At 41.1% G+C, this 144,179-nt stretch overlaps 1 protein-coding gene across 2 annotated transcripts; it reads right to left on the bottom strand.

The window, feature by feature from the left end:
- Window positions 1–18,237: 18,237 nt before the first annotated feature.
- On the bottom strand, window positions 18,238–112,478 carry PLOD2 (procollagen-lysine,2-oxoglutarate 5-dioxygenase 2). Of its 2 annotated transcripts, XM_075268846.1 has the most exons (20): window positions 112,318–112,478; window positions 86,422–86,513; window positions 82,240–82,376; window positions 63,969–64,132; window positions 59,892–60,004; window positions 57,760–57,823; window positions 56,687–56,784; window positions 49,405–49,506; window positions 42,216–42,341; window positions 40,766–40,887; window positions 34,858–34,962; window positions 34,209–34,334; window positions 32,074–32,215; window positions 30,555–30,617; window positions 27,993–28,106; window positions 26,570–26,635; window positions 25,219–25,323; window positions 24,980–25,126; window positions 21,347–21,472; window positions 18,238–21,111 (listed from the first exon to the last, which is right to left on the bottom strand). In XM_075268846.1, exons 1-20 carry the CDS (start codon window positions 112,433–112,435, stop codon window positions 20,956–20,958), a joined length of 2,286 nt encoding a protein of 761 aa, XP_075124947.1. In that variant the 5' UTR covers window positions 112,436–112,478; the 3' UTR covers window positions 18,238–20,955. The 2 variants fall into 2 exon arrangements, with proteins under 2 accessions (XP_075124947.1, XP_075124948.1); XM_075268847.1 differs by lacking the exon at window positions 30,555–30,617.
- Between the last annotated feature and the right edge of the window lie 31,701 nt (window positions 112,479–144,179).

Raw genomic sequence — 144,179 nt, forward strand, 5'->3', positions numbered from 1 at the left:
GTTGTGCAATTTATCCTTAGGGATACTCCTGAGAGTATCTGAGTATCATGAGCCACAATTAGTATATGGGAAGGCAACAGCTATAGGTGAAGTCCATTTTTTTTGGTCACGCGTACATCCAGTGTCGCTGCAGCAGTGTCATATACCTAACACAGCTCATTGTCTACTTTATACTATTTTGGCATTCTCTTTTCACATTATCCCACAGGACATGATGGCTTTATCTGTGTGGAACTCTGTATTCCCAGACACTGCTAGTCCACTGTATAGACGCTTCTATCTCTTGTGTCACCCCCTTCTACCCAATAAATTGTGCAGGGCTCTCAATTCTGTTGTGTGAATGTGTTGTATCTCATTTGGTCTGTACCTGAACCTTGTGATTTTAAAGTGTTTTAATAATATGTTGGCGCTATGAAAATATTATTATTATTATTATTATTATTATTATTATTCAGTACAACTGGAAACAAGTAATATGAACCACAGGAGGTAGATGAAGCATTCTCAAATGTATAGCACAGCCCCTTACCCATGGCATCACATTGAGATATATTACCCTGCCAGGGACTAGACATGGCTCTTCTAAATAAAGGTTTATAGAGAGAGACTATTTATTTTGAGATCTTCCAGCTTGAAGGAAGAATAATCTTTTAAGACTTTCCAAGTACTGAGGTAACATAAAATCTTCATCCAAGTTCTCATGAGGTTGTAGAGTCAGGCCAAAAGTAAGGCTACATAGTTTCATCTAAACGTATTTTATTATGTAACACTCTGTATGCAAAGAGGAAAAGCATAAAAAGGCCGGCAATGGCAGAGACATTTTAGAGAGCTGGCAATGGTCATTATGTATGTGACTCACACATTTTATAGTGATTGAAAAAACTACTATATATAGTTTGCTGGTGACAAGTTCTCATGATGAAGTGGATGTGATTTGGAGCTGACACAGTCATTTGGCTTTTACTTTTATATTTCTATTAATCACTTTAGTTTATTTCACTGTTTTAATTGTTACTTTGGTTACTGGTATCCAGAACTGCTGCCATTGTTAATATCAACTACTACACTTTGCTGTCCACTAAGCTGCACTTTGTGTAACATGCTGAAAAATCTGCCCCCAAATAGTCTGGGGCAACCCATCTTCTGGAAAGATATACTGGAAGCCTCAAAGATACAACACCTTTTGGGGATTGGACCCCTTTCTCAGGTAAAACAGGATATGACTCATGAATTTCTAGAAATAAAATTATACATACTACACAAATACATGAATAAATATTATCTACCATATCTCTGCTTTATATTGTCATCGTCTTTTAATCCTACTTTAGCTTATATTGGATGTTAGAAGACTTAGAAGTGTAACTGCAATTTTCCAGATACAAGAAATTTTCCCAAACCCATTTGTTAGGGCCCACTTCAGTTCTGAAGAGGATCATAAAGGCCTATATATTAGAAATCCCCATAAATCACCCCATTATTCATAACTGCACCCCTTAAAAAATTCACAACCACATTTCACAAGATTGTTAACCATTTATGCCTTTCACAGGAATTGTGGATGTAAACTGGTGTAAGCAGATTTTTCTGGTATAGTTTTTAGATGCTCTGTCTCAATCCCTAAAACAGCAGTACAGTGGAAACTCTCCAAAAGTGATCCCATTTTGGAAACTACACCCCCTCAAGGAATTTATTAAGGGGTATAATCAGCATTTCTACATATAGTTTTTCACACATTTTATTAACATTAGGGCATGACAATGAAAAATTACTAAAATGTAATTTTATCCCCAATTTTTTCATTTTCACAGGCTGTTAAAGGAGAAAAAACACCCCAAAGTTCATTATTGGATTTATTGGGAAGTGATGCATCTAACATCACAGTGTGCATGCCTGGCTGCCTCTATTCAAATAGGGCTCAGAATCCTAATAATAGTAAGTAGAGATGAGCACACAGTAAAATGTTAGATATACGATATTCGTTTCGAGTAGCCGCTCAATATTCGACTACTCGAATCGAATATCGAATCCTATTATATTATTATTCTATGGGGGGAAAATGCTCGTTTCAGGGGTAGGCAACATTTGATCAAATTACACTTACCAAGTCCACGAGTGAGGGTCGGGCTGGATCCTCTGAGAAGTCTTCTCCATGCAGCGTCCCCACGGCATCTTCCGGCTCTGAATTCACTCTGCCAGGCATCGGGCCTGGGCAGAGCCGACTGTGCATGCCCGCACTACAAGAAAATGGCCACTTACAGTCAAAGCGGCCATTTTCTTGTAGCACCGGCATGCGCAATCGGCTCTGCCCAGGCCCGATGCCTGGCAGAGTGAATTCAGAGTCGGAAGACGCCACGGGGAAGCTGCACGGAGAAGACTTCTAAAGGTAGGAGAAGAACCAGCGTTGATTGGCCGACTGTATAGCATTCGGCCAATCAATGCTGGTTCTGCATCGAACTTTTCCATTCAAATAGCGAGTGGTACTCGAGTACGAGTATTTCGAATACCGTAATATTTGATCGAATACCTACTCGATCGAATACTACTCGCTCATCTCTAATAGTAAGACATATTCTTAATGGTCTATGTCCTTTATTTATAATAAATTTGTAGCATGTGCTCAGTGGTTAGCACTGCAGCTTTGCAATGCTGGAATACTGGTTTTGAATCTGACCAAGGACAACATCTGCAAGGAGTTTGTATAAGGGCAATTTTAGTACATTGGTGGGCCTTGTGCATAGGTTTCATAAGTAGGCCTCCATCACCACCACTCAGAAATACTTGACCTGCACAAATTATATTGGCCCCAACATAATATAATGTCCATTAGTGGCTCTTATTAATTAAAATTCCTGCATAGTGGCTCCATACAATAAAATGCCCTTCATAATGTCTCCTTCCAGGTTGCCCCAACGTTTTCATGTCCCCCACCCCCTGATTCCCCTACAGAGTCATGTGTCTCCACCCAAATTGACCCCACACTATCATGTCCCCCTGAAGTTTCCCTCACAGTATCCTGTACCCACATGCCCCAGGTTGTAAAGACATACTGATGGAATTTAGATTGTAAGTCCTGAAAGGAATTCGGTAGGAATTCACTGCTTAGGAAATTAAATAGTTACTCATATTTCCCCAATAAATACGTAGCTGTATGACAATACAAGAAAATAGTTACAACAGCTATCAGTGGTATAGGAGACCAGAAAAGACTCTCCTATTCCATTCTATGTCTCAGATGTTAATACCTCTCTTTTATGGTTACAGATGGCTATGGCTATGGCTACCTTTCTAATTTTTCTTACTCTAATCCTGGCAATAAAATTGTAACCTACCTTACATTTACTATGATTGCATGTCATTCATTCGTACCATAGTCATGATTTTCTTTTTTTTTTAATGTATATTTCATGACTGTATTGTTTCTTTTTTAAGATTTTAGCTGTAATATGAAATATACAATAAAAAGAATCCTAATAATATTCCATAATATTCTAAGATGGGAAATGTGAAAATATCATTTATTGCCACACAAATGCATTAGGAGATGGTGATTTTGTGACACACAGGTTAGCACATTCTCAGAACTTATTGGGCAGTATAAACCATCATGGTCCCTGCTTCTCTATAGACACTACAAACAACAAATCCAAAGTAAAAACAAAGCACACTCTGCATTGTACTCATGATACAATATATTACAATGAAACAATATATGTTTTCACCACTTGGTGTCAGTGGAAATCCTGAATTGGTACATCATCTTGAGGTCAGTCCGATTTCTTCATGAAGTTGCTGCATAGTGGTTACTGTGGCTTCTGTCATTTCAGTGAAAAAAGTGTCATTCATCACCTATTCATAGATCCAACCACTGGGAGCCTGAAGGTCCCCAAAAGGGTTGTCCACTTTCAGATCAATATTGAGAGTCAAATATTATTGTTTGTATAATAAAATATTATACATTTTTCCAATATACTTTCTGTATCAATTCCTCAAGGTTTTCTAGATCTTTGCTTGTTGTTATTCATTCTGTTACTTCTAATGGCTAAAATTCTGACCATCATATGACATACAGTCCATGGTCATATGATATACAGTCCATGGTCATGTGATGAGCACACAGATGTATGGCTCATTATAGTGACAGCACAGTAATCAGACATTTGCCTGGTAATGAGCTGTGCACCTGTGTATCATCACATGACCATGGGCTGTACATCATCACATGACCTGTGTATCATCACATGACCATGGACTGTACATCACATGACCCAGGGGTCTGATCACTTATGCAATGCATTGCAAACATCCAGTGTTTCTATTACAGGCTACACAGTTACATAACGTAGCCTGCATTAGAAAGTGTTGAATAACAGGCCGGAGAGCCTTCACAAGGCTCCCGGATGCCATAAAAATGGGACGCAGGCCCCGAAGCTTGTTCCCGGTGCCCAGGCGCCGCTGGTAAAATGGTGCCTCGGTCAGCTTTGACCGAGGTACCCGACGGGTTAGTGTCCGTGATCAGTGCAGGCACCGACCACGGGCATTAGCGCATGGTGTCTGCTGTATAAAACAGCAGACACCGGGTTGCCATGGTGGCTGCCGGCCTCCCGAGCAGCCTCCATAGTTAAGCACCTGGCATCTGCCATACTAGTACAACGGATGTCAGGAAGAGGTTAAACAATTTTTGGTAAAGTTGTTATTTTTTCAATTTAATAGCTATATTTAAAAAAAAAAAAAAAAATCCCAAAAATCTTGCAATTCCAACCTTTGCCACCAAGCCTAAAATACTAAGTTCTTGTTTCCTATCGAAGGGCCATAGACCATAGACACAATGGTCTAGAGTAGACCTTATTCGCTTCTATGGGAGAGTTTTCTAGGTTTGCTCTGTGGCCTGGGCAGAGGTCAATGTTTAGAGAGGAATAATGGATAAACTGTAAAATCATCTGACCTGACGGGTGGATTCGGTGTCTTATCTACATATAAATGATAACTGTAATCATCAGGGAACTGATAAGTGAGGCAGCGGCTGCAAAGAAATCTCCTCCAGAAATCTCCTACATATTACTTGGCGTAGACAGAATCAAGACTGCAGGATTGTTACAAATATTTTTATATAGTTAAAAAAAAAAGGAAACAATTAAAAACACCAAAGATTCTTTGAAAATAGGTTTACTATAAACATAAAATAAGTTGCTTTCTGCAGCTTTTTACGGGCTTTGCGTTTACAGCATTCACTGTGCAGCCTCAATGACGTCACCTGTATTCTATTGGTAAGTACAATTGCAGCAATACCAAAGTTATACAGGGTTTTTTTTTTTTTTACATTTTATAACCTTTAAAAAGATGCATAAGGGTGAATTCACACTGAGTAAACGCTAGCTTATTCTGAACGTAAAACACGTTCAGAATAAGCGGCGTCTAAAGCGGCTCCATTCATTTCTATGGGAGCGGGGATACGAGCACTCCCCATAGAAATGAATGGGCTGCTTCTTTCACTCCGTGCAGTCCCATTGAAGTGAATGGGGAGTGCCGGCGTGTACGGATCGGCATGAGCAGAGCTTGCCGTATACGCCGGCACTCCCCATTCACTTCAATGGGACTGCACGGAGTGAAAGAAGCAGCCCATTCATTTCTATGGGGAGCGCTCGTATCCCCGCTCCCATAGAAATGAATGGAGCTGCTTTAGACGCCGCTTATTCTGAACGTGTTTTACGTTCAGAATAAGCTAGCGTTTACTCAGTGTGAATGCACCCTTACTTTGCAAAAAAACAAATCTCATGGATTTGCCATATTCTGACACTCATAACTTTTTTTCATATCTCCATGTATGGAGCTGCATATGGCATCTTTTTTGTGGGGCCAAATGTACATTTTATTTATATCATTTGCGGGTATATCTGATGTTTTCATCATTTTTATTAAAATTTTTATGGGAAACAAAACAATAAAAAACCCAGCTGTTTGTCTCTTTTGATTCTTTTTCCCACTGTTTGTAGATCAGGCATTTCCAGATGAGGAGGTATGTATAATTTGTTTGTTTTTTGTTTATTTTTATTTCAAATCTAGGGAAAGGGAGGGGGATTTTATTTTTTACTAGCTGGTACCTGCGACTTCGTCTGCGGTGATTGTAGAAGTGGGTATATACAGGTGTGGGTAAGGTTTTCGTACTGTGTATAAGGTATGGGATATGAAATGTAACTTTGTATCTTGTTTTTGCTGTAATTCAGAGAATACGTGAGACTTTTGTGTTGAAGTTACTTTGTATTTGAGCTGCTATACGGTGTTGTGAGAAACTTTACATAGTGACTTTGGGACAGAGGTATTTGAAGTTAACCCCTTCCCGTCGATGGCATTTTTTGATTTTGGTTTTTCATTTTTGACTCCCCTCCTTCTAAACCCCAAAACTTTTTTAATTCTCCGCTTCCAGAGTCATATGGGGTCTTAATTTTTCTTGGGACAATTTTTTCTTCATGATGCCGCCATTATTTATTCTATATAATGTACTGGGAAGCAGGGAAAAAATTCTGAATGGGGTGGATTTGACAAAAAAATGCATTGCTGCGACTTTCTTAGAGGCTTTGATTTTACGGCGTCCACTGTGCAACCAAAATGACATGTCCCCTGTATTCTGTGTTTCGTTACGATTCCGGGGATACCAAATTTATATGGTTTTATTTACATTTTGACCCCTTAAAAAAATCCAAAACTGTGTTAAAACATTTTTTTTTTGAAGAGTCGTCATATTCCGACAGCCGTAACTTTTTATATGTCCGTGTACGGGGATGTATAGGGCGTCTTTTTTTGTGGGGTCGGGTGCACTTTTTATTTCTACCATTTTCAGGAAATGTTATTGCTTTGATCACTTTTTATTCAAATTTTTATCAGAATCAAAAGAGTGAAAAAACGGCGGTTTGGCACTTTTGACCATTTTTCCCGCTATGGCGTTTACCGAACAGGAAAAATATTTGTATAGCTTTGTAGAGCGGGCGATTTTGGACGCGGGGATACCTAACATGTATATGTTTCACAGTTTTTAACTACTTTTATATGTGTTCTAGGGAAAGGGGGGTGATTTGAATTTTTAATCCTTTTTATTTGTTTTTATATTTTTTTTACTTTTTTTTAAACTTTTTTTTTTGCATTTATTAAACTTCCTAGGGGTATTGACATGGGTGGGCGGTGTCGCGGATTGTCAGAGCGGTGGGGGTCGGCAAACATGGCTGCTCCGGAGCGTTAAAGAGAGCCTCCTGGAGTATCGTTAAGGTGAGGGGCAAAGTGGTAAAGTATATGTATATGTGATTGTGTGGGGTTAGGGGCGAGGCTGCAGAGGGCAATATGAATTTTGTGGCTTGCTATGGTCCAAAGTGTGTGAGATTGCAGAGATGGTGGTGTGAGTTTGGGTTTTGTGGGGGTCCTGGCACAAACGTATGTGCGCTGTTGTGACGAAAAGTAGCCTATTGCGCAATCGAGTGTAGTGACTATGTTTGTGGAAAATTTCAGCCAAATCGGACGAGCGGGTTTTGCGTGATTGAGGAATAAACATCCAAACATCCAAACACACAAACCCACAAACATCCAAACTCACAAACTTTCACATTTATAATATTAATAAGATTAATTTTTGCATATATAAACACTTTAAAAAAATGTAACTGTTTTATAAATAACAGTTTTATTTGATGGCTTGTCCTATAGACATTAAGTGTTAAAGGGGTAGTCTGAGTTAAACTGGTCTTTCTTATCTAAGCTTGACACCTCCCTCACCTACCTTCTAAATTACTTACTGTACCAAAAAGCTATATTTACCCAGACCACCGGGTGGTCATGTGACCATCCCAGACATATTTACTGGAGATGTTCAGTTTTCCCGTTTTCCCCCATACAGGGATCTGGATTTCCCTGAGCGGAGTTCACTGGGCTACTACCTCCTGAGGTGGTCCCAATTTGGTACCAGCTTACCACACAGGACAGTGGTGCAGAGTACCTCAGAAATGGGATAAAGTACATAAAACCTCAGAATGTGTACACTAAAACTGCACAGACAGGCACAGGCTAAAACAGAAGCTGGGTTTAACACAAGACACATACAGGAATCAGGATATATATAGCAGAAAAAATATATTATGGGGATGCTTGGGAGCATATTATACTATGTGGGGCCACTGTGGAGCATTACACTGTGTTGGGGTCTATTGTGAAGCATATTATACTGTGTGGGGCCACTGTAGAACATTATATTGTGTGTGGGCCATTATGGAGCATATTATACTGCATGGGAGACATTGTGAAGTATATACTGTGTAGGGGGTCATTGTGGAGCGTATTATACTGTATGGGGTCATGGTAGAGCATATTATACTGCGTAGGGCCACTGTGGAACAATATATTTTGTGTTGGCCATTATGGAGCATATTATACTGCATGGAAGACATTGTGGAGCATATTATACGGTGTGAGGCCACTGTGGAGCCTATTATACTTTTGGGGGCTGTGGAGAGCATATTATACAGTGTGGGGCCCCTTCATTTTTCACATCTCACCCCATAGAGACAAACAGTGATTGGCTGGGGATAGCTCACAGGTGAACTTGTCAGGCTTAAAGGCTGAACCGGGGGTAGTAACCCAAAGGAACACACAGCAGTCTGAAGAATCAGGAACTGCACAGTTTGATCTAGAGCCAAGCCAGAGGCAGAGTATGCTGAGATGGTTACAAATGGTATTAGTTACTGGTTATATACATATAAAGCTCTGTAAACCAAAAAACTAAATTGAAATGTTATAAACTGAGTTGCTCTAATGCTTTGTCATTTGCCATTTCCCTCACATTTTGTTATATATTTATTAATTTATTTCAAATCAAGTTATGTAAAAAAATAATCCAGAGTTCTGGAAATGCCAGAGTTTAACTAGAGCATATAAATAACACATCTCTATATTTTTAGATAGATGTCAGTACACAGGGCTAGAGTACACACGAAAACTTCTGAGTATGAATGGAACATAAACTTGAGCACATTTGCTTGAACGGACGGTACTGTGCAGTGTGGTTGGATTAGTACAAGAGAGCTTTTGTTCCACTGTGTCTGGCTTAGACTTGGGATGGAAGAAAGTTTCCCTTCATATTTGCTATCTGTATATACTTAGATATTTATTCCATAATATCTAAAAGGAAGCTGTAGCTTCGAAGAAAAAAATGTATTACATTTTTCACGTTAGAAGACAAATTGTGCTTCTGAAATATCCCAGATAAAGCAGTAAAGTCAATTAATGATAACATTATTTATTTTATATATCTACATGTACTTTCTTTTTCCAAATTGTCCTCATACAGTACAGACCAAAAGTTTGTACACACCTTCTCATTCAAAGAGTTTTCTGTATTTTCATTGACTATAAAAAATGTAGATTAACACTGAAGGCATCAAAACTATGAATTATCACATGTGAATTATATACTTAACAAAAAAGTATGAAACAACTGAAAATATGTCTTATAGTCTAGTTTCTTCAAAGTAGCTACATTTTGCTTTGATTACTGCTTTGCACACTCTTGGCATTCTCTTGATGTGCTTCAAGAGGTAGTCACCTGAAATGGTCTTCCAACAGTCTTGAAGGAGTTCCCAGAGATGCTTAGCACTTGTTGGCCCTTTTGCCTTCACTCTGCGGTCCAGCTCACCCCAAACCATCTCGATTGGGTTCAGGTCTGGTGACTGTGGAGGCCAGGTCATCTGGCGTAGCACCCCAACACTCTCCTACTTGATCAAATATCCCTTACACAGACTGGAGGTGTGTTTGGGGTCATTGTCCTGTTGAAAAATAAATAATGGTCCAACTAAATGCAAACAAGATGGAATAGCATGCCACTGCAAGATGCTGTGGTAGCCATGCTGGTTCAGTATGCCTTCAAATTTGAATAAATCTCTAACAGTGTCACCAGCAAAGCCCCCCCCACCCCACACACACACACACACACCATCACACCTCCTCCTCCATGCTTCATTGGGGGAACCAGGCATGTAGAGACCATCCGTTCACCTTTTCTGCGTCACAGGAAGACCAAAAGATCTCAAATTTGGACTCATCAGACCAAAACACAGATTTCCACAGGTCTAATGTCCATTCTTTGTGTTCTTTAGCCCAAACAAGTCTCTTCTGCTTATTGCCTGTCCTTAGCAGTGGTTTTCTAGCAGCTATTTTACCATGAAGGCCTGCTGCACAAAGTCTCCTCTTAACAGTTGTTGTAGAGATGTGTCTGCTGCTAGAACTCTGTGTGGCATTGACCTGGTCTCTAATCTGAGCTGCTGTTAACCTGTGATTTCTGAAGCTGGTGACTCGGATGAACTTATCCTCTGCAGCAGAGGTGACTCTTGGTCTTCCTTTCCTGGGGCGGTCCTCATGTGAGCCAATTTCTTTGTAGTGCTTGATGGTTTTTGCAACTGCACTTGGGGACACTTTCAAAGTTTTCCCAATTTTTCGGACTGACTGACCTTCATTTCTTAAAGTAATGATGGCCACTCATTTTTCTTTACTTAGCTGCTTTTTTCTTGCCATAATACAAATTCTAACAGTCTATTCAGCTGTGTATCCACCTGACTTCTGCACAACAAAACTGATGGTCCCAACCCCATTTATAAGGCAAGAAATCCCACTTATAAAACCTGACAGGGAACACCTGTGAAGTGAAAACCATTTCCGGCGACTACCTCTTGAAGCTCATCAAGAGAATGCCAAGAGTGTGCAAAGCAGTAATCAAAGCAAAAGGTGGCTACTTTGAAGAACCGAGAATATAAGGCATATTTTCAGTTGTTTCACACTTTTTTGTTAAGTATATAATTCCACATGTGATAATTCATAGTTTTGATGCCTTCAGTGTTAATCTACAATTTTCATAGTCATGAAAATACAGAAAACACTTTGAATGAGAAGGTGTGTCCAAACTTTTGGTCTGTACTGTATATCCTCCATAGTATTTATATGTCTTTTATTTCTAATTGATTTATAATAAAGATTTATTGTTTGTCTTTTTACTTTTGAGGGTTTGGTTAAATTATTAGACACATGATCCTGGAATGGTTTTGGAACTGGATTGGAATTTGTTATGCCTGAAATTTTGCAGGTTGAGTTCTGGTAAAGGAATAGAAGATCAGCAAGGAAGTATAAAAGAGACTTATATTTTCTAGTGGCAATGTTGTGAACACAGTATGACTAGTATTTATCCGTGAGATACATGTGGTTGGTTTTCTTACACTAAAAAAAAAAACAAAAAAACATTCTCTAACACATAAGAAAACTGTAGCACTTTAAATATTCACAGAATAAGTTGAATCTTTTTTTATTTACTCATCAGTTGCACCAGTGGCGTAACTAGAAATGGTGGGGCCCCATGGCGAACTTTTGACATGGGCCCCCTCCCGACCGACACTGACGCCGAAGACCTTGACCGACCCCCTCCTACGCCTTCCTGCGCGCTCTATTATGCCCCATAGTGGCCTCTGCACACAGTATTATGTCCCTTAGTGGCCCCTGCACACAGTATTATGTCCCTTTATGGCCCCTGCACACAGTATTATGTCCCTTAGTGGCCCCTGCACACAGTATTATCCCCCATAGTGGCCCCTCCACACAGTATTATCCCCCATAGTGACCCCTGCACACAGTATTAGCCCCTTACCTATCTCCCAGCTCCTACGCTGTCAGCCTCCGCAGGCCGGGGTCATGAGACGTCAGATGACTAAGCCTGAAGCCTGCCCGGATCATGGAGAGGTAAGTAACGTGATTTTTATGTTTCTTACCTCTCCCGGGCATCCGATCATTATACTCTGAAAAGACCCCCCCCCCCCCCCCGAGTATAATGATAGTGTTTGTGGGGCTCGCGGTGTCACTTACGAATCTTGGCCCCTGCCAGGATCGGTAAGTAAATAGGGCCCGTTACCGGCTGGAGTAACAGCCCACATCCCATTCCCCCTCTTGCTCACACACAGCCTGTGCCCCCATTCCCTTTGCTTGCTCACACACACCCTACACCCCCATGTCCCCCTCTTGCTCACATACAGCCTGAACCCCCATCCCCCTCTGAGGGGGAGAAAAGAAAGTGAAATCTGTGGTAGAAATCAATCGTAAATCTTTTTCTGCCATCTTAACAGGCCCTTACATATTAGTCAGGTCTGTAAGATGCTGCACTGCAGGCTCATTCTCCAATGCCATCCTGTTCCTTGGTCCACATCTAAGCCTTTGTTTACCATCTGTCACAGTGGATTTAAACGTGAAGTCATCAGTTGAAGAAAATTGTGTTCCCTTTCCACGTTAAGTATCAGCAAATGTAATATTTTATTACCATATGTATAATCACATTGTTGTGTTTTGACAATTGTAGCAAAACATGTAAGAAATTAATTAATAAATTACAATGCAGATGAGAAATTTACAAACTTCACTGGCAACAGAAGTGTACATCTGTTGACTTGGAAGTGTTCAATGCTCCAAAAAGTCTGCAGTTCCTCAACTCAATTGCTGTTATTCACATCTGCAAAACCTTTTGAGTAGCTGAAGCATCATGGCCGGGATTCAGTGTTGTTTCTTGGATTGTATACGGCTGCACACTATTAGGCGGCTCTCGTAAAGCTGAGAGTTCATTAATGTGTAAGCTGTAGCTCGTCTCAGATTTAGCTACAAAGTGGAAAAGAATCATGGAAAAATAGGCAAGGAAATTAACAAGTTACTTTAACACAGGGTGGAAAGCTCAAACGCTGCCCCACCAAAGACTAGGTTTATATAAACACTAACTATATGACATAATCCAAAGATGGAGCATATCCAGATAGTTGCATTTCATTGAGTTGCAGCATGTGTTCATGAAATAATTGTAAGAATGTGTGAATTAGACTTACATGGATTTTTACAAAAACAATGGTAACCGCACTCATATCATCAATATCTGTGTTATGTGACATTTTAAGTGGTCAAATATTTGTAAAATTAATCTGGCCTTTATGGAAGCCAACATGTAACCACACCAATTGTAGACTACAGCTGGCCATATGCATTCAATTTGTATCAATTCCCAATTTCTGTTAAATCAGGTATGTTAATGCTGTGAATACTCAGTCATGGTTGAAAAAATGTCTTGATCAGGTACTTTTGGTTGATTATGAGCAGTGGCATAACTAAAGTCTTGTGGGCCTGAGTGCAAACTTTTGTCTGGGGCCCGCTATCCCCTTCTTACAGTGAATTCTTGATAGTGGCGGTTATGGTCACTGAAGCAATATCTCAGATACTTGAAAAAGATACAGCTTTAGTACCCACAACTTCAGTTATCAAGAATACGGTGAGTGAGCAGCGCAATTCCTGACATGTAAACAATACTGGGATAGTATTACATGCTCCGTAGTGCCCCCCAAACAGTATTACGTGGTCCACAGTGGGCCCAAACAGTATTACGTGATCCACAGTGGGCCCAAAACAGTATTACATACTCCACAGTGATCCCCATACAGTTTTATATGCTCCAAAGAGCCCCCCCCCCCCAAAGAATTATACATGTGGACAGAATTGTTAGTACTCCTCATTTAATGAAATTCAAAACAACAATGGTCACAGAAATAACTTGAATCTGACAAAAATAATATTAGATAAAAATTGTTGACAAGCCACAAAGCGTCTGGGAGAATGTACTATGGACAGATGAAACAAAAATCAAACTTTTTGGTAAGGCCCATCAGCTTTATGTTCATAGACGCAAAAATGAAGCATATCTTGAAAAGAACACTGTCCCTACTGTGAAACATGGAGGAGGCTCTGTTATATTGTTAGGTTGCTTTTCAGCATCTGGCACAGGGTGTCTTGAATCTGTGCAGGGTACAATGAAATCTCAAGACTATCAAGGGATTGTAGAGAGAAATGTGCTGTCCAATGTCAGAAAGCTTGGTCTCAGTCACAGGTCATGGGTCTTGCAACAGGATAATGACCCAAAACACACAGCTAAAAACACCCAAGAATGGCTAAGAGGAGAACATTGGACTATTCTGAAGTGGCCTTCTATGATCTCTGACCTAAATCCTATTGAGCATCTTTGGAAGGAGCTGAAACATGCCGTCTGGAAAAGACACCCTTCAAACCTGAAACAACTGGACAAGTTTGCTCATGAGGAGTGGCCAAAATACCTGCTGAGAGCTGCAGAAGTCTCATTGACAATTACAGGAATCATTTGATTGCAGTGATTGCCTCAAAAAGCTTGTGCAACAAAATATTAAGTTAAGGGATCCATCATTTCTGTCTAGGCCTGTGTCATGAGTTTTAGTTTAAAAAAAAAAAAAATCTGATTAAAAAAAAAAAAAAAAAAGCATGGTTGAAAAGCAATGTCTGACTTGTATTTGTTCCTTTTCAAATAATTTTTATTTATTACTAGCTGGTACCCGCGACTTCGTCTGCGGTGATTGTAGAAGTGGGTAAATACAGGCGTGGGTAAGGTTTTCGTACTGTGTATAAGGTATGGAATATGAAATGTAACTGTGTATCTTGTTTTTGCTGTAATTCTGAGAGCACATGAGACTTTTGTGTTGAATGTAATTTGTATTTCAGCTGCTATACGGTGTTGGTATAAACTGTACATAGTGTCTTTGGGACAGAGGTATTACAAGTGAATATACTTTGATATACGACATTGTATGATTTGTTATTTTCCGCCAGTACATGTACATTTTGGTCACAGGATACTCTTGAGAAAGCCACATAAAGTCTGGCCCTGTGCATGACAGTTTAGTAACTCCATGCGCCTCTTATTAATAGCAATTAACCCCATCATGTCCCTCACATTAACCCTTGTGTAAGAGTTACTGATATGTGAGAGACTTGGAGGTAATAATTAAGTATCTTCATTATTGAGGTCTTTTATTAGTACCTCCATATGTCTCACATATTAGTAACCCTTATATGGGGCCCACAGGGGTTAATATGAGGGACATGATGAGGTTTATTCCTAATAATGTGAGGCACACAGGGGTTAATATGAGGGACATGATGGGGTTTATTCCTATTAATATGAGGCACACAGGGGTTAATATGAGGGACATGATGGGGTTTATTCCTAATAATGTGAGGCACACAGGGGTTAATATGAGGGACATGATGGGGTTTATTCCTATTAATGTGAGGCACATGGAGTTACTAAGACTAAACTAATAACCCCAAATTCCTGACATTAATGAGAATAGTAATCCTATGTACCTGTGTGTTTTTCAGTTTCACTTTGATAGCAGCTTCCTCTCTTCCTCGGGGAGTCTTTGCAGGATGCAGACCACTATAGCAGGCAGAGACCTGAGCGATTAAGCTCCACCCCCTGGGTTTCCTGCACCCCTCTCAAAGGGGAGTGTCCTTATGCCTCAACTCTAGCACAGCACTTAAGGGACTTCATTTAACTCTTGCAGGTCCTGTGCTGCTGGTGTGCCAGTGAAATATGGCAGGAGTGCCACTCTTGGCATGTGTGCCAGGGGTTGCTGACCTCTGCTGTAGAGGGTAATATGAATTTTGTGGCTTGCTATGGTCCAAAGTGTGTAAGATTGCAGAAATAGTGATGTGAGTTTGGGTTTTGTGGGGGTCCTGGGAAAAACGTATGTGCGCTATTGTGACGAAAAGTAGCCTATTGCGCCTATTTCGATGGAAAATTTCAGCCAAATCGGTGGAGCGGGTTTTGCGTGATTGAGGAACAAACATCCAAACATCCAAACACACAAACCCACAAACATCCAAACTCACAAACTTTCACCTTTATAATATTAATAGGATTACTTTTGTCAGATTCAAGTTGTTTCTGTGACTATTGTTGGTTTTTCTTTCATTAAATGAGGGGTACCGACAATTTTGTCCATGTGTGTATATGCTCACATTGACCCCCACACGGTATTATGTGCTCAGTGCCCCTCCGAGCCTGAAACCCCCATTCCCTCCTCTTGCTCACACACCCCCATTCCCCCTCTTGCTCACACACAGCCTGTGCCCCCATTCCCTCTGCTTACTCACACACAGCCTACACCCCCCATGTCCCCCTCTTGCTCATACACACCTTGCACCCCCATTTCACCCTCTTGCTCACATACAGACGGTATCCTCATTGCCCCTTCTTGCTCACACACAGCCTGCACCCCCATGTCCCTCTGTTGCCCACACATGTTATCTTCTCTCCTCCTTATTTTCCATTAGATTCCATTCTCTGCACCTCCACAATGTCCTATACAATCCCGAATAGCTCCGACCCCACTAGCGTCTGCTCATATCCTAATGGGCCAAAGGAACTTTGATGAAGATTTAAAATAGGTAAGCATTTTTCTCCCACTTATAATTGACACACTGTTTTTACTCTTTGAGAACATGAAATAAATATTGGATTTGTTGTTTTTTTCATGGAGTGTTGGACAAATTTTTGTTTAGACTTTCAAATTGTTCAGTTGGATGGAATACCCGTCTCATGCATAGGCTGTGCGCCCTGGTGGTGACCTGCATTTTTTTTTTCTTTCTGGTTCGCCTTAGATTATTAGCATGTGATGGAAAGATTATTGATAAATTATGATCCTACTAATATTATAAGTGTGAAAGTTTGTGTGTTTGGATGTTTGTTCCTCAATCACGCTAAAACGCCTGGACCGATTTGCGTGCAATTTTCCACAAACATAGTTTTCCCTTAGGATTGAGTCACAGGCTACTTTTGGTGCCACTATGCCACTAAACAACATGGCTTCCTAGCAGGAGACTCACAAAAGCAGGACTCCTAGCCCCAGCTATAGACTCATACACACTGCCTGGCATTTCCTGCCTCAACCTGCCTGCACACTCCTTACTGTCACCTCAGGAGTAGCCCTCACTCTACTCACTCACATTTATAACAGATCACAATCCAACACATCATTGTCTGTATCAGTACATACACAATATATCTGTATCACTACATACACAGTACAACACATCACATTGTCTGTATCACTACATACACAATACAACACATCACATTCTCTGTATCACTACATACACAATACAACACATCACATTGTCTGTATCACTACATACACAATATAACACATCACATTGTCTGTATCACTACATACACAATATAACATCACATCACATTTGCTAGCCCACCAAACTTTTTAAAGCACTATTACAGTTTCACACGTCTGTGTCCGCCCAATTCTCAAATCACCGCAGACGAAGTCGCGGGTAAAAGCTAGTATACAATAATGCCACTGTTAGGATCGGGTCTCGCAGGGTTCCATCACGGCGCACAGCGCCACCTGCGGGCCAATCCGAACCTCGCCCTCGGTGTTGTGTAATAGGATGTCTGGAGTCTAAGTCCAGTTTTCGGCCCACTGAGCATGCTCAGGCATTTTGGAGCCGCTCAGAGGCTAAGTGCTGTTTTCTCCCCACTGAGCATGCTCAGGCATTTTGGGTCCGCTCTGAGGCTAAGTCCCAGTTTGGCCTTACTGAGCATGGTCGGTGATGTCATTCCACCACCCCTGTTGGGCGGGGATTAGCCTTTAAAAAGTGTGAGCCGACGCCCGCCCGGTGCTCACACTTTGCTTAAAATATGTTTGAGGTAGGAGCTTAGGGGCAGGTTCCAGACAAATTTAGGAGCTGTTTAGGGATCCAGCTTGTAGTCCTTTGCTCTTCCCTGTGGAACCAATCTACCCAGTCCTACCCCAACTGCTCTGTATCCCCTTGCAGGGTTAGGAGTTTGTTTAGACTGACCAGGAGTGGAGTTAACCCCTGGCAGTCCTGTGTTTGCAGTTTAGTGTAGCACATGCAAGGTCTGCCTCTCCTGCTGTAAATAGCAGGGGCTTCCTATAGCTGCACTTGCTCAACTGCTTTACATTGGCACGCTCCCCCAGTGACGGTAACTGGAGAGAGTTAGTTGCCGCCAGTTCTCTTTTGTGTTGCACAGCATCACTGCCAGTGCAGTTCAACTGGTGCAGTTCAACTGACAAAAAAAAAACCCCCACACACAAAGATACACGCACAGCTTCACATATGACACAGTCTATAATATGGTTTGTCTGTTTGGGTGTCTATCATTTTAACAACAGAGTTTGCAGGAGTTTTTCATCTGGGATTTTTAATGGAATCTGCACTAGAGGCTCCTGACAGATATAAGCATAGTATAAATGGCCAACATTATTTGGAATCAGCAAAATGCAATATCAATAAAGAACGGTGCAAATAAGCGCTTAAGTTTTAAATTAACATTTATTCATCACACACTTCTGACATCACTAATACTTTAAGGTTGTTCTCTTCAGGTACAGCAAATAAAGACAAATTGTATCAGTAACATCTGTATAACTTTCTTTAAAACCTTTTTACGAGATCATTTTGTTTGACAAAAATGCAAGTTTACCCGAAGACTCAACAATAGAATTCAAGTAAAGTGAATGATTTATAAAACTCCTTCAATTACGCAAAGAACATCTTCAAATATACAAGCATTTCTACAACCAGATTCTTATAACGTAAAAAAAATGTCAGCTGAAGTTTGCTGCATTCCCAGCAGAGATATTCTTCCCAGAGGAAAGTTAAGAAAAGGCACGGTGTGGTTCAAAAGTATATATATAAAAAATGAATCTGCACAGAGTCGCATTTAATATCTGGGCAAAGCACCAATCCACACTGAGAATCAGTGGTGGACAACTGACATTTTTGGTTTTTGACTCTGGTGACTTGAAGCAAACGGTAGATTCTGTCAGGACCCAGTGCAATGAATTATATTACATCTCCCACACTGTAATAGCTGACACTACTAACCAATTTTTGAATCATCATCATAAGAAACTTAAAGGGATCCTATTGTTCAATCATTTTTTTTCTCAGTATGTAAAGGAGTTTTCTTGCAGCAATGGGGGTGGACCACAGCGTTCAAACAGCACTGGGGGCATCCCCAATGCTGCCAGAGAACTCTCCAGCACCGCCTCCATCTTCTTCTGGAACAAGGTCTTCACCGCGTCTTCTTCCGGTGGCGGCTTCTTACTTTTAGGCGTCAGGCCTAGGGCAAAGCCGACTGCGCATGCTCGCGGCCACAAGAAAAATGCCTGCTTACATAGTATTGTAAGCAGCCATTTTCTCATGGCCGGCAGGTATGCACAGTCGGCTTGTCCTAAGCTTGAGGCCTAGAAGTTAGAAGTTGCCACCGGAAGAAGACGCGGTGAAGACCTCCTTTCAGAAGAAGATGGAGGCGGCGCTCGAGAGTTCTCCGGCAGCATTGGGGATGCCCCCAGTGGTGTTTGAGCGCTGGAGCCCGCCCCCTGTGCTGCAAAATAAATCATTTGCATACTGAAAAAAACGGGATTTTAGGTGAAAGGTGGTGCAGAGAAGACAAGGAAAGGTAGGAGACGAATAGCTTTTCTTAAGGCTATTCTGACGTGTTAGGGAGAAAAAAAAAAAGTGATTGAATGATAGGATCCCTTTAAAAGAAAATTTTATGAAGGCATATGACCCTGACTGCTGCAATGTCACTTTTTGTTCCCTTTTATTTTTTATTCTGAACATAAAACTTCTCAGGTATCATTTAGGTCATAGAATATATTTAAAATTGGTTGATATTTGCTTTTTTTTTTTTTTTTTTTTTTTAAACAATTTTCTAAATTTGAAAAGTTATGAATTTTTTTTATTTTCATTTCATTTTTTTAACTATCTATACTAAGGCCATTAATGGTTTAAGTCTTTGTAGAAAATTGTAGGTCCATCATAGGAGAATGTTAGAATATCTATATTTTGGGGGAAGAAAAAAATTAATTTTAGGGTGAGGCAAACAATTTAGAACAATAAACAACCTAACATATTTAGATGGTTTATTCTTTTAATCATTTTAGTGTACCTAAAAAAAAAAAAATGCTTCTTTGGAAGAATTATATAATTCAAATATATTATATAATATCGCTTTGGCATAATTATCTCCATGCCAATATTTTCTGTTCATTACTGAGGACACAATTTTGACCACTCAAGTCTCTATAAAAAAATAAAAAAAAAAATCCCAAAAAAACCCCAAACCTTAAAATAAAACCATAGAAAAAGAAGTAAAGCAACATTTCTGCATAAGGTAAATGCAAAAATAACTAATGGCTTTAGTCAATCAATAGATTATGGTCTGTTATCTAAATTAGTTAAGACAAATGGAATGCTTATGATTTAGGCCTCATGCACACAAACACGTTGGTTTTGCAATAGGTTTTAAGGATCCCTCATGGACTACAGTCTATTGTTAGATTTGTGAAGATGGAGGAAAAATAGGATGTTGTATTATTTTGCAGTCCCTTAAAAAGGAACTGTCAAAAAATAGACACATAAATATACAATGAAATGAATGTATTCTAAAGCCATCCATTATGGATGTAATTACAGTTTTTCGATGTTGTGTACATGAGGCCTAACAGTTTGCAAGATCAATGGGTTATATACAGTAATGTATATACTGTATGCTTCCTATTAATCTCCTGTTATATATCAATTTATTGCCACAGATGCATATTAAGGAATGAAAACATGAATCCGGTAAATTTTGATCAGAAATTTGTTGATCAAGGAGTGGTTATTTGGGTGGAGATTGTCTCCTTCCCAGTTTACAAGCCCAGAACAATCAGTTCGCAATAGTCAGACAAATAGTTTGCTAGATAATTAGCAAAAAACGGAGATGCGAGGTATTGCTTTACTATTTCTACAAAAATATTTGATCTGTTCAAAATTGGTCACCTTCATGCTCGGCTAGTAATAAACGCTTGTTTCATTTAGAACAATAGGGATCTGTAACTTTAACATATGGGATTACTCTACAATTAACTTTTTTTTGCACTTAAAACAGTTTTTGTTTTACATTTTATTAAAACAGTAGTAAATCCTCTGATCTTAAACAAAAAAAAAACCTTCTATAAATAAAAATTCAAAAGCCACGAATTTGCCAGCAGGTCAAAAAGTTGGTTAGATTTATGGATCGATAAAGGACACTGCAATATATCTGGTGCCATTGGTAACAGGAAGTCCTTCATGCAAGTGTGTGAGACGGCCTGGGTGCATGAAGCTCCAACCTTTCCTTGGAGAATCAATGGAGCAGTTATACCTGGCAAATCTACATCCTCCACCCTGGGAAAAAAAGATAGAAAATAGAAAATTTTAGCGTAGGAGTGGAGGTTTTAGAGCAGCACTTAGAAATGCCAACACGTCCACAATGATCTATAGACTTAGCACTGAAAGTCATTCAACTATGCTAAAAATCTGCAGAAATTACAAATCCTTTAATGATTAAAATAATTTTCTTACATGAAACTACAAAGTTTTCCACTGAATTTATTTCATATCTATGTTTAGTACAAATTACCTGAAAGTCTATGTCTTTTTTGTTCAGCGCGATGTTGATTGTAAACGTTGAAGCATCATGGTGAGGTCTCAAATAAGACTGTCGTTCAGGAGTATATTTCACAACAAAATTGAGCAATGCATGTCCCTAAAAAGAAGGCATGAAGATCAATTACATCTTTAAGGAATTGTCTGGTTAAGAAATAAATTCAAATACACAATTAAGGAACAAAAAGGAATTAAAAACCTTAGAGTTAATTGAGCAGGCCCCTTGTTGAGGATGCATTATGTGCATGCAATAGACTGGATGGTTATTAATTTCACAGATAACTTTGTAATACAGGACAATTCGAAAAAGAATGGTGCTTTACTATAGTCTTGGTATACAAAATACAAATTTCTCAACATGAATAAACACGTTTACATGACTACAAATGGTTGATGTGATTTGCACTGGCGACACGCCAGATGTCTAGGCAGTAGTCCAGTTCTGTCCAGACACATGCCAGCATATCCGCAAATATGGACATCATGGTTTCATTGAATCAATGTCAGATCCTGTGGTTGAGTCCTTGATGTAGCCCCAAAGAAAGAAGCTGCAGGGAGTTAGGTCCCATTTACTGCTGATGTTACTTAAACTAAAGTCCTTGGCACCATTCTTTTTTTATCACCCTGTACTTTACTTCCCCTGTGGTCTTGCTGTAAGGACATGTAACTCTTGCTGCCATGTTTCTCTCCAGACCACAGAAATTCATTGTGGGCCCTAACAATAGATCGCCATAGTGTCTCCCGGAACTGGTCTGTGGCTGTCAAGGTGCTATATGCCGGGAAAGGTTATGCTAGAGTGATTTCAATAGAGCTGAGCGAACGGTAAAATGTTCGAGATTCAATATTCCTTTCGAGTAGCCCCTCAATATTTGACTACTCGAATCGAATATTGAACCCTATTATACTCTATGGGGGGAAAATGCTCGTTTCAGGGGTAGGCAACATTCGATCAAATTACACTTACCAAGTCCACGAGTGAGGGTCGGGCTGGATCCTCCAAGAAGTCTTCTCTGTGCAGCGTCCCCGTGGAATTTTCCGGCACTACAAGCGGGCATGCGCAGTCGGCTCTGCCCAGGCCTATGCCTGGCAGAGTGAATTCAGAGCCAGAAGATGCCGCGGGGAAGCTGCACGGAGAAGACTTCTAAAGGTAGGAGAAGAACCAGCGTTGATTGGCCGACTGTATAGGATTCAGCTAATCAATGCTGGTTCTGCATCAAACTTTTCCATTCGAATAGCGAGTGGTACTCGATCGAGTACGAGTATTTTGAATACCGTAGTATTCGATAGAATACCTACTCGATCGAATACTACTCACTCATCTCTAATTGTCAACAATATATTTATAGAGTTTAGCACTGTCTCTCAATTTCTTTGCATTAACTTCTGATGAAACGGGGGGAATGTCCTCCATTAGAAATGCATTAGCTTTAGCAGGTTAGTTTTCTGGTGCCCACATGTGTCACTATTGAAGTAGTTAGAAATGTCTCTGGGTCTCTAAGACATCAGCTGATGTTATGAGTGGTAGAAAGACCTGCCCAGTAAACAGGTTTATTTAACTGGTGTACTTTAACCACTCAATAAAAATTGGTTGCCCCTTGAGGGAATGGGTAGTAGTGGTTAAGTGTATGGCACATACTGTATGACTGCACAGTAGCCCCTTCTGTGGGGCTCTGATTTTATGACAGCAATATCCCAGTGTGAATGGGAAGGCTGGTTGATCATTTTTAGCCCTGGAATTGACACTGCTCATATAATAACCATGTATATGAACATGTATTCAGTCCCCAGGTATTAATACTTACTCTTCGTATATGGGGATTGGGTTAACAGTACACTATTGGTGTCGACTGTTTATCGTTATACGTCGTTTGTCATACAGTGTTTAACAAATGGGTGGTTTTCTGCTAGATGGTCCTAAATAATTTTCCTTGGAGACATTACTAACCTCAATTTAAGTAGCCAGCCCCAAAAGGGGTATCTGATGAGGGACCAACTTGAGTTAATACCTGGCCCACCAAATATTAGTTGTTATGATTCACCTATGTGTACACTTTGTATAGTAAACGCACAATAAAAGTTTTATTTTTCACTGTATCTCCTTATAACGTTTTGATTTGTTTTCATCAAGAAACTACAGATTGAAACGTTAGATGCACACAAATCCCTTAAACCCTACTGCTGAAAGAACTGAAGATGACCCTGCACTGTAACATTTCAAATACGCAAATACTGTATTACAAATGTCAAGGATTTGGCATTTTAGCAATTCCTCTATTAGCAGATGAAATGCTGCATGTTTATTATATTTTTATAAGTTCTGTTTTTATCATTTCATCTCTCAAAATAAGATTTTTTTTTTCTTTTAAATATGACATCCCACCTGTCCTGACAGTAAATATTCACTTTCCCCATGGAACTTCAGTTTTGCAGCATCTTTTCCTAGACCCAGCATTGTGTTGGTACTCTTTTCTCCATGTATTTTTAAATACATGCATGTTACCAGGTGGGGAGGTGTCCATATAATACTGGGGAGGTGTCCATATAATACTATATATACACACACACACACACTGTATATATGTGAGAAGGTGACAGGCAGAGTGCTGGAGTCCAGATATATCAGCCCCAGGTTTCTGACGTGTGTGGTCCAGGGTTGATCTGGAATAGGCCTCAGCCCAGGGGTAGATCCTGGGCTCATTACTGACCCAAAAAAGGCTGCAGAGCCTGCAGTTCATGGCAGTTTCATAAGGTGAAAAAAGGTGTGTGGTTCTGTCCTGTAACCCTGAGTCCAGTGAGACTATATTGCTCCTATTTTGTTTGTGTCGCTGGAAGTAAGCCACATGTATAGTTAGGTTATCAGTTCTGTTTAGTTAGTTATTCAGAAGAACAGGTATTTATTTTGTTTTTGCGGAATATTTTGTTTGGTTTATTCTTTTGCGCCTGAAGTCAAGGTTTGTTTATTCTCCTGTTTTTTTCTAAATAAACCAGTTTGCTGCCTATTTTGTGTCCCTGTCTTAACTGTTTGGGTCCGCATCACTGCTTCTACCAATAGTTTGATTGGTAGAGGTACGGGATAGGGACCTGATGTGGTTTTTGCTGGTGATTAAGATTTTTTTTTTTTTTTTCATTTTGTGTTTATTGGTATGAGTGATAACAGGGATAATATAAAAAGTTATTTTTTAACCATTATCAGCCTGTGAGGTTGCTTTTATGATTTGTAGGGTGGTTACCTGGCTTAGTCTCTAAAATTGGGACGTGTGCGAATAGCTGTTTTTCCAGCACACTGTCCAAGTTTTCATGTTCATGCTTCAGCATAACATAAACGGAATAATAATTATTAAAAAAAATAAATTACAAGAAATGAAGGAATGTTCCCCATAATGGCGCCACATGTGCAGTCACTACTCTATTAGCATAAGTTTGGCAAACATTTCATTATTGAGCATGCACTATAGGCAGCCATCAAACTAGAACACATGCATGCTATCTACATGTAAATAGCAAGAAGCCCCAGTTATTCACTAGCTAAAGCAAGAAAAGAAAAAAAAAAAAAAAAGGAGAAACATGCCTCTTGAAATTAGTTATAGGTTATTAACCAAAATCTTACTTTTGTGTAATAGCCAGCAAAGACTTTCAATGTTATTGGAGCAATATATTCTCTAATAAAATGAAGCCATTCGTTGTCCATCCCAATCTGATTCATGTGAATATCATCTGTGGGAACATTTTCATACCCTCCAGCAATACGTGTATCCTAAATAAAATATCAAAAGATACAATTTAGTATATGTACAAGCTTGTATAATAAAGCTGTCAGAAATCAGACTAGAATATATAAATGATTACACTATGTCTGGATCCAGACCACTCTCCATAGTGCTCCATTTCTTGTACTATTTCATCACAAGCCTCATCAGAAAAAACTGGAAACCAAAAGACATCTGGACAGGGCTGTAATAAGAAAACAGAGTAAGTATATGTCATTGGAACAATACGTAAACCAAGTTTTGTTCTACTATCTTGTCAATCTAAATGGTCAAATCTAGTCAATTGTTGATGCACTCTTTTGAAAAAATTTTTTTGTCATTTTAGGCTAAGGCCCCATGGGTCGACCCACAGCCAAAAAAATATTGTGGGTAAAAACCGCGGCGGCAACGCATCGTGGTTCTTCCCGCAGTACTTTAAACAGAGAGTTTGCAGAGTTTTCCTCCGCGGACTTTCTGTTACAATTATATCTATGGAGAAACCATCTGCATTTCCATAGATATAATTGACATGCTGTGATTTACAAAACAGAGCCAGTTTTGGAAATCGTGGCGATTTCGCACCACAGGGTTTTTTTTGTTTGTTTTTTTAATGTAGATTGTGAGCCCCACATAGGGCTCAATGTACATTTTTTTCCCCCATCAGTATGTCTTTTGGAATATGGGATGGAAATCCATGCAAGCATGGGGAGAACATACAAACTCCTTGCAGATGTTTTTTTTTTTTTGCCCTTGGCAGGATTTGAACACCAGGACTGCAGCGCTGCAAGGCTGAAGTCACACCACGGTTTTTATCACAAAGCGGGCATAGGATTTGTTTGCCTGTACTGTAAAACGCTGCAATTTTTCTCACAACGTTTCAGTACCGTGGGGAGTTTCGGGAGAGATATTGGGTACACCTAGATAAGGTCAGTAAATAACATACAATATGGTTTTTGAAGGAAAGCAGTGATTTCAGTAACCACACAGTAACAGACCTTTTATCTATTCATCAATACAAATTTTTTATAAGGATTTTAATAAAATTGATACAATATATAACAGTTTTCATGTTGAAATAAAAATAACAGATATTACAATTCATAAATTTGCCAATTGTCAGATAAACCTGCTAAGATACAGGGTCTTATAAAGGCAAACAACAGACACAATGACACTACTTTAACACTGCCACTTTTGCTTATCGTGAATAGTAAAACAGAAGGAATACGTCAAACCATGTTGGCAATCGTCCTAAATTCTTAGTAAGATCTGTAAATGTTTATTATAAGGGTAATACAGTACTGTAAATCCATCCAGGACATATTGCCAAAGAATGATACACTTGTAGTGCTAAATGAATATTTCATAGCTGCTTACTAAACATGACAAAATAGATTTAGCACAAAAACAAACAATTCATTTATATAGTACATGCTGGAAAAGGGAATTACCTGTTCAACAATATTTTCTGTAAAGATCTTGGAGTAATTAACATTAATATACTTAAGCCTCCAGTCCTAAAAACACAGATAAAAGATAATAAGGCAAAAGGCTTGTAAAGAAAAAAAAAGTATACACATTGTGAGAAGGTGACAGGCAGAGTGCTGAGTCTAGATATATCTCCCCCAGGAGTCTGACGTATGTGTGGTCCAGGGCGGATCTGGAGTAGGCCCCAGCCTAGGTGTAGATCCTGGGCTCATTACTGGGCCAGAAAAGACTGCCACTATTGCATTGCAGTGCAGTACCATGAGGTGAAAGGAGGTGTATAGTTCTGTCCTGTAACCCTGAGTCCAGTGAGACTATATTGCCACACGTATAGTTAGGTTATCAGTTCCATTTAGTTAGTTGCTCAGACGAGCAGGTTTTATGATTTTGTTTTCTCCTGAGATTAAGGCTGTATTTAATCTTGCTCGTTTTATGCCTGTAGCCAAGGTTTATTTATTTTCCTGTTTTTTTTTTTCTCTAAATAAACCAGTTTGCTGCATGTTTTGTGTCCCTGTCTTGGCTGTTTGGGTCCGCACCACTGCTTTCACTGAGCTAACACGTATATGTATATATATTTAAAGAGGACCTTTCACCATATCTGGGCACAGGCAGTGTTATATACTGCCAGAAAGCTGACAGTGCGCTGAATTCAGCGCACTGTCGGCTTTCCCGATCCGTGCCCGGTGTAAAGCGCTATCGGTCCCGGTACCGTAGCGCTTTACAGTCAGAAGGGCGTTTCTGACCATTAGCCAGGGACGCCCTTCTGCCTCGCGGCGCCAATCGCGCTGTGCTGTGGAGCCGGGAGGAACGCCCCCCTCCCTCTCCTGATAATGCTCGTCTACGGACAAGCTGTGTGAGCAGAGGGAGGGGGGCGTTCCTTCCCGCTCCACAGCACAGCGCGATTGGCGCCGCGAGGCAGAAGGACGTCTCTGGCTAATGGTCAGAAACGCCCTTCTGACCATAGAGCACTACGGTACCGGGCCGTAAGCTCTTCACACCGGGCACAGATCGGGAAAGCCGACAGTGCGCTGAACTCAGCGCACTGTCAGCTTTCTGGCAGTATATAACACTGCCTGTGCCCAGATATGGTGAAAGGTCCTCTTTCATTAAATTTACTCAATAATATGCTAGTTTTGCTATATGAGATCATGTCTGTGTATAAGTTGCTTGCACATCGCTTCCATCAGCAGTAAATCAGAAGACGTCTTTCATTATTCTTTTTTTATTTCTATTTATGGTCTCTCCCTCAACGAGTAACACAATATTTTTACTATTAAAATCCTCAACTTCAAGTACATTTGACTTGAATTAAAACTGTTTTTTTTAAATTTGCTAAAATTTAGGTTTCATACAATATTGCATAATCTCAAATTGAATTAACATACATACCACAGGATTTTCAAAGATTTGCCAAAGGTCATTGTTAAAGCGACTTGTATTGTAATTTGCAGTGGAAAGTAGTCTTCCAAATTCCTGCCGGTTGGTAATGTACATGAACACACCCTACAGCGAATAATTAGAAAATCTATTAGGATACATGTCATTTCAGCAGGAACATGCAGCATGAGCTTTGGTGAAAGAATCGTTAAGGAATCTGAGGCAATTTCCTCATGAAGAAAAGAATCATCATCATTATGTAATCAGATATGGAGAAAGTATTCACAATGGTGAAAGCCTGAAATGGGTTCTATTCAAATGAACCATTTACCAATAATCCAAGTGATGAAAAGCCTGAATGTGGAGGGAAAAAAATATCACAAAACTACCTTGACCCAGATCGTCTGATTCTCTGATGTTCTAAGTATTTAGTTCAATAGCCTATTTGTTAATATAATAGAAGTTTATATAGAAAGTACAGTTAATATCTGTTAGGAGCCCAATATAGTTATTTAATATTCTATATAGAATTATTATATAAAAAAACTTTAAAACGGAAAAAAAGCCCATCATTTTTATCCCAGACCAAAAAAGTAGATGAAGTAAAATTCTTTTCAGTCTTTAGTTTAATAACTATTTAAATAATTCCTTTTTTTTTTTTTTTTTTTTTTACAATCTGGGAAAAATGTATGGAAGCATTAACCATGTAAAGCAATTACAGTATTTGGATTCTACCAGAAAGCCCATATAAAAGCCTCAATGTAACAGATAACCATATAGTAAACAAGTCTTCCCTTTACATTAAACAGATGAGAGTTTTATGGCCAATACAAATTATCAGTTTACTTAAATTTCAAAGTAAACAGTCAGGAAGAACGCACAAAGAAAATTACATAGTTTGCAAAAATTCAATTTGGCAAATTATTTCCTTGTATGTTGGCATTTGTGCTTCCCACACAAGAAAACTGGGAGTATTATGGTAGGAAGGAATATAAAAAAAAATGCACTACTTTCCTCTCAATTACAATGTAAACATGTAATTCATCTTTGAGAAACTGGAAGCAAAAAACAATGGATGTAAATGGGCATAAGTGAAGTGTATATTGTGTGTATGTAATACCCCAACAAGTAGATTTATTGGGATATTACAATATAATGAAATTTATTATTCTGTTCTGACATTTACACTCCTACACCATGGCACAATGTACAATGTTGAGTAACGGTTGACCATTTGGATATTTAGGAAAGTGCTCAAATGCCTAATAGTGGGCCACAACCCAATGGTCAAGAAAAGTAAAACAAAAAAATATAGTATTACACAGATGGGAAGGGGTCCATGACCTTTACAAACTTGGGGAGTCATTCTGAATTGAAAAGAACTCCCTGATCTTGCCCATGCAAGGGTTTTTCCACGTTCTTCAGACTATTGCCCAGAGATCAGCTAGTTTCACTTTTTGCTCCTAGACTGTGAATCTCCAATAACATTTTTATGGTTTTTAAGTTATTATTAGAGATGAGCGAACAGTGAAATATTCAAGATTCGATATTAGTTTTAAGTAGAGCCTCAATATTCAACTACTCGATCGAATATCAAATCCCATTATAGTCTATGGGAAAAAATTCTCGTTTCAGGGGAAACCACTATTCGACTAAAGGAGAGTCACCAAGTCCACGAGTACCAGGAGGAGAGTGTTTAGGAGGAGCACAGTTGCGCTGATAAAAAGTTAGCTCCCTCGTAACCGCAAGCTGCCAGTTCCCCCAACTAGCAAATACGAGCCTGCGGCAAATCAACACTGGTTCTGCAGCAGGCTCGTCCTTGCTAGTTGGGAGAGCTGGCAGCTTGCTGTTACAAGGGAGCTTACTTTTTTGTCATAGGAATGCATTGACCAGCGTTGATTGGCCAGTGTACAGCATTAGGCCAATCAATACTGGTTTTGCCGGAGGCTCGTCTGTGAGGAGGCAGAGTCTAAGCAGTCTCCATTGTGGTCCGATCCTAGACTCTGCCTCCTTACAGACGAGCCTCCGGCAGAACCAGCACTGATTGGCCTAATGCTGTACACTGGCCAATCAACACTGGTCAATACATTCCTATGAGAAAAAGTCAGCTCCCTCGTAACAGCAAGCTGCCAGCTCTCCCGACTAGCAGGGACGAGCCTGCTGCAAAAACAGCATTGATTTTCCAAATGCTATACACTGTATAGCATTTGGATAATCAACGCTGGTTCTGAATTGAATCTTTACTACAAATAGCTAGTAGTATTTGATCGAATACCTACTCGATCGAATACTACTCATCTCTATTAATTATATTTTTACTTAAAAATACATAAATCACAATGTGAAAAAAAGACTCAGACTTTTCAAATCAAATTCTAATAGAACTTATTTTGAAAAATTCATATAAAAAAAAAAAAAACACAACTAAATGAGGGAGCATGCCATCAAGTGCACATCAGCAAGGAATAGAAGAAGTAGAACTTTGGGGAAGAGTTTTTTTTTTTTTATTTCTTGTATCTGAGAAAGATAGAGAGAACTAGTTTTAGAAGAAAAAAAAAAATTAAATAAAAAAACCTTTGGGGGTCTGAACATATGGAAAGTTTCCGAAGATGGGGAGTCTCTCTCTCTTTGTAAACTCTAAAATGAAGAAGCATCAAGTAAGTTGACTTGTTTATCCTCTCTTTATATTTTGCTTAGAATGACTGTGGAGACATGAAAACACAGATTCAAAAATAACAGCTTAAAACAAAGGCTGAAGAGCTGGATGGATTTGACGGACACCATGCAGCTTAAAGCAAAGCTTATGTCTGACATACAACATGGCTTGCCATGCCAGTGCTCTTGCTGCTCAGGCTAAATTTTTTTGGGAAAAAAAAAATTAATGCAATCCAGATAGAATGGTAAAAGACAAAAATGTATCTGCTTGACCATGGGCTTTGCATAGTGTATCCAAGCTGTTAGCAATAGGAATGAAGATGGATGCAATTAGATAATAGAAATAAAGAGTAATGAGCAGACGATTAGGAATCTCATATTAGGTTAAATAGTGGAATACTTGCCAACTTTTGCTGTACAATTCAGTAATGTAATTTCAGAGATAAAAGGTCTGTAAAAGTTAGGGACTCACCAATAAATGACTTCTCTTTTTGTACACATCACAAATCGTATAGGAAACGGCTTGTACAATATACTGTAGCAAGAATATCTTGTGACAATTTATGGACCAAACATTCAAGTATAAATAATCCATAAACTTGAATATACACTACAATGTAAATCTTTATAAACACATTATATACTGCACTTCACGTAAAAGTCATACCAATTATTTTAGAGATGTTTAAACAACATAAGGGTGCATTCACACTGAGTAAACGCTAGCTTATTCTGAACGTAAAACACGTTCAGAATAAGCGGCGTCTAAAGCAGCTCCATTCATTTCTATGGGAGCGGGGATACGAGCGCTCCCCATAGAAATGAATGGGCTGCTTCTTTCACTCCGTGCAGTCCCATTGAAGTGAATGGGGAGTGCCGGCGTGTACGCTCCGGCATGAGCAGAGCTTGCCGTATACGCCGGCACTCCCCATTCACTTCAATGGGACTGCACGGAGTGAAAGAAGCAGCCCATTCATTTCTATGGGGAGCGCTCGTATCCCCGCTCCCATAGAAATGAATGGAGCTGCTTTAGACGCCGCTTATTCTGAACGTGTTTTATGTTCAGAATAAGCTAGCGTTTACTCAGTGTGAATTCACCCTAAGAAAGTCAATACCATTTTACTAGCCTACTAGTTAGCATTATGGTTAGGAAGGAAGCAGACATCTGTTTTATGTTAAATATATAGATCATCTTGTCTGTTCGGTTATTCCAATTTGTGTGCAGTTTACTCAAGAGACCAGTTTGCTGTTGTACATGGAATGTGTTTAGAATTTCCCAGTAGTGTATCACGCAGGTGCAAACCACAGATGTTTGCACAGATTTAATAATTTGGTTTGTAAAAATTGGCTAGTACTGGAAAACAGTGGTTATGGTAAAGGAGTGAACACACAAAAATGTAGAGAAAATTGTTGTTTCGCAAACCTGGCACAACCTTACCATTTCCCTAGCATTTCTACAGAGTGCCATATCAGGATCCAGTCTGTCCAAAATAAAACGGTTTCTCTCCTTTAACTCTGACCGAAGAGTCTGTCCTTTAATCAGGTATATATTAGCCATATAGGGAATGTTCCATACACCACTACAAATTAAGATCACAACAAGAAATATTAGTTTATGATAAACCTGTTTCTGATGGATTTCAAAGATTTAACTTAGATTTATATCATGCAGTTTTTAAGTGGGCGTCAAGGAATTCACCATTAATAACTTGACTCTTAGGATAGGACCTCCATATCATATTGGCAAGGGGGCCACCTTCACATAAACATGCCACTCAATTGTTTCCTGAAGCCATAGTGTTCACAAACTTTTCAGTTTACAGTTGGACACTCTGTCCCATTAAAGTGAATGAGAGTGAGCTTGCAGTACGTCTCCAAGATGCCACATAGTGTATAGATCTATATGGTTTCAATACCCCGCAACTCCAGCAAACAGCTGCTTTTAGGGTGTTGGGGGTCAGACCACCACCAATATGATATTGATGGGTTATCGTAAGGATATAACTAGGGTAACCTCTTTGTTATGGAAGGGACAGAATAAATTACACTAAGTTATATGTGATATGCTACTCATCTATTAACCTACAGTTCTGATCAAGCTCTGCTCGGGACTTAAGCAAAGTGTATTACAGTTCACCCAGTGCAGGACACTCAGGGACACTGTTAAACAGCTCTAACTCCAGGAATATTGGCTTTAAAATAATACCAAGATCATTTCTGTAGACTACATAGATTTGAAGAGATCACTGGTTAAAGTAGAGGGGTATATACTCGCACTCTCACTTTAACCAGTTTTCAGGAGAACACATGACAGTCCGGTGTCACCTCAGGGGATTGGTCAACATGGACTTTTGATCATGATATTACCACTTCATTATTAATCAGAAGTATACTTGCCATTTAACCCCTAATATACTGTAGTCAATTCTAACTACAGCACCAAAATTATTTTCACAGAAAAAAAAAAAAGTTAAAATAGGCTAACTTGTTAATGAAAAAAAAAAAAAAAAACGCTCACACAATTGGCATCACCACATGTATAAAAACCCCTAAAATAAATTACATTTATTCTACATGATAAATCCCATAAACTTTAAAATGTAAGACAATGTTGTAATTATGTGTCAGTAACATTAATTTGAGTTATAAATTGGGCTACAAAATCTGAAAAACAAATAAATACAATTTTGGGAGGCTTTTTGCCATTTTAATGTGACTGTTAAGGGGTTAAAGACATTGTATGATGCTGACTATTTATGCCTTTAGGTACTATTAGGATCAAAACCTCCATAACCCACTTTAAAGAAGTTGAGGCTTCATTCTGCCAAACATAATTGTAGATTTCCCCTGGTTAGAACAGGACAGTGCTGAGAATTAGAGGGCAAGCCTGAAGTGATCAGTTTCCATACTCACTTCACCATTCCTGTAGGGTCAACAAATTATCCCTGGACTACAAAATTAGGACCAAAACTGGACAGGGAAGTAGTGAAACTGAACCAGTAGAGTGGGGAGGGAAGTCAGTGGAGAAAATATGGCTTTTTAAAAAAAACAAGAAAAACAAAAGCAAAACAATAAAAAGATTTGTACGGCATTCTCAGCAAGGGTTCACATTACAGTTGTCCGCTCAGAAGGTGCGGCGTTTAAAAAAAAAAAAAATGAACACCTATCATAACGGGCAGTAATTGATGGCTATCAGTTACTGTCCGTTATATGTCAGTTGCCCGTAGACCTCAATGTTAAATGGAAAAAAAAAAAAAAAAAAAACACGACACTCACTGTCCATTTTTTTTTTTTCAAACGACAGAAGAGTCCTGAATGTAGGTTATTTTGTCCGCTTGAAAAACCGGACAAGGTTGTAAACAGACACTATAAGGACACAAATGGACTCTAAAAAGGACACAAGATAAAATCTCATTGAAAGAAATGGAAATTGCAAATGGACCATCTAATGTCCATTGCTAAAATCTTGTACAGACAATAGCCGTGGACACCAAGGGTAGTGTGAATGCCCCCTAATGAACACAGTTCTTCTAATGTCTAAACTATGGTTTCATATGCATTTACTGTACTTACACTCTGTTGCCTTGTACAATATCTATATAATCCTCTGATCTTGCATAATAGCCATCAGGACTTAATGAACCCCAGAAGTTTGACCACAGTTTTCCATGTCGAGTCACAAGAGGGGCAATTATTTTTCTAGAAGAGAAAAAAAATAGAGACTATTTATTATTATTCAGAATTGGAGAAAGGTACTCAACAATGTTTATATATAATGTGCATAGAAATACACTATTACACATTATATAAGGTCACCCATCACAATTACATATCGCATTGTAAATCATCCAGACACAATAACCTATCATATTACAGTCCCATTCATAAAACTCATGAAGGCAACAATTTTATGCTGAAATAGCCAAAGTTACAAAGTAATTTCAAAGTTACAAAGTAAATGTTTTTCATAGAGTACATTCATTTGGCGCTCATCCAGATTTCTACAATCTATACAGGTTTTCTTCAGGCTAGGTTAGCTTTGATTTCTTTTCAAACACCAATTCCTGCAATCTGGAAGTTTATTTAACATGCACCTAAGAAAGCATTCATTAAGCACCTGTTGAAGGATGTCCGAACTGTAACTTCACCATTACTGTGTACGTCAAACATATTGCAATAAAGTTTGTTTTATACAGTGAATGAATTGTGTGAAACTACTAACCTGTTCTGTTCAATCAGTATCCTTAAAGTCTTTGGATTTGTCACCGCCACATCAGCATCTAAGCTAAAGTAATAGTCACACTCTTTATCCTGGCGGCAGATGTCCCTGAGAAAAGAAAAAGGATAGTTTTGCACATATAGTATGGAACAATGCACAACAGCAGGTCTTTCTTATCTCAATAATTAACCTGCCTGCTCCTGCTTGATGTTTGATATTAGAGACAGTGGTGTAACTAAAGTCTTGTGGGCCTGGGTGCAATCTTTTGTCCGAAGCCCCCTACCTTATCTCTACAGCAAATTCTTGATAGTGATGGTTACAGGTGCTAAGGAGTTTAACCAACCTTAGTGTGGTTAGGGTAATCTGTGGGTCTCCTTGGCTTATGGGCCAAATGGAAACTGCAATCTCAATACTGATGCCAATGCTTATGGACTCCTTAACTCTCCTGGGCCCCGTTGCGACTGCACCCCCTCATGTTACGCCCCTGATTTTATCTGTAGTGCCCCTAGAACAGTGGGCGCTAAAGATAAAATGCAACTGCACTGGGAACAGTGGAGATGCACCTATTGAAGAGGTTGTCTGGAGAAGTTAAACTTATCTGACTTCCTCTGGTGGTTTCTTCAGGCTGGACCCGAGAATTCTGGCCTGGTTCCAACCCAAAGTCATGTGAACAGAGTCAGACAGACACCCCGGGTTGCTCTGACCCCTGTCTCCTCACTTCACAGGTATTTGCCTCTCCTATTGGGGCTGGCTTTACTACAATCAGCCTGCAACTATAGCTCAGATAAATTGGGACGAGTTCACACCAGCGCCCAATCTCCATTTTGCAGGTTTCCATTTCATGCCGAGAAACTGGACAGGTGACAGAAACCTGCGGACAGTTTTAAAACTCATTCATTTGAATGGGTTTGGAAAGTTTTCGGCTATGAGCGCCGGCGAGCATTTTGTGGTCTCTGCGGCGAAATCTGTTTTTTTTAACTGGACACAAAGTCAGACATGCAGAATCTTCTGTCGGCAGAAGATGGAAACCTGAAAATGAAGGCTGGAGCGCACATATGAACCCAGCCTTACCTGTGAAATCAGGAAAGGAGGGAGAGGTGGAGTGACCAAGGGGATCAGAGGCACTGGGTTCAATCGCATGACTTGGAGACAAATTAAACACCCCCCCCCCCCCCCCCGGTTGAATAAACCACCAGAGTAAGGAAAAGTATAACTTCATGGAAAGCCCTTTAAAGAAGGAGACGAGCTTGAGTTGCTGGAGGTGGTGAAGGGTCCTCAAGACAGTTGTTTCAAATGAAGTCACACTGTTAAGTACACACACCCAACAAGTGCATAACAAAAAATAGCAAATATTTCTCTTTTCAGGTCAATAACATCTCTCAGAAACCTCTCAAATACAGATAATGAGATATTAGATACTATCTTTTTTGTTGAAAAAAATATTTGTTCATAAATAATTACTACAAGGTTGAGATTTCTTGCAAATTGCTTACAATTCAGATTTTTGTTTTCTTTCCATACTGTAAAACATTTAACTGAGAATCTAAAAAAAAAGTGAGCAACTGCGGAGCTCTGGGAGATAGCACATTTCTTTTTCCTAGCCTTTTACATCATATGTAAGGAATGTTCTACTATTTCTTCCTCTTAAATTAAAGAACATTTGCCCTGGCCGGGAACATAGAAGGAACTTTCTCTAGAGGTGATTTTAATTGACTTGGCAAAGCAGATAATGATGTGGAATTGCAGGATAGGTTGAGCCTACTATTATATTACAGCCAGTAATGACAGAGTTACTAAGCAAGACTGTGGTGTAAAAAGACTGACAGATACAGTCGCATTACATAAATTAAACATAATAGGCAGATTACATGTATATTCCAGTGTTGTAATTATACACGTATGAAAAGTGTGCAAGACAAGACCTGCACTGCGCTTACTAATGTAAGTATTATAACCACCTTGATAGCTTTGTGGTAGACGCCAAATTTTGTTGTAACTAGCCATCTACAGATCTGGATTGCAAACACATTGTGGCAAGTATGTTAGTGCCATTAATTCTACCTTAAAATGTGTGTATGTTATATACATTACATCAGAAAGACTGCTCAGTCTCAGTTTCTTGGCAAGTATTCAGCATAAATAGTCAACCCTAGTTACTAAATTATATACATGTTTATAGTTTACTATTAGAGATGAGCGAACAGTGTTCTATCGAACACATGTTCGATCGGATATCAGGGTGTTCGCCATGTTTGAATCGAATCGAACACCGCGTGGTAAAGTGCGCCAAAATTCGATTCCCCTCCCACCTTCCCTGGCGCCTTTTTTGCACCAATAACAGCGCAGGGGAGGTGGGACAGGAACTACGACACCGGGGGCATTGAAAAAAATTGGAAAAAGTCATTGGCTGCCGAAATCAGGTGACCTCCATTTTAGACGAATAGTGGATTTCAAATCCGGGTCATATGAGAATGTGAACTTTGTGACTAAGAGACAGGGATAGCTGTACAGGCAGGGATAGCTAGGGATAACCTTTATTTAGGGGGGAATGTTATTAAAAATAACTTTTTGGGGCTCTATCGGGTGTGTAATTGTGATTTTTGTGAGATAAACTTTTTCCCATAGGGATGCATTGGCCAGCGCTGATTGGCCGAATTCCGTACTCTGGCCAATCAGCGCTGGCCAATGCATTCTATTAGCTTGATGAAGCAGAGTGTGCACAAGGGTTCAAGCGCACCCTCGGCTCTGATGTAGCAGAGCCGAGGCTGCACAAGGGTTCAAGCGCACCCTCGGCTCTGATGTAGGAGAGCCGAGGGTGCACTTGAACCCTTGTGCACCCTCAGCTCTGCTACATCAGAGCCGAGGGTGCGCTTGAACCCTTGTGCACACTCTGCTTCATCAAGCTAATAGAATGCATTGGCCAGCGCTGATTGGCCAATGTATTCTATTAGCCTGATGAAGTAGAGCTGAATGTGTGTGCTAAGCACACTCATTCAGCACTGCTTCATCACGCCAATACAATGCATTAGCCAGTGCTGATTGGCCAGAGTACGGAATTCGGCCAATCAGCGCTGGCCAATGCATTCTATTAGCCCGATGAAGTAGAGCTGAATGTGTGTGCTAAGCACACACATTCAGCACTGCTTCATCACGCCAATACAATGCATTAGCCAGTGCTGATTGGCCAGAGTACGGAACTCGACCAATCAGCGCTGGCTCTGCTGGAGGAGGCGGAGTCTAAGATCGCTCCACACCAGTCTCCATTCAGGTCCGACCTTAGACTCCGCCTCCTCCGGCAGAGCCAGCGCTGATTGGCCGAAGGCTGGCCAATGCATTCCTATGCGAATGCAGAGACTTAGCAGTGCTGAGTCAGTTTTGCTCAACTACACATCTGATGCACACTCGGCACTGCTACATCAGATGTAGCAATCTGATGTAGCAGAGCCGAGGGTGCACTAGAACCCCTGTGCAAACTCAGTTCACGCTAATAGAATGCATTGGCCAGCGCTGATTGGCCAATGCATTCTATTAGCCCGATGAAGTAGAGCTGAATGTGTGTGCTAAGCACACACATTCAGCACTGCTTCATCACGCCAATACAATGCATTAGCCAGTGCTGATTGGCCAGAGTACGGAATTCGGCCAATCAGCGCTGGCCAATGCATTCTATTAGCCCGATGAAGTAGAGCTGAATGTGTGTGCTAAGCACACACATTCAGCACTGCTTCATCAGCGCTGGCTCTGCTGGAGGAGGCGGAGTCTAAGGTCGGACCTGAATGGAGACTGGTGTGGAGCGATCTTAGACTCCGCCTCCTCCAGCAGAGCCAGCGCTGATTGGCCGAATTCCGTACTCTGGCCAATCAGCGCTGGCCAATGCATTCTATTAGCCCGATAAAGTAGAGCTGAATGTGTGTGCTTAGCACACACATTCAGCTCTACTTCATCGGGCTAATAGAATGCATTGGCCAGCGCTGATTGGCCGAATTCCGTACTCTGGCCAATCAGCACTGGCTAATGCATTGTATTGGCGTGATGAAGCAGTGCTGAATGTGTGTGCTTAGCACACACATTCAGCTCTACTTCATCGGGCTAATAGAATGCATTGGCCAGCGCTGATTGGCCGAATTCCGTACTCTGGCCAATCAGCACTGGCTAATGCATTGTATTGGCGTGATGAAGCAGTGCTGAATGAGTGTGCTTAGCACACACATTCAGCTCTACTTCATCGGGCTAATAGAATGCATTGGCCAATCAGCGCTGGCCAATGCATTCTATTAGCGTGAACTGAGTTTGCACAGGGGTTCTAGTGCACCCTCGGCTCTGCTACATCAGATTGCTACATCTGATGTAGCAGTGCGGAGTGTGCATCAGATGTGTAGTTGAGCAAAACTGACTCAGCACTACTAAGTCTCTGCATTCGCATAGGAATGCATTGGCCAGCCTTCGGCCAATCAGCGCTGGCTCTGCCGGAGGAGGCGGAGTCTAAGGTCGGACCTGAATGGAGACTGGTGTGGAGCGATCTTAGACTCCGCCTCCTCCAGCAGAGCCAGCGCTGATTGGCCGAATTCCGTACTCTGGCCAATCAGCACTGGCTAATGCATTGTATTGGCGTGATGAAGCAGTGCTGAATGTGTGTGCTTAGCACACACATTCAGCTCTACTTCATCGGGCTAATAGAATGCATTGGCCAGTGCTGATTGGCCAGAGTACGGAATTCGGCCAATCAGCGCTGGCCAATGCATTCTATTAGCCCGATGAAGCAGTGCTGAATGTGTGTGCTTAGCACACACATTCAGCTCTACTTCATCGGGCTAATAGAATGCATTGGCCAGCGCTGATTGGCCAGAGTACGGAATTCGGCCAATCAGCGCTGGCTCTGCTGGAGGAGGCGGAGTCTAAGGTCGGACCTGAATGGAGACTGGTGTGGAGCGATCTTAGACTCCGCCTCCTCCAGCAGAGCCAGCGCTGATTGGCCGAGTTCCGTACTCTGGCCAATCAGCGCTGGCCAATGCATTTCTATGGGGAAAAGTTAGCTTGCGAAAATCGCAAACTGACAGGGATTTCCATGAAATAAAGTGACTTTTATGCCCCCAGACATGCTTCCCCTGCTGTCCCAGTGTCATTCCAGGGTGTTGGTATCATTTCCTGGGGTGTCATAGTGGACTTGGTGACCCTCCAGACACGAATTTGGGTTTCCCCCTTAACGAGTTTATGTTCCCCATAGACTATAATGGGGTTCGAAACCCATTCGAACACTCGAACAGTGAGCGGCTGTTCGAATCGAATTTCGAACCTCGAACATTTTAGTGTTCGCTCATCTCCATTTACTATATAACTGAATAAGACATTAAAGAATATTTCCACCCAAACAGTTAGTGTGATGTAATCATCCTTCCGTTTAACTCCTTCCTATCAAAGCCATATTTGTTCTCTATTTGACAAAGGAAGGTCTCATTATTGCTATGGCAGATCTGTGAACCTTCATAAGGCTCCTGACATGCCAACCAACTCCAGAGATTGTGCCATGTGAGAACTGACTGGTACCAGGGAGTAAAAGTAATTTGAACCCATCAGGTGCCTTTGCCTCATTTCACAATAGCATCTTAGGGGATGATAGTAATAATAATATTAATTATTATTATTATTATTAATAGCAGCAGCATGCTCTCAAATGATTATTGTGATCAGTACCCTTCATCACCACTTCGTAAAAATGAGAATTGACCACTAATGATTACGGGGGGGTGGGGTCTAGACAATCACATCTGTGCCACCACCTGCATAGGGTTTTACTTCTATTATTCATAAATTATGGTCAGTGCCTTTTATGCTATGGTTTATCAACACTACTACTGTGCTACACGTATGGTCTGCTGTATTCATATGATAGAATGTATTCAGATTGTATTACATTCCCATGTTTCTTGCATCTGCTTGAGTAATCATTTCTTCAGGCCCCACTACTTTTAGGTTCTTAATGACTTTCTTGGCTTCATTCCAGAATTTCTGAACATGTTTTTCATGATATACCTCCTGCAATGCAAATTAAAAAAAAAGTTACATATATGAAATTAATACATATAGTCTGAAGATACATGGGTACCAAATGTCCCTTTGGAGAGGAAGGTTTTAATGGTAAGAAAGAGATTGTAACAGGAAGCCGGACAAGTGGGTAAAAGTGACAGATAAGTATTCGTTTTAAAGCATACAACGTTTCAGTGCTACATGAGCTGTAAAGAGTAAGGCTGGGTTTATATGTCCATTATTTAATGCCCGTTACTCTCATCCATCATAGGCTGAAATCAATGGACATTAAATGGATGCAGATGGAGCCACCTAAGAGTAGTTACTCTACTACAGATAATGTCTGTTTCTGTTACAACAGTAGATTGAACATAGCCGAAGAGAAGAGAATTGCTGTAGCTTTAAGTGGTTACCTCAAGTCCCATTCTGGTTACATTTTTCTGCTACCCATACCCAAAATACAATATAAGGAATTGAATCCAGATGTTGGGAATGGGAAATGCCGTTCAATTGCCACAGGTATATAAAACCTAGTACCTAACCATACAGTCTTTCTTTGCAAACATTTGTGAAAGAATGGGTAATTCTAAAGAACTTACTGAATACCAGCATTGTGCTATATTAGGATAACACCATTTCAAGACAGTTCATGAAAATTCTAGTCATCTGTGGATGATGATATGGGAGAGTGGAAGAGGTTAGGAACCACCACTACTAAAAAACAAGAGCAGGGCGCAGTGGCAAATAGTGCATACAAGTCACCAAAGTCCTTCAGCCTTTATCAAAGCTGACATGAACATCAGCACAAAAACTTTGCACCACAAGATCTATGGCATGGGTTTCAGTGACTGAGCAACTGCATACAAGCCTTACATCACTAAGCTCAATGCAAACCATTTAATGGCGTTTGGAGAAGCACCAGACTCTGGACCAATGAAAACATTCCGTAGAGTAGAAAAATTCAACACTATCTGGCAGTTTGGTGGATGAGAGAGAATTTTATAGGGTGGTTTTTCAGGGGTTGATCAAGGCTTCTTAGTTCCAGTAAAGAAAAAAATTGTAATTCTACAGCATACCAAGATACTTTCATCAATTGTATGATCTTGACTGGTATATTATATAAGCGCCTGGAGATGTAATATGCAGGGTCCCAATAATTTTGTCCATATAATATAGAGTGTACAAGTTTCAATATCAACTAGTGCTTCAGCGACTGCAAATAAAAACTTAACTAGATATTCGGCCAAGAAACAGACATTAAAAATTATTAAAACAACATGAATGTAATACAATATGTAAAAGACAGTACAAAAAAACATGTATTTTGCAATACTTACACTGTTATGAATAAAGATAGTGAGTTTCTCTTTAGGATAATCCAGTGCCAACAATCTATTGAAGAACTCTGGCAGGAAGGGTGTCGGCTGTTCAATAAAGACTCCAACGGTTACCCTTGGATAGTCCTAAAACACAAGCAGGTAATTTACATTATGTTCACAGTCACCGCAAATGAACACTTAACCTAATCTGATTAATAAAACAGGTCATGTAACTGCACAACAGAAAAGAGCTCTTTGCTCTGTGTCCCCATATCGCTACTCTAAATCAGTTAATTTGTACAGTTCTCATATATAGTTTTATAAATGGTCTCACCAAACAACGACTACTATAGCTTATACCAGCTGTGAATACATAATTTATTGAAATTTACAAACAAACCCTACTTCACTGTTGTTATCAAAGGTCCATGCCACTGAACTAGAGGCAAAAGTCTGCAGTGTATCATCAATAGGCTGCACTGCACATCATTCCCCACACCTATTCTATACATTTTTTTTCTCATTTGCATCAATAATATTACCAATACTTTGTTTTATTGTAATCAGAAGCTCCTGCTTCAGCCAGTTTCCTTGCATCCTGTCATAGAGCAGTGAGCTAGATGTATCGGGTTGGAAATGGCTAAGCCTTATAAACTCAAATATCAAACCTAGAAGGTTAGTGATTACCTAGCGTACAAGTGATTAATAGAGATGAGCGAGTACTGTTCGGATCAGCCGATCCGAACAGCACGCACGCATTGAAATGAATGGACGTAGCCGGCACGCGGGGGGTTAAGCGGCCGGCGTCAAAGCGGAAGTACCAGGTCCTGATCCGAACAGTACTCGCTCATCTCTAGTGATTAACATTAGAGATGAGCGAGTAGTATTCGATCGAGTAGGTATTCAATCGAATACTATGGTATTCGAAATACTCATACTCGATCGAGTACCACTCGCTATTCGAATGTAAAAGTTCGATGCAGAACCAGCATTGATTGCTATACAGTCGGCCAATCAACGCTGGTTCTTCTCCTACCTTTAGAGGTCTTCTCCGTGCAGCTTCCCTGCGGCGTCTTCCGGCTCCGAATTCACTCTGCCAGGCACTGGGCCTGGGCAGAGCCGACTGCGCATGCCCGCGCTACAAGAAAGTGGCCGCTTTGACTGTAAGCAGCCATTTTCTTGTAGTGCGGGCATGCGCAGTCAGCTCTGCCCAGGCCCGATGCCTGGCAGAGTGAATTCAGAGCCGGAAGATGCCGTGGGGACCCTGCAAGGAGAAGACTACTCGGAGGATCCAGCCCGACCCTCACTCATGGACTTGGTAAGTATAATTTGATTGAACGTTGCCTACCCCTGAAACAAGCATTTTCCCCCCATAAACTATAATAGGATTCGATTCGAGTAGTTGAATATTGAGCGGCTACTTGAAACGAATATTGAACATTTTACTGTTCGCTCATCTCTAATTAACATCAATTCAGACTGTGTGGTATGACATTGGGATATGAAGTAGACAGTAGATTACTTTTAGTCTTCTGTAACTCTACTCCATTATTGCATGCTTAAATGGATGGATATCACCAAAGTCCAATAGATCTCAGTCTGTAATTGGGTCCATTGGGCTTCCTTCCAAGTGTCAATCATTTTGATGGACAAAAAAGTCCTGCATGCAAGATTTCTTTTTTTAGAAATCTTTTGTATTTAACACATATTTAGTCTATTTCCAAACCTTTATGGATTCTCTGACAGATACGCCTAGCAAAGCCTTTGATACAGATGTAAACGTAACCATATTTTAGTACATTATTTGGGACAGTGTAGTAAACTGCATCTCTAATGCTGTAGTTCAAGGAAGCGTGCCATGTTCTTTTTGCAAGCACATGCTTTAAATGGGTTGAGCTTTCCAAATTCTGCATCACATAGTAAAACTCATTCTTTACTGTTAAATCCACTATATGGATTTAGTAGCTTCAGAAGATTAACAGGGTTGTTTAAGAATTGGACAAATCACAGAGAAGCCCCGGGAAGGTGAAAAAACAAATAAAAAACAGCACACGCCAGTTCCAAAAACTGTACCAGTGCTGTAGTGTCTGCCACAAGTGATCACATAAAACAACAAAACCAAAAGGGACTGTCCAAGATCCACAGGATAGGTCTAAAGTATCTAAAAGGATGGGATCTGACACCTGGATCTCACATCATTCAGCTGATACGGGTGTCAGAAACAGTCCTGCTCCTATTCAAGAGATTGGGAGCAGAGCTGCAAATCTCTGGAGCCACTGCTACAGAACCATATACTACTGAATGTTTAACCCAAAAAAAAAAAAAAAAAAAAAAAAACATGCATTTTTAAAATTGTGTAAATAAATATATAAAAAAAGAATCTTCAATGAAACCAAAATATAGTAATAAATAATAATAATAATAATATAATAATAATAATAATAATAAATTATTATAATCTCAGAAAAAAATATATTGGATTGTTTTGCTGAATCTAATCAAACTGGTTACCAACAGGATAAAGCGTGTTCTTTTATCGTATTACAAGCACTACTGTATCCTCCACTTTAGTCAAGATGTCCCCCATGCGCCATTAAATATGTATTGCTAACACATGCAACAGAGCTTTTCACATCTGTATGTAGAGTTCACAATTTCCCCAGATGTTACATCTTCTACTCTTAATTTATGTTTGCAACTATGAGATGTTTATTTTAAAAGTCGGATTGACAGACTATTTTTTATGGAAAGGGATTATTTAGCTCTCACTAGAAAAATATAGCACACATTTAAAGTATTCACTGGATGAACACACTGTATACAAAGGCTTATACAAAGGCTTAGTATTGAAAAGCTTAGTAAAGCCAGAATATGGCACCATATGCAGATGCAAATCAATGTGTTAGAGGAACGTTCCAGTAGAACAAAACTACAGAAAACATACCTAGTAGAAAACCATTTCTATGGTCAAAATCAGGAGACAAGTACAATCTGTCCTTACTTGTCTGTGAACAAGTTTGATAGCTGGAGGAGTATTCAGCTCTCTGTATTACATACAGTACATGTGTAAGGACAGACTCTCCCTGGCAATGTTTAGCTAGAGCTTTGCTAATGGGAACAGCCAGTTATCCAATAAAATAAAGTTTGATAGATTCATAAATTACAGGAAAAAAAAAAAGTTCACCGCATCCCCCAACATAATAGCAAATAAAAAAAAAAAAAAAAAAAAAAAAAAAAAAAAAAAAAAAAGTCACTTTAAATTTGCATAAAACGAGGCACTACAACTTTGAAAGGACACTTTGTAAATTAAACTGAGCTTAGCATTATAGGAGAGGTTTTGGTTTTAATATGACTTGACAAATGGGCTACATTCACTTACAATGTAATCTATGTCACAATGGATGAAATTAGATTTGGATTTCTGAAAGTATGGTTGGAAGATCACACCAAAATTGTGTCCTGTAAAATCAATTTTGAGCAGCACAGCATTATATCATATCCGTATATGAACACTAAGATACCAGTCACTCCATAAATGGAATTTTGTGGTTTACATTCTGCATATCTAGCTTCTAATGGTGAAAGCAGACCATGAAGCACATACTGTACAATATGTATTGTAGAACTAGATATAACTGGATTCTTTTTGACAATCTATTTATGTAAGAGGAAACTCTCAATGATAAAATGCTTGGATGCCTAATGATAAGAGTAATCTATGGGGGAATTTACCATAGTATCGAGAGTTTAATTTTGGTGAAGCACCTCTGTGTAACTATATATATATATATATATATATATATATATATATATATATATATATATAAAATTGTAAGCCAATGGCTGGTCAGGTAATGGAGGGGGTGTACATCTCACCCAGACTACCAAGTCCACACTTTGGGGATGATCCGGCAGCAACTCAGCTGCAGAGAGTCTCCTCGTCAAGGAGGCTTAAGAAGTTGCTCCAACAGCAAAACTTGGGCAGAGCTTGGCTGGGGAGCTGACAGAGAGGTCATACTTTTGGAGCTGTGTCCTGAATGATTCTACTGGCTTTTTGGATTTCTGTTATTCTAGGTGAGGTAACCTATTCTATGTTCAGTTAGAGCCTAGCCGGGCAGGGATTTATTTTTGTATTGTTTCCTTTTGTTCCTGCACTACCTTTTTGAGTGAAAATAAACTCTACCTTTGTTTTGGACTAAAAGAAACTGGACTTGTGAGTCTATGCCACCCCACCTAGCAACCCCAGACCCTGATATACACATATACTGTATATATATTACACAGATGATATTAATATAAACTGACTAGCCTTTGCCCGTGACATCATCTGCATGTTGTTGGCATCGATAATCCGCCTACATTCAGCAAATTGCTGCCATCAATGGTTTGGAGTTTTGGCAGCTCTCAAGCTGTCTTGCTGCTTAACATGTTCCTCACACAGTGTCTGTGATTGTTCCGGCATCTCAGCAGCTCGCTGTGACACCATATAATGAGCACGTTGTGGGTGATGATGATTCCCCTGAGCTCTGCTTGAAGAAAACTCTGAATTCTGGCTACCGTCATAGCTTTCGTTGTTTTAGAATTTTGCAAATCTTTTTCCTGGCATGTTTAAAATTAGCTAACTGCCATCCAGTGTGTCTGCACTGCCTGGAGCATATCAGATAATATGTGTGTACAAAATGGACTCGGGGTTAGCCATGTGTTTACTAAGAGAGATAACAGACCTGGCTTTATCAGCCTGCTGCCAAGAGTAGTGTAATATACTATGTGAACATAAATTCATACAGTCGTGAAGCCATGTCATTTACTGGGATAAAATGTAGCCTATATATGTTAATCAAGGTTACAAACTATCTATGTGCCAAATTTCATTCAAATCCGTTCAGCAGTTTTTGCATGATTGAGTAACAAACAGCCAAACATACAAACTTCTAAGCATACAAACTTTCACATTTATAATATTAGTAGGGTAGTGTGTGCAATACATAGTCCTCCATGGTGACTGACAGACAGACTTCCTCATGAATGAGAGGGGGATTTAAGCATTTTCAAATCCCTTTAATGGATGTGTAACATTAGCCTGTTTGTTTGTATAATAAGGATGTGTTAACCCAGAGACTTATGGAAGCTAAGGAAGAAGAGCTCACATGTGAGCAAGAGGGGGACATGGGGGTGCAGGCTGTGTGAGCAAGAGGAGGGAATAGGGGGGGGTCAGGCTCTAGTTGGGGGGGGATACAGTTAGCACTTAATACTGTGTGGTGGTAACTGTGAGCCTATAATATTGTGTGGGGGACACTGTGGAGCACATAATACTGTGTGGGGTCCACTGCAGAGCATGTAATCTGCCCCAGTATTGGTCACTCACCGTATTCTTGATAACTGCAGTTGTGGGTACTAAAGCTTTATCCCTTTCAAGTATCTGAGATATCACTTCAGCGCCCGTAAAAGCCACCATCAACAATACAGTTTAGTAAGGGGGTAGGGGGCCCCATACAAAATTTTGCTCTCCGACAATCGTTTACTTGGCTACAGCAATAACATGCTCATCTACACGTGACCTATGCAATCAATCACTGGCCTCATCACTGGAGGTCAGTGATTGGCTGCAGTAGTCTCATATGTAAATGAACATGTGAATTATTTTGCCTGCCATCCCAAATTGTTTTTTCATAATGACTTATCCACAGTTTAGGACTTCAGTATATGATCTGTCAAGGTACGACACCCAGACCCCAAACAGATTATCAACTGGTTTATGCTGAGGATTTCCAGGTTGAAATCTGTAGCTGAGCATGCAGCAATAATTGACACACTGTGTTCAATACCCCAAAAGCAAGATACTTTTGGTTTTTTTGTTGATCCTTTTTTTCTACAGCTTGTAGATTGAGTGGGATTTGTTTAAATCCAATCCACCAGACTTATACGGTACCTTGTAGCATGTCAGTTGCCAGCAATTTTGCCATAGTTAACCCATTGCAAACTCTCAATGGATCTCCTTATCCTCCCACAGTTATATATCCAATTATGTTTTTGTTACCGTATATCAAATCTAGAAGATTGTGTCAATATGATAGTATACATGCTTGTACTTGATGCATGAGTTGGCCATATGCACATTATGACACCATTAATAGGCGACTATATTTACAGACAATATTTAATGTAGCTTGCACAAGAAGCCTAAGCCCACCAGTAAGCTCTTTTTTATTAAAGTGGTTGTCTACGATTGGAAGAGTGTTTTTTGTTTTGTTTTTTTAATTCTTGTACATCAGGCGTACCATTTGAACATCAAATGTGCCAGTATTGCAGCTCACCCTCAGTTACGTAAACAGGGCTGAGCTGCAGTACCAGACATGACTACTTTTAATGATTTACCATTCAAATAAAAATCTATTAAACGATTTAGCCCGTAAGTCAAAAAGTTTCAGTTTCCTTGCCACAACAGACTTTTTGCAACTTCATTTGTGTCTTGCAGTGGTTGTTCCAAGTCCATGACCTAATTTACTAGCCACTGTTTGTCAGTCATCCAGAGTAAATCATACATTCGGAATTCACATTTTCCTTCTGTTTACCTCAAGTAACAGTAAACCAGTTTGGAAACCCTCTTTGTATAGGACACGTATAATCAGCCACTAAACATAAATACATGAAGACCTCAAGCTGCACGTCAAATATGCTGGTGTCAAAAGAGATTTCCAGTCTTCTCAATCATATGGTTTAGCATCCGGCACATAGATGTTTTGTTCTCAGTACAGTTTATATGTGTCATTTTATAAGGTTTGCAATGAACGATGAAGTACAATAAAAAACAGACTTGTAATGTCTACCCAAGACCTGTGACAGGAAACCATGAACTCAAAGTGGAGGATAAAAAAAAAACAACATTAAGGAACAAGTTGCCTTAATAGTGTATAACTCCAAAACCACTTCAACTGAATATTAAAATGGAACATCTGTTGGCCTAAATGACAAAACACTTAAGATTTTTCCAAATTAATGATGTGCAGGCAACCCTATTCCTGTAGACATTACAATTTTCAACACAAATTTCCTCTCCAAAAACTTGACTTACTAACTACAAATTGACATCTTTTTAATTCATTATGGAAATGCTGTTATTTGATCATGGGTGGATTTGGATAAATTTGGCACTACAAATTATTTTATTATATAATTGTTTATTGTAAAGAAATCACACAGCACTTACCTCAAGAGCTGATAAGTCTATGGTGTCCGAATCACAAGTCCCACATCCAGTTTCTGGGGTCCAAACATTTGGTATATAATTTCCAAAATAGTTGAGCTGAATCTAAAATGAAATATGGACACATTTTCAGTACAAATTATACACAAACTGATGTATATGAAAAAAAATTAAAATTACAAAGTGAAAAATGCCTCAAAATAAGAAAAGGAATATAAATTAGGCTTCTTTCCATGTCACACTACTCTACTATTTCTACTTTTACATTTGTTCTCATATATAAAAAGTTAAAATGGAGACACGTTTGTGAGCCACATTAAAGTATGACGAGGTGAACATGGCAAAATGAAATTGTAGTTATGTTCTACACTCGTTGACATTTCCTTACACACATTTACAAGCCATTTTATGAGACTCCAGTTTGAATACTTTACCAACAGGTGCTTTCCTAAAGCTGCCATAAGGATATGACCACCGTCAAAGGCATAAAATGGCTTGTAAACTTCATGCTACATAGGGAAGGAAAGACAAGTTGTAGATACAAGATTTTAAAGAGAATTCTCATCCTGAATTGGCTACATACAACCCTACACAAATGATAATACATTTTTGGTCTATGGTCCCCTTTATTAGTACTAGACCTCTTACTATGCTAAATGTTTTGCATGATTGTTTCAGATTTACTGCTTGGCATTCCATTGTTCTCTTACACAGACAACGACCAATTTCTCATAATTGGTTGTTTGATTGTAGGAAGAGATATTGCCAGAAGGGGAAGGGGTGCAATTATTCGTTTAGTTTTCTATTCAATTTTGATTCATATTGTGTATTCGTGCCTTTGTTTGATTTGTATTATAGTAACAATAAGTATAATAAAATAAAAAAGTCACATGCTACTATTGAAATAGCTTTGGGATGGTATCTAAGAGTCACAATAAATTATGGTGCTAAAAAGAACCAAAGTCTTTAATCTGTCCGATGCTGGTAAAATTGTAGGAAAAATAAGGAAATCGTCCTATCCTCTATAAATGCAGTAAGACCTTCTGGGGTAAATGCCATGTCATTTTAGAAATATGTGCTCTGTGTTCGCAAACAACCACCTTTGTCTCCGTCTTATGGCTGGAATGAAACCATCTCATTTGTGGGCACATGGCCACACTACGAATGGTCAGAAGTGCACGCATCCTACAGACATTCTATGTGTGTGTCTCATCTGGAAGCAATCACTGAGCTGCTGTCCAAGATTTCCTACATTAATGTGGTGATAACTAAGACTAGGAGAAGTAGGATTACACAGCGGACTAAAACCATCATTCAAAGCCATATATTTAAAAGCTCCACTGCACAAATCAGCAAGCACACATCAATCATAGGACCATGTAAGAACTGACAAACGGTGGTCACCACCAGGTCACAGCACTACAGCTGAACAAGCTAGCAACTCAGGAAATGGTCTAAGAAATAGAAAAAAAGTTTTCAAGTTATTACTTTTGTTATAGTTTTGTACAATACATGTCTATATCTCCTGACAAAAAAATATCAGCAGACTGTCAGAACATGCTGGAAGTTGTAGTTATACTCCAGTCTAAATTAATATCTGCTTGCCTTGTCAATAAGTCACATTTGAAAAACTGTCATTTTAACCAGTAGTCTATATCTAATAGTCCAATAACTGATTTTCCACAAATTGCCAGCATAGGCTTAAGACTCATAAATATACTAGATCCACCAGATTCAGGTTGTGTGTCCAGTGAGAAGAGTAGCAAAGTGTAGGGTGAAGACGGGGCGCAACTCCACGGCTCCCACAAAGGCAGAAAATTTCAACTATTTCAGAGTCTACAAAGACAAAAATACATGTGTTCTGTATCATAGAGGAAGAAGCTGATTATTTCCTGTTCTGCCATTCTCTGACACCTACAAGGTGTTCAGACCACAACTAGGACCCCTGCAATCCCAAGAGATGCAGAGGACAGTGCTACAAATACAGGTAGATCTCTCTACTCCTAGTCATGCAACAGATAGGCTGAGGAAGGTCTGAATAGACCGAAACATCCATCTGTGTTAGCTGTGTATAGCAGTGACTTTTGTCTACTGAATTACCTGGATATTTCTCATTTAATGTCAGAATAATAAAAATTATATTTATCTGCAAGACAAGTGCATTAATTTTATTCTACAGTATTATTAGCTTGGAAAGGCTCTCTGTTTTGCACCTTTTACTTTTCCAGGAATGCGGATTAAATTTGTTTCCCCCTTTACGCGTACCAGCATGGAAGGAATGCTATGAAGTCAATGCATTATGCCTCCTACGCTGGGACAGACATCTTGTAGTCATGGAGTCTTGTAGACCACAGGTATGAAGAGGTGCGTTCACAAGAAAAAGGCAGAAAGAAGAGATTCATAGGAAATCTAGGAGGCCATGATATGCTGTATCAAAGGACAAGTGCAGGGCAAATCATAGGTACATAAGATAAGCTATCAAGCCTTTTTTAATATACATATTGATATTTTCATAAGAGGCTTTAAGAGCAAGTTAATTTTTATTTTATTTTCTATCTTTTACCCATGGGGGCTCAGTTAATAGCTGGTGGCTCTTCTAGGTACCTTTATTTATTTTTTTATTTTTTGGAAAGTTTCTTAAAACATTTTCCTTATCGATATCTACACCATTAAATATTTAAATACCAAATTTCACTTTCTGTAGGACTCATGCTTAGGACACCTACGGTTGCATATCTGCAATGAACGTCACAAACTCATATAAACATAGGGGCAACACGGTGGCTCAATGGTTAGCACTGCAATCTTGCAGCGCTGGAGTCCTGGGTTTGAATCCTGCCAGGAACATCATCTGCAAGGAGTTTGTATGTTCTCCCCATGTTTGCGTGGATTTCCTCCCATTCTACAAAGACATACTGATAGGGAAAAAAAAAAATGTATATTGTGATCCCTATATGGGGCTCACTCTCTACATTAAGAAAAAAAACAAAAACTCCAATAAACATAGTCCATTAATACAACAAGGTATAGGCATTGCATATAATGCAATTATAACGCCTTATTACCTTATGCGTAGGGACTAGAGATGAGCGAACAGTGTTCTATCGAACACATGTTCGATCGGATATCAGGGTGTTCGCCATGTTCGAATCGAATCGAACACCGCGTGGTAAAGTGCGCCAAAATTCGATTCCCCTCCCACCTTCCCTGGCGCCTTTTTTGCACCAATAACAGCGCAGGGGAGGTGGGACAGGAACTACGACACCGGGGGCATTGAAAAAAATTGGAAAAAGTCATTGGCTGCCGAAATCAGGTGACCTCCATTTTAGACGAATAGTGGATTTCAAATCCGGGTCATATGAGAATGTGAACTTTGTGACTATGAGACAGGGATAGCTGTACAGGCAGGGATAGCTAGGGATAACCTTTATTTAGGGGGGAATGTTATTAAAAATAACTTTTTGGGGCTCTATCGGGTGTGTAATTGTGATTTTTGTGAGATAAACTTTTTCCCATAGGGATGCATTGGCCAGCGCTGATTGGCCGAATTCCGTACTCTGGCCAATCAGTGCTGGCCAATGCATTCTATTAGCTTGATGAAGCAGAGTGTGCACAAGGGTTCAAGCGCACCCTCGGCTCTGATGTAGCAGAGCCGAGGCTGCACAAGGGTTCAAGCGCACCCTCGGCTCTGATGTAGCACCCTTGTGCATTGGTCGAGTTCCGTACTCTGGCCAATCAGCATTGGCCAATGCATTTCTATGGGGAAAAGTTAGCTTGCGAAAATCGCAAACTGACAGGGATTTCCATGAAATAAAGTGACTTTTATGCCCCCAGACATGCTTCCCCTGCTGTCCCAGTGTCATTCCAGGGTGTTGGTATCATTTCCTGGGGTGTCATAGTGGACTTGGTGACCCTCCAGACACGAATTTGGGTTTCCCCCTTAACGAGTTTATGTTCCCCATAGACTATAATGGGGTTCGAAACCCATTCGAACACTCGAACAGTGAGCGGCTGTTCGAATCGAATTTCGAACCTCGAACATTTTAGTGTTCGCTCATCTCTAGTAGGGACTATTAAAATACTAGGTTAGATGATGAGACCAAAACCGCAAACTAATGTAAGCAGGAAAGGCAGCAAATGCTTTCCAGATGACATCAGTCTGTGACAGTCTGGCCCGTCTCTTGTAAGACACTTTTTTCCTCCTTTCATAGAGTTTCCTTCTTTCCGTGTTTCTTGACTGAATCAACACATGAGGGAATAGAAAACCATATGAGTAGACCTTTAACTCGCCAAATACCGATGAGGCCTGTGCAGCACAGACTGGAGCGTCAGAGGTCAGAGAATTACTTATGTGAAGTCACAGATTTCTCTGGTACTTGTAACCTCACTTAGAAGACGAGACTGAAAACCAATCCTGAAATAACTGGTGAGTCACTCAGAGAAAAAAGGTATTTATGACACTGTGTTTCCAAATGAAAAATACATCTCTCTGTTCCCTGTCTTTCATTTGCAAAAGAACAAGGTACGCCACAGTTCACCATGTTCCCAGACTTTACATTAAGGGATTTTATTTCAGACAGCGGATGAAGGAACAGCACAAATCAACGACTTTCAATTCCGAACAAACATTATTACACCAATATTCCTATTTCCTGGGTAGGTTTTAAAAGCTGACAAAATCTGAAGAAAAGGTCCTGGGAAAGTGATGTATTCCACCGCTATTCTCTCTATTTAAGGCCTCAAGAAATTGTCATCTATCAAAGCATTTCCCTTGGAAGATTCAACTCTTCTTAGACTTTTTATTTTAAACGGTTTCCCTCTCGCCGTCTACTTGATTTCTACATCTGTTCTTAGAGTTTGGCAGGCAGAAATGTAGCTTGTGGTCCGGGACTTATGTCCTGGCTCACACTGATGGAAAGGATAAAAATGTATCACAAAATAAAAGTAGCAGTTTTGTGTCTATGCCACAATGTTTAACAAAATGCATTACAAATGTTACATTTTTCACCCCAATTAAAAGGACAGTGAGGGTTCAATGAGAGGATTAGAAGGTCTACAAAACACATAAAAGATGACTTACATGTTTTTCTATGGAGTTTGGATAGAATTCTGATATTGCTGCCTATGTCATTCTCTAGACCACAATTTCTAACATATAAAGACATCAGAATTCACAACTGCAACAACTAAATGTCAGTCATGGTGCCAAAAAAAATAGTCTTATAATTTCCTCTCCTTTCCAAGCATTGGCCATTTAGCAAAGCAGAGATGGGTTATATGATGTTTCTACGTTAGAGATGAGCGAATAGTGTTCGATCGAGTAGGTGTTCGATCGAATACTACGGTATTCGAAATACTCGTACTCGATTGAACACTACTAGCTGTTCAAAGTTTAAGGTTCGATGCAGAACCAGCATTGATTGGCAGAATGCTATACATTCTGCCAATCAACGCTGGTTCTTCTCTTACCTTTCTGAAGTCTTCTCCACACTGCATCCCCACGTCTTCTTCCGGGTGGAATTCACTCTGCCTAGGCATCCAACCTAGGCAGAGCCGACTGCGCATGGGCGGGCATGCACGAGTGTTGCCTACCCCTGAAACAAGCATTTTCCCCCATAGACTATAATGGGGTTCGAAATCCGTTCGAACAGTCGAACAGTGTGCGGCTGTTTGAATCGGATGTCGAACCTCGGACACTTTAGTGTTCGCTCATCTCTATTCTACATTTCAAAAGGTGGCTTTAGCAAGAGAGTTCATTTTCCCTGAGAGAGCCATTTGCAGATTTTTCTCATGGAACATTGCAAACAACTGGTCTTCTTAGGGTAAGTTCACACGTTCACAGTCCGCATGGGCCGCGCGAGCCCCGTCTCTCTCTGGTCAAAACCCGCCTGCCGCGAACATCGCGGTTTTCCCCTCCTATGTTGGCTCAATTGAATGAGCCGACATAGGAGGGTGCTGCAGCGAAATCCGCTGTCAAAATCCGCCCCTTTGCCCACATGTGAACGAGCCCTAACAAAGTCAGGCCTTCTCAATACTGTATTGCAGGCGTCCCGTCATATACTCATATAGTACTCTATACTGACACAGGTGCCTGGAGATTAATGTATAGCATGGTTACTATCCTTAATCATGTTCCACGCCTTGTTAAAGAATCAGACATTGACTTAAAAAGCAACCATCTACAATAGATGGCACTAGCAAGATATTTTCTTACATTGAACACTGTCAAAGTCTCCATACCAGCTAGTCTCCAAGTGTAACTATACTTTTTAGCAACTTAAGTTTTCTGGGAGCATTTGCGTTGTTAATAAATTTGGTAATGTAGCTTATTAAGACATTTTGGTTCCTTTCTGTGCGATCCTGCAATTTTTTTTTTCTTTCCTTTATTTCTCTACTAGGAGCTGTGCTCTGCTTTTCATTGTATTCAGTGCAGGCGCGTATGTGTATAAAGCAGGGAAGATAAAGGTGGGGGGGTCACTTCAAACAGTTACATCTTAGGCATTACACACATAGAAACATGCTTCAGATATCATTTGAAAGTGGAAATTCTTTCTATATTACTTCCAGAGATCTAATCAGTTGGAAACGCAGTCGGGACTGGAAGCAACTGCATATAAATAGATCAATCCTGACTTTTTTCAACTGACGATTAGAGATGAACGAACACTGTTCGGAACAGCCGTTCCGAACAGCACACTCCCATAGAAATGAATGGACGTAGTCGGCACGCGGGGGGGGGGGGGGGGTGAAGTGACCGGCCGCCGGCAAAGTGTACGTGCCAGCTGCTTCCATTCATTTCTATGGGAGCGTGCTGTTCGGAACGGCTGATCTGAACAGTGTTCGCTTATCTCTACTGATGATATCTCGAAATAATAACGGTAGAACTGTAACCTCTCCATATGACAGCAGAAGTGCATTTCATAACTACCAAGATATAACTTCTTGAAGTGACCCCACCTACCCTTATTTTCCCTGCATTACACACAAGCCCATATACCCTATACAGTGAGAAGCAGTGAGTAGGACCATTTCTTCAAATGAAACTATACCTGAAGACACCGATAATGTAATATAATTTCTAAAACCATATTGATGGTTGACCTTAATGACCATTGTTTTAAAGAAGATTTGTAAGAAAACACAAATTTATTCCGGCATTTTATTTGTTTAGCCATTTTTCTTTTTGCAGTAATATATAAGCAACATAAAAACAAAGATGTTTTGAACATGTTGTAAGATATTCTGTATTGTAATTTTCCAACTGTGTAATATTTTCAGATCTTACCTTTGTTGGACCATTTCCATGTACTAAAACTGGCAAGGTATCATACTGAGTATTCTGCGCTCTTGCTTTCCCATTTTCAAAATGTAATACAACTTCATCTGTAAAAAAAAAAGTGCGGGAAGGGATCAAAAACTAATCAAAATGTACACAAAGAAAATTTGTGAATTTATGAAGTCCTACAATATATGGAATTTATGAAGTACACAGCATCAACGTTGTTGACATTTGGTGAATGTATCACAGGAAACATTTTGTAAAATTTAGAACAAAATTCATAATACAGTTATTCATAGTTAGTTTTTATATCATATACTCCTAAGGGCATCCTACAAAGAATGAGATTAAAGGGCAACTCCATTTATTATCCCCAATTGGTCTAACATTTGTGTAAAGAAAAGTGATGCGGCATTCCCAGAGATGTGATTCCAGACCGGTGCACGTGTGGATCCACTGCGATCAGGGAACAGACGTACGCCTTTATAGCATACCCCCGAGGAAGCATTCCTAATAATCTTTGACAACTGGATCACCTTGGGGTAGTACCATCTCTCCACATCTTATGTCAAATGGGGTGAGAGATTGTAAGTGGAAGTACACTTTAAAAATACTGAGCTATTCAACATGCCTTTATTTGTTGTGCTCATTCTTTGCTTGGGAATGTTTGCATAACCAAAAATGGTTCAAAACTTTAATCTCAACAAAACCTTTGTGATTTTTCAAAACCAAATAGTGACATTCTAGAGCTTTTTTCTGCAGCCAACTGTCTTTTCATTTTGTAAAAATGCCTTCACGCTAAATTTATCGATGGGCATAATGCCCACTTCAACAATAAGTTTCCTTCTAAACTTATGCGAGTTAGGACAGGTCTTCCCTTAGATTCTAAAAACAACTGCATACTTTTCGTCCACAGCAACATTTTCCAGCAATGTGAGTACACCATAATTCACATCCAGAACAGCGCTATTGTTCTCGGTTTAACTATTATATAGTGTTTGTTAAAATAAGCATTATACCCACAATAAACCAAAAAATACCAGTTTGCTCAAATGATAGAAAAACATAGTTTGACTTACCAACCGCCCCATTTAGATTTTGGAAAATTCGAGACTTGTGATCCAAGGTGATGTTTATACGTTCCTGTAAAAAATGTAGAGGGAACAACAAGCTCTTAAAACAGTCAGCACTTTCTGGCATTTTCCATTTTACTGTAATACATCGGTTACTCTCTGAAAATGGTTATAACCTTGGAATTGGCAATGGAAAAAAGATATTTGCCAGGTCTGTGAGAGACACATAAAAGTCTCATAACAAAATTGAGTAACCAGAGGCTTGGCAAGTATTATTAAACAGACATGCCAGGATTTATAGATGAATTATAGGTTTGTGGGTGTCCAATATAATAATAATCAAATATAGTCATATCTGCCGATTAACAGTCTACAAATAGATCCAACCAAGAAGAAACAGAGCAATCTTCAAGTCCTTAATAAAATCAGTTACTTGGGGGACTGTTGGGTCAACTAGTCTGCACTATTCCAAACAGCAATAAAAAGCTATTCAAAAAAGGGAAAATTGATAATAAATAACAATAAAAAGCTATACTGATTTATACCAGCCTACATCACTTTAGCCTAAATTGGAGAAATGAGGACCTATAAATACGTTATGTGCATATATATGGCCATATGGCAAACAGACGCTGCAAAACACATTGTAAAAACTGACTTTACTCATGCATTTTTATAGCAATAACCAAGGAATGACAAATATGATTTATCAAAAAAAGTGAAGGTCTTCAGCATGGCTTTCTCATTGGGAATGTAAATGCCTACAGTAACCAACACATCAGAAAAGCTAACAGAGCCTCTTTAAATGCCTAAACCTAAGAGAGTGTCCAAAGGCAAAGTTCTACATTGCTTTATTTTTACTAGAACTTAAAAGAAGCACGGCAAAATGTAACTGCATAAAGAATGCCATTAAACCTTCATTTTACAAAAAGAGGTAAGTAAAAACACCATATGGCAAGCCTCAAGGTAGAATAGAGAGTCATGATTTGGCAGCGATTACAGAAAGACAGCTCATTTTTATTACATAGTTTAGTTAATTCTTCTTCATCCTGTTCAACTCAGACAAAAAGCACAGATGTATTTGTTCCAGAATTCTCCTTCACTTTTACATGAAAAAGATTGGTGTCAAATTTAACATAATTTAATCTGCAGATGGACTTCCCATTGGTACGCTGGCCATAGTACAAGGGATGTGACTGAGAGCTGTTTGTGTCTGAGAACTTGTGAATAGGTTGGAGAAGCGCCATTTAAAGAAATTCTACCACTACATTTATCAGCATGTAACTAACAGCAAGGTGACCAGGGCAACTTATTAGACTTCCACACATGCCTTGCATATTGTTGAAGGATACGTCAGATTTATTATAAATGCAAATTATATTGTTTTCATTTTAAAGAACGGCTGAATTCATCGGCTTTCCCATTACATGCCCTGGGGCTGCCCACTGTCAGAAGCGTGTTCCTGACAGCCTTACTGGGATTTAAGGAATGCCCCCCTCCCCCCGCCTTGACAGTACTCATCCATTGCCCTGTACTGTCAGAGGGGGCATTCCTTACCACCCAGCGATGACACTTAACTGTGAAGAACGCCCCGAGTACTACTCTATGGATGAATACAGTCAGGAGAGGTGTTCCTCACAGCCCACCCAGTGGGCAGACATCCAGCACTGGGGCACAACGGGAAAGCCAACAGTGCGCTAAGTTCACTGCACTGTTCGCTTTCTAGCTGTATATAAAACTGCATGTACCTTAGGACATGAAAGGAGTCCATCACCAGAACTCATATTAGTCTGACACCACAGATTGATTCAGGTGATCTCTATTTACCTGTCTTTTAGCCTTGTGAATCAGTGTCTTTGCTGCCAAGATATTGCTCGAGACATCAATTCACAAGAGGAAACCACAATTTGATTCAGTGACCCTAACCTATATATCTGCAGAATTTGGTGAGAGACTCCCTTTAATGTATAAAATGAAATAGTTTATATAATACAAAAAAGGAAATGTAAATCACATATCTATACAGTATATGTAGTTAAATTGTATTATCGAAGACATCATGCCTATGATTTGTGGAGATATTTGTCAGAATGGGTCAACAATGCAATTCCAAAAATTCCCAGATATTCGATACTTACCCTTTGAAGATGGTCAATGTAAATTTTGGTGTAGAAAAGTTGATCATCATCATTGTCTTGTAATGTCCATTGCTGAACAATTTGCTTTAGATTTGATAAATATCCTATAAATCCTGGAATACAAATCATATATTACATTACTTACAATACAATTACAAGCAACTTGAGTAAATATAGTATATTTCAACTAGAAGATATACTGGATAATGTAACTAGTGGCTACTAATGGAAAAAAAAGTCCAGATTGGTTGACAGGACTGCCAGTTATGACAGAAATATGGGTCTTAACCAGGAAAACAAGCACAATAGTAAACGCCTTAAGGCCGGGGCCCCACAGGACGTAAACGCTGCCTGCGGGTAAAATCACAGCGTTTTACAGTGCAAGCAAAGGAGATGAGATTCATGTGAATCCCTTGCCCACTTTGCGGAAAAAAAATGCAGTTGCAGCTTTGCAGATCGCAGCATGTCAATTATATGATTTGTGCATTCATGTCGCGGTTCTTTCCGCAGCACGTTAGCACAGCAATTTTGCCCCGTGGGCCCTTAGCCTAAGGCTGAAGCCCCATGTTGCGGAAACACAGCTCTTTTTTGTTTCAGATTGTGCTGTGGTTTTTTGAGTCAAAGCCGAGAATGTCTACAAAAGAAATGGAAACTATATAGGAAGTTCTTATAGCTCTACTTTCTGCTCAATCCACTCCTGGTTTTGGTGCAAAAAACCTCAGCAAAACCTGCAAGAGAAAAAGCTGTGTTTCCGTAACGTGGGGCCTCAGCCTAAAAAGCCTTTTCTACAGTATACTAGTGAAACTGAAAACCTATTCCTAGAATCCTCATCTTCACACAATGTGTAACAGTAGGGTACCTCGCTTTAAGTACTGTTTCACGGACTGACAAGATTGAGCTACATGCTAACTCTGGTATACTATGGCTGCTGCAAACAGTGGAATGACACAGGCGATGGAGCTGGTACCCTGTAGATCTGGTATTGATCAGATCAGCAGCAGTATAGGAAGATCATGTTAGAGCAAACACAGACATGCCATTATTATGCATCATATAATGACAAAAACTCATAGGGAACCGTATTTTTCGGACTATAAGACGCACTGGACTCTAGGCTTTAGAGGAGGAAAATAGGAAAAAAAAATTTGAAGCAAAAAAATTGTAAAATATTTAATATATGGGAGTTGTAGTTTTGCAACAGCTGCAAGGCCACATTGACAGGTGACCCTGCAGCTGTACGGGGATGCATAGAGTGTTTTTTTTTTGCGGGGCCAGAAGTACTTTTTAGTTATACCATTTTGGGGAATATCTATTGCTTAGATCACCTTGTATTGAAAAAAAAATCCAGTGGTTTATGATATATGATTTTCTACTTATATATATATATATATATATATATATATATATTCTAGGGACAGGAGGTGATTTAGAACATTTATTTCATATTTTTAAAGCTTTTTTTTTTTTTTTTTTTTTTTTTTTTTTTTTTTTTACTATTTTATTCCCCCCAGGGGGCTTGAACCTGCGGTCACTTGATTGCAAGTCCCATAGACGCTACTCTGCCCTGCATGAAGCCAGCAGCGGGGGGACGGAGGAGCGGAATAGCATCACTCCTCCCGCTGCTGGCTTCATGCAGGGCAGAGGAGCGCAGCGATGTCTCAGGCCCCGGCGTCTATCCCGTGCCGGCATCCGCCTCTCTATTACAGCGGATGCTAAGGCGCCACATTCGGACTATAAGACGCACCCTTCTTTTCCCCCCAAATTTGGGGGGAAAAAAAGTGCGTCTTATAGTCCGAAAAATACGGTAAGTTTGAATAAATTTTCATCATCATTACATTATAATTAAACACCAAAAAATTCCAGAAGTCTTTGCAGCCAATACTATAACTGAAGAGCAGATATAGAACATAAAATTTTAAGAGGTTATTGCAAACTTGACCCTTTCCCACAGCAATTAGTTTTTTTGTCTTTTTTACTCCCCACCTTTCAAAAGCCATTTTTTTTTAGGTTTCCTTTTCACAGGGATACATGGGCCTTATTTTTTGTGGGACAAGTCATCATGACATTTAATATTTTGTGAAACATACTTGAGAATTGAAAAAGAATCAATTAAGTGTAATTCAAAAAAATTTGTTTATTAAAACGGCAAAAATTATACTACCTATATTCTGTGAGTCAGTACGATCACAGTGATATCACATTTATGCAGCTTTTCTTCATTTTTTAATACATTTTGAAAAAAAAAGTAATTAATTTTTTTTGAGAAGTAAATAGATGATAAAGGGCCATTTAGGATTTTTATAATTTTTTTTTTTTTAACCTTGAAAGGGGAACTTGAAGCTGGATCAGGTTCACCTCTAGGTAAGTATAAAGTTTTCTCTTTTTTGCAATGTGAACAATATGAATGTCATACCAGTTTATAATATATATTATTTATAATACTCATGGCAGGAATGTTTATACTTTAGTGAATAGAGGGTTAATATCTGGGAAATTCTGCCAAAACGCCAATTGAAGCATGATAAACAGAATTAGGCAGCAATGAAAACCTCTGTGTCTCAGTTCAGAGTCCCAGAGAAAAGGTCAGAGCAGACGGATTGCAGACTGTGCACTTATGCATTGTGCGCTCTATGCTCTCTTAGTACTAGGACTTTGTTTAGATTTGACAGAGATCCAAACCTGGCTTTGCTCTTCCTGCCCAGTAATTTCATAAGAGGTGGTAATTTAAGGGGAACTTGGTAATTTGAAAGTATAGTTTTGTTCTTCCACTAAATATAAGAATGACCAAAAAGCGTAAGTGATACGTTGTAATTTCATAAGATCCTGTTGTTCCATCAGTTCAAGGCACCTTATGGACCTTCCGATAGAAAGCATGCAAAGAAAGCTAAGAAAAATAAACTATAGCTAGGAAAATTCTGATGTATGAAAGCTCACTAAAACCTAACACAAAGCTCTTGTCTGGAAATATTAACTAAACAGACACCATGTATTCGAGGAATAAAATCTGTTTTATAGCAAATGTATCTAGAAAGCCAAGAACAACACAAGGCACTATGAAAAATACACAAATAAGCGCTGATCCTCCCTTTGTAATGGATCCATCAATTTTCTGTATGACCATGAAACACAAAACAAATATTGATACCATGAGTTATGCTGTAACCTGAAGAACTTATGACTGCTTGCTACAAAATAGCAATGATTGCAAATCTAAACTGAAGAGAAAAAAAATCCACACACATCCATTTTGTGAGATTATAACTATTGTATTCTGCAATTTGTTATCGCTGCTATTAGTAGTGTAAGCCGATGGCTGGTCAGGTAATGGCCCCTCCATTACCTGACCAGCCATCGGCTTACACTACTAATAGCAGCGATAACAAATTGCAGAATATAATAGTTATAATCTCACAAAATGGATGTGTGTGGATTTTTGGGGGTGTACATCTCACCCAGACTACTAAGGTGGGTGAGATGAGAAAACTCCAGAAAGAACGTTTCTCAGCAGATAACTATTGTCTGCTGAGGATTATTTCAGAGTTCCTGTTACTGGGCTGGATTTTTAGGAATCGCACTACAAGCGGACATGCGCAGTCGGCTCTGCCCAGACCCAATGCCTGGCAGAGTGAATTCAGAGCCGGAAGATGCCGCTGGGAAGCTGCACGGAGAAGACTTCTAAAGGTAGGAGAAGAACCAGCGTTGATTGGCTGACTGTATAGCAATCGGCCAATCAATGCTGGTTCTGCATCGAACTTTTCCATTCGAATAGCGAGTGGTACTCGATCAAGTACGAGTATTTCGAATACCATAGTATTCGATCGAATACTTACTCGATCGAATACTACTCGCTCATCTCTAAATATGAACATTAACCTAGATGTATGTGAGACAGAAAGAGTTAACTTTGATCCCAAATGGAGACAATTATTGATTGTAGTCTATGCATAGCATTGTTTGGAAATTACAACCATACTAAATAGATGGTCAAAAGGACTTGTCAAAAATCACTGGCCTCTAGTCTATCTTATATTTATAGATTCTATGAATTGTATTAATGAATGTATTTTAATTACTTGCCTCCTGAGTTAAGAAATCGTTTGCCACTGCGCACCACAGGGTACTTGTCAGCTAATCTCTTGTCAGGCCATACCAATGCCTCTGCAGCGAATACAACCTTATGGTTCGATTGTTGAAATTTTTTAAGTAATTCTTCTGGTCCACCAGCAAAGATAACATCGTAACTGAAAGAAAGATAAAAGGTCATTACAACAGGCATAACAAAAAATAAATAAAAAAAAACACACACACACACACACACACGAGCCACACAGAAAGCAATAAAGCCAGAGCCCAAAGTAACATTTACATTATAAGTAGTTTCGCACACAGCATATTTGGTAAAATGTCACAGGTTTTTGCACTAAAGACAAAAGTGGATTCAAGAGGAATGAGAACTATGCAAGAAGAACATTCTTCATAGGAAGAAGAAAGTTGGTTTAGGCCTATAGGAAGGCTTTTTTTATTGTTTTGTTTTACAGTTAGAGTAGTCAGACTATGCCATGCCCTACCACAGGAGGTAGTAATGGCAAATATGAGGTCAGCATTTAAAAAAGAAAATAAAAACAAATCGCACTGACAAAATGATATTCCTCTTTATAAAGTTATAATTCATCTAACTATAAATTAAAAGGAACATTTTTTTCCCCAGAGATGAGAGATTGATCCAAATATTTATTGCCAAAATTCCATTTGGGAAGTAATTTTCACCTTGATATAGTGTAATTGCCACTTTCTAGGGATTTTTGCCCTTCTCCGGATCAAAGCTATAGGGTTATAACTAAACCTTATTTGACCTGTGTCATATATAAGATAGTCCCATAGTGGGGAAATTTCAGCATGTTACAGCAGCATTGTAAAACAGATACAGGATAATAAACAGCAATATATTACAGAAGTAGACACTTTTTCTGAGAAAAAGAAGATATACTAGGAGTCTGTAGCTGCTAAGTAAGAGAAGAAAGAAGGAAGACTTTAGAGTCATTTAGTTCTCTGTGCGGAGTGAGCTTCGCTTCGTCTGATGTAGATTATGTAGCCTGATCGCGGTTGGAAGGAAAGACCTTCGATAGCGCTCCTTTCCACACTTGGGGTGAAGTAGTCGGTCACTTACAGTGCTGCCAAGTGCCATCAAGGTCTCATACATGGGGTGGGATTTAATCTCCCGCATCAAGCTCACCACAGACAGTATCCTTTTGTCATCCACCACCTGTAGTTCTGATCAGCCTGTCAAGTCTATTTCTGTCCCTGGTTGATATACTGCTCCCCAAGCTGGCTACACCGAAAAAGATGGCTGAAGCAACCACAGAGTTGAAAAAGGCCTTAAGAAGTGGCCCCTGGACTCTGAAGGCCCTCAGCTTCCTGAGCAGGTAGAGCCTGCTGTGACCCTTTCTGTGTAGCGCCTCCAGGTGATCAGCCAAGTCCAGTTTATTATTGAGGAGCACACCCAGATACTTATAGGTCTTCACTATCTCGATACCCGTCCCCTGGATCTCCACCAGGATTGGAGCACTTCTCGGTTTATTAAAGACCACCACCATCTCCTTCATCTTCCCAGCATTAATCCTGAGGTGGTTCTGCTGGCACCATTCAACAAAATCCCAGTTTAAGTCTCTTTTTCCCTATCGCCACCATCAGTGATGAAACCTACTATTGCAGAGTCATCTGAGTACCTTAGGTGCAACTCATCTCGCTGTTACTTGCAAAAGTCAGCAGTGTACAGTGTGAAGAGGAAAGGGGCAAGAACTGTACCTTGTGGTACCATCATACTACAGATCACAGTGTCAGACAATCCCGGGCTCTCACATATTGAGGTCGGTACTTAGGGTACTTCAGGGTTAATCTGCCTTAGTGTGGTTAGGGTAATCTGTGGGTCTCAATGGTTTATGGGCCAATATCGAGGGATAATTCTAGTTTAAAGAAGAATAATTTATATATCTGTCCTGTTAACACGTTCTATCTTCATTTTCTCTGGAATATTCTAATTTTTATGGTTTGGTTGTCATTTACCCATTTTTTATTTTTTTATTTTTATTTTTTTTTTTAGTGTTTATGGGCCTGCTAAGGCACCTTGGTCCCGGTGTGACTGCATCCTCTGCGCCCCCTCAAGTTACACCCCTGGATATTGCCAAGGCGAAAATTTTAATTTTTTTAAATAACCATTCTAACAGTTTTAAAACAATTTTACTGGCCTGACAACCTGTTTAAACATATTAAAAGATATGTGTAGGCTGCTACATGCATTGTCAACATACAATTGTAACAAGCTTTGAAACTGAAGATTTTTGATCACGTAGAAAGAAAACAACCTGCTGAATGTGTGTAGCACAGCTTTGCTCTATCTACAGGAGATAATGTTTGCTTTCCTGTCTCAGACAAAAAACAGACACAGAGTTTTTCCAAGCCAGTTACTGAAAGTCCAGAAGTCTATAAAAATTTCCACACCCAAGACAGCATGCTAGAAGAAAAAAGTAAGATTCTAAAAGATTGTGTACAATAAAGATTTCTTTAGCTTCAATAAGCAGATAAGTCATACTATTTTACGGCTCATTCAATGCAGTTCAATACACAAGCACAAGCGGCTGGAAGATACACAACTGGCTAAATATACACTGCGTTATCATGGTTTTAAGCGTTTTCTAAAAGAAGCAAGGAAATAGTCTTAGAATGGAGGTGTATAGAAAACGTCATACATACAACATACGACAAAACAAAAACACGCTTTTTTTAGGATTGAATCTTGTGACAGTCAAGCACAAGAGTACCATCATCTATAGAATACTAGATACCTGAAGCCTTAAATTCTTGTGCATACAATGGAGCAACTGCAACAGCATCGTGCATCGATATGGCACAATATAAAGAGATTTTAAAGCATTAAAGAAAACATGGCTGCTGTCATCTATAAACAGCACTGCAGGTTGTGTCTCCTATATGTAATTCAATATGAAAGGAAATGCCTTCCAACCATCAAAAAAATCAAGTGTCTTGTGAAAATCTATATGTTAACCTTGTGACTGAGTGATACCAAGTAGAAGCAGAATTTGGTCTTTTCTTCTGCACATCTGCATCTGATCAATGGTTTATGGGATATGCAGGTGAACACTTCCACTTTTCATGAGGCTGTCATCAAGCATTCTCCAACAATTGAAGGATTTGCTTGCAATGTTCAGACAGCAAATAAAAGAAACCTACTCAGTTATGTCACTGTCCAGATATGTAGCCTTACACTACCTGCCTTGTGCTATCCCTAGACATCATCAGTAAGTTACAGCTGTGAATGCAAAGCAGTTCCTTGAACCGCAGACACGTGGGCTGTATACTGCTGTTCAACTGTGAAAAATTTCCTTTCCAGTTACATAGCAGTTCCTTTAAAATGGGTAGTAAAGGTCTTAGTCTTGTAAAGAGGACATAACTAGAGATGAGCGAACACTAAAATGTTCGAGGTTCGAAATTCGATTCGAACAGCCGCTCACTGTTCGAGTGTTCGAATGGGTTTCGAACCCCATTATAGTCTATGGGGAACATAAACTCGTTAAGGGGGAAACCCAAATTCGTGTCTGGAGGGTCACCAAGTCCACTATGACACCCCAGGAAATGATACCAACACCCTGGAATGACACTGGGACAGCAGGGGAAGCATGTCTGGGGGCATAAAAGTCACTTTATTTCATGGAAATCCCTGTCAGTTTGCGATTTTCGCAAGCTAACTTTTCCCCATAGAAATGCATTGGCCAGTGCTGATTGGCCAGAGTACGGAACTCGACCAATCAGCGCTGGCTCTGCTGGAGGAGGCGGAGTCTAAGATCGCTCCACACCAGTCTCCATTCAGGTCCGACCTTAGACTCCGCCTCCTCCCGCAGAGCCAGCGCTGATTGGCCGAAGGCTGGCCTATGCATTCCTATGCGAATGCAGAGACTTAGCAGTGCTGAGTCAGTTTTGCTCAACTACACATCTGATGCACACTCGGCACTGCTACATCAGATGTAGCAATCTGATGTAGCAGAGCCGAGGGTGCACTAGAACCCCTGTGCAAACTCAGTTCACGCTAATAGAATGCATTGGCCAGCGCTGATTGGCCAATGCATTCTATTAGCCCGATGAAGTAGAGCTGAATGTGTGTGCTAAGCACACACATTCAGCACTGCTTCATCACGCCAATACAATGCATTAGCCAGTGCTGATTGGCCAGAGTACGGAATTCGGCCAATCAGCGCTGGCTCTGCTGGAGGAGGTGGAGTCTAAGGTCGGACCTGAATGGAGACTGGTGTGGAGCGATCTTAGACTCCGCCTCCTCCAGCAGAGCCAGCGCTGATTGGCCGAATTCCGTACTCTGGCCAATCAGCGCTGGCCAATGCATTCTATTAGCCCGATGAAGTAGAGCTGAATGTGTGTGCTTAGCACACACATTCAGCTCTACTTCATCAGGCTAATAGAATGCATTGGCCAATCAGCGCTGGCCAATGCATTCTATTAGCTTGATGAAGCAGAGTGTGCACAAGGGTTCAAGTGCACCCTCGGCTCTCCTACATCAGAGCCGAGGGTGCGCTTGAACCCTTGTGCAGCCTCGGCTCTGCTACATCAGAGCCGAGGGTGCGCTTGAACCCTTGTGCACACTCTGCTTCATCAAGCTAATAGAGTGCATTGGCCAGCGCTGATTGGCCAGAGTACGGAATTCGGCCAATCAGCGCTGGCCAATGCATCCCTATGGGAAAAAGTTTATCTCACAAAAATCATAATTACACACCCGATAGAGCCCCAAAAAGTTATTTTTAATAACATTCCCCCTTAAATAAAGGTTATCCCTAGCTATCCCTGCCTGTACAGCTATCCCTGTCTCATAGTCACAAAGTTCACATTCTCATATGACCCGGATTTGAAATCCACTATTCGTCTAAAATGGAGGTCACCTGATTTCGGCAGCCAATGACTTTTTCCAATTTTTTTCAATGCCCCCGGTGTCGTAGTTCCTGTCCCACCTCCCCTGCGCTGTTATTGGTGCAAAAAAGGCGCCAGGGAAGGTGGGAGGGGAATCGAATTTTGGCGCACTTTACCACGCGGTGTTCGATTCGATTCGAACATGGCGAACACCCTGATATCCGATCGAACATGTGTTCGATAGAACACTGTTCGCTCATCTCTAGACATAACCTTGCCTCATCTGGTTTTTTTTCTCTCTGTTCAAAAAGAAAAAGCAATGCATTGATAGGTCTCCCAGGCTAGCTTCTGTACAGGAACGGCCAAGTTGTTCTTCTTAGAATATCTGATTCCTATACTGTAGCAAAGCTCAGACCCTGATATTCCCAGGTAATGAAAGGAACTAACTAAACTGGCTTCTTACATCTAAAGTAGAGTATCTTATGAGTTCTGAACCACTTAACTACAACAAAAAGAAATAAAAAAAAAAAAATAGCTATATGTCTAAAGTTATGGTCACTAGCATTGTGTGACTGTTCAGGGATTCCATCCCCCATTCTGTTGTTTGAAAAAATGCAGAGAAGATCTGAAAGCAGGACTTTTCTCTCCACATTTTTCAGGTGGCAACTCGGTGGACCCTATTATAATCTATGGGGTGTGCGGGTAACCGCATTTTAAGCGGATAGAGTTTTCAAGAATGGAAACTCCAACACTTCCATGAACCATGTAAGTGACATGACGTGTACCCCTAGTGATGTTATCTGCCACTGACATTTTGGACCCTTTAGAAGAAATCCAGGAACTATCACTGGCACTACCGAAGGATTCAAAACATTTTTCAATCTTTATTTTATTCATGTGTAACACCATATTTTGGAGATGGACCAACATTTTTTTACTGGTTTTGCATTAGTGTGCTTATATGACAAAAAAAGGTTGCTTTAATCTTGCTGTATTCCCTTTCGAAATTTTTTAGAATCTTTGCTTTATTCAGAGAGTACTTTGGCAGTGCCAGTGACCAGTCCTGCTTTCTTCCATACTTGCATGTTCTTCAAAACAGGACAACTCTGTATTAAAGGGTAGGTCAGCAATAGAGATGAGCGAACAGTGTTCTATCGAACACATGTTCGATCGGATATCAGGGTGTTCGCCATGTTCGAATCGAATCGAACACCACGTGGTAAAGTGCGCCAAAATTCGATTCCCCTCCCACCTTCCCTGGCGCCTTTTTTGCACCAATAACAGCGCAGGGGAGGTGGGACAGGAACTACGACACTGGGGGCATTGAAAAAAATTGGAAAAAGTCATTGGCTGCCGAAATCAGGTGACCTCCATTTTAGACGAATAGTGGATTTCAAATCCGGGTCATATGAGAATGTGAACTTTGTGACTATGAGACAGGGATAGCTGTACAGGCAGGGATAGCTAGGGATAACCTTTATTTAGGGGGGAATGTTATTAAAAATAACTTTTTGGGGCTCTATCGGGTGTGTAATTGTGATTTTTGTGAGATAAACTTTTTCCCATAGGGATGCATTGGCCAGCGCTGATTGGCCGAATTCCGTACTCTGGCCAATCAGTGCTGGCCAATGCATTCTATTAGCTTGATGAAGCAGAGTGTGCACAAGGGTTCAAGCGCACCCTCGGCTCTGATGTAGCAGAGCCGAGGCTGCACAAGGGTTCAAGCGCACCCTCGGCTCTGATGTAGGAGAGCCGAGGGTGCACTTGAACCCTTGTGCACCCTCAGCTCTGCTACATCAGAGCCGAGGGTGCGCTTGAACCCTTGTGCACACTCTGCTTCATCAAGCTAATAGAATGCATTGGCCAGCGCTGATTGGCCAATGTATTCTATTAGCCTGATGAAGTAGAGCTGAATGTGTGTGCTAAGCACACACATTCAGCTCTACTTCATCGGGCTAATAGAATGCATTGGCCAGCGCTGATTGGCCAGAGTACGGAACTCGACCAATCAGCGCTGGCTCTGCTGGAGGAGGCGGAGTCTAAGATCGCTCCACACCAGTCTCCATTCAGGTCCGACCTTAGACTCCGCCTCCTCCGGCAGAGCCAGCGCTGATTGGCCGAATTCCGTACTCTGGCCAATCAGCACTGGCTAATGCATTGTATTGGCTTGATGAAGCAGTGCTGAATGTGTGTGCTTAGCACACACATTCAGCTCTACTTCATCGGGCTAATAGAATGCATTGGCCAGCGCTGATTGGCCGAATTCCGTACTCTGGCCAATCAGCACTGGCTAATGCATTGTATTGGCTTGATGAAGCAGTGCTGAATGTGTGTGCTTAGCACACACATTCAGCTCTACTTCATCGGGCTAATAGAATGCATTGGCCAATCAGCGCTGGCCAATGCATTCTATTAGCGTGAACTGAGTTTGCACAGGGGTTCTAGTGCACCCTCGGCTCTGCTACATCAGATTGCTACATCTGATGTAGCAGTGCCGAGTGTGCATCAGATGTGTAGTTGAGCAAAACTGACTCAGCACTGCTAAGTCTGCATTCGCATAGGAATGCATTGGCCAGCCTTCGGCCAATCAGCGCTGGCTCTGCCGGAGGAGGCGGAGTCTAAGGTCGGACCTGAATGGAGACTGGTGTGGAGCGATCTTAGACTCAGCCTCCTCCAGCAGAGCCAGCGCTGATTGGCCGAATTCCGTACTCTGGCCAATCAGCACTGGCTAATGCATTGTATTGGCTTGATGAAGCAGTGCTGAATGTGTGTGCTTAGCACACACATTCAGCTCTACTTCATCGGGCTAATAGAATGCATTGGCCAGCGCTGATTGGCCGAATTCCGTACTCTGGCCAATCAGCACTGGCTAATGCATTGTATTGGCTTGATGAAGCAGTGCTGAATGTGTGTGCTTAGCACACACATTCAGCTCTACTTCATCGGGCTAATAGAATGCATTGGCCAATCAGCGCTGGCCAATGCATTCTATTAGCGTGAACTGAGTTTGCACAGGGGTTCTAGTGCACCCTCGGCTCTGCTACATCAGATTGCTACATCTGATGTAGCAGTGCCGAGTGTGCATCAGATGTGTAGTTGAGCAAAACTGACTCAGCACTGCTAAGTCTGCATTCACATAGGAATGCATTGGCCAGCCTTCGGCCAATCAGCGCTGGCTCTGCCGGAGGAGGCGGAGTCTAAGGTCGGACCTGAATGGAGACTGGTGTGGAGCGATCTTAGACTCCGCCTCCTCCAGCAGAGCCAGCGCTGATTGGCCGAATTCCGTACTCTGGCCAATCAGCACTGGCTAATGCATTGTATTGGCTTGATGAAGCAGTGCTGAATGTGTGTGCTTAGCACACACATTCAGCTCTACTTCATCGGGCTAATAGAATGCATTGGCCAATCAGCGCTGGCCAATGCATTCTATTAGCGTGAACTGAGTTTGCACAGGGGTTCTAGTGCACCCTCGGCTCTGCTACATCAGATTGCTACATCTGATGTAGCAGTGCCGAGTGTGCATCAGATGTGTAGTTGAGCAAAACTGACTCAGCACTGCTAAGTCTGCATTCGCATAGGAATGCATTGGCCAGCCTTCGGCCAATCAGCGCTGGCTCTGCCGGAGGAGGCGGAGTCTAAGGTCGGACCTGAATGGAGACTGGTGTGGAGCGATCTTAGACTCCGCCTCCTCCAGCAGAGCCAGCGCTGATTGGCCGAATTCCGTACTCTGGCCAATCAGCACTGGCTAATGCATTGTATTGGCTTGATGAAGCAGTGCTGAATGTGTGTGCTTAGCACACACATTCAGCTCTACTTCATCGGGCTAATAGAATGCATTGGCCAATCAGCGCTGGCCAATGCATTCTATTAGCGTGAACTGAGTTTGCACAGGGGTTCTAGTGCACCCTCGGCTCTGCTACATCAGATTGCTACATCTGATGTAGCAGTGCCGAGTGTGCATCAGATGTGTAGTTGAGCAAAACTGACTCAGCACTGCTAAGTCTGCATTCGCATAGGAATGCATTGGCCAGCCTTCGGCCAATCAGCGCTGGCTCTGCCGGAGGAGGCGGAGTCTAAGGTCGGACCTGAATGGAGACTGGTGTGGAGCTATCTTAGACTCCGCCTCCTCCAGCAGAGCCAGCGCTGATTGGTCGAGTTCCGTACTCTGGCCAATCAGCACTGGCCAATGCATTTCTATGGGGAAAAGTTAGCTTGCGAAAATCGCAAACTGACAGGGATTTCCATGAAATAAAGTGACTTTTATGCCCCCAGACATGCTTCCGCTGCTGTCCCAGTGTCATTCCAGGGTGTTGGTATCATTTCCTGGGGTGTCATAGTGGACTTGGTGACCCTCCAGACACGAATTTGGGTTTCCCCCTTAACGAGTTTATGTTCCCCATAGACTATAATGGGGTTCGAAACCCATTCGAACACTCGAACAGTGAGCGGCTGTTCGAATCGAATTTCGAACCTCGAACATTTTAGTGTTCGCTCATCTCTAGTCAGCAACTGAAGATCAGTAGGGGTCCAGCACTCAGACCTCCAGATGATCAGCCATTTGGAGAGGCTGCAGCCTCTTCAGTCCTTATCAAGCACAGCGAGCTCATTTGTATAGTGGCTCTGCTCAGCATCACAGCTCAGCCCATTCACCTGAATGGGACTTTGCTGTGATCAAGCCATGTGAACCATGAACATGACCACTCATGGCTGAGAAATGGGTGCAGAATTCAAGGAGCATTGCTATCAAAAAAAAAAAACTGAGCTGTGGGGGTCCCAAGTGTCCGATGTCCACAAATCTTCAATTTATGACCTAGCCATAGAATAGGTGATTGGTTTAAAAGTCCTGGGTGACCCCTTTAGCCTAGGGCCCTACATTGTGGAAAAACAGCTTTTTTTGTTGAGGATTTTGCTTAGGCTACAATGACTACAAGAGGAATGGCTTGAACTCAAAAATCACCAAAATCTTCAAAAAAAAAAAAAGCTGCGCTTCTGCAATGTGGGGCCTAGGTTTTGGAATCAGCACAACTGCCACGGACAAGTAGATCCACCTGGTGCTTTTTCTGCATTATTTCAGTAGTGTTGCCTTAAGAATTTCTCTTTTTCCTCTCTTTTTTTAGACATTGTGCAATGAGCCTTTAGCTTTTGGAGATTTGTTAGGAAAGAAGATTCTACAGGCAACGGTGACCAGTGATCCATGTAAAAGTTTGTGTACCTGTTTTTTCTTTCTGTACTGAGGCATAAATACTTGTCTACTGTAATACGGCACTATTCCTCCCACAACCAGCTCCGGATATTGGAAAATCTATCTGGCTGGTCCAAGAATTTCACCTTTAAAGAATAATTGAGTTATCCCATACCTCCCAACCGTCCCGATTTCCGCGGGACAGTCACGATTTGGGTGACATGTCCCGCGGTCCCGGTTGGAGGGAGGTATGTCCCGATTTCAACTCAGATCTGCGTCCAGAGGACGCAGATCTGAGTTGAACACATATGCGGCTGAAGCAAGGAGCTGACACAGGTCAGCTCCTCGCTTCGCCGCTGCCCGCCTCTCTCCCTGACACATGCGGCTGAAGCTGCTCGCGTGCTCGCTTCGCCGCTGCGTCTCTCTCTCGCTGACACATGTGGCTGAAGCGAGGAGCTGACCTGTGTCAGCTCCTCGCTTCGCCGCTGCCGCCGGCTCCTGGCTTGTAGACGCGGGACGAGGGAGCGGAGGAGAAGGTTAGTTTAATGTGGAGGTGGAACGTGAATCTGGGGGCAGATGAAGGAGAGGACGGCATGACACTGGGGGCAGAGATGGAGAGGATGGCATGACACTGGGGGCAGAGATGGAGGGGACATGAATCTGGGGGCAGATATGGAGTGGACATGAAACTGGGGGCAGATATGGAGTGGACATGAAACTGGGGGCAGAGATGGGGGACATGAATCTGGGGGCAGAGATGGAAGAGGGACATGAAACTGGGGGCAGATGAAGGGTGTATATGAAACTGGGGGAGAGATAGAGGGGGGACATATAATTTACGGGTGACTGTAGGAGGATTATACTGTGTGCGGGCACATGAAAAATTAACGAGTGGGCGGGGTCAACACAAAAGTGGGCGGGGCTAAATTTGCCGCGGCGCGCTATGCGCGCCGCACATTTTGTCCCTCTTTCGGTTCTTCAAAAGTTGGGAGGTATGGTTATCCTGCTGCCTGACAGCTAGAGATGGCCTGGCTATAGAATTAAGCTTTCTGCTCTCATCTAACATTAAACAGCTGTGGTCAAGTGGAAGGTATTATACTCCTATCCCACCTGCTTCTTATCAGACCCTAGGATTTGTCATTGGAATCCAGAGACAGCATATTACAATGTTAATGAGAGTGATAAAACACCCCCACATCTTCTACTATGCATATAGCAGACTGTGATAGATGGTCATGCCTTAAATATAGAGCGCATACCTTGTATATTACTGAAAAGCAGGATTAAACGGTTTATGAAAATACAAATCATCTCACACTCCAAATATGCAGCTACATTTCCTTCATTAAAGACATCTGGACTTTATTTACGTTAAACTGTGTAGGTTCCAAAGACTATTGAACTGATCAGACATGAACCAAGGAACCAGATCAGATATTTGAATGAAACACAAAAAAAAAAAAAAAAACCTTGACAGTCCGTGGACTATTTAACTCCCTACACACAAAGCATCAATACTTTTACAAATTTAAACCTTTAAAAGATACTGTGTAAAATACGTATAGCCGTCACGAGGCCTAAATAACACATTACCCTGCCAAATGATCTGCCAAAGACAGTTTTTATGCACACCCAATAAACTTCCAATCGATGGAAAGGTTCTCCATCTGTTTTGTTACTATAGAAATAGATATTTGGTACAGATGTTTATCTAAAGCTCTACCTGCCTCCAGGTTTATGTCCCATTTCTAAAAAATAAAAATAAAAAAAAGTTACTGGAAACAATGAAGTAGAACTAAAAAGTATTTGCATCTTTCAATACGTGCCGCTCCAGAGAATCCACCGTAGTTGGAGTGTGTTTAACTACAAATACCGTTCCTGAGAAATCAGTATTGTTAATTTCAATAGGTTAATCTGACTCTTACTGTCAAGACGGCAGTTCCAGGTTTTCTGCTTTAGCCCAGGGCCACCTGATCATAAAGAGCCTAAATCAGCATATTTGATGCTGAAAGCAACAGCACAAATTGCTCAGGAATGCTATGAGCTATAGAAGAAATTGCAGCTGTACTGGAATTATAGCAGGATTGAAGGATTTTGGAGTTGGTGGGAGTAGCAAAAAGTCCTCTTTATTAGAAAACATTTATTTTTTTTGTGACAAACACTATTGGAAATACTGCAATATTAATGAATTTTGAGTGACCATCAAAATCAACCTGGTGAGTGTTTTATGCCCTGTTCACATCTGTTTTTGTATTCCATCCAGGGACAGACCGCATAAAGACCCCTCCCCCACAAACGGAACACAAAAGCAATTGCAAGTGCAGTGCTGTAAAAGCACATGGACTCCATAGACTATAATGGGGTCCGTGTGCTTACCGCGGACTGCCCGCACAAATTAGTCTATGGGGTCCGTGTGTTTTTACAGCACAGCGCTTGCAATTGTGTTTGTGTTCCACTCGGGGGGGGGGGGGGGGGGGGGGGGTCTCCATGCCGACTCTCCCTGGACGGAATACAAAAGCAGATGCGAACAGGGCATTACTCTAAGCCAGGGGTCCTCAAACTTTTTAAACAGTGGGCCGGAGGCAGAGCAAGTCGCACGGACATCGGGAGCAGTGCCCTCCAATAGGTAAAGTGAAGTGCGCTCCATGGCCTGGCCCGAGCTCCCCAGGAGCTTCATTATAAATGCACGCTTGCCGGTGATGTCGGTGGGGCCAGACAGAAGTGCTTGGAGGGCCGCATGTGGCCCACGGGCTGCAGTTTGAGGACCCCTGCAGTCTAAGCACTCCTACCGATCAGTTCACTGACAGGCTCAAAAAGACAGCACCAAGCCGTTCAAGAGTGTGAAATGTCAAATTTGAGAGCTTAAATCAGCATCCTGTGAAAGAATTGACACAATATTATATATGACTTATTACTGTAGGTGTAAATCCTGTTAATATTATATATTAAAGTATATTAATATATCAAGTCCAATAAAAAGTTAAAAGGGTTTTTACTCTCAGTAAAGTCCAAAAGTTCCAAACCTGAGGTTGAAGGGGACATAGCACTGGCATAGCACTGCATCCTCTTCTTTATTCTCTCTGCACATTGGCATGCCTCCAAACTGTGAATGGAGGAGACTACGGTTTATCTTCAACAGTGAAATCAATGTAGTGCTGATCCAGTACTGTGCCCTATTCATTCCCAGGATCATTTTAGGGGTAACAGAGGTCAAACCCATACAGATGATAAATTGATAGCATATCCTAGTAATTCACACGTGGACAAAATTATTGATATCCCTCGTTTAATGAAAGAAAAACCCACAATACTCACAGAAATAACTTGAATCTGACAAAAATAATAAATACATTCTATGAAAATGAACAAATGAAAGTCAGACATTTATTAAATGTCCTCATCTCTACTCAGTTTACAATTTTCTACTTTTTATACCCTTATCTGACCTCTAGGGGAGGACAGTGTTTGCCATCAGCATAAAAAGGTGTCAGTATACAATCAGTATGTGCATCAGTCCGTTTTAAAGTCTCAAACTGAATTCAAACGGACGGATGGCATACTGATGTGTGAACCATGCCATAGCCATTCTTGGGTGATTTTAGCTGTGTGTTTTGGGTCATTATCCTGTTGCAAGACCCGTGACCCACGACTGAGACCAAGCTTTCTGACACTGGGCAGCACATTTCTCTCTAGATTCCCTTGATAGTCTTGAGATTTCATTGTACTCTGCACAGATTCAAGACACCCTGTGCCAGATGCAGCAAAGCAGCCCAGAAACATAACAGAGCGTCCTCCATGTTTCATAATAGGGACAGTGTTCTTTTCAAGATATGCCTCATTTTTCCATCTAAGAACATAGAACTGATGTGCCTTGCAAAAAAGTTAGATTTTTGTCTCATCTGTCCATAGGACATTCTCCCAGAAGCTTTGTGGCTTATCAACATGAATCTGACAAACTGGAATTTGCCAAACTACAAGTTATTTCTGTGACCATTGAGGGCTTTTCTTTCATTAAAAGAGGGGCACCAACAATTTTGTTCACGTGTGTATGCCATCACTTAATAAGATGGGAATTGGGAAGCCTTTGTTTCACTAAAAGAGAAGGAATTTCTCACAGACAACAATACAAAGAATGCCCTGCTACTTATAGATGGCCCCTATGGGATGTGTGATACCAGGGCCATGTTATGTTTAAAAAACATGCAGACATATTTCTACAGTTCTCCCACTGACATTTTCTTTACTTTTACTGCCCTTATCAGAGTACGACATCTGCAATAATGAGTCAAATATTCCAGGAATGTAGATCTACTTGAGGAAAATTAAACAAGGCTTTCCATCAGTAGATGGGTTCATTCACAGGATTGTGAGCACACAGGAGGATGGGTTCAGAATAAAGAAGGAGAATCTAGAAATATACTTTAAAACTTGTCCTTGTAAAGGTGGCAAACCTAGTTTTTATGTGAAATACAAAAAGCCAAACCTAACACAAATGGCCTGTTTCAGTGCTTTGAGATGTCTGTACAGCACGTCTGGTCTGTTTACAGAAAATTGGCAGACCCAAAGATTTTATTGCTTTTATTTGCTGGGATCCATTTTTGTTTCAACAAATTATGGTTAGGAAACTATTTTAAGGAGTGACCGCTGTTACATGTTACCAGTTGAGTTTTTTCCATTAGTAAAGAGAAAGTTAAACCAGCCATCTATGTATTCTGTAGCCAGTTATGATGAATGTGCAAATAGCATCCTGATCTATATCCTCCTACAAAAGTGGTCAAAGGCCAATCTTGCAGGGAAGTGAAAACACACAGCAGCAGTCATATGATAGCAGCACTTTGTGCTTCTCTAGTATCTACCATCAAGGGGAACCATGGCTCAGCATGTTGTTCAGCAGGACAAAAGCCACTTTGTGAGGGGACGCTAAGTCGTGTCATATGTTTGGATGTATAGATCTTGGTTGGCGAAATTTTCTTTTTCTGACAAAATTCAGTACGACTTAACAGGTTTTCTGGTAGGACATATCGTAATCCATACCCATGAGGAGCTCTATATGAACATCTTCCACGGCCTTAGTAGCCAGACTATCTGATCATTTTGTAATTGACTGTGTAACAATTCCCAAAAATCAAAGGGACGCAGATAAATATATGCCGGGCACATGAGTAATGAAAACCATTCCAACTATACTAGAAATGCCATTAAAACCAGGAAACCCAAGGCTATTTACAATAGAGTAACTTTTTGAAGAAATGTCCAATGGCGTCAAAGCACATTCTTGATTCCTCAATGGAGAATGTAAAAAAAAATTAGAATATTGTAGAATCAATTCCGGTTTAAATTGGACCATATGGGCACAACTGAGGTTAGGACATATAATATGGCACATTTATACTGTATTTCCATAAATCAAAGAGATGTTGTAAAACGACAGGTACATTGATGGTGAGGCCCTTGGAATTTCCTTTGTATGTTTGTTCAGTGGAAACAATAACAAGATCACAAGTGACTAGTATTGATATAAGACACATTTTGCTCTTGTATAGATGTTGGAATTCCTCAAGGGAAGATATGAAAACAAAGAAATTTGTATGAAGAAAAAAAATTAAATGAAAAGTATAAGACCTCATTCATAGCAAATGACTATCCTCTCCTACAGAGTTACACAGAATTCTTTAGAGCATACAAAAATATACTATGCCAAGCACGAAGACAAACTCATGAGTTAAAACATCCCTATGGCCAGTTTTGCCATGTTGAATCCTTTGACTTTAATAGAGGTAAAATATTTGAGGAATAAATCTCTGTCCTATAAAACTATTGTGTTACAGGAATTTTATTGAAAGATAGTAAAGCTTTGCTCAAATTATTTATTTGACACATACCTCTAGGTATTCCCCCCTCATGGTCTGATATGAACCATAGAGAGATGTAAAGCAATGTCGCAGGTGATTAAACATCCTTAGCACCCTACCCTACACCAGGTTTCCTGGAATTCACATGCAGAAGAAAGAGGGCATAGTTTATAGACATTATCCTCAGGAAGTAGGCTCAGTCAACTGAAACTTTGCTTTACTTATTGGTTTAATTTCAGTGCATTGAATTTCCTAAGGCAAGAGTATGGTCTCTACTTCAGAGATTATGTTATTGAAGGCCTGTGGCAAATGTTAAGACTGCTGACTTCTATTAAGTAGAACAGGAACCATGGAAATTTGTTGGATGTTACACGGTTGCCTCAAGCAAACTGCTCAGTGTATAGTATATATGCAGGTATACTTCAATCTCATACACTGATCTCATAAAACCAATTTAGAGCAATATTGGACTTTTTTTCAGATTGGGGGTCTCCTCTTGTCCATAGGTTTGGTATTGTAGATCATACCCAATTTAAGAAATTAGGGTCAGCTATAACTAAAGTATTCGCTATACTGTCGATGTGACACTATTTCTGGACCAAACAGACATGTTTTCCTATACATCTCCTTGAGAACTAAAATTATCTGATTTGTAAAATCTCCAGTTTCATCACATTACCCCAGAAAATAAATGAACCCAGTATGTGGTCACTGACTAACAGATAAAACCTATAAGATGTTGTTACTCAGAGCTCCGCTCTGGACCCCCTCCAGTTTGCCTATTGGTCGGGCATTGGGGTAGATGACGCCATCATCCACCTTCTTCATAGAGCTCTCTCTCACCTTGAGAAACCTGGGAACACTGTGAGAATAATGTTCTTTGACTTCTCCAGTGCTTTCAACACCATTCAGCCAGGGCTACTGAGGGAGAAGCTGAACCTTGGTGGTGTGGACCATCACTTGTCCAACTGGATCCTAGACTACCTGACAAACCGCCCTCAGTATGTGAGAGCCCAGGACTGTGTGTCTGATACTGTGATCTGTAGTACAGGGGCATCACAAGGTACAGTTCTTGCCCCATTTCTCTTCACACTGTACACTGCTGACTTTAGGCACAACTCATCCAGCTGTTACTTACAGAAGTACTCTGATGACTCTGCTATAGTAGGCCTTATCACTGATGGCGACGATAGGGAATACAGAGACTTAAACCGGGATTTTGTTGAATGGTGCCAGCAGAACCACCTCAGGATTAATGCTGGGAAGACCAAGGAGATGATGGTGGACTTTAGTAAACGGAAAAGTGCTCTGACGCCGGTGGAGATCCAAGAGACATGTATTGAGATAGTCAAGACCTATAAGTACCTGGGTGTGCTCCTCAACAATAAACTAAACTGGGCTGATCACCTGGAGGCACTGCACAGAAAGGGCCACAGCAGGCTCTACTTGCTCAGGAGGCTGAGGGCCTTCGGAGTCCATGGGGCCACTTCTTAGGGCCTTCTTCAACTCTGTGGTTGCTTCAGCCATCTTTTTTGGTGTGGCCTGCTGGGGGAGCAGTATATCAACCAGGGACAGAAATAGACTTGACAGGCTGATCAGAAGGGCCAGCTCTGTCCTGGGGAGCCCCCTGGACCCAGTACAGGTGGTGGGTGACAGAAGGATACTGTCCGTGGTGAACTCCATGCAGGAGAACAAATCCCACCCCATGTATGGGACCTTGATGGGACTTGGCAGCAATGTAAGGGACCGTCTGTAAGGGACACCCCAAGTGTGAGAAGGAGCACTATCGCAAGTCCTTCCAACCGCGATCAAGCTGTATAATCTACATCAGTCCAAGTGAAGATTTCTCTGCAAAGAAAACTAATGATTATGATGTCTTTCTTCTTTCTCTTCTGTTCCTTAGCTGCTATGGACTCCTGGTATATCTTCTCTTCTCAGCATATGTGTGTCTACGTCTGTAATATATTACTATGTATTATCCCTGTAACTATTAGTATTACTATGCTGCTGTAACATGCTGAAATTTCCCCACTGTGGGTCTATTAAAGGAGTATCATATATATATATATATATATATATATATATATATATATATAAAAAATTTCCCCTAATATTGTATTGCTAAACACAGAGAGATTGGATTATTCGTGAATAAGAAAAGCTGACCAACCACGATTCCTAATACAAGACTATATAGTTCTTCCTAGTTAACTTATAACTACAGTTTGTTTGGATATATCCATTTATCACGCTCCAAACCAGAAGGTTGTAATAAAATATGAACCATAAATTATTTTTTGATCATCCAAGACTTAAAAAACTTCAATAATTTTCAATATACAGACTCTCTAAAGGTCAAGTTATTTCATATTAGACAGATTACCTGTCTGTGAAAAGAACAATGAGATCCTCTTGGTCAGCAATGGACTCCAAAGCTTCCTTTAAAAGACGTACTTTCTGACCGCCGCCTATTGAATTTGCTACATCACCGCCTTTCCATTCTAAACCTTTGCCAAGAACCTAGAGAAAGCATTACGATAAGAAACATATGTATTATTTATTGCATTCATCATAATTTTTTTGACCATCTTTAAGATTCAAAGCCAAATCACAATTAAATCCACATTTTCAAAAGTCCAGTTGTAGACAAAGAATATCCTTCTGAGCAAAAAGATTCTTCAAAATGTCTGCTGCAACTACAGTACTTTAACTAAGATTCAACTATTATTTAGCAACACATCAAATAGTAAAAAGAATCTGTCAGGGCAATTTGGGACACAACACGGTTCTTTTTTGACCAAGGGTTTAGACCGGGACTCCAAGGGCCAGAAACGTTATGATTTTCCCCCAGCGTTTTACAGTAACTGCAAAGTGGATGGGATTCATGCTCACTTTGCATTTCAAACTGCAGCATGAACACGCTGCGATATCCAAAACTGGCACGGTTTTGGAAATCACAACATGTCAATTACAGTCCTATGAAAAAGTTTGGGCACCCCTATTAATCTTAATCATTTTTAGTTCTAAATATTTTGGTGTTTATAACAGCCATTTCAGTTTGATATATCTAATAACTGATGGACACAGTAATATTTCAGGATTGAAATGAGGTTTATTGTACTAACAGAAAATGTGCAATATGCATTAAACCAAAATTTGACCGGTGCAAAAGTATGGGCACCTCAACAGAAAAGTGACATTAATATTTAGTAGATCCTCCTTTTGCAAAGATAACAGCCTCTAGTCGCTTCCTGTAGCTTTTAATCAGATCCTGGATAAAGGTATTTTGGACAAACAATTCAAGTTCAGTTAAGTTAGATGGTCGCCGAGCATGGACAGCCCGCTTCAAATCATCCCACAGATGTTCAATGATATTCAGGTCTGGGGACTGGGATGGCCATTCCAGAACATTGTAATTGTTCCTCTGCATGAATGCCTGAGGATTTGGAGCGGTGTTTTGGATCATTGTCTTGCTGAAATATCCATCCCCGGCGTAACTTCAACTTCGTCACTGATTCTTGAACGTTATTCTCAAGAATCTGCTGATACTGAGTGGAATCCATGCGACTCTCAACTTTAACAAGATTCTCGATGCCGGCATTGGCCACACAGCCCCAAAGCATGATGGAACCTCCACCAAATTTTACAGTGGGTAGCATGTGTTTTTCTTGGAATGCTGTTTCTTTTTGGACGCCATGCATAACGCCTTTTTTTATAACCAAACAACTCAATTTTTGTTTCCAAAATGAAGCTGCCTTGTCCAAATGTGCTTTTTCATACCTCAGGCAACTCTATTTGTGGCGTACGTGCAGAAACGGCTTCTTTCTCATCACTCTCCCATACAGCTTCTATTTGTGCAAAGTGCGCTGTATAGTTGACCGATGCACAGTGACACCATCTGCAGCAAGATGATGCTGCAGCTCTTTGGAGGTGGTCTGTGGATTGTCCTTGACTGTTCTCACCATTCTTCTTCTCTGCCTTTCTGATATTTTTCTTGGCCTGCCACTTCTGGGCTTAACAAGAACTGTCCCTGTGGTCTTCCATTTCCTTACTATGTTCCTCACAGTGGAAACTGACAGGTTAAATCTCTGAGACAACTTTTTGTATCCTTCCCCTGAACAACTATGTTGAACAATCTTTGTTTTCAGATCATTTGAGAGTTGTTTTGAGTAGCCCATGATGCCACTCTTCAGAGGAGATTCAAATAGGAGATCAACTTGCAATTGGCCACCTTAAATACCTTTTCTTATGATTGGATACATCTGGCTATGAAGTTCAAAGCTCACTGAGGTTACAAAACCAATTTTGTGCTTCAGTAAGTCAGTAAAAAGTAGTTAGGGGAATTCAAATCAATAAAATGATAAGGGTGCCCATACTTTTGCACCGGTCAAATTTTGGTTTAATGCATATTGCACATTTTCTGTTAGTACAATAAACTTCATTTCAATCCTGAAATATTACTGTGTCCATCAGTTATTAGATATATCAAACTGAAATGGCTGTTGCAAACACCAAAATATTTAGAACAAAAAATGATTAAGATTAATAGGGGTGCCCAAACTTTTTCATAGGACTGTATATCTACAGAAATGCCAACAGCTTTCCCATAGATCTAATGGTAACAAAACTCTGAACTTTCTGTTCAAAGTGCTCCGGGAAGAACCGCAATTTTTCCCCCCAGTGCTTTAGCGTTGCATATTGTCCCGTGGGGGCCTTAGCCTTATTGTCCCAAATGTAGTATTCATCTGTGCCTGAAATAAAAATACAAAAGCTTAATACAAAGGGGATGTTCACACTAGCGTCGCTGTCTGTCCTTTGTGAGAAAGAAAAGCCAGGCAAGTCTGTCCGGGGACAAATTACTGGTGGTCAGGTCATTTCAATGGGTTTTTAAAGCAAACAGTCAGTGTCCGTATGCAGCGCCACCACCATGAAACCGTGTTTTTTTTTTGCACAGACACAAAGTCCCATATGTCCGACTTTGTGTCTGAAGAAAAAAAAATGGTTTCACAGCGGAGAAGCACCATACGGACAGCGGCGGTTTGCTTTAAAAATCTATTGAAATGAATGAGTTATTAAACGGACTGCCAGTAGGCCATCCCCGAGTAGTTTTGCTTGGCTTTGACGGACTCATAAAGTGCGGCCAGCAGCGCTAGAACACCCTCTTACCCTTCCGCTGTACTCCCCGAACTGGCACAGTTCTTCACTGAAGCCAGAGGAGCAGCGCCGCACCTCCCATGAGGCGACTTGAAGCGAGCGCTTCAGGCGGTGCTATGCCAGGGCCCCAGGGAGGGCGGCATTTTTGCTAACCTAAGCCAGTCCAGGACAAGCTGTCCTGGACTGGCTTAGCACCGAGCGGTGGTTTGGGGAGGCCACTGGAGCAGCGCTGCTCCAGCAGCCTCCCCTCACGCTCAGGCAGAGAGTAGGCCCTCTCCATGCCTGCTCTCTTCCGGCAAACGGCGCTAAGCCCTGCCCCCTTCGATTCGCCATGCCCCATCCGCTCAGCCACACCCCCGCTCTGCCCCCTCCTCCCGGCAGGGGGGGGGGGGGCGGCTTTCTGTAGTTCGCCTGGGGCGGCGAAAGGGGCAGGTTCACCCCTGCAGAGGAGTATGCCTCAACTTAATTGTGCATGACCTGTACCTCTGCATTTGTGCAGTGAGGAGGGGGTGCATGTCCTCATCTTCACTGAACTACTGCACAGATGTCGGTAGTAGCAGAGGAGTCCCAAATCGACCTGACAGGTTCTCTTTAATGTTTATCCTTCTTCTGTATAAGCATTTTTGACCCTCCAGATTTAAAGGTGTTACATACCAACAACCTACAGTAAATTACCATCTGCTTTTTACCCGTTTTTCTACCAAAAGATTACCACATAATAAATAGATGTAAAATAAAAAAAAGTTACAAGAGGGTCAAGCAGGCAATTTCTGATTGTTTTTTTCAGATTGCAAAAATTTACCACAGCAGTATAACAATGCTCCTTTATCACATCCATACTTCCAGTGGATTAGATGACAATTCCTGGTAAATCCTTAAAGGGAGTCTATCATCATCAGTAAATTGGTTAGAAAACTAAACACAGTAACTTGTAGGGGTGATTCTACAGTTTCCAAATATTACTCGGTTATTCAGCCTTGGAGCCCAGATTTTTTTATGAAAATTCTGAGCTCCGGACTCTGCTCTAGATTTGTGGGCATAGTACTTTCCCCAAATTTGCATATGAATAAAATTGCTCTCAATAGCTATTAAAGGTGTAATACCTGATGCTGTACTAATAACTACTAATTAAATAACAAAATATACCAAAGAGGAGATTGATGTAATGGTGAAGCCAATCGGTGTTATTTAGCGTATAAACTGAAAACTGCTACCCTTTATACATCTCCGACAAAGTGATTTCTAACAAAGCCACAAAAATGTGCAAATCTAAGGTTAGGAAAATCCAGGGAAACACTGAGTCATGTACATATAGTACTGAGTAAGACTTAAGACCATGATATTAAACCTTTAATATAAAAATCACATGTTCTGACGGGGAAAGAGTAAGTGAGTAAAATACATACTGTACCTTCACAGTGTAGTTAAAGTGCTTTGCAGATTGCATGAATCGATGAAAGCCATCTGTTTCTTGTGTCGCAACACTAAGCACCAATAATTTGTCTAAAAATAAACAAAAAAAAGTTTAAATTAAAAGACATTAAAAATCACAATGAACAGAACAACAAATATACATAAACTGTTTTAAGGACGGACAGAAATATGGTTTATACCATTAATAAATAGCAATTTATGATATATGGTAATGGAAAAGTGATTTAACCAGCACATTCTGCAGAAAAAAAATCAAAGCAAAACATCCCACCCCACATCACCAGTAAAGAAAATGCAGAAAAAGCACAGAGGAGAATACTTTAAAAGCCTTTAGGATTTTGGCAAATAGACCTTGTTATTCTCTAATGGAAGCTCAATATAAGAACAAGATGATCTTACAATATTTGTAATTTTTTCCTTTTTTTTTTTTTTTATGGGAACACTGGCTTATAAAGAACACATTTTTTGGGTTATCACTTTAAACAAATGTGCACTTCTTCAATTGCTATGGTAACTCAATAGGGACCTAGTTCTAAATCCAACCAATGACATGGAATTTATAAGTTCTCTCCATTTTGGCATGGCTATTGTTGGTTACTCCAATTTCTTTCCAAAATGTTAAAAAAATAAATCAATAAAAAATAAAAATGACTAAGCAGCTTCCTATGAAATGGATTTCCAGATGTGAGCAACAAAAATATATTGTGCAATATACTCTTAGTATAAATTGATATACAGTACCTAATATATGCATTTAATTTTAAGCATGTTAATGAACAGGGAATCCGTCCCCACAGAGGTGCATTGTGGGACTCCATGTACGTGCAGTGCATACAGGGAGTTTGAGCCATAAATAGGTTTTTTTGTTTTGAACCACACTAACCAAAATCGGAGCGTAAGGAGAAGTCAAATAATGATCAAACCCCTGGTTATTTTCTTGCCATGAATGGAGTATTTGGATAGTACACATTATTTTTTCAGTCTAGTCAGCTTTACATCAGTGGTTACATTCATACAAGTGAGAGAAAGACCAGAAGCCGGCTCTTAACAAGAGACATATAAACACTACCTTGTGTATGAAAGTGGTGTGAGGCTGAAATGAGAGTTCTCTCACATGTCAGAGTTTTTGCTACTATTTTCGCACAACTGCAGCAAAACAATCTGGTTTTGTAAAATTCACAGCAAATACTGTGACATGAGTGCAGCCTGCAAATAAACCATTAAGGTGCCAATAGACTTAAAGGTGTTTTCCGCACTTTCAAGATTAATAACCTTATCCTTCATCTGTTTGAAGAGACCACAGTATAAGACCGGCAGTCTCTTCACTGAAAACCAAGCACAACACCGAATATTGGACAGTAGCACTTGAATGAGACTGAGTGCAACAATATGACCAATGGACAGGACACTACATTGCCTGTGAATAGGACGTTGTCACTACAAACAACTCATCGATCCCTGCCAATCTTTGACTAAAGACCAATTCAATTCAAAAGGAAATATAATCAAATGCTATAAATCCATAAAACGCCTTTAAGAGACAAACCTGAACATTTTCACAGGACTGTCAAGCTGTCAAATGTGTATGGGGACATGTGAACTCTTCCCAACAGATGTCAACATTCCTGATCCCTTGTTTTCATGATAGACAAGTCACCACCAGAGGTATCTGGAAGCAGCTTACTCCCATCTCTCTTTTGAGCTTAGATCAGAGAATACACATATGGAAAATTGGGAACAAAAACAGAAAAAAAAAAAAAAAAACACACACACCCTTTGGATTCACTCCTGGTTTCCATAAAACTCATGTGTGAATCCTTTCACAAAAGGTTATCCCTCTACGGTAAACCATATATCCTAAACAGATACATTACTTTTACGCTATTGAAGTTTTTCCTAAGTTCATTTATTTTGCAGTCTCTTACTCAGTCCCCTACAACACACATCACTGCTAAATAACATTTCACACTTCACATTGTAAACATGGCCAAGTTATCCACAAACATTGGCAGAGGGATTGGCATGCAAGCCAAATTTCTCATTCTATCGCAGCAAGAATCCTAAGATACCGATTGTATTTGATCATAAGCCCACCAGAAGTTGCCTACAGTTTATCTGGAATACTTCCTGGAAATTGAGGGTTCCATGTGGATTCTTAGGAATACAGTCAGCATTTTGTGGACTACATGTTGGAAGTTTACACTCTATGAGTTCATACACAACAAGATTAACCATAGATGAACATTTAAATGGTTATAGTGCCTTCTTCAATATTAGTGCACCATGACAGGTGTCAATTTTGTATAACTGAGGCACACTATAAGCAGCTTTGACTAAACAGAACTTACAAAATTCTACAGGTCTACTAGTTACAGATTTATAGTAATTCAGAATTATATCATCAAGTCATTCCATTACATAAATGTATGAATACAGACAAGTTTGTGTGACTGCACCGATACCTAAAATCTATACTGCAAAACCCACATCTCTAAAAATGCACAATAAATCTGTAATAGGTTAATGTATGAATGTTGAGCACTTTCCTTAAAGAATGATCCATAAATTATTGCAAAACAGACACTTACAGGATTTTCAGAAGACTATAAAACAGCATTCAGGATTTCAGAGCCATCTCTTAATCCTAAATTATAGAGTTACCATACCAAGGAGTAGGTAAAAAATATGCAAATCTAGTCTCCAGGATGTAATTAGAACAGTGCACTCTGAATGCCGCCCTCTAGAGGGCAGCATCCTTAACATCATGCATGACTCAATTAAAAAGTCTACTATCATGTTGCGGATTTAATTGCCAAATTAGTATTTCTATTCCAAAAGGAACAGATTCCCAGCTATGGACAGCGCTGTTTCGGCCTATTGGGCCTCCTCAGCATAGCGCAGGGATACTGATTTGGCAGAGTGAGAGACTATAGACCAGGGTCAGGAGATAATCCCCTGACCCTGTACCAAGGAGTGGAAAGCAGATTGCACTAAGACAAGAACATGTGTTGTACATCAACATATACTGCATATTATAAGCTTTAAAATGTAGAAATTAAGGCTTGAAAAAATATCAGATATGGACAAATGTGTACATTCTGCAAACTTGTCATTACTTGAGGCTGGAACATTGAGATGAACAGTAATTGCATCATCACACTTTGTTCTCTTGTGGAACTGTGAAAGAACATATTCATCACCAATTTATGCACGACCATAGTCCCAAGACTACAAGTGACATTAAGATCTGTAACTAATTTTTTCCAGTGGTGCAGTTATTATTGACCTAAAAGTACCTTTGGACATTTTATTCATAATTTTACTAATGTGATCATTTTTGTCAAGATTTATGCAAAAAATTTGCCCTCCACAAGAAAAACACACATTTTTATCTAACCAATGACTAAAAATCCAAGCATATCAATAACATTTAAAGAAGTTGTCCACCATTTCAATATGTATGGCCTAGTCTCAGGATAGGCCACCGATATTAGATTTGCAAAGGTCCTTGTTGTCGGCCTTATCCTACAAAGTATAGCAATGGCTTAGGCACTACAGTTACAAGTTACACAGCAAGTAACCAGTGTGGCTCCCCACACAATATCAGAAGCATCTGACCTGGAGGGGTCACAGCTGTCCATCTTCCTCAGAACTATTATTCATGGCCTATTGTAAGGAAAGGCCATCAATATTGCAAAGGTGAAGAGCCCCTTTAAGTGACAAAACTGTAAAAGAGGACATGACCCTAAGAGGGTGTAACCTGGCCTAAGGAACATCAATCACTCCATACCAGGCATTTTTATGAAGCAACACCTTTTTTTTTTTTTTTTTTTAATGTAGATTGTGAGCCCCCACATAGAACTCACAATGTACATTTTTTCCCTATCAGTATGTCTTTGGAATATGGGATGGAAATCCATGCAAACACGGGGAGAACATACAAACTCCTTGCAGATGGTTTTCTGCCCTTGGCGGGATTTGAACACCAGGACTCCAGCGCTGCAGGGCTGCAGTGCTAACCACTGAGCCACCGTGTGGCCCCTTATGAAGCAACACCTTGACAATTCATTACCTTAGTGACTCAAAGAATGTTGTTTGCATATATCGCACACCTACTTCACAGCTAATGCATTACATAGTACAGTATATATTATGTAGTATACACTAGAGTGCAGTGAAACACTTTAGGGGAGTAAAATCTACTTTAGGTCTTGATCAATGAAGAAAAAAAAAATCCCACCACAATCCATTTACTTCATTATCTCCACAAAATTAATTGGCTACTCAAACTCCTTGTAGGTGTACTGGGGCAAAGCTGTCAAGTGTGGTGCAAGTCCTCACCAGACATGACCGCTGAGGCAAATAAGCAGTCTGAATGGCCTAAGGAAAGATACCGAGACATTACAGGTGACATGTGAGCAACTTCGGCCACGTGTAGGCCTCAGCAGTCACATGCAGCGAAGACTTACTCCAGGACAAGAACCTGGCTCGGACACAGGAGGTTTGGGGACAGGAGTGTATGCCCCCCACCCCCCAACCACCTTCCTAGTAGAAATATGTAATGCCTGGAAAACCCCCTTAGGATAAACACAAGCTAATACTCTACAAGTAGCTATTACATTTATTTTACTTTTTATATTTTTAGTACCATGGAAATAATTTACCAGATGATCATCTTGGAACAAAAAAAAAAAAAAAAAAAAAAAAAAGAATTGGCCAGCATCTTAAAAAAATGAAATGTTCATTTGAAATAAGTCAACACTTCCAATCCTTTATTAACTTCTTAGTAAGTATGTCAAACCACAATACACTGGCCCTGGCACACAGAGAATCCTGATATGTACCAAATATAAAAGTCAGCGTTAAGTTATTTCTGATCCACATTTCATCCAAAATGTCAGAAGCGTCTACTGAAACAGAAAGGAAAGTTACAAGAACCACAAACACAAAATAAGACTCCAAACGGCAGGGCCATTTGCAGCAATGTATGGTGGGCATACATCTGCATAGCTTAAAGTAGCTACATTGGGTTCTTTATGTACTGTACCATATGAGAATGCTTCTAGAGAAGAATACCTCAATGCATGATGGTGTATGTCATGATTAGATTTCCTTCTACATTATACCAAGAAGAATTGCTTTTTATAATCTAGTCTTTAGGGAGGGGACGGGGAGGAGGAGAGGGCTACTGAAAAACGGCTATGTGAGAGCTGGATAAGGACTATGTACAGTATACAGACTATGTACTGTGTAAGCATAAGGAGGAAGAGAGCAGCTCAATAAGTGGAGATGGAAACATATTTTCTTGATATATTGCAATTTTTTTTTAAATATTCACCTGTGCTATTTATTTATGAAAAGTGGTTTTAGAATCAGATGTCCATTTTAAGAATATCAAATTATTTTTTTTTTTTAAAGCAGGATTTGTGATAGTTCTATGCAATAAAAGTCGTCCATTACTGTCCTGTGGTTTTTTTTTTTGTTCATGAACATTTAGGTCATCGTTCCGGGAGGTCTCATGTGGAAAAGATAATTACATTTTCATTGCTGCTGGTTTTGGAACCGAATAACAGGTCTCATAAAGAATAAAAGCTTTCTGGCGAGCCAGTCATCCACTGAGGTGCTATTATTGGATATATTATATAATTTACTTCCAAGAGCCAAGGGAGTGAGCGAAAAAAAGGCAGAAGCTGCCACCATGTTGGTAGAAAGTTCCGCTTTGGCATTACAATCTGTGCTTATGGTCTGTGATGTAATAACTTCTACCTGAGATGCAACTATGCGGTTTATGTGGCTATGGTAGATATTGGGGCCTATTCTGAAAACTTTAAATGTGATCTTCATACTAAGACACATATATTTGACAAAAGGTGCAAACTTTCAAAAAAGCCACAAATAATATTTGTAAAATATATACAGTACGTCCCACTGAAAAGGGGGAAAACACTAAGCTAATATTAAATAATTTCTCCTAGTGAGCTTGACCATATAAAAGGAGTGTAGTAATATTTTTGATCCTAGCTAAATCCTGTATGTAATATAGGAATATAATAATATTAATAGTAAATAGTAATGATTGTTAAAATCCAGCTTTTACTCTAGCTACAATATTTGGCTATGTATCACCAGAAATTACATTATCTTATCAATATATAGTTATGGATCTATATATAAAATCACCAGAAATAAACAAACTGCAGGTTTGCAGAGCACCTCTGGGAGAAAAGGCACTACCAGAACGACTTCCTCAGTTACAAAGAGGCAGTTCTCGCACTTAAGAACACACACACCTCCGCAAAGCAGATCTACTTCACCACACTCAAATCTGCACTCTCTCACAATTCCAAACAGTTATTCACCACCTTCAACTCCCTCCTCCATCCTCCTTTGCCCCCTCTGACATCACTTATCTCAGCCGATGACTTTGCCTCTTACTTCAAAGCTAAAAATCGACACCATCAGAGACAGTCTCACCCTACTCCCCCGACAACCCCTCTACCCAACTACTTGCTGCTCCTCATCCCTGACCTGTTTCTCCACCATCACTGATGAAAAACCCTCTTCCCTAATCTCTAAATCCCACCTCACCTCCTGTGCACTTGACCCAATCCAGTCACATCTCATCCCCAAACTCACTGAAGTCATTAGTCCTGCCCTAACCCATCTCTTCAATCTATCCCTAGCCAATGGATCCTTCCCCTCTGCCTTCAAACACACCACAGTCACACCTATACTTAACAAACCATCCCTTGACCTGTCCTCTCCAGCATACTATCATCCCATCTCACTGCTCCCATACGCCTCAAAACTGCTTGAGCAGCACATCCACTCCGAACTCTCCTATCTCTCGTCCAACCTGCTCTTTGACAGACTACAGTCAGGCTTCAGACCCTGGCACTCCACTGAAACTACCCTAAGAAAAGTCACTAATGATCTGCTAACCGCCAAGGCCAAGCACCATTACTCTGTCCTCCTCCTCCTCCTCGACCTCTCCTCTGCCTTTGATACAGTCGACCACTCTCTCCTGTTAGAAATTCTCTCATCCCTTGGTATCCCAGACCTGGCCCATTCCTGGATCTCCTCATACCTCACCGACTGCACATTCAGTGTCTCCCATTCGCACACCACCTCCTCACCACGCCCTCTCTCTGTAGGTGTCCCCCAAGGCTCCGTCCTAGGACCCCTCCTGTTCTCCTTCTACACCTTTGGCCTGGGCCAACTCATAGAATCTCATGGTTTCCAGTACCATTGCTATGTTGATGACACCCAAATATACATCCCTGTACCAGACATTACCTCTCTGCTGGCCAGAATTCCAGCTTGTTTAACGGCTGTAGCCTCCTTCCTCTCCTCCCGCTTTCTCAAACACAATATGGAGAAAACTGAGTTCATCATCTTCGTCCCACCCTGTATGGCCCCTCCACTTGACCCATCTATCAAAGTCAACGGAACCACACTTACCCCTGTACCACATGCCCGATGCCTTGGAGTAACACTGGACCCCGACCTATCCTTCAAGTCACACGTTCAAACCCTCAGCACTTCCTGCCGCCTCCAACTCAAGAACATCCACCGAATCCGCTCCTTCCTCACCCCTGAAACGACTATGTTGCTCGTCCAGGCCCTCATAATCTCCTGCCTAGATTACTGCAACACCCTTCTCCATGGACTCCCAGCTAACACCCTCGCCCCCTCCAGTCCACCTTAAACTGCGCTGCTTGCTTAATTCACCTCTCCTCCCGATCTTCATCAGTTGCTCCCCTCTGCCAGTCCCTCCACTGGCTACCCATAACCCAGCGAATTGAGTTCAAGCTACTAACTCTAACATACAAAGCCATCCACAACCTGTCCCCTTCATATATCTCCAACCTAATCTCCCGCTACCTGCCCACACATAACCTCAGATCCTCCAATGACCTCCTATTCCGCTCTGCTCTTATCCGCTCCTCACACAACCATCTCCAAGATTTCTACCATGCATCCCCCATACTCTGGAACTCCTCACCAAGAAATTGTAACTAATTACTGAAGTAAGTATTATAAGAGTCCATTCACACGGAGGAATCTGGCACTGATTCTGGCGGGTAATCCGCATCAGAATCAGCACTGGGGGGGGGGGGGAAGTAGCGAGGACAGGAGTATTCATATAGCTGGGGTAGATGAGGGAAAGGTTACTCACCCAAGTACAACCTAAACATCTAGACACTGTACTGTCAACTCCTAACCTCAAAGCCATGGTCTTAGCAACGCGTGACTCCATCTGGAACCTGGCCATATAACTAAAAAGGCCCATGAAAACCTTGCCTAGGACAGTAGTAGTCACACCAAATTAAAAATCCCATTAATAATCACAACCAATCTTTCCCCTACTGTATTTAAGTTTGTCAGGGGATAGCAGACAACAAAGCCAAATATACTATTGTACGTATCAATGCCTGCTGCTGACACATAAATTGTCTGAAATTTTATCTACAACAATCCAGGGCCTACTTACCGGAACGGGTCCATTTTATGACCATGGACTGTCTCATATCCCTTTTTACTTTAGTTTGATTAAAACTGTCCTAGGCAGGGTTTTCTAGATCTTTGTAGTTACAAGGTCAGGTTTCATCTAGGGTCATAGCCACGAGGTTAAGATTTGAGAGTAGAGTGTGCTCGAGTGAGTAACCTTTCTTTTACCTATATCTACTATAGTTATCTGAATACTTCTGTCCTCACAACTTCTCCCTGGATGTTGCTGTTCATAGGATCATCATATTATCCTCACCGTTGCCAGTGGGGATACGGTAAGACACTGTGGTTTCCTTTTATCTTTTAGTCTGTGGTTTGGTTGAAAACATGCTCATTGGCATGGTTATTGTTCTTATTTTTAGGGGAAGAGGATTTTTTTTCTCCTTATTAAAAGTTATGTTTTAATATTGGCTCACCCTTCGAAATACCATTAATGATTCAGGTGTACGTATTTGTATTTTTACCCCAGTATTCATTCATTCTATCTATCTATCTATCTATCTATCTATCTATCTATCTATCTATCTATCTATCTATCTATCTATCTATCTGATTGATTATACCTGACATCCAGGATAATCTCTTAATATTTTAAGTGCACTTTGCACCAGTAGAGAACTCAAGACTGGCATAAGAAATGCAGGTCTTAATAAATTTTCTCCATAGTTACACAAGGTTGAATAAACACACTGCCCCTCAAGTTCAACCTTTATTATAACAAGTGTTGATCCAGAAAATCCTCTACAATTTAAAACGGAAATTACACCATATTAGGGGAAGAATTCCATTCTGACTCGAAACCTGGCAATCAGAAAATATTGTGAGAATACACAGTAGTTACAACCCTCAATTTTATTTATTTTATTTTATTTTTATTAGAACAAAATCCAGCTCTGAGATGGTTTTTGCCCTTACTACCTCATAGGGAAGGGCATTCCATTGTTTTATTACTCTTAGTGGTAAAGAACCTACAAAGTGTTTTTTATCCTATACACTCCTTCATACCACTACTGCCACCGCACCACCATCTGAACAGCTTATACCTTCACCTTCTGTATCTATCCCTCTTGGACTGTAAACCCTTGCGGGCAGGGCCCTCTATCCCACTGTGCCAGTTGGTCACTGTTAGTATTGTATTTGTTTTGTATATTTTATGTACCATATGTAACCCTTAAATGTGAAGCACCATGGAATTAATATAATAATGTACAGCAACATTGTATTAATATAGTAATGTATAGCACCATGGAATTAATAGAATGATGTAAAGCACCATGGAATTAATGGTGCACTATAAATATAATTATTATTCTACAAGCTAAACTCAGCTGCATTCAATATTTTAGCAGGTAATTTTTAGATTTGTGGGAAGCCGATCCAAAAAGGAGAGCACCAAGGGCGTCCAGCAGTAATTCCCTTTGGCTGGGCAAGAATGAAGAAATCATTTTCAATAAAGCGCAGTTTGTATTTAGGAAAATAGTAGGTCAATGCATTTTATATTCACTATAGCTGCCAAGAAGGAATACAATGGGATCATGAAACATAAAAATTTGTGACTTTTTGAAAACTGATGCAAATGAAAAAGTAAATGTTTTAAAAGACAAAAAGTACACACACTGTATTTTACACGCCTTTACGCACATCCCTTCATCTTCAGAAATAAAACGAATCTATCACCCCCAGCCAGCTGCTACCCCATTCTTTCCCTTTTCTTTCCACATCTACTGCTTTATAGGGATGTGTTACATAGCACTGTAGATATACTGTATACAAGCAAAGGAGGGGGATAAGCGTACTTAGCTGCCTTCTCTTTCACCCAGAACTACTAGTAATGACATCATTGTTCTTATGGCCGGTATTTTAAGAGATTTTTTAGAATAACAAAAATAAAAAATTTCTTTTTAATTTCTTTAATGTAACAGGAAATTAGTCAATTTGTCATATGTTATTAATTCCCATTATGTCTTGGATCTTGCGGTTGGCTGCGTAAGCAGATCCACATGAGACTTAACATGTATTAAATAGCTATGTGGCATGTCCCATTTGAAAAAATATGTTCAGTTGAATGTGTTCTTGTCAACCCATAGGACATTTGGGAATAAGAGGGCACTTTTGTTCTCAGTGACACAGAGGAGTCCGCTATGTAGTGAAATGTCACGATTTCACATTACAGGCAAAGTTGTGTTTAAAAGGAGAACTAACTTCTTTCCAACTCAACAAGATAAAGCGACTATTATAGAGAAACCGCAACACTTCTAACAAAAACATATCACAATATTTCACTTAAACACCGATTCTGACAAGTAAAACTTTTCAAACTGTGAAAGGCTACATTTCCTCTAAGTTTTTCTTTAGAACCCAGCAAGGATAGCAAAACTAATTTGTAGGTTAATTTTTACAGTAACCAGTATCACTCTCTGGGATCAGTAATGGGAGTAGAAATGAAATTATTCAAATTGCAGGGATTGGTGGACTAAACCATTACTTGTAGTAAAACGCTTTAATCCTACCACACCTGTATACTGAGCAATAACATGCGTTTGTCACCCTGGGAAGACTCTACATTGGAAGCCTGTATTCCTTCATAAAATAACACTTGTAAAAGTAAAAAAAAAAAAAAAAAATTAGGCAGAATATTTTTTTACTTTATCAAGTTTACAGATGTTGTATGAGATTAGGGAAACATGGCAGCTATCAATCAAGAACAGGGTAACTCAGGGCTGTTTGTTCATGGCCTTGTTGGTTAAACCTCCACCAATCATCAAAACAGAGTTTACTTGTGCCCGTGTTTTAATAGTTGGTGCACTATTCTGCTCTTTGACACTACTGAAGGCGTATCTCTGTTAAGCCGATTGTACACGACTGTGTGCTAACCAGCTGCTGTGAATGAACGGCACAGGCAGCGAACAGGGGGATACATGTAGGTCATGCCATGATTCCGCAACCACTTTCATTCAATGAATAGGTGCCACAAAGGCAGTGGCACAAAATCAGACAGGAGCTTGTTTGTTTTCCCAATAAATGTGTACGTTTCCACCAGTTACTCTGTTTTTTTCCTACACGTTACATTACTTGTCTGGATAAAAAGAATGGAGTTAACCACCTTATTTTACAGGACTCAAAGCAGATTCAGAGGCCAAATCTATAGTGTATATTAGCTACAAATGTATCCTAGTCTATATGTGTGTTTGTACGCTTAAGAACTATTACTGTGGGCCCCATTAGCAATAGGGATTGTTGTGTAAGCAACAAGAAATATACTCATATTCCAGAATATTTCCTCAAATCATTAGATACTTATTATAAGGAAAATGTTTGGTTTTGTACCATGTTAGTCAGTGGGTAGGAAATATAAAAAAAATAAAAAAAAACCTTGCAAGGCTTCAGTAGGCGATACCTTTTTTAATGGCCAACTCATAACAATGACAGAATATATCGTTTCGAAGCTTCTAGGCTTCTTCTTCAGATATATCTCTAGATACTTATTAGTTAATATGAAATGTAGATAGTGAGCCCCAGTCGCGCAGGGACAGATGCGCATGTACACTACTGCGGAATATGCTGGTGTCATATAAATGAACACACAAACAAGATACAGTCATTGCTTCCTCAATCATTCTTATGTAGTGAGAGAAAAGAGAACCAGCTTTTGCTTTCAGACAAGATCCACATGTACTGTACAACAAAACTGCCCTTTGCACCTCTGCTGCAAAAGTGAAAAGATCCTCAAGGCCTCCTAAAGACATAAACCCATCAATCACATTTCACCTCCCATGTCGTGATTTACAGAATACAGCTGTTTAACCAGCACCATATCCAAACAGGAAACAGAACAAAAGCCACGAGGAGTAAAAGGCCAGCACTATATATAGAGAGATGGGAACCAGCTACTATGGCCAGTATATTCAGCTTAAACTGTTTAGATTATGTAATACCCATGATCGGATAAGCCCTCCATATTTTCTATAAAATGCCGCATTCTTCGGTATATCTACAATGCCATAATACTCATGTTTATTTCTGAAATTAATAGACAAAGACAAACTATATCAACACACTTGATGGTACAATGGGTCTCATACTTATCCAATGATATGAAAACATACTTGCAGAAAGTTTGCCTTCTTATGCATCTGGCTCTATTCTGTGTGTGGGCTTCATGGATTTAGGAAATTAGATGCAAACTTCAAGGCGGCAAGGAATGGTAGATTTTTTTGGTAATTCTGAAAGGACAGTAGGTGTAACTCGTGCGCAAAGCAGAAGAGTTTACACCTTAGTAGTGACCTCAGAGGATCATATATTGTCTGTAAACACAAACCGTTTCAGAAGCAGGAGAGGGAAAAGCTTGTGGGTCAGACTTTGCTTTGTCTATCATCAAGAACTGGTGGCAACCAAGTAGACAATATTGTTACTCCAGGTCTCACTTAAAGCATAGATTAGTTTTCATTTAACCCTGTAAAGTCGGTTTAGTTAGATTAAAGTACTTGCAATAGCCAAGTTAGAGAACAATGCATAAGTGGGTAATAAACTGAAATGAAGGCTCCCAATAGCATTGCACCATGCTTATGAAAGCTATGTAGATGTATTTTGTACTGGATTATGCTTGTCATACACAGACAGAAGTCAGCTAAGCCATGTATGGGGACATCCTGACTTCCCCTGGTGACAGCTGATGGCAAAAACTAGGATCACACAGTTAAAATAAAGCCATTTCCAGAGGAGCTTGGCAGTGGTTTTCTTCCCTTTTCAATGGCCATAGCTATATCTTTGGGGACATAGCCATTGACTGCATTTTAAAGTGTATGGACCGCCTTATGCAGTCAATGACCCCGTCTGCACGGTTTTCCAATCTGGAGTGCTTAAAGAGGACCTTTCATATCCTCGGGCATACACTGTTTTATATACCACTAGAAAGCAGACAATGAGCTGAATTCAGTACTTGGTTGGCTTTCCCATTATGTGCCCCGGTGGAAGAGAAATCGGTGCATTTACAGATAGCTCTTCACTGTCAGAAGGGCACTCCTGACAGTATAACTCGGAACTCTCCTCCTGACAGTACTGTGAGTAGCACTACACTGTGAGAGGGTGTTTCTTATCGCCCAGCGTTGACACTGAGGAACACCCCCCCACCCCACCCCCCCAGGACTAGTCAACGGACGTGTACTGTCAAGGGCGCTCCTCAGCATCATTGCTGATAAGGAACACCCTCTCACAGTATAGAGCTACACAGACTACTGTCAGGAGGAGTGTTCCGAGTTAGACTGTCAGGAACACCCTTCTGAGAGTGAAGAGCTATCGGTAAATGCACCGACATCTCTTCCACCTGGGCACATGACGAGAAGACAGACAGTGCACTGAATTCAGTGCACTGTTGGCTTTCTAGCGGTATATAAAACTGCATGTGCCCAAGGACATGAAAGGTCCTCTTTAAGACACCAATACTGATTAGTCGTCAGAGAACTAGTATGTGGCACCAAGCAAGACTTTACATAAAAGGCTTTAGTAATGTAGAAGTTTACTACGTAGGATTCCATAGAAATTCTACTTTATTATACATTTAGTTATTCTCTACAACAAGCCTCTGGCTCCCCACAACATTTTTCACAACTGTACATATTGCAGGTTTCATTTTTAAGTGCTGCATAGTAGGTCTATTGCCAAGTTCTTAGGCTAAAAATGCCAAGGATATTGCATACAGTATGGGGGAGGAAAACAAGTAGCTACTCTTCCCTTTTCATGGTGGGGTGAAGTAACAAGGACCAGAGAAGTAAAGCAGCCCCGCTTTGGTCAAATTATTTATTATCCATTAAAGTGTGGCGTGTTTATCATGTAAGTCTGAAAAGTAAGGCAACAGATTTTGCATACCTCCCAAGTTTTGAAGAACCAAAAGAGGGACAAAATGAGCGGCGCGCTTAGCGCGCCGCGGCAAATTTAGCCCCACTCACTTTTGTGTTGACTCCGCCCACTCGTTAATTTTTCATGTGCCCGCACACAGTATAATCCTCCTACAGTCACCCGTAAATTATATGTCCCCCCCTCTATCTCTCCCCCAGTTTCATATACACCCTTCATCTGCCCCCAGTTTCATGTCCCTCTTCCATCTCTGCCCCCAGATTCATGTCCCATATCTCTGCCCCCAGATTCATGTCCCTCCATCTCTGCCCCCAGATTCATGTCCCTCCATCTCTGCCCCCAGATTCATGTCCCTCCATCTCTGCCCCCAGATTCATGTCCTCTCCATCTCTGCCCCCAGATTCATGTCCTCTCCATCTCTGCCCCCAGATTCATGTCCCTCCATCTCTGCCCCCAGATTCATGTCCCACATCTCTGCCCCCAGATTCATGTCCCTCCATCTCTGCCCCCAGATTCATGTCCCTCCATCTCTGCCCCCAAATTCATGTCCTCTCCATCTCTGCCCCCAAATTCATGTCCTCTCCATCTCTGCCCCCAGATTCATGTCCCCCATCTCTGCCCCAATGTCATGCCGTCCTCTCCTTCATCTGCCCCCAGATTCACGTTCCACCTCCACATTAAACTTACCTTCTCCTCCGCTCCCTCGCCGCCTCTCTCGCTGACACATGCGGCTGAAGGAAGGAGCTGACACAGGTCAGCTCCTCGCTTCGCCGCTGCCCGCCTCTCTCCCTGACACACGCGGCTGAAGCTGCTCGCGTGCTCGCTTCGCCGCTGCGTCTCTCTCTCTCTCTCTCTCGCTGACACATGCGGCTGAAGCGAGGAGCTGACCTGTGTCAGTTCCTCGCTTCGCTGCTGCCGCCGGCTCCTGGCTTGTACATCGCGTCTACAAGCCAGGAGCCGGCGGCAGCAGCGAAGCGAGGAGCTGAAACAGGTCAGCTCCTCGCTTCAGCCGCATGTGTCAGCGAGAGAGAGAGAGAGAGACGCAGAGGCGAAGCGAGCACGCGAGCAGCTTCAGCCGCGTGTGTCAGGGAGAGAGGCGGGCAGCGGCGAAGCTAGGAGCTGACCTGTGTCAGCTCCTTCCTTCAGCCGCATGTGTGTTCAACTCAGATCTGCGTCCTCTGGACGCAGATCTGAGTTGAAATCGGGACATACCTCCCTCCAACCGGGACCGCGGGACATGTCACCCAAATCGGGACTGTCCCGCGGAAATCGGGACGGTTGGGAGGTATGGATTTTGTATCCATGGAGACCTTGCAATAAGTTCTGTAATAAGTGGAAATTCATCCTATATCATGGTGACTGCAACCATAGACTGCACAGATTCTGGGAACGTTCAGCGTTTCTGACCTCCACAAGACCACATTGGTCCTCATGCTGAGTAAGCAGTGTGAATCAGCTCTTGGCTTCAGCTCATTGTACTCTCGGGAGAGATATCAGCTATATATTTTTGCTACATTCAGCACATCTTAAATTGAAGATGTACAAGTATAAAAGAATTAAACCCTTATAAGTGAACAAAAATTCCTGGAAGAATAAACCAGATCTTACCAACTTTAGTCACAAATAATTAGTTTGCGCTGTGTTGTACAACCACACTTGCAATATTCTCTCCATAGCTACTTGATATATTGTTATTATAAAGAAACTTCTGATCAAGAATTAAAGAGAACCTTTCACCACTTGGGACACAGGCAGTTTTATATACCGCTTGAAAGCCATCAGTGCGCTGAATTCAGTGCACTGACCGCTTTTACGATCTGTGCCACCGCTGAAGAGCTATCGGTGCTGGTACCATAGCTCTTCACAGTCAGAAGGGTATATCCTACAGTGTTGTACTGTGAGAGCAGTGAGGAATGCCCCCCTCCCCTCCTGATAGTGATCGTCCATAGAAGAGTACTGGGGGGGTGTTCCTCATAGCTCTCAACAGTACAGCGCTACAGGAGCTGCTGTGAGGAAGAGTGTTCCTGACTGTCAGAAATACCCTTCTGACGGTGAAGAGTAGAGATGAGCGAACACTAAAATGTTCGAGGTTCGATTCGAACAGCCGCTCACTGTTCGAGTGTTCGAATGGGTTTCGAACCCCATTATAGTCTATGGGGAACATAAACTCGTTAAGGGGGAAACCCAAATTCGTGTCTGGAGGGTCACCAAGTCCACTATGACACCCCAGGAAATGATACCAACACCCTGGAATGACACTGGGACAGCAGGGGAAGCATGTCTGGGGGCATAAAAGTCACTTTATTTCATGGAAATCCCTGTCAGTTTGCGATTTTCGCGAGCTAACTTTTCCCCATAGAAATGCATTGGCCAGTGCTGATTGGCCAGAGTACGGAACTCGACCAATCAGCGCTGGCTCTGCTGGAGGAGGCGGAGTCTAAGATCGCTCCACACCAGTCTCCATTCAGGTCCGACCTTAGACTCCGCCTCCTCCGGCAGAGCCAGCGCTGATTGGCCGAAGGCTGGCCAATGCATTCCTATGCGAATGCAGAGACTTAGCAGTGCTGAATCAGTTTTGCTCAACTACACATCTGATGCACACTCGGCACTGCTACATCAGATGTAGCAATCTGATGTAGCAGAGCCGAGGGTGCACTAGAACCCCTGTGCAAACTCAGTTCACGCTAATAGAATGCATTGGCCAGCGCTGATTGGCCAATGCATTCTATTAGCCCGATGAAGTAGAGCTGAATGTGTGTGCTAAGCACACACATTCAGCACTGCTTCATCACGCCAATACAATGCATTAGCCAGTGCTGATGTAGGAGAGCCGAGGGTGCACTTGAACCCTTGTGCACCCTCGGCTCTGATGTAGCACACTCTGTTTCATCAAGCTAATAGAATGCATTGGCCAGCGCTGATTGGCCAGAGTACGGAATTCGGCCAATCAGCGCTGGCTCTGCTGGAGGAGGTGGAGTCTAAGATCGCTCCACACCAGTCTCCATTCAGGTCCGACCTTAGACTCCGCCTCCTCCAGCAGAGCCAGCGCTGATTGGCCGAATTCCGTACTCTGGCCAATCGGCGCTGGCCAATGCATTCTATTAGCTTGATGAAACAGAGTGTGCTACATCAGAGCCGAGGGTGCACAAGGGTTCAAGTGCACCCTCGGCTCTCCTACATCAGAGCCGAGGGTGCGCTTGAACCCTTGTGCAGCCTCGGCTCTGCTACATCAGAGCCGAGGGTGCGCTTGAACCCTTGTGCACACTCTGCTTCATCAAGCTAATAGAATGCATTGGCCAGAGTACGGAATTCGGCCAATCAGCGCTGGCCAATGCATCCCTATGGGAAAAAGTTTATCTCACAAAAATCATAATTACACACCCGATAGAGCCCCAAAAAGTTATTTTTAATAACATTCCCCCCTAAATAAAGGTTATCCCTAGCTATCCCTGCCTGTACAGCTATCCCTGTCTCATAGTCACAAAGTTCACATTCTCATATGACCCGGATTTGAAATCCACTATTCGTCTAAAATGGAGGTCACCTGATTTCGGCAGCCAATGACTTTTTCCAATTTTTTTCAATGCCCCCGGTGTCGTAGTTCCTGTCGAACACCGCGTGGTAAAGTGCGCCAAAATTCGATTCCCCTCCCACCTTCCCTGGCGCCTTTTTTGCACCAACAACAGCGCAGGGGAGGTGGGAGGGGAATCGAATTTTGGCGCACTTTACCACGCGGTGTTCGATTCGATTCGAACATGGCGAACACCCTGATATCCGATCGAACATGTGTTCGATAGAACACTGTTCGCTCATCTCTAGTGAAGAGCTATGGTACCGGCACGGATAGCTCTTCACCAGGGGCACAGATCGTGAAAGCCAACAGTGCACGATATATAATACCGCATGTGCTCCAAGTGGTGAAAGGTCCTCTTTAAGGGAAAATTAAAGCAATGGCAGCCATACTGAAGGACACCCAGCTTACACTCAAACATAATTGGATTTCTTGTTTCCACAACCTGAAAGATGGGGTCAGAGTGTTAGCTTAAACTGGAGTTCGTACATCCCTATCAATAACATAATATTAACCGAGCCGATAGGTTTTTCTGGGGTTTTTTTTTAGGAATGATAGCAAATAGACAGTGACATACAAGGGGGGGGGGGGTTCTTTACTGTAAGAGCTGCAAGTCTATGGGAATCTCACCCTAGGAACTCATTGTGAATCCATCAAAAGAGCTTGAAAAGTGAACCTGGATATCTTTCCTAAGGATACACTATTAGGCAACATGTGCCGTCCGTCATTAACAGGACGGATGGCACATGGATGACATCAATATTCTGTTGTGCCTCCATTCACTAAGGTCAGTGAACACTGGACACAAAACAGGCAGGAATAAGACCTGTCCTAAGCTTTGCCCCAGGCTCACAGCCCCATACATGGGAATGAAAAAAAAACAAAAACAAAAAAAAAAACAGGCATTTGTATAGAGCCATAAAAATGAATGGGTCAGTGTGCCAGTTGTGATAAACAGGGCTAGCACATTGGGCAATGGTTGTGTGCATGAGGCCTTAGTGTATTTTTCAGAAAACGCTTTAAACTCATCATTTTCCTTCAGGGTTTTAGCATATAAATTCCCAAGATTCTGTCACTAATATTTCTTATGTGCAAGAAAAAAAAAGACAAAAAGTACACTCAGTGTGCCAGATAACCATGCGTGACAATTGTAACCTTATTAGCAATGACCTACTAGACGTTTATGGAAGTCCTTAAGCGGCTGCCATCTGAAAACATCTGGAGAAAACTATAAGAATCTTCTGTGGATTAGAATGGGAATCAGTGGCTGATATAGGGATTTATTTTCCAGAGTAAGTATAACCAAACTGAAATAAATATTTAGCTGAACTGTTGTCTTCTTCCTACCCTGCCGCCAAGCATAACACACATCACAGCTTCCAGTTGATCTTGTTACCAGATGACTGTCGTATATTTGTGGCTAACACAAATTGTTCTTTCATTATGTAAACTAGGACTATAACAAGCAACTCGGTGATTACTGGAAATAACCAACTCATCCAGACAAGCCCTCATGACAGAGGAACATTACAGCTCGCTCCAAAGCTCATGCCCAAGGAAACTTTACTGACAGCTGATGCACTCAAATGAGAGCTTATTTTAAGCCCGACAGATCCATCCGTTATAAGCCAAGCAGGAATGTGTTTTACTGCTTGTTTTAGCACTCTATATAACATAGAAATGAATGGGGGAGAGAGAATTACAAGGTGTAATTATTATGATGTGGAGACCACTTGTAAAGTTTGGTCAGGATAAGAGAGTATACGAGAAGGCCACAAGGACTCGGGACGAGAACCTCAGACCTTACTTGATCCTTCATACAGTGGAAAGTAATCTGTAGGTTTATCTTCTAAGTTACTATGAAAAAATTTATTAAACAATATACTGAAGTATTAATCTATAAAATGAAAAACAGACATAATCAGTAAGGGGATTAAAGAGTGTACTCTCTGTTCAGGGTGTACAGAATGAGAGTCTTGGAACGTGATGCTCCAAAAAGACCAATGCATAAAGAACTAACAAATGTGGACAAAAGGTACACAAGTATTTGTTCAACTGGGTTGCCTAACAAAGACCTGCTTGTTTGACCAATTAGGATAAATTGACGTAACTCAAGACCAACCCCGATGAGCCAGATTTTAGGAGCATCATCCATTCTGTTTTCATTAACAGCAAGGACTAAGAATTATGCCCCAGATAAGAATATTTACGCTTCAATTCTAAAAAGCAATGCAGTAATATGTGAGAGCAGCCATGAAATGGAGTATATGGGACATCCATATGGGTCATTCTGTAGGATCATCAAAGTAGTAGTAGTAGTTAGTAGCACAGGAGTCGGGATAGTATAGTTAGGTTATACCATACCACTACATCTATATCTTTCGTCTACTTCCAAAAACTCTCTTCCCACATCCCAGACTTCATATCTGCAGACGAGAAGAGGAAACTCTACATCCTACTGGGAGAAGAAGAGGCCACTGTGGAGATCGCTGCCCAATACGTGTCCAGCTGTCACCAAGAGGAACATGAGACCCCACAGACTGTTACACCCCAAACCACCCAGCCCACCCCACCTCCCCATATAGCGGTCACCAACTAAGAGGGAGATAAGACGCCAAGGACTGTTATACCCCGAATCAACCCCCCCCCCCCCCCCCCCCGACTCCAACACACACACACACACACACACACACACACACACACGTTACTAGCTTTGGCAATGCCAAATATCTATTCGGACGTGCCAATAAAGCCTTTTTGAATTGATCTTTCTAAGATGCATACATAATGTTATCTTCATGAATCTAAGAATACATGCAGGATTCAGAAATAAAAGGTTTTTCCTTTAGGTACCATTATTTTAGTATAGTGTACACATTTATTCACTAGAATCTCTCCCCTGGCTTTTGGGACTTTTTAATAAACGCACATTGCAGGCTCATTTATTACATGCTATATTGTATCTCTACTGCCAAGTTCTAAAATACCATAGATATTACATATAGAAAGTCAGTTGGAAAAGGTTGTGGGAGGAATGTAGGGAAGGAATAAATAAATCCCTCACTGCCTGGACAAATAGCTGAAATATGTGGTTTTAGTTACCTGGAAATAACCTCCAGCGGAAATGCACACGTGAATAGCATCTGTATGTGAATAGCATCTGTGTGTGGATACAATAAGCTGTGTATAGAAAACAACTTTTACTTAATAGGTCTGTTTGTAGAAAATAAATAAGTTTTGTCTATGTGTTAGTGCTTGTCTGTTATTGTTCAGTATTTCAGGAATAGTTGTTTGTCCACATTTGTAGTCTACGTCTTTGTAGTGGTTAGAGATTATGGTTTTATTTAGACAAGAATATAATGGAGATAGATCCCTGTTTATACTTCAACTGGACCAGGACAAAGCTTGATAAAGGTATCATTTCCTGCAGAAAGTGAATAGAAAGCATAGAATTTAGATGGCAACATGTGTCATTGGTGAAGGTAAAGGGGTAATGGTCAATAGAGAAGAGGGAATAAGATGTAGACAGGCCCAGGTATGCTAAGCCATTCTTTTATTAACATCTGCGAGGGAAATTGGGATACCAATATACACATAAGATGGCCACCTTTAGAACACTTCCATAGGCTTCCTATGCTTTATTATTTCACATTGCCTCATGTATAGACATTTTCTGTTGACACCTTAAAGGGGTGTTCTTGTTAGAAATAAAGATCAGGCAGTCAGAGAATTATGATGGGCCGCTGATTGGCCAAATATGGCACCACATGGACATAACTGCACATGCCATATCTGTTACAACAATTCCAACACAGAGACGTATATATACTGTTTTAGATCAAAGTCTAGCCCCAGAGTTCCAGAGACAGAATCTGAGCAAAAGGGCAATAGGTTCAACACAATTGTGTATAAAGTGGACTATACACAGTAATATCAGCAGGACCAGTAGGCCTTCTAATGTGATTTGGAAGAAAGTTAGGATACCCGAAAAAGGTAAAGGTTGGGGAAAGGGAAGGGTATTGAGCTTTGGATTTTGACATCCCAAGTTTTTTTGTTTTCCTAGGCAATAAGCCACTATCTGAAGTGTCTAACATTGGCATGGCAAGGTGTCATGGCAATATAGCATCATATCTTGTACAATGGCACCTACTGTATATACTTGAGGCCATTTGCTACAAACCAGACTTCATACTGTGTATTTACTGATCTGTAAAAACATAATTTGACACGGATTCTTTGGAAAACATGAGGCAAGCACTTAAGGTCTTGGATGGCATTTACCTTAAATTTAAGGATATTAAACACCATTCTTATAAGCAGACTTGGAGCATCTTCAAAACCAAATATCAAGCAGGAATGAAAGCCTACAACATTTCATCCCCTATTATATGACTACTTGGCAGTACAGTTAGAGTATATGAGGCAGATGTATGGCAATGCATTCAGCTCATCTATCTACTGGGAAATTATTATTCACTTAGCCACAGCCCACATACACAAAGGTAATAAGGCTACACAGCCTGAAAATACAGTTCTAGAGCTACAAACACGAACTACTTCCAAGTAACCAATCTGCACTAAGAATCAGAAAAAAAAGGGAGTGTGAAAGAGATAATACAGTACAACTAACTGCACAATCTGACACTCCTTACCCTTGTCAGATATCAAGCATGCTGAATGCCATGTAACATCCCTGGGAAAGGGGAAAGTCTCCAAAACTATATTGTAAAATTCTAGCCAAGCGAACCAAAAATTTGGTATAAACCTAGACTAGACAGTCTAAAGATACACCAGTTTTATCATCCAGCCTCAGCCACTGTGATAAATATGGTGTACATTCACTTTAGTAAACCTGAGCCATTGAGGCAATATGAAATATCGAAGTAATATAAAGTTACCTGTCTGAATAAAATGTCAAAGGCAGCTTTAAATTCTTCATAGCGTTTGTCCAAGAAAAATAAAATATCTGCTATATAAAAAGGTTTTTTTTATTTTAGATAAACAGGGTGGTACTTGTCCATGGACTAAGTCTAGTATTATAGCTTAGCACTATTCACATAAATGGGACTGAGCTATGGTAATAGACACGGCCCACGTGCAAGAATGGCACCATTTCTTTAATTCCTAAGATGTTAGCCAGATAGAACACAACTACTTCTTCTATGGTTATTGAGTAGTAGAAGTAGTCACTGGTATAACTTGCTGTAACCCTATCTGACATGCTAGTTCTCTGAACATAGACCTTGCAGATAAAAGGAACGTGAAAGCTGATAAGTTGTAAAACTAGAACTGTAGCCCAATATGTTTACCTAGATTTCAGAGAGAGCACTTGAGGCAGAGAAGCCAAGAAGTGCACAAGGCCAATATAAGTTATAGCTACAAAAAGAGTTCACTTGTAATTGAACTGAATTCTCCATTAGAAAGACCCTCTATGACATACAAGGAAACATCCTAACAGATCTAGAACTGTATCCCTGCACTAAAAAGATAGTTCATGCCAGGCGTCCTCTCCTCTAACAAAGCCAACACTGTATCACCGGCAGAGAGCAATGGCCAAGTCAGCTTCTTATGCATTTCCTGCAATTTACTGTGTATTTTTCCCACAAGGATCTTATTCAGAAATCAGTTTAACTATTTAAAAACATTAACAGAGAAAAATTGACTCCAATCAGGACCCAGACAGACTGAGCATTACTAGCCATGTGCTAAAGTCATCTACAGAAGCTAGCGGTATTAATATCAAATACAATTGCCTTTACTGCCCCATGCTTTACACACTGAACCGTTATAGTGTTTCAGCTTTATTTTGGAGAGGTCTATTGTGCACAGCAGCCATTAGTCAGTACAGACTAGAAGTACTTCCAACTTCCTTAAGATCACAGCAGCCAATTGTGCCCCCTAAGACCCCTGTTGTGAAAGCAAGTTACACAGCCAACTGAGTTCATTCTCTACAAAGATCTGAAGTATGCAGATCTGCCACTCATAACTTTCTCAGACTGTAGGCTGTAGACATCTACTGGGCGAGATAGGCAAATGGCGCTGCATTAACCCCTTAATTTACAGATCATTATCTAGGGCAGACCTGTATAGAGTATTACACATGAAATCATTCAAAAAATAGATTTTCCATGCAAAGACCTTTCCTGGAATGAGAGCAATGGAGATAAGAGCTTTTGTTCTCTTCCCACATTAGGAACACAGTGGCCCAACTTTACAAATAGTTCAACAGTTTGAAAATGTGGCAGATTTATCACAGTGGCTGATATTGGATGAAGAATCTAGCGTATCTCTAGATGGTCTAGTCCAGGGGTCAGCAACCTTCGACATTCCAGCTGCTGTGAAACTACAACCCCCAACATCTTCCATTCACTACCATGGGAGTTCCAAGAACAGCAGAGTAAGTATGCATGCTGGGAGTTGTAGTTTTACAACAGCTGGAGTGCAAAAGGTTGCCTACCCCTGGTTTAGTCTTTTAGTTGGCTTACTTTGAACCAGAATTTTACGACACATTTTGGAGCACGTAAGCCATGCCCCAATTTTTGAGAAGCCACATCCACGTGTCTATCAAGTCAGAAAATTTTTTCTCAAAGTAAATGCACCAAAGTGCGTCACATTTACACCAGAACATAGCCATAATCACAATATTAAATCTGGTGTTTTTCTTTAAAAAAAAAGGCATTTTTTTCATGCATTTTTCTAGTTGTTGTTGTGGCCAGATGTTACTTTAAAATCAGTCACATAATATAAAACCGAGCTATAAACAATGCATTTTGGTTTGTGGAGCTCGGTTGAATTTTTTCCACAAATGCAGAATGTGGTATGCATGGTACTTTAGTGTTTTTTTTTTTTTTCTATTTCACAATAGGTTTCTCTATAGGACTATGCATGGACAAAAAGAAAAAAAATAAAAGTGGTAAGAGAAAAAAGTCAACATCTTAAAACGCCTGAATATAAGAACGTGTGAAGGAACACTCATACTGGTTAATGTAGTCAGGTTTGGCTCTAGCCCAAACTGTATCAGTTATAAGATCCATTTCCACAGGTCATAAAATATGTTCACAGATGTAGCAGAGCCGACTTTGTCATAGCATCATGGTTTTGCAAGGTAAACCACTTTGTTACTGAGCTATAGTTATTTAGAGCACAAAAGCTAAATGGAAAATTGAAGTTCTGTCTGGAAGATATTTTAGATAGAGGTTTGCAAAAGTGGGATCACGATGACCCATCCTATTCCAATTCAGTATATGGTTGTATAATATCTACAATTACATATGTTTAACGCTATCATTTGAAGCTCCGACATGACCTAAATCTGCATTTGTCTATTGTGAATGTTAGGGCATGCAGATTATTAATAGAACGAATGATACGTCAAATATGAAAGGGTGTGTCTAACATTTTCTGAAATAGATAATCTGGTTTTAACATTGTTTATACGGTAATAGAGACAATGCCCTATGAACAGGCTGTATGTCTGAAAAACATTACTAAATGTTACATGTATAGCATTAGATGGGCTGATGGAGCGGAGGAGAATGTGTGTACGTGCAGGGGAATGTGTTGAATAAACAGCACAGTGTCTGGGACCATTAGGCTATGAATGCTCAATGAATCACTGTCTGTAACACCTTACATAGAAATCCAACAAGTCTAAGAGTCTCCTGTACAAGTACACGCTTCAGATACAACACACTGAATAAAGTCACAGAGCGTGCTGTCATTTTACTTGGGACTGGAAGTACACTTAACTCAGAACATTAATATTATACACAACCAAATCTGTCGCCAATATTTAACCATATCCTGAACATGTAGTACGTTTAGTTCCCAGTCCTTGCAATATGATTCTGCAGGCAGCTGCCCGTGATCAAAGCAACACAATGACCTTGTAAATCCGTAAGCCAGCTTGTACATAGACTTTGTGGATACAGGACTTACCTGTAGGAATGGTAGGCTGCTCTGCCTCAGTGTCACTGGCTCTGGTAAGCTGAGATAACAGAATAAGAGAACTGGATAGTAATAGCAAAAGATGCAACTGAAAAGAGCCCCCAGGCATTTTCCTCTTGTAGAGTAGCAGCAGCTGAGAGAATGACTGAAGTGTGCTGTGTAATGAGGGAAATAAGCAGCTGGAGAGGGAGCAGGGAGCTAGCTCCACCCTAGGCAATCTATGGGACCTGGCCTGGGAAAGAAGGGGGTGCTAAGTCATCATCACAGACCACCAGGCAGATCTGTGCCAGGAAGAATGCAGGATTGTGTACAAGGCAAACATCATCCTACTGAAAACGTGGGGAGGATTTACAAGCCTGATACAGATCTTGCACTCTGTTATTTGACGAGATTGCTAGAATCAGATTTTTTAATAAGCAGTGAAAAAAATCTGTGAAAATCTGATATCATATTTACGCTGATATGTGTGTTATGGTAATATTGCAATTTCCTTTTATAAACCATAAATTATATGCCCAAATGGATTTTTAAAGTATACAGACGAAGGGTAATGCACATAGCCATTATGTATAGGGCCGTAATAGGGTTGCTGTAGAGGTGTCTTGCATGCTTATTATGGAGGGGGTGTAAGTCATTATATTTACCTCTTATGTAACATGTTAGGGTGTATTCACACGGAGGAAAATTGTGAGGAATTTGGTGTGGAATTTTGCACGCCGAAAAAAAGCCCTCCATTGATTTCAATGGCTTCTGTTAGCTTTTTTTTTTCTCCACTAACAGAATTTTCCTGGACCCTTAGGCTGGGTTCAGGCTTCCTCAGGTTGCGGACCAAAAAACGAGTAACCGCGACTGAATGCCGGCACAGTGCATTGGCAACCAATCGCGCATTCCACTCCGGATTAGGCACAAATAAATGGGAATGAACATCTCGCTTCTTTTTCTGGGAGTCGTAACAAATGGCTCCCGGAAAAAACAACTGACCAGCTCCCATTGATTTCAATGGGAGAGTCTTTTTGGTCAAGATTTTGAGGTGGATACGGCCTCAAAATACTGACCAAAAAACCCCGTGTGAACTTACTCTTTAGTGTTCCACTTGAAAAACTTCACGCTGACACATTGGGGACATTTACATGAGGGGAATTTTAAGGCTAAAGCCCCAGCATTTTTGCCACAAGGGAGGTGCAGCGGGAAAAAAAACCACTGCATTTTACATTACCTACAAAGTGAATGATATTCTGGCTTATCCCATCTACACATGACAGAAAAGCTAAATTTTTAAAAACAACCACATGTTTGAAAATCACAACATTTCAATTATCCCTGTAGAAACCCTCGTGTTTTCCCTATTGGTTTAATAAGGGAAGACAATCTACAGAGAAAAAAACTTAGCCAAACCGCAATGAAAAACGCTGCGGAAAAAAAATGTGATGCATTTCTGCTGTGATTTTATTCAGGTTTTTTAGCTTTTCACTACATGGGGCTTATGCCTGGTTTACATCTGCATTTGGCCATTCCGTTTGTAATCAGAATATGACATCTTCAAAAACTGATTTAAAACGTTTCGGATGAAAACCCATTGATTTCAATGGGTTTTAAAAGTAATCGGTATGTAATCAGTGTCTGTCATTCCATCTGCTTTCAGTTTGTTTGTGCGGAGAGAAAAGTAGAACTTGCAGAACTTTGACTCCGTACTGAAAATAAGGCCTCATTCACATCTGCGTTGGTATTCCGTCCAGGGGAGTCTGCATTAGAACCCCCCCTGAACGGAATACCAAACACAACTGCAAGCGGTGTGCAAGTGAAAACACATGGACCCCATAGACTATGATTCGTGCGGGCACTGCGTGGCAAACACATGGACCTCATTATAGTCTATGGGGTCCGTAGGCTTTTACAGCACAGCGCTTGCAATTGCGTTTGTATTCTGTTCGGGGGGTCCCCATGCGGACTCTCCCCGGACGGAATACAAAAGCAGATGTGAACAGGGCATTAGGATACCAGACGGACAGCAAGCAATCAGTTTTGTTTTATCATTGAGGTCTATGGAAAACGGATTACATATTGATTACAAGCTGATTACATACTGAGAGCAATCAGTTTGTGTCCATTTTGCACATGCACAGAATGAAGAAGGGGGAAGAAAAAGAAATACTGATTAGTCAAAAACTGACTACATATTGACTACATACGGCGGGTTCACACCAGCGTTCGGTCTCCGTTCTCAGGTTTCCGTCTTCTGTAGACCGTGTCCGGCCATGAGTGCCGGTGAGCATTTTGGTCATGTCCTGCATGTCCGACTTTGTGGCCGGTTAAAAAAAAATATCAATTTCGCCACGGAGAGCACAAAACGCTCACTGGCGCTCATGGCCAGACACTTTTCAAACCCATTCATTTGAAACTGGCAGGAAATGAAAACCTGCATACGGAGAACCTGGGCGCAGATGTGAACGAGCCCATACTTAGGCAGCTTTCACACAGAGTTTATGCTCCACTTATTCAGTCATGTAAACATGTGTCAGAGTGACCGCTGTAAAACAGATCCCATAGACTTCAATGTGTATCGGTCTTACGGGTTTAAAAGCCTCCCATTGATTTCAATGTGTAGCGCGTGTAAAACCGGCACACACTGAAGTATATGGGATCTGTTTTACAGCACTCACTTTGACACATGTTTACGTGTCTGAATAAGCAGAGCGTAAACTCCGTATGAAAGCTGCCTGACAGTTTTTATCCGGACAGTTTGAAATCAGTTTTTGAGAATGTTAAAGATTGATTTCAAACAGATTTGCCAAACACAGATGTGAACCAGGCCTTAGCCCTAAATTTAGTTTTGTTGAAGTCTGGATTGACACAATTTGCACCAAAGTTATCAAATGTCAGATGATGTTTCATAACTTTGGTGCTTTATTAAAAGGGTCTTTATTAGAGATGAGCGAGTACTGTTCGGATCAGCCGATCCGAACAGCACGCTCCATTGAAATGAATGGATGCACCTGGTACTTCCACTTTGACGGCGGCTGGCCGCTTAAACCCCCGCGTGCCGGCTACATTCATTCATTTCTATGCGAGCGTGCTGTTCGGATCGGCTGATCCAAACAGTACTCGCTCATCTCTAGTCCTTATGGAATAGGATAAATTCCACAGGAGGTTGGAGAATGCATAAAAAGAGAAATCATATTCACCTGTTCCTGGCACAGTGTAGTGTCTACTGCCGCTGTCCACACCATACCTTTACTGACACAAGTTCTGGGCTGTATGCTGAAAGGGCATGGTGATGGCACACACATAAGTCACTGGGTTCTTTCCCCCATTCAGGCCACTGACTTCCACTACGCCCAAATGGACAGTGGTAGTTGACATCGGCGTGCCAAAGTCAGATGGGTATGAGCTGGAATACAGTTGTAGTACTGAGGCCTACATTTGGCACAAGGCCCTTCCTTGCACCAAATGTACACCACCTCACCTGTTCTGCGGCTCGCTTGCCACATTCTGCAAATTTGAGTGGAATGGGGTGGGCCTTGGAGGCCTCTTCTGGACATAGTTATTTTAACTCATACTAGTTTTATGACGAGAACACTTTCTATCTTTGGGTGAGTTCACACGGAGTAAAGTGCTGCGTGATGTGGCACGTATACGCCGTGTGAGATTTTGCGGGCCGTATACGCTCCCATTGATTTCAATGGGAGCCGGGATCATATATGCGGCGCTATTTTGCAGCCATGATTTTGAAATCAATGGGAGCGTATACGGCCCGCAAAATCTCACACGGCGTATACGTGCCACATCACTCAGCACTTTACTCCGTGTGAACTCACCCTTTGTCTGTTATAAAACATCCCTAAATAGACTCAGATTTATAAGAGTTCCATGAAAACAGGTCCCAGAAGGATGTAATGGACTCTTTCTTCTGTTTCTTACTGTTGTTTCTCTACGGAGTTGTGTGAACATAAGACTGTCCTGGGATGTTGCTACACTTTCTGCACCACACTCCTACTAGAGTGAGATTGCAAAAATGTATATAGTCACATTCAATAAATTTGGAGTACATTGGTTTGACAGGCCAACCATGTCCATGTTCTGTCCATTTTTTAAATGTAGAGTGAGTGGTGTTAAAATCTAGTAATTTTTCTTTCAATAACATAATTACAACTATTTTTGTGACTTTTTAAGGTCAGAACTCTAGATGCAAGGCTTGGCCAACTTCTCCCATTGACTGGGATGTATAGCACGCATTGTGAGCACACGTGTAGACGGTCAGTGGGAAGGTGAATATGGCAGTGCCACCAAACCCTGATATTGTCACATGAGGTATCAGTGGAGACCCAAGCAGAAACTGATATAGTTTCACTACAATACTAGTGTATGTGTTGGGGAGGGAGGGGAAGGGGTCAGGAAAGTGTTAAAAAGTTTAAGAGTGTGAGAGTACAGCAGACTGGAGCTCAGTCACAAGCTACTATTAGTGTCCATCCACATGGAGTTTTGTGGTGAGGATTTTGTCGAGGAAAAAATCCACTTCAGAAATTAGGAAATGTTTTTTTTCCTCCAGCACAGTTTAAGAACTTTGAAAAAAACGCTAGCAGTTTTTGGCAATCCCGTGTTGATTTTCCGTCTTCCATTGACTGCGTTGGTTTTTGCAGGAGGAATCCGCCTGTAGGAAGTTCTTTTTCCGCTAGCGAAAAAAAAAGCTAAGCGGAACCCATAGAACTCTATGGGGAGGCGTTTTTTCAAAGTGGATTCTGACATGGATTCAGTGCCAAAATCCTCACCAAAAGACTCCATGTGAATGGATCCTAATACTGCACCTACAGATTAAAGAGAGTGGTCCTTGAAGGTACAGTACCCTTCTCTTACAAAGATTTGGACTAAGAATGTGTGGTGCCATTGTTATTGTGACACTGAGGGGAAAAAACAATTTAGCCACAAAAGGTCCATAATGAGAATCTGCAGGGTATTGGTTCTCATTGAAGATATCCAGTTGCTGTATGGAGTCTTGCTGTATTTGCAGTCAATGCAGTGCAAGTTAACTCTCCAGAAGGAGGAAGATTATCTTACATTAGCCAGACAAGATGGTGTCTGCTTTGTTCTTATTTACTAGAATGGACCATACATAAGATATTGAGAACTTGACCTCAGGCTAAATCCTTCCCTTCATACAGAGACAGCAATTTGTTAGATATACAGAGCCCAACACGAGACATTCCAATGTGCAGCTTTAGAAGAGTTTCCCAATTTACTTTCTCCTCAGGTAGCAACTTCTGCAGTGTCTTTGTCTGGGCTCACGTCTGTCTTGGAGCCACCAGGGCAAATTCCATCAAAACATGCTGGACAAAATAGCACAAAATGCTGCCATATTTCTCCAGTAAAATGATGTTCATGATGAGGGAAACCTGACAGACCCCATTATAATCAATGCGGAATATCGAGTGCTCCTCGTACCCTGCATGTGAAGGACACAGCGCTGCCGTCATTTATGTTGTTCTGCTCCTATCACAGATCAGAACAATGGAGATAAGTACATATAAGAACAGAGCCTTAGCCATGCTGAATTCCCTATATTTGTTATATTTGTTAGTTAGCGTACAATGTTTCTAGGTTCTAATACCCTACTGAGTATATTTCCTGTTAACATATATATCATATGACAGCTTAAACACCCGGGAGTAGTGTGTGCCAGGTTCATGTGAGGTAAGCCAGGCTCATGAAGGGGAACAGGGCCTCAATCTAAATACTGCTTTTCCAGCTTACTGCTGTGCAGTTGCCGTACATCTCCTCAACCTGAAACTCTGCTAGAAAATATTACTATTTGTGCTCTGGCTTTGAGGTTTTCCCATACATTTAACAGAGAAGAAAACAATTCCATGGAGATGAACCAAGTATAATCCCTAGCCAGATCATGTCTGGGGCGTGTTTGCCCTGAAGACAGTGATGTCACTATTAATTCAGTCATCCCTTTATGAGAACCTGTGGTACAGACAGATCATTTATTCAGACCAATGGAACGTGCATTCTGCATTGAAAAGATATCCCATACTGCAGATGAAACCAATACTTTAATAACCATTATAAAACCTTGGACAATGCTCCTGCCATTACTATCTTACAGCAGCAGTGGGAACGCTACACAGCACTACTGCTGCTTTCCAACTATCTGGGTTTACAGTTATTAGACGTTTGTCTGTATCCAAATGTAATAAATTCTAGCACAGTAACAAAATATCAAACCTCTAAAACAAAATCTCTGTAATATTCTATAAATGCATGTCATTAGGACAGGGTGCTGACAACTTACTATTCTTTTGCATACAAAGGAATCGCTTTTCACAGTTGGCAGGTTAATTGACATCTCTGAGACTAACAAATCCACGTGAACCAGAGATTGGCTGCAGTGGTTACATGGATGTACAATATGTAATAAAGAAAGGAAACAGAGTGGTCTGTCAGGTTATCCAGTGATCGGCCTGGGATAGGGGATAAGAGTGCATAAAGGGACAACCTCTTTAGCATTTGTGGGATAACATTAGGGTTAGACAATTGTCAACCCCGGGCCATTGGTATAGAGACAGGACTTCATCTATATATACTCTAGACACAACCACTTAGCCATATGACTGACTGAGATTAGTACTGCAGCTTGTCTCTTTTACTGTGCTGATCAGTGGGTGTCCCAAAGGTCAAACCCCCACCACTGACACATTTATGTCTTATCCTAACCTCAGGACATGAATGTTAAACTCCTGGACAATCTCTTTAGAATGTATTCACAGAGCTGGAAAGAAAGTGAGAAAGAAACCATGTAAAAAAAAAAAAAAACCTGTATGTTTTGGACAAATTTATCGCATTTTTTGTTTAACATGATGGAAATTCAACTTATAAAAATATAGAATTTTGAGCGTAATGGTACTTTTAACACCTGATCAAGGGTTGCAGCGACATCACAGGTATAGTACAAGTGTATATCAAAGAATTATCTGATAATAAAAATATTTTTGCAATTCAGTTACACACTTAGGCTACATGAACACAAAAAAAGGACATTAAAAGCAAATTAAGGGCGGGTTCGCACTAGCGCCCGATCTCCGTTTTGAAGGTTTCCGTTTCCTGCTCGAGAAACTGGACAGGAGACAGAAACCGGTAGGCAGTTTTCAAACGCATTCATTTGAATGGGTTTGCAAAGTGTCCGCCCGCGAGTGCCCTTGAGCGTCTTCTGCTCTCCGTGGTGAAACCATTTTTTTTTAACCTGACACAGAGTCGGACATGCAGGACTTTGTGTCTGGTTAAAAAAAAAAACTGTTTTGCCGCAGAGAGCAGAAGACACTCTTGGGTGCTCACCGGAGGACACTGAATCCCGGGTTTCTGCCAACAGAAAATGGAAACCTGCAAAATGGAGATCGGGGGCTGGTGTGAACCTGCCCTTCACAGTCAGGTGTAATGTCAATTTTTCATCAGTGCATCACTTTTTTTTTTTTTTAATCAACAAAACTTTATTAAAGGATCAAAGAAAGGACATAAGACATAAAAAATAGGAGGCCTCGTGGGGACCCAAATAGACGAGGTCTGCCCAATACAGCATAGATTGAAAAGTGATACAAAAGCCAGACCCCAGGAGAGACTGGTGTCACCTGTCCGTAAAGAAGAGGTCTGGTCTAAAGTCCAACTGGCTACATGAAAAGAAGGAAAAACACAAGAGAAAGTAACAAGAAATGGACAATACAAGCCCAGGCAATACCCAAATTCTAAAATAAGACAATATAAGAATTCCTCATGGAAATGAATTATACCAAAACATCGAAAAATAGTACACAATAAAACATAAACAACCGGCGCTGCCCCCTACCCCCCACAGGATCACCCCCGGAAACTGTACACTGACATACGTATACACTAATACCCATCCAAACAGGACCGTGGGACAAACACAAAGTATTTCATCATAGTCCGGGATAAGCTGAGACAGGGTATGGGGGAAAGTTATCCATTTGTCCCAGTCATTGTAGATATAGTCTTCTTATCCTTATGCTTAAATATCCATTTTTTAAGAGGCAGAGAGACATTCACAGATCTCTTCCAATCACGCAGCACTTGAGGGCAGGAGGACATCCACCAGCGAGACACAGTCTTACGAGCACAATACAGGGATTCATTAAGAAACATTCTCTCTGCGGTAGAATCAAAACGCTCTGGATCCACATAGAGGATGCACATTTTGGAGTCATCTGGGACGGTTACCCCATCTGTTCATGCAAGAACTTCCTGACTTGCTCCCAAAAACCCCGTACCACAGGGTATGACCAAAGAAGATGGTAGAACAACCTGGGGACGCCTCAGACATGGGGCAAAGGTCCTGAAAACCAGGCTGGAACCTGCTGACCTGAGCAGTGCTCATATAAGCACAGTACAGAATATATATCTGGGACATCTGGTCGTCTAGGTTGGGAGAAGCGAGCTTTGGAGTCTCAACCGCTAACTCCCACTCCTTGTTAGTTAAACATCCCACATCCCATCCCTCTCCCAGCGAAACTTAGACAGAATGGGAGACCTCTTATAGCTTGCAGACAAGAGATCCCTATATTTAACGGAAATGGCCCGAACCCCCAGGGGCTCCAACCAGTAGCATGGGAGTAGCTTGGGAATGGGAGACCTCTTATAGCTTGCAGACAAAAGATCCCTATATTTAACGGAAATGGCCTGACCCCCCCCGGGGGCTCCAACCAGTAGCATGGGAGTAGTGTGGGAATGGGAGACCTCTTAAAGCTTGCAAACAAAAGATCCCTATGTAAAACGAAAATGGCCCGACCCCCCCAGCCACAACAGGTAGCGTGGGAGCAGAAAGGGATTCTCACAAAATTTAGTCCCAGGAAACTGAATCTGTATGGCAGGCATGGCGGAGTTGGAGGTATGGCAGGTGAAACGTGAACTGGTGGAAAGGTGAACTGGAAGACACCATTTTTTTTATGCAATCTACTCATTGCATTTTTAACATCAGTGAAATTAAACATTGCCCAAAAAACTGATGTTATAAACTGACTCAGGCTGTGCCCACACTAGCGTTGTGTGACTGTTTGGGGACACCGCCCCCCATTCCACTTGCAAGCAGGACTTTTCTCTCCCCTGATTTTTTACATTTCATATTTACTATAGGCTAGTCTTGTAGATTCTCTTATAGAGAATAGCAATCCTAGGGCTGCTTAAATAACTAGTCTCCTACTATAGAACTTTGTGGCATATCCACAGGGTGTCACCTCTGACCCTTGTTCCAAATTGGAAAGTCACAATAGGAGGGGATGGTGAAGAGCTGACTGTGCAGTTTCACATTTTCTATATATCTATACATCTCCCTTAGACTTTAATAAAGTGACTGCATTCCAGTTTCATACTTTGCATATGTGGTTGCCTCTGGCTGACTGGGATTACTAATTGGAGGGATGGTGCAGGCAGGGGCAGATAAGGGTACCTTGGGCCCCAGGCTGTCCAGAAAATGTGGCTCCCCATCACTGTTAAAACATCTAGCCATACTTTTACAACTTAGTATTTCGTCGGACATGAACACTGCAAGTTTAACAGAGAGGACCAGGAAAGAGACAACTAACAATAGTTTTTAAAATACATAAATGTAATATGTAAATAGGTCTATAACTATGGAATTGACATTGTACTTATAAAATATAGAAAATATTCAATAAACTATGATGTGACTTATGTCGTGTAAACCCTACATACCATCTCTATAGTGTGAAAAGCAAGATCATCACAGATTGATGTGCAGTTCATAAAGGACGAATGAATGAATTTTATTTATATAGCGCCAACATATTCTGCAGCACTGTACAATTTGTAGGGTTCAAATACAGACAGAAAGATACATTACAAAGAAAATTATTTCTTGCAAGAGCATACAATCTATGAGGTAGAGGGGGTGACACAAGAGGTAGCAGGGGCGGCATTGCTTATACAGTGGTCAGACAATTTTGTAATAGAGGTGACTGTCATTACATAAACATAAAACTTTATGAGCCGTCACCAGTCGTGTCCTTTAACATGTGGATGGAGCTTGGACATATAAAGTTATATCATATCATATCATATCATGTGGGGTAATGTGGGAGCTGGAACAGAGGAGGGATAAATTTTGGGGATTCTAATTACAGTATGTAAGGGTTTACATTAGGAATTGTGATAGGCCTGTCTGAAAAGATGTGTCTTTAGTTTGCACTTGAAGCTGTAGAAATTGGGAGTTAATCTGATTGTCCCGGATAGAGCATTCCAGAGAAGTGGTGCAACACGTATAAAGGATGGTCTATTGACACATCATTGCTTTACAACTGACAACATATCTCTGCATAGTTATAGACTGTATAGATATGACTATATACTATGTGATCCATAAAGAATTTGTGCTATGAGGGTAAAACTAGTTCTCTGGAACTTTCAAATTGTTAGCCCATAGTCTGGAAGGACTGTCAAAGGCATCCCAGCGGCCAGAGGGCCAATTTAACCAAGATGTTATCTCAGCTCTGAAGAGGCCTCTCCTTGGCATTCTTGTACAAACAATTCAAAACAGCTCAAGGAGGCGACACATATCCCCCCCCCCCCCCCCCCGAAGTATACAGTATCTCAGTGCAGAATCAAATATCATTAAGTGGAGCCTGCTGCCATGAAAATGCAGCATAATCTGAAAAATTTAATGATTGGGTCTTCTCATAATGGAAACTTTTGGAAGACTTCAGGGAGATTCATATTACTATTATTAATGTCTGATGCGCTCATCTGTCATAGGGTGAGCGCTATGGACAGTAACTGTAGAATGCAGATGGAGCACCCTCTGTTTGGTGTTCAAAAAAAAAAAAGACGTATTTTTCCATCATTTTTTTTATTTTTCTGACAGAAGGAAAAGTCCTAATGCAGGACAAACATGACAGGAGTTTATATTAGAATCAATGTTGCATATTATAGAGCCGGAGGAGCTGAGCAGATCGATAACCTGCTGCCTACACATTCTACTGCATTCCTTGGTGACAAGTTCGCTATAAAAGACTTTTCCAACCCTACAGGCCACTTATAACTTACAGGTCTATGAATATAGAATTCACTATAGAAGTTATTAGAAGTTTCACAATTCCTATATTAGTGCAAGGATACTGAAAAAAGACAAATAGGGCAACAATAATGTAGCCAACACATGACCGCCTCAGGTTCCGGTCCAAAAGCCGGGTAGCCTCGACTGAAAGCAAGTGCACTGCACCAGCATCCAGCCGTGCACTCCATTCCAGATTAGGCCCAATGAATGGGCCTAGTACGGAGGAGGGAGAGTCTTCAGGCCGAATCGTGAGGCGACTTGGCCTGAAGAACGAGCACCTTGCTTCTTTTTTTCCAGGATCCGTCTTTTTGGTCAGGATTTTGAGGCGGATATGGTCTCAAAATCCTGACCAAAAAACTAAGTCTGAACTTACCCCAATACATTAAAAAGCCAGCGATTGAATTCATATCAAAATAAAGATGGAACAAAAGCATCTAAATATCAATAATTGTATCTTACAATTTAAAAGAATCTTTTTATTCTGAAGCTGGAGTTGGTTACTTTTTCCGACTCCAGTAAAAATAGGTCCTAATTTTGACTCCACAGCCCTGTATACAACAGGTTTATATCATTCTATTCACAATCATATTTTCAAAGGTCTTTCAAGCCGTATATCAATAGTTCAACAAAGATACTGTAAAAAAAGGATCTGAGCAGTCTCAGTACAGAATCAGGCGCACCATACAGTAAATAAAACATTTTCTTGGCAGAAAATCTAAAATCCACTATGTCAAAATTATCCCATACCAAATCACAAACCACTGTACGTGTTTCAAAATACACCAATGGCACTTTTATAACACTGGGGGAGGGGGGATATTGGTGACATCTTTTTCTGGAAACAGGGAGATAGAACATCACCGGATTATCAGAAAGTGTGCCTGGGGCGGTCACATGACTGCCCTGGTGATCTAGGTAATTATAGACTTTTTTAAACTAAGTAAATTAGAAGTTAGGTGGAGGGAAGGGGGTTTAGTTTAGTTTAGTGTTTCATTTTTATTTTATTTCAGACAACCCCTATAAATAGTGTCCCTTATGAGAAAACTCAAAAATTATTTTTTTTTGTTCTTAAAGGAAGTTGTCTTTCAAATGATGAGTCAGAAACATAGCTAGGGGTTTGGCACAGTGAGGAAAAACATATCTAAGTGGGCCCACAAAACCAGTTATACCGATCAGTATACAGTGACCATATAGTTAGATACTAGTTCTACACAGGACTCTGCAGACCATGTAAGTAAATACAGCACAGGAAACATTTAGTGACTTATAAGTGATGTCTCTGACTAATCGTTCACATTTCTCATCTCTTCCATATGGATCGCCATGACCACTTCTTCCAGCTGTGACTTGTCTCCTCACAGACATCTTTGGTTTCTGGCACTCTAACTATATTTTCCTAACCTACACAAAGTCCTGTGGGGAATCGCTCAGGTAGATGCTTGTAGCAGTGCTGGAAACAGGGACACAGACGCTGGATTGCATACAAGTTCAGGCTTTATTCACATGTAACGCATACACTGCTTTTGCAAAGCCACAGGATAAACAAAACAAAATCCTTATCGGCTGAGAAAACTAACTTAAACGTAAGGAAACTTTTCCCTGACTATACAGGAGACTGTCTACCAGTCTCCCACCTGGGCAATAAAAATGGGTGGCACAGTACCTGCTTTGGAGGTCCAGTCTGGACAGTTCAACTCTGTCAGTGTGGTGCCACCCTGCTAGTCTTCACACACAGACTGTTATTAGGGCCTGATTAGTCAGCTGACCTCCCTGGTGTGGGTCTTTACCAAACACCCTTTAGCTGCCTGGTTGGGACATACCTGTCTTCCCAGACCACACCCTTCACTTTCTCACAGTCCCCATTCTACTGCCACTCCAAATATAAAATATATGGTACCTGTAGTGTTGTAGTGAGGATGCAGGTCTTCTGGAATAAGTCCACTATGAGATGGTTACTCTTGTAGATCAGAACACTTTATTCCATGCTCCATCATGGCTCCCTGTCTAACCACTCCTCCCCCTAAGCTCAGCTCCTCCTCCATTACTACCTCACTGTTGCTAGGCAGACAAAGCAGAATAAGTAAGCAGAACAGAACATACAGAACATACTTATAACAACATCACATCTCTCCCCTTCTTATAAAAAAATAAATAAAATGCAAACATTATAAATGAACAATAAATAAAAGGTCCGAACTGAAAAGAAAATTTTACTGCAGAACATAGTCCCTGAGGTGCGTTGGTGGCCTTCGACTTATCCTTGTCGGGTAGCGTTGAGACATCTCGTTATCAGAAACAGTCTGTGAATTTTCGGTATCTCTTGTTGGTGTTGCTGAACCAGTTGTACCTGGTGAAATGTCCTCATCATCTGTCTCCTCTGCACTTGCTCCTGGGTTGTAGTCACAAAGCTTTTTAAAATGGGAGACATTTCGTGTCACTTGATGACCCTGGCGTTGAGCAGTAACCATGGTACCTTTGACATGTGTGACTTGAAAGGGTTCTGGATGATAAGGGGATGATAACTTGTCACTGGGTCTCAGCCTTTTAACAAGGACCCAGTCTCCCACATCCAGCTGTTTGAAGCGACAACTTCTCTTATCTGCATATCTTTTCATCCTGCCTTTGGCAAGGGAATCATTGAGGACCAATGGAGTCTGGACGTGAACTACTGGGATGTTTGGAAGCTTAATGCGCAAAGGCCTGCCGAAAAGCGCAGTCGCTGGCGGAGTTCCTGTAGTAGAGTGCGGGGTGGCTCTGTACTGTCTAAGGAACCTGTACAATTCTTGCTGCAAATCCTTGTGTTCCATGGTAGCAATCCGAAGAGTTTTGTTGATTGATTGCATGAAGCGCTCCACTTCACCATTGGCTTGAGGCCAGTAAGGAGTTATTTTCCTGTGGTTAAAACCAAGATAAGTTGCAAAAGACTGAAAATCTGCACTATTGAAAGGTGGCCCATTGTCAGTCTTCACTGTTTCAGGTATGCCATATGCAGAAAAGATTTTGTCCAGTTTTGGTATGACAGCTCTTGCAGAGGTGGTGGAAACGGGTTCAATGACTGGAAACCTAGAAAAATCATCTATGACAACCAGTAAATAGGAATGATCTGGCAAAGTGCAGAAATCAACACTCACAGCAGTCCATGGATTGTCTGGCAGAGGTGTCATTTGTACTGGTGCTCGGCTATGGTCCACCGTAGTTGCTTGGCAAGGTATACATGTGGCAATAAGTGCTTCCACTTGTTTATCTAGTCCAGGAAACCATACTTTCTCCCTGAGTAATTGCTTTGTTTTAACTATACCTTGATGGGCCTCATGGGCCAGATCGATCACTCTACTCTGAAGTTTCTGAGGAATGACCAGGCGGTTGTCACGTAGTAGTATGTTTGAGTCAGATACAGAAAGAGAGTGTCTTGCATTAAAGAAGGCCTGCAAATATGCTGTTTGACCCTGCGGTTGAATACGAGTCTCAGCTAGAAAAGAGTTCCAGTTCTTAGACCGAACAGTGTCAATTACCAAGTGAAGTTGGGGATCAGAATCCACCGCATGTTTAATTTCTTCGAGGGTCATTGCTCTTGGCACAGAGTGTGTAACAATGAAATTTACATGCTCCTCAGCTAAGACAGTGGCAGGCAAGTCGTCTTTGGTAGACTGTGGTGAAGAGTGTCTTGAAAAATAGTCTGCAGGGTTCCCAGCTCCTGCCTCATATCTCAAGTGAAAGCGATAGTTCTGCAGGCGTAGTAGCCAGCGTTCAAGTCGTGGGGGTAGCTTTGATGAATGTTTATTGAAGATTGGAATGAGTGGTTTATGATCACTGACCACTGTGAATGGACGACCAAAGAGGTAAAGATGAAAATGAAGGCATCCCCATACAACTGCGAGAGCTTCCCTCTCAGTTTGAGAATAGCGCTGTTCCGTTTCTGTTAAAGCCTTGCTCGCATAGGAGACTGTGGAGATACTGCCAGTTTTGGACACCTGAGTTAAAATTGCACCAAGGCCTACAGGACTGGCATCCACAATGAGCTCAGTAGACTTTAGTGGGTCAAAATAGGCCATGACCGCGTCACTAGAAAGACTGGACTTAAGTGTATCAAAAGCTGATTGATGTTCAACTGTCCATGACCAAGGAGTATCCTTTTTAGTGAGTTGTCGTAGGGGTTCAGAAACAGTAGCCAGATCAGGTATGAATCGTCCACAGTATGTGACCAGACCAAGAAAACTTCGAACATCTGAGACATTTTGTGGCTGGCTAGCAGAGGTTATGGCTGCTACTTTCTCAGGGTCTGCAGAAACACCATTTTCAGAAAAAATGTAGCCAAAAAAATTCAATGACGTCTTGTTGAACTCGCATTTTGATGGATTAACAGTTAAATTGCAGGTTTGCAGTCTCTGAAAGACTTGTTCTAGGTGATTGTCATGTTCCTCTTGGGTTGTGCCAAAGATAAGGATGTCATCACTAACATTGAGGACTCCAGGTATTCCTGAAAGAATCTGCCTGATAACATTCTGAAAGATTTCTGCAGCCGATGAAATGCCAAAGTTCAGCCTCTTGAACCTTCTTAGACCGACATGAGTGCTAAAAGTTGTGATATATCTGGAGTCTGGATGCAATTCAAGCTGATGATAACCAGATTTTAGATCAATTTTTGAGAATACTTTTGCACCATCTAGATCTGTGAGAATATCATCAATGGTAGGTGTAATGTGCCTTTCTCTTTGAATGGCTCGATTGGCATGTCGCATATCCACACATAACCTGATTTTACCAGGCTGCTTAGGTTTAGGCGCAACAACAATTGGTGAGACCCAGGGAGTTGGGCCCTCGACACGTTCAATAACATCATCTGTCTCAAGGTCTTGTAGCTCTTTCTCCACTAGCTTGCGGACATGGAATGGGATGCGCCTGTGAGGTTGAACTGACGGCTGGACTGACTGGTCAATGTGTAATTTCACTTGAAAGTCTTTCAGCTTTCCTATGCCTTGAAAGAGTTGAGGATATTTCTGCATAATAGTTTGGACAGAAGAGTGTGTTACGCTGTTTGCCAGTTTCACTAGGCCCAGAGATACCGCACTATTGCAGCTGAGAAGAGTGTCTGCAGAACACTCCACTACATAGAAAGTGTCCGTGATGGATTTCCCTTCAGCCGTTAGTAATGCCTGAAATTTGCCACATAGGGGTAATGCAGTAGCTGAACCATAAGGATATATCTTCAGGTTAGTGCCTTGCAAAGCAGGTTTGTTCTTTAGCTGGCTATAAGTGGCATGACTAATAACATTGACAGACGCCCCTGTGTCTACCAGTGTCTCCACCGGATTGCCATGTATTAAGATGACTTGTTTGGGATTAGACATTGCATGCACATTGCGAGACCCCTCAGTCACTGAGAATAAGCAGGTGCTTCTGGGCTCATCCGCAGGGGACACTGACTGCACTGCCTGAACTTTCTGTGGCAAGGCTTGTTTAGCAGAGAGAGAAGATTGTGATTTTGATCTGCAGACTTTTGCAAAGTGATTTTGTTTCCGACAGTTATGACAAGTTACTCCCTTTGCTGGGCATGGTTTCTGATGAGGATAAGGACCTCCACAGTTGTAGCAGGCTGCAGCCTGTGTGTGAGGCACATGTGGCTTCTGAGTGAGCTTTGCTACAGAAGATGGCTGCTCTGGTATACAGTCTGTGTTCTCTATAAGTTTAGCTTGATTCTCTGCTGCATCATGAATACGTGCAATGTCCAGTAGCTTTGCTAAAGTCATGGTGGGATCTCTGAGTGCTTGTCTCCTTAACTTAGAGGACACACAACCTTGTATGATTTGCATCAGAATTTCCTTGTCTATATCAGAAAATTCACAGTAAGCTGCAAGTTGTCTTAAGCGGACATGATATTCATCAATGGTTTCTGTTGCTGACTGTTTTGACTGTCTAAACTTGAAAATTTCAAAAGCTGCATTTATGTATGGAGAGAAATGCTTAGTTAGCGCTGCTTTGCATAACTCATAGTCACTGTCCTCCCCTGTATTGGGCAGAGTTGTGAAGATATCATAGACTTGCTCCCCTGCATAGTGTAATAACATGGCTTTCTTTCTTGCATTGTCAGTAATGTTTATTGCTTGCAGGAATATCTCAAAGCGTTTCAGCCATTTATTCCAGCATGCTGCCAAGTTTGCTTGGGGCTGGTGCACATCAAATACAGCAAAGGAGGGTAAGCAGGCCATGGCTGGTGCTAGGATTGCAGTCTTGTACACAGTTTCCTGTAGCAGTGAAATACCTTTAGCTGATTATTCTTAATCCTCGTCGCCAATTGTAGTGTTGTAGTGAGGATGCAGGTCTTCTGGAATAAGTCCACTATGAGATGGTTACTCTTGTAGATCAGAACACTTTATTCCATGCTCCATCATGGCTCCCTGTCTAACCACTCCTCCCCCTAAGCTCAGCTCCTCCTCCATTACTACCTCACTGTTGCTAGGCAGACAAAGCAGAATAAGTAAGCAGAACAGAACATACAGAACATACTTATAACAACATCACAGTACCCCCTGGAAATAAATAACACTCCTATTTATCTTAAAATTAATAATGCCCTTGTGTCTCCCTCAGTTAATAATACCTACTTTTTGCCCTCTTAAGGGATCAAGCATTTTAATGCATGCAGTAGGGGAAGGTTATAAAATACAAGTTTTGTACCATTTCCCATCCCTCACTCCCCACATACAGGTCTTGTGACATTTCCTATCCCTGAGGAGAAACATGGTTCACATCTGCGTTGGACTCCACTGCAAATTCTACATGCAATAGGCAGAGAGATAAAGTTCTGTGAAGATTATAAAAACAATGGAAACCCGATGGACACCCATCCTTGGGTGACCACTTTTTAACTGGATGGGCTCTCCGTCTTTCAGGTCCCCATGTAGACCCGAATGACAGAGAGTCGAATGCTGGTGTGGACCTAGCATCAGAGAAGCAGCCACACAGCCTTCTTCTGTTCAGATAAAAGAGTCACTGACCCCTGGCAGCTACAGCAAGGGGCCAGGGTCACTTATTCAGAGCACAAAAAGAGACTTTTATGTCAGGAATGGATGAGAAATACAGACTCCGTGTCTAAGGGTTAAGACTACATTCACATGACAGATGTGCAAGCCAAGAAAATTTTTCACATCTATTTGGCACCGAAGGGCATCCGTTTTCACTTATAGACTTGAGTCTATTGGGGAATCCATGAAAAAGGGTTAAAAATGGGACATGTCCCTTTTTTCAGTCCATGTAAATGGGCTATTGAAAAAAGTTGTGTGAACCCCTCCCCCATTCACATGAACTGACTTTCATTTGGTTGTGTGACAGCCATGTGAATAAGTGGTTAGTCTGTGTATGGACCAGAAGAACGGATTTACCAGCTAGATACAAGCACAAATCTCCCAGTGAGTTGTTTTGAATTGTTTCTAGAGCTGCCTTTTATTTTTTCACTTCAGGGTTTAGTGTTTTGTTTGCCAAATTGCTTTTTAGCCACAGCCTAGCCCTGTCTAGCAGTTAATAAAGTGCATTGGACTGCGTTATTATGGACCCAATACAGTATTTTCAGCTTGAATGCACCCATTACCATGAAAGAATGTTCTTCTAAGATGAATGGACAAGTCAGCCATCAATTTATAGGGAAAATCATTTAAATAAACAATTGAGAACAGTATCTGGCAGGAAATCATAAAACAAGAGCCAAACAAAAGAATTACTAGCCTCTGTTCACACTAATGTGATGCTTTTGTTTATCAGGCAGCCATGACAGCTAAAGTTTTTCTAATCCATTTTAAACAGATGTGGGTGAACCTTCACCATCCCCATTGATTTTAATGGGGACCATTTGGGTTCCAGTATTTTTTGACAGAACTGTTAAAATAACAGAAAGCCTAATGGGAAAAAAAAAACATAACATCAAAGCCACACAATAGTTTAGTTTTTATTATATTTTCTAATTTTGCTTGTTAGATTTTTATTATAGATGTATGATATTTGATGTATGGGATTTGTGAGCGTTAAAGAACAAAGCTGAATACCGGTAAAGAGAGGAATAAGTATGATGGAGGTTGGACAGTTAGCGTAAGTAATTCCCATTAAAACTAGTCAAGCATTTACACAACTGGCATAGATTGTGAAGTACTTTTCTGTCTGCATGTTCCGTGCGGGTAGCACGCAGAAAGCACATAGACCCCATTACAGTCTATGGAGTCCGTGTGCTTTCACTGCTCACTGCTTGCCAATGCGTTCGATAGTCTGTTTGGGGGGGTCCCCATGTGAACCAGGCCTCACAGTGTCTGTGCTGAGTATCACAGCTTTTACCTATTCATTGGGCAGCTCCTTTGTACAGCTGACACACGAGTACTCATAAATGCACCCATTTAATGTTAATAAAACTGAAAACCTACTTAACTATGTTGAGGAAACTTATGAACTTTATAGGTATATTTCAGATCACACTGCTGTCATTTATTCTCTAACCCTATATTCACACAACAGTCTGATGGCTGTGTGACAAACATTTTTGTTTATTCTAATGGATTCCACACAGACTCACTACTTTCACACAATCAATATTTTGGTGGCTACTCATATGACCTATATTTTCATGGTCCATTGTAACAGACCATGAAAATATTGGTCATGCTTTTTGTCCACTGGTGCCCCTTGGGTGTAAAATGGTCATGAAAAATGTCCTTTGGAACACCAGAGCAACACAAAGGTGGACTGATACAATTGTGGTTACACACTGAGCATGGCAGTCTCCATTGACAAATAATGGGGTCCATGATTTTAAAACTAACATCATGATGATGAAAAAGTCCTTTCTGCACTTTTTCTTCTGCTGATTTTCAGTGGAGATTCCTATGCAGATGTGAACATAGCTTTAAACAAAGGCTCCATGTTATGGAAACGCAGCATTTTTGTTGCAGCTTTTGAGCCAAAGTGAGGAGTGGATTGAGCAAAAGGTAGGAGTATAACAACTAAGGTTGAGCCGATCTTGACTTTTCAGGATCGATTTTAAAATCTGATTTCCGATCATTTTTCATTCGAACCCGATCTTGATCCCAATTCCGATCCCAATGCAAGTCAATGGGATTTTTTTTATTAATTAATTTATTAAAAAGCAATCCTATTCACTACACAGCATGGAATCTAGCAATTGAACGCTTTAATTGTTAGAATCCACGCTGTGTAGTGAATCACTAAGTAGCCAGAGGATTTTTTTTTTAACCCCTTCCCGCCGATGGCACTTTTTGACTTCCTGACCAAGCTCGATTTTTCAAAACCGCCATGTGTCAATTTATGTGGCAATAACTTTGGAACGCTTTAATTCACCAAAGTGATTTTAAGATTGTTTTTTCGTAACACATTGTACTTCATGTTACTAGTAAATTTTGGTTGCTATGTTTTGTGTTTAATTATGAAAAAATAGGAAATTTGTTGAAAATTTTGAAAAATATGCATTTTATAAAGTTTGAAATGATGTGCATTGCATGTCCCAGATCTCTGCTTTATGTCGGCATCAAACTTTAGTCACCTTTTTAATTTTTACGGACATTATAAGGTTTACAAGTGAAACAACAATATTCAAAATTTTCAAGAAATTTCCAAAACCCATTTTTTAAGGGACTAATCCAGTTATGAACGGGTTTTGAAAGACCCTTGTATTAAAGCCCCCCATAAATCACCCCATTTTCAAAACTGCACCCCTTAAATAAGCCAAAACAACATATGCCTAGTAATTTAACCCTATAAGTGCTTAACAGGAATTAATACAAAATGGAGGTGAAATATTTTACTAATATTTTCGTTTAGCCCTAGAATTTGCACATTCACAAGGGGTTAAAGGAGAAAACGCATCCCACAATTTGTTAGGCAAGTTCTCCGGACTACCATAGTACCCCACTTGTGGGTGTAAACTAATATATGGAAGAAGGGAAGGCGCGCCAAGGAGCTTTTAGAGGGCAGATCTGGCTGTGATCAGTTTCAGGAACCATGTCGCATTTACAAAGCCCTAGAGGTGTCAAAACAGTGGAAACCTCTAGAAAGTGACCGCATTTTGAAAACCGCACCCCTCAAAGAATTCATCAAGTGATGTAGTGGCATTAGTAACTGAGAAGTGAATGTGTAAGCTGTGCGGAGTAAATTGGGTACACCAAATCCCATTCTATTTTCCCCACTAGCTCCTATGACACTGACAGGGAAGAGGGACATTCTGGGGGATCAGCGCTGGTGTATTCCCTCTCATAAGCTCTAAATATGGGGTGTCCCCTGAAAACGCTCGCACAGCTTATACATTTCCTTCTAGTCGCAGCCACTTATGTCCTAATGATTTGGCGACTTTTAGGGTTTTTGTCTTCATATTGTACAAGCTAGATTTTTATTTTTATCTTCTGGCAATGTGGCCATATGAGGGCTCGGTGTTTGCGGTATTAGATGTACTTTTCAATGCCACCATTTTGGTGCCTGTAACTTATTGACTACATTTTATTAACTCTTTCTGGGTGGGATGTAAAAGGAAACATCAATTCTGCCATTGCTTTTTAGCATTTTTTTTTTTCCCGTGCAGCGTACACTATAAGTAACATCTGACCTTTATTCTGCGGGTTGGTACGGTTACAGCGATACCTCATTTATATTATTTTTTAATGCGTTGCTATTTATGCAGAATAAAATTCAATTCAGGGAAAAAAATCAATTATTTTTGCATCGCCATCTTCTGAAAGGCATAACGTTTTTATTTTTCGCTAGACAGAGCTGGTTGAGGGCTTATTTTTTGCGGGAAGACCTCTTCTTTTTATTGGTACCATTTTGGTTTTCATCTCACCATTTGATTACTTTTTATTGAACATTTTGTAAGGGAAAGGTGATGAATAATCATTATTTTGTGCGGTTTTCTATTTTTTCTATGGGTTTTTTTTACGCCGTTCGCCGTTCGGGTTAAATAATGTTTTAATTTTATTGTTCAGGTTATTACGGACGCGGCGATACCCAATATGTAATGTTTTTTTCTTTTTTTCTTTATTTTACATAATAAAGCATTTTATATGGGGAAAAAGGGATTTTTGGGGCTTTATTTATTTCTATTTTATTTTAAACTTATTTAAACTTTTTTATTTTGACTTTTTTTTCACTTTTTTTTTCTGTCCCCATGGGGGATTGAAGCAGTGATCGGCTGATCACTGCTTCAATAGAGATACGCTGCAATACACGTGTTACACGTGTATTGCAGAGTATAGGAAGCTGTCAGCCTGTGTAGACGCACAGGCTGACAGCTTCATTTACGGCAGGATCAGCCAGGTACGAGGATGGGGTAAGTGATGGGGCAGACCCAGGGTCACTGATCAGACCCCGGGCTGCCCCCTACGAACACCGGCACCCCCCGAAACCAGCGTGGGGGGTGCCGATCGGCACCATAACAAAGTGAAACCCCGGAGGTGTCGGCGGTCATGTTGACCGCCGGCATATCAGGGGTTAACACCCGCGATCGGACCCGGTTCCGACCGCGGGTGTTACAGGGCATAGTCAGCCGTGTATTACGGGTGACACCCGTAATAGTACGGCGGTTTTCGGGAAGCCCTTCCCTGCAGCGCCGTACTATTACGGCGCATGTCGGGAAGGGGTTAATCCTCTGGCTACTTAGTCCCCCCTGGTGTCCACTTACCTCCAGAGATGGCTGCTCTGCTGCTTCTCCTTCTTCTTCGCCTCGCTGCCACTCCACGCTGCTCTTCTTGCCTCGCTGCCCCCTGCCTCCCAGGTTAGGAGAGTGTGGGCGGGTTAGGATAGTGTGGGCAGGTACTGGGAGGGGAGACATCATGTCTCCCCGCCCTGTAACCGCCCACACTCTTCTAAGCCACAAGCCCCGCCTTCCTAGCTCTTTAAACACTAACCTGGGAGGCGGGGCAGTGAGGCAAGAAGAGCAGCGTGGAGCGGCAGCGAGGCGAAGAAGAACACGAGGCGCAGCCATCTCTGGAGATAAGTAGCTACTAGAGATGTCATGTTAGTTTAGTCTCCCATTAGAATGAATGGAGGCAGCCGGCGCGCAGGGGGTTAAGGCTGTGTGCCGGCTGCTTCCATTTATTCCTATTGAACCGCAGCGGAGCCTTCACACTGAGTATACACTATATACTCAGTGTGAAGGCTAAGCAAAGCATTGTGCGAAATAGTACCGATCTCAATCCTACCTAAAAAGATCGTGTTCGGAATTCCGATCGCGATTGTGAAATTTTCTCGATCGCCGAATCCGATTTTTTCTGAACACGATCGCTTAACCCTAATAACAACTTCCTATATATATCTCTTTCCTTTTGTAGCCATTTATGGCTCTGGCTCAAAAAATGCTACAAAATCAGACACAAAAAGTAAATAATTTTCCATAAGTTTTTCTATTAAAGTCAATGGATCTACTGTAAAATTAATTTGGGTTTTTTTACAAATGTATCCCACTAGATACTAATAAAGAGGCATAAAGCCCCTAATGCCTTATCCTCCTCTATTATGTTTTCTTCATACCGATATTCGAATGTCCATTTATAATGGAAATCACATCACGGTGGCAATTCCACCATATAACAGATACCAATCTCAACCAACACAGCGCAATGACTGGAAATGGTTTTGTCTGTATTTTGTTGTGGTGTTCATAATTTTGATGGGGAATGAAACCTCATCACATTTCAGGAAATTTACAAATGAAGATTTTATGTCAATAGGGTCCATTAGGTAATAATCTTACATATGTGAACAGAGCCTTAGAGTATGTTCACAAGGAGGAATTTGGATCTGATTTTGAGGTTGATTCTGACTCAAACTCACATCCATATTCTGGCTCTAAGTTCTAATGGAGGCTGATTTTGATGTGGATTCCTGACCAAATTCCTGACAAAAAAAACTCTGTGTGAACTCAGCCTAAGAATGACTACAAAGAGTTTCTATTTGTCTGGAGGACCCGTTGAGTAGGATTCGAATAATGCTTTATTTTCTCTGTAGTACCACTTATGGGATTTGTCTATAAATGGTATTCGATAGCACAGTATTACTTTTCAGTACAGAAATTATAACTTACAATTAGTCCCTATTATTAGCCAAATGTTTTTCCTCCTCGTTACATAAAAGGTTATGCTAGTTTTATCCAATGCTTCCTAAAAATTACGGGGTTGTGCTAAGAATTGTAACAGTAATTTCTACCAAATGTACTTTGTTAGCCAATCATTTGACTGATGTATGTACTGTATACAGAGCATGTTACATCTGGAGGGAATGTCTAGACTCTAAGAAATGCTGGATGTTTTTAATCTCTGCTGTCTACAGTAGTAGCTCTGTAATCCTAAAATACTGTTCTAAGTATAGCACCGAATAATAACAGGTGTAGCTGTCAGGACTGAAGTTCTGTGCAAGATAAATATGTATCAAATTGCTCTACCACCATCTACAGACTGCTCATCTGTGTATGGCTTCATTTGTTGCAAAGAAAATTGCAGCTACTTTAAAGAAATGTACCAGACTGTAGTCTAGGATGGAACAGTTTATGGTTGGAAATTATAGGGATATTCTAATACTCACCGAAAGAGCACTTGAGTAAAGGGTCTTAATTAGAGATGAGTGAGTAGTATTCGATCGAGTAGGTATTCGTTCGAATACTACTTCTATTCTCAGTAAAGATTCGCTTCAGAACCAGCATTGATTGGCCGAATGCAGTGTATACATTGTATAGCATTCAGCAAATCAACGCTGGTTCTGCAGCAGGCTCGTCCTTGCTAGTCGAGAGAGCTGGCAGCTTGCGGTTATGCGGGAGCTGACTTTTTCTCATAGGAATGCATTGACCAGCGTTGATTGGCCGAATGCTATACAGTGTACAACATTCGGCCAATCAACGCTGGTTCTGCCGGAGGCTTGTCTATGAGGAGGCGTAATCTAAGATTGGACCACAGCAGTCTCCATTGTGGTCCGATCTTAGACTCCGCCTCTCCACAGGCGAGCATCCGGCAGACTGGCGTTGATTGGCCGAATGCTGTACACTGTATAGCATTCGGCCAATCAACGCTGGTCAATGCATTCCTATGAGATAAAGTCAGCTCCCGGATAACCTAAAGCTGCCAGCTCTCCCGACGAGCCTGCTGCAGAACCAGCGTTGATTGGATGAATGCTATACACTGTATAGCACTCGGCCAATCAATGCCGGTTCTGCAGGACGAGTAAGTTCACATTAGCGCTTGCCTCCAGTCCGGAAGGAGTCCACAGGAGGCCCCCCACGAACAGAATATCAGCATAACTGGAAGCGCTGTGTAGTTAAAGCGCACAGACCCGTTATAGTCTATGGGGTACGTGCGCTTTAACTGCACAGCGCTCCTCCTAAACACTCTCCTCCTGCTACTCGTGGACTTGGTGGCTCTCCTTTAGTCGAATAGTGGTTTTCCCTGAAACGAGCATTTTTTTGGATTCAATATTCGATCAAGTAGTCGAATATTGAGGCTCTACTCGAAATGAATATCGAATCTTGAATATTTCACTACTCGCTCATCTCTAGTCTTAATGTTAGGACTTTGGCAACTGATATTAAAACCTTTACAATATACATAGCGGTTGTTACCCAGCTTTCTAAGGATCCAAACAACATAAAAAATATACTTTGATATAAAAGGAAACTCTGAGCATTTATATACCTGGAATCCAAAAGGGCACTTCACTGCCAAATAGATAAATATACTATAAGTGCACAGGAAACCAAGGAGGAGTGGACAGAAGTATAACTTGAAGTTCCTGGGCCCCACATATCATGTGTTATCTATACATCTGGGGCCCCATGGGCCGGAAAGCCGCGTTTTGCCCGCGGTGGAAATGCCACAGGAAAAATCGCGCTGTTTTAAATTATCTGCAAAGTAGATGGGATTCATACGACTCCCATGCCCAATTTGTGGTAAAAACCGCAGCGTGGACACACTGGGATTTCCAAAACCGCCCCGTCAATTATACTGCAAAATGTCAATTTATATTTATGGAAATTCAGGTGGCTTTCCCGTACATATAATGGTAACAGAAAGTCCACCGAGGAGGGGTGACATGGTGGTTCAGTGGTTATCACTGCAGCCTTGCAGCGCTGGAGTCCTGGGCTTGAATCCCACCAGGAACAACATCTGCAACGAGTTTGTATGTTCTCTCCGTGTTTGCGTGGATTTCCTCCCATACTACAAAGACATACTGATGGGAAAAAAAATGTACATTGTGATCCCTATATGGGGCTCACAATCTACATTAAAAAAAAGAAAAAAAGAAAGTCCACCGAGTAAAACTCAGTGAACTTTCAATTCAAAGCACTGCAGGAAGAACCTCAATCCGCTCCTGCCGCGGTTTTTCCCGCAGCGCTTTAGTGCTGCCTATTGTCCTGTGGGGCCTTAGCCTAATACTGTTATCTTCTTATGTTGCAGAGAGGCCTTTGGGACAAAGCATGCCTCATAAATATTGCTTGTTAAGAGTTCTGCATCTTCTCTTCATGTACATGGCAGATCCCCGAACATAAAGTCTGGAAGTGCAGAAAAATCGTACAGCTTGTACACACTCCCTAGAAGCAATATTACTAAGAAGAATACCACTTTAATTGCAGAGATTGCTGGGGCATGTCATGATTTTGTTCTGAAGGATTTTCACATAACCAGACAGAAAAAGCTTTGTATTTCTTTGTATGAAACTGGACACAACAGAGATACAGTAGTAGTCCAATGAATCTCTATGGCAGTCCAACTCAAAGCCGTAATATGTATGTGAACTCAGAATATCTGCAAATATATTAGAACACTTTTTATGATGTACAAACTAATGCAAAGTATATAGAAAAAATAATTTCCTAATGTACCTTGTCATAAAGTACTAAGTTAACCAAAATGTATTTTATGGGGAGTCTATCACCTCCCCAAGCGTATTGTATTGCCACCACTATGTTACAAAGTGAAAACAACAGTGCTCCAGGGAGCTAAAATCCCGCCCCTAGTGCACCAACTGCCTTATTTACATAAGACTTCACAGTTTTTTTTCCAAACCTATAGGATGGTAATATGGTTGTGGTAATTAAATATGTTTTTTTGAGGTGGTATACTTCAATTAGACTACTATAACACATTATCTGAAACTGAATCTTTCAAAGACTGAATGTAACATCTCTGCCTGTTCGGGTCACTGCACCACCCTCTGCTCGCATGCTGCGGCGCAGGAGGCGTATGCAGTTTGAGAATCTGCTTAAAGTTTTTAGTTGCACTGTGTGAACACGGCTCTAGTCCTTAATTGGATTTGCACCACACCCGTCTTCTGCCAAGGTTGCCTCTGTCCATTAAGTGGTTAATCTGTCCTTGCCCTGTGATTGACAGCTGCCTTTCTGTGAACTCCATGGGCGGGTTCTTCCTCCCTATTTAGCCTTGGTTCCCATTCACACCAGTGCTTGTTATTGCCGTGCGCATACCTGCTCTTACTGTCCCTGTTTGCTTATACTATTATACTTGACCTTTGGCTTTTCTCATTGACTATTCTCTTGACTCCGATTTGGCATTGCATCGCTCTCTTGTTACCGAACCCTGGCTACCTGACCTCCCTTTGTTGTTGTACGTCTTGTCTGCGTTTTGTGTTTCACATATTCAGGGAGGGATTGTCCTCGTGGTTGTCGCCTATTACCTAGGATAGGGCCTGGCAATAGGAAGGGAAAGCGGGGGGCTTCAGCTTAGGGCTCACTGTCTCTTGTGCCCCTCCCAGGGTTTAACAGTTCTGGGAATTGCTGTCTTAGCAATTCCCTTACACTGAACTACTACTGTTTCCACCATCTAATAGATCTGTCCCTGATATATCCATTGCAGTCTCAGGCCTTACTATAACTCCTAGACAGTATGCCCGCCGCCACGGCATATTTGACTCAGACCTTTTCATCAAACCCCCCCCCTATCCAATCAATCACACGTTTATGCCATCTCTACCCCAAACATCTCCAGAATACACCCTTTCCTTACCAGTGATACATTAAAGACACTTATTGTCTCTCTGATTCATTCTCGCCTTCACTATTGTAACTCCTTACTAATTGGTCTTCCTCTTACTAAACTCTCCCCTCTACAATCTATTCTGAATGCAGTGGTCAGGCTCACCTATCAGTCTAGATGCTACAGCGATGCCTCCGGTCTGTGTCAGTCACTACATTGGCTGCCTATTCAATATAGAATAAAATATAAAGTTATCACCCTCATCCACAAGGCTCTCCATAATGCTGTACCTCCCTACATTTCCTCCCTCATCTCTATCACCCAGCCCATGCTAAGTGGCCTAAGACTAACATCTTCTATTCTTAGACTCTCCCACTCCCGTGTCCAAGACTTCTCCTGAGTTGCACCACTTCTCTGGAATGCTCTACCTTGAACGATCAGATTAACTCCCAAACTCTACAGCTTCAAGCGTAAACTAAAGATACTTTTCAGATAGGCCTATCACAATTTCTAATGTAAACCCTTCTGCAGATAGAATCCTTAAATCTAACCCTCCTCTGCTCATGCTCCAACTTTACCCAACAGGATATGATGCCATTTCAGATTGTAATTTTATATTTCCAGGCTCTATCTGCATATTAAAGAACAATGACTGTTGAGGGCTCATACAGCTTTATATATGTGTAATGATAGTAACCTCTATCACAAAAATGTTTGGACCAATGTATAAGCAATGCTACCTCCGATGCCGCCCCTGATACCTCTTGTGTCACCCCCTCTACCTCATAGATTGTAAGCTCTTGTGAGCAGAGCCCTCAGTCCTATTGTGTGAATTGACTATTCCTTTGTAATGTATCTTTTTGTCTGTACTTGAACTCTACACTCACCGGCCACTTTATTAGGTACACCTGTCCAACTGCTCGTTAACACTTAATTTCTAATCAGCCAATCACATGGCGGCAACTCAGTGCATTTAGGCATGTAGACATGGTCAAGACAATCTCCTGAAGTTCAAACCGAGCATCAGTATGGGGAAGAAAGGTGATTTGAGTGCCTTTGAACGTGGCATGGTTGTTGGTGCCAGAAGGGCTGGTCTGAGTATTTCAGAAACTGCTGATCTACTGGGATTTTCACGCACAACCATCTCTAGGGTTTACAGAGAATGGTCCGAAAAAAAAAAAAAACATCCAGTGAGCGGCAGTTCTGTGGGCGGAAATGCGTTGTTGATGCCAGAGGTCAGAGGAGAATGGCCAGACTGGTTCGAGCTGATAGAAAGGCAACAGTGACTCAAATAGCCACCCGTTACAACCAAGGTAGCCAGAAGAGCATCTCTGAACGCACAGTACGTCGAACTTTGAGGCTACAGATGGGCTACAGCAGCAGAAGACCACACCGGGTGCCACTCCTTTCAGCTAAGAACAGGAAACTGAGGCTACAATTTGCACAAGCTCATCGAAATTGGACAATTGAAGACTGGAAAAACGTTGCCTGGTCTGATGAGTCTCGATTTCTGCTGCGACATTCGGATGGTAGGGTCAGAATTTGGCGTCAACAACATGAAAGCATGGATCCATCCTGCCTTGTATCAACGGTTCAGGCTGGTGGTGGTGGTGTCATGGTGTGGCGAATATTTTCTTGTCACTCTTTGGGCCCCTTGGTACCAATTGAGCATCGTTGCAACGCCAAAGCCTACCTGAGTATTGTTGCTGACCATGTCCATCCCTTTATGACCACAATGTACCCAACATCTGATGGCTACTTTCAGCAGGATAATGCGCCATGTCATGAAGCTGGAATCATCTCAGACTGGTTTCTTGAACATGACAATGAGTTCACTGTACTCCAATGGCCTCCACAGTCACCAGATCTCAATCCAATAGAGCATCTTTGGGATGTGGTGGAACGGGAGATTCGCATCATGGATGTGCAGCCGACAAATCTGCGGCAACTGTGTGATGCCATCATGTCAATATGGACCAAAATCTCTGAGGAATGCTTCCAGCACCTTGTTGAATCTATGCCATGAAGAATTGAGGCAGTTCTGAAGGCAAAAGGGGGTCCAACCCGTTACTAGCATGGTGTACCTAATAAAGTGGCCGGTGAGTGTATAATTTAAGTGCTGTAGAATATGTTGACGCTATATAAATAAAATGTATTATTATTATCTAATAAAAACATGGAGAAATCCAGTGATGTAGCCATGCTGAATATAGAGAAGATTATAGATGTGTTATACAGCAGACAATACTGTTCTACAACTTATACTGCTGAATGATGAATATCATATGCCTAAGCAATGCAGAAAAAACTGCAATGCCAAGCAATGATGGAACAGCAACTTTATAATGTATGTCTTTTCCTGTTAGTGGATAAAAATACAATACTAGAAAATCTACAATAACAAATGACAGATTGGCGCCAGTAGGCAGGGTACACTATTGTCACTTCAGCAATGTTCACTTATTCTGCCCAGTTGAAGATTTATGTAAAATTTTAACCTTATAACGTCTCTGCCTATTTGGGTCTCTGCGACACCCTCCGCTCGCACACTGCAGCACAGGAAGCATGTTCAGTTTGATTCATTGCTTAGTGTTTTTCGTTGCACTGTGTGAACACTGCTCTATCTCAGTAATTGAATTTCCACCACACCCATCTCCTGCACCTTGTTTCCCTCTGTTCATGAAATGGTCAATTCTAGTCTTGCCTGTGTGATTGACAGACTGTCTAGACAATCAAGTCTAGGGCTGGTCCTGGGCTTTCTATATATAGGAGATCCGCCCCACTGACTCGCTTGCTATTGAGACTGTCCTTAGACCTTGTCCCTGCTAGCTCCTGTGTCTACTGCTATTGTATTACTGACCTCTGAACTCTGGCTTACCTTATTGACTATTCTATTGGATTTTGATTCTGTACTGCATTGCTCGACTGTTACTGGACCCTTGGCTTGCTGACCTTCCTTTGTTGTTGTTTGTCTTTGTTCTGTGTTGTCACTTATATAGGAAGGGCCCGTTGATCAGTTGCCACCTATTACTTAGGATAGGACCGGCAAGCAGGGGAGTGGTGGGTTCAGCTTAGGGCTCACTGTCTCTTGTGCCCCTCCCCCCAGGGTTCTCCAGCAACTACTGGGGAATTGTAATTCCCTTACTTATGTTGTCATAGAAAATGACACTGTCATCCATAATGACAAACGAGATAAATTATGTGCATGGCCAGGTTAAAGAAAATTTTGAAACCCCTCCATCCTTTTTTTGCCATAATGTAACAGAGGATTGACTCTGTGACCTTCTTGGCATTCATAGAGCATAGCATAGAGCTGGCATTTGGTAATAAAGTAGACAAGGGCCCACCATGGTGGTATGAGCTATATGGCAAATGGTGTATCTGCTATATTATACTGACTCTGCTGTACTAATTAATCATGGCCCCTGATGCCTTGGTCGAAGTTTACCGAGGCACCATTTTCCCAGTGGCATGTGGGCACCACCATTTGGATGAAGGTTGTTGGTGCCCAGAAAGAGAACTGGGGCTGGCGATTAATTGTCATGACATCCAGTATTGAAGCCTCCCATGATTGTCTGGCTTTAACTTCTATTACAGGCTGCACTATTCAGCTTGTAATAGAAGTTCTGTTAATTTGAAATACATTGTAATGCATTATCATTGTAATGCATTGCATAAGTGATCAGGCTTCCTAGGGTTCAAGACCCCTAAGGGTCTAATAATTCCAGTTTAAAAATAAAAAAAAGAATCACACACACCCCTTTCCCTAGAACACATATAAAAGTGAAAAAAATACTGAGTACATGTTGAATGAAAAGTGA

The sequence above is a fragment of the Leptodactylus fuscus genome, chromosome 3 (genome assembly GCF_031893055.1).
Source record: "Leptodactylus fuscus isolate aLepFus1 chromosome 3, aLepFus1.hap2, whole genome shotgun sequence".
Taxonomy (NCBI): domain Eukaryota; kingdom Metazoa; phylum Chordata; class Amphibia; order Anura; family Leptodactylidae; genus Leptodactylus; species Leptodactylus fuscus.

Excerpts from the sequence above, each read along its gene's own strand:
- PLOD2 (XM_075268846.1), bottom strand. The coding sequence starts at position 112,435 with ATGCCTGGGGGCTCTTTTCAGTTGCATCTTTTGCTATTACTATCCAGT. Across the intron at positions 82,377-86,421 it reads ACTTTAACTACACTGTGAAG|GTTCTTGGCAAAGGTTTAGA; the intron begins GTACAGTATGTA and ends TGCTTTCTCTAG. Across the intron at positions 28,107-30,554 it reads ATATGTTCAGACCCCCAAAG|GGTGTGTTCATGTACATTAC; the intron begins GTTTTTTTATTT and ends TATTCGCTGTAG.